This window comes from Electrophorus electricus, chromosome 5 (genome assembly GCF_013358815.1).
Source record: "Electrophorus electricus isolate fEleEle1 chromosome 5, fEleEle1.pri, whole genome shotgun sequence".
Classification (NCBI taxonomy): domain Eukaryota; kingdom Metazoa; phylum Chordata; class Actinopteri; order Gymnotiformes; family Gymnotidae; genus Electrophorus; species Electrophorus electricus.
In genome coordinates, this window is record NC_049539.1 from 28635823 (window position 1) to 28780001 (window position 144179).

Consider the following 144179-nt stretch of genomic DNA (forward strand, 5'->3'; position numbering starts at 1 on the left):
TACAGATTACACATTTATCCAAAGTGACTTACAAATATCACTGAATACAAGCTGAGCAACTGAGGACCAAGGGCCTAGCTCAGGGGCCCAAATGTTTAGTGTTGGGGCTTAAACTGGCATTGTTCTGATTACAAGTTGAGTACCTTAACCACAGAGCTACCACTCAGTTTTACCTGGTTTACGTTTTTCATGTGTGCAAACAAAACTCTATATTGTTTATATAGTCCTTCCATTCATATAACCAGTGTACCATCTACAATTTTTTGTAATTAACAATCACTTAGCATCATTACACTACATTTGTCCAAATAGTGTTTAATGACTATTCCATTCACAAACAGATGTTCCTGTGCAACGTTGTCGCTGGCTCGAGTGCCGGTGGGCGTGGAGCAGGACGCACAGACTCCCTCGATGGCGTGCAACATTTATCAACACAAAACATGAAGAACGGTGGCACTCACACACAACATTAACGACAGACATGACTCATACATATAACTAAACACAGGCTACAGTAACATCTAACAATGACCACATACGCGTTTTACATACATCAGCAGACAAACAATGAGGCACGCACTGACGGGGGTTTAAATAGACAGACACACATTAACGCGTAACCCCGTACAGGTGCGTGCCTTCACGGGAGTGTGGTTACAAACATCGGTGAACCCCCCTGCACGCGGCGGGCCGTACCACCTGACTCGGGGGAGCGTCCCGTGACATCCTGCACATATCTTGAGATACAGAGGTCCCATGAAAAATAGTATGGGTACATTTATTTTTTAAATCATTACAAATTAAGAAATTTTGATATTTGTCTTTGTATTTCATAAAATGTTTTGTTTAAAACCCAAAATGTTATATGGCATTTAAATGCCCTAATTTGGGTTAGTTTTGACATATATTATCGTATGCAATGTAAACAAAAACAATGTTGAGTTTTCTAAAGAAGAAATCAAATTGTGAATTTTAAGAGGCTTGTCTTATATTCTGATTTGTGTATTGACTATTGTTCTTTAATAAAGCAAATGTAATTTGCATCAGATTATTCAACTGATACAGTAATCAAAAGTTGAAGTAATCGGCAGAATCCTTGATTAATAAAATAATCTATAGCTTCAGATTAATTGAAATCTTTTACATATACGGTTTATCAGCCACAAGAAAACAGTTTCAGGTTTTATAACATGTTTGTCAGATAAAATTAAGGCTGGTAGCAGTGCAGCCAATGACTGACAGTTTCTGGGTTTCCCTGTCCCAGTACACCTGATCCAAGTCATCAGCTCATCATCAAGTCTTCCATCAGCTGGATCAGGTGTGAAACTGTGCATGGTATATTGGACTCTCACCTACTGTACTGGCTAGGATGTATTCTATGAGTAAATGACAAAGCACTTTTGTAAGTCGCTCTGGATAAGAGCGTCTGCTAAATACCGTAAATGTAAATGTAAGTTGTCCGAATGTGTTTAAAAACCATTTTATCACAGGCACACTGAGCCAGAATACATCAAAACCGGGGGGAAATGTGAATCCTGGTGGTGGATGAACATTGTCGCTTGTCCTTGTTAGTATAGTGGATATTATCTCCACCTGTCACACGAAAGACTGGGGTTTGATTCCCTGACGGGAGACTCCTTACATTAAGCACTCGGTTGACAAACTGCTGACTTGGTGTCCGCCTCAGGAAGGGTAATCTTGAATCTTATGCCCACATTCACGCTATATTTTTCTACATAGATGAATCAAGAGACGAGCAAGTTGTAGATTGATCGTTTCATAAAGCACCTGGGTGTCCAATGGCAAAGTGATGTCTTAGAAGATGTGACAAAACATACATGCCAACAAGACCAATACTGAAGAGGTAGTCATGAAAAGTCAAGTGGATGCAATGCAAGTCCTGGGTAGAGTGGAATTTTTAGAAGGTTAGCTGTGCCTTTTGCCAGCTTCAGTATGCCTGTCTATAATCAAGGTTGTAACAACACCAGTAGAAACATTGGCAACACAGTCGAGACTTGCAAAGTCACCGACATGGAGACACAGGACGGCTGAACACTTTTTTCATTAAAAAAACTAAAACTAGCTGTTTAAAAACAATTTTGTCGCAGGCACACTGATCCAGAAAACACACTAATCCATAACACATCAAAACCAGTGGGACGAGTGCATCTCTGGCATTATCTTGGGCATTATCTCGGGCATTGACCTAAGATGAATGTTGACAAGACACTCAGTACATCTCAGTACATTAAATTACAATACAATAACAAAATGTATTGCAAATTGAGTCAAAACCAAACTTGATAAGAAAGGTTCATTTGACATAACTTGTAGTGTAGATCAATCACATGTTCAGCACACAGGGTTAAGCAAAATGCTCTGAATTTTTTTTCCCATTTTGCAAAGTATTCAATAAGAAATATGAATCATAAGCCATCACACTAATGCTCTTAAAATAGGAAGATGAAGAGTGGGTCAACATTGTCAGAAAGTGTTTAAAAACCATTTTCATTTCATTCAATGGAGTGCATCTCTGGCCTTATCAGTGGACGCGTGTGCACTTTGGCATATAACAAAACAAATGCCAACAAGGCCGATACAGGAGAGGTCATGAAAAGTTAAGTGGACGCAACGCAAGTCCTGGGTAGAGTGATTTTAGAAGACTACCTGCGCCTGCACTTTACCCAGGACTTGTGCTGTGTCCACTTCACTTTTCATGACCAGCTCTTCAATCTTCAATCTCTTCAACCTTGTTGGCATGTATGCTTTGTCAGGTCAAAATGTGATTCAAAATAAATAATCTAATTGTAGGTATTTAGCTAGAAACTAGAGTTGTATTATACAGTATGTCATTAGATTGAATGGGCTTGTAAAATAGTAGCTAGTGTGACCTTTGTGTTCCGTCCCACTCAATGATGCACACCAGGTTGTGGATGAAAGGGGTTTCCTTTTATTTTCCACACTATAACAAGTTCAGCAACCACATTTAATTTAATATAGTATTAAACAGTACTCGTTCACTTTGTGAAGTAGAATACAGTATTAAACAGAGCTCATTTACACACAGAAGGACAGGTGGCCCATGAAAAGGCCCTACAGCTGGTGACTGTCCGTGGTGACACCTGCCGCGAACTCTCTCATGAAGTTCCACACGTCCAGCCTGCGACCAGCTGGTCCACTCGTGGAACAGGCCGCTGCCTTGCTCTTGCGCACACTGGACCAGCGGTCACGGTCCACGTACAGGAGCTGGGGAGGGGCCTCTCTGGCTCGCTGGTACCACACCATCAGCTAGTCACACTGTCCCCACCATAGTTCTCACCCCACTTTAAATGGACAAATTAAACACACAAATAAAAATAACAAGTGCAAACATACTGAAGGCAACATTACTGATTATTCATTCTGAATTCTCTCTTGAAGGCAAACAAATGCACCAAAATCCATTTCAGTAATAACTGAAGACATCTCAAAGCACACAGGGTTGTAATCAGAGCTGATGAGTTCATCACATGAAGTAATGAAATAATGCTAAAATTGTGCAGATTGCTACTCAGACCCCAGAACTGTCTATGGAATCATCTAAAGAATCATCTATAGAATTGTCTTGAGTGCTTAGACCTTAGTGTGCAGGGTGGAGTTTGCCCAAAACAGGCAAGTCTAAGTTATCCATTATTCAGCCTTTGAAGTCAAGTGTTTGTGCTTGATATCCACTCACTGGGTGAACTCTACTGAATTTGGATTAAAATGCAACTGTCTCTTTTAAAGGAGGTAGACTAGGAAACTGACAGCAAATGTCCATGACTAAATACCAATGTTAGGATCATTTATTTTAACTGTTTCAAAGATAAAAACCTTTGTAATTGTTTACCTTTTACATCAGAAATCACTGACATCTCTAGCAGAAAGAAAAGATGATGATTATTACCATAACAAGAACAATAGCATGTTCAGTAACTCACAGGAATTAATTTTACTTGCATGTGTGGTTTTTATGTAGGCAGGAAGAGACTTCACTGGGAAACAACTACAAGGAATTACAAAAGAATCCATAAAAGGACCCATCTCAAGATGTATCCTAAATACCAGGAATTTAATTGTTGAAAAAATGAGAAGAGATACATTTGGAGAGCAAGACCCAAGCAAACCTCATAAAACCATATTACTGGTTGGAGAACCAGGATCAGGGAAGTCCACTCTCATCAATGCCATAGTGAACTACATGCTGAATGCTCACTGTAGTCAAAGAATTTGGTGTGAAATCATAGAGACAAAAGGAAACCAAACCAAATCTCAGACAAATGCAGTCACTGTGTATGATGTGTTTATCGATTAGAGTCTGTTCTCTCTCACCGTCATTGATACTCCTGGATACAGAAACACAGAAAGCACTGACAATGATTTAAGAATAGCTGCAGCTCTGTACGTTGACTCAAGAACAGACAGCAGTATGTTTTTGATACTGTGCTCTCCTTGTTTGGTAAGGACGTGGAGAGGAACATCATCTTGGTCATCACCCATACCTGCAACAAGCCTATAAACTCCATTAAAGCAATAATGGAATCCAAAGCCAGATATGCTGAGACTGAGAAGGGAGAGCCTGTGTGTTTTATCTGACAACTCTCACTGTGAATGTTTAAATGATTAATATCAAGAGGACAATGAAGAAACATCTAAAGAATATAAAGATGTTTGGGATCTGCTCACTTCAAGCAAGAAGGTCTTCTTTGCTTTTCTGAATAAGAGTAAAGCCGTGAGCTTAAAGATGACTGAAATTGTCCTGAAAAACTGCAAACAACTGACAGCTTGCATCACCAGGTTAAAGGATCTAATCAGTGCTGGAGCTTAGAAGAAATGAGATTAAACAGACCAGAGCAGTTTTGGAGGAACACCATAAAGATCAAGAGGACAAGAAAAACTTTGAATATGAGGTTGATGAGCTCTATAAAGAGAACGTTCCCATATAATCTGAGTGGAGGCATCTGAGCAAAGCGATGACTTGCTGCAGAGTGTGTGAGGAGAACTGTCTATAACCCTAACCCTAACTTTAACACTAACCTTAACCCTAACCCTAACACTAACCCAAACTCTAACCCTAAACCCTAACCTTAACTCTAACCTTAACCCTAAACCCTAACCCTAACCTTAACCCTAACCCTAACTCTAACCTTAACCCTAAACCTAACCTTAACTCTAATCTTAACCCTAACCCTAACCCTAAACCCTAACCCTAACCCTAACCCTAAACCCTAACCCTATCACTAACCCTAAACCCTAACCCCTAACCTTAACCCTAACCTTAACCCTAACCCTATCACTAACCCTAAACCCTAACCCTATCACTAACCCTAAACCCTAACGCTAAACCCTAACCCCTAACCTTAACCCTAACCTTAACCCTAACTCTAATCTTAACCCTAACACTAACCCTAAACCCTAACACTAACCCTAAACCCTAACCTTAACTCTGACCTTAACCCTAACCTTAACCCTAACTCTAACCCTAACCCTAAACTTAATTCTAACCTTAACCCTAACCCTAACTCTTACGCTAACCCTAACTCTAACCTTAACCCTAAAACTAATCCTAACCCTAACTCTAACCTTAACCCTAACCCTAAACCTAACACTAACCCTAACCCTAGCCCTAACAGACAGGCATGTGCAAAACACACACACATCCAAGACAGACACACACACAATACAACAGACAGACACAAACAAAACACACACACAATACAACAGACAAGGATGCGCAAAACACACACACAATACAACAGACAGGCACACAAAACACACACACATCCAACAGACAGGCACACAAAACACACACACAACAGACAGGCACACGCAAAACACACACACACAACAGGCAGGCACGTGCAAAGCACACACATCCAACAGACAGACACATGCCAAACACACACATACAGACAGACACACAAAACAAACACGCAATACAACAGACAGACAGATTCAAAACACACACATCCAATAGACAGGCACGTGCAAAACACACACAGAATACAACAGACAAAGACGTGCAAAACAAACATCCAACAGACAGACACACACATCCAACACAAAGTCACGTGCAAAACACACACAAATCCAACAGACAGGCACACACACACATCCAACAGACAGGCACGTGCAAAGCACACACACATCCAACAAACACACACAAAAAGCAGGCATGTGCAAAACACACACAACATGCAGGCACATGCAAAACGCGCACACACACGCACACACACACACACACACACACACACATGCGCGCCAAACACACACCCACACACAACAGACAGGCATGTGCAAAACACAAACATCCAAAAGACACACACAAAACATGCACATTCAACAGACAGCCATACACAAAACACACACACAATACAACAGACAGGCACGCGCAAAACACACACACATCCAACAGACAGAGACGTGCAAAACACACACATCCAACAGACAGAGACGTGCAAAACACACACATCCAAGAGATACACGCAAAACGCAAAACAAACACATCCAACACACAATCACGTGCAAAACACACACACATCAAACTGACAGGCATGCGCAAACACAAATACCAGACAGGCATGTGCAAAACACACACGCACACACACACACACACCAGAGACATGTGCAAAACATACACACATCCAACAGACACATGCAAAACACGCACATACAGACAGATATGTGCAAAACACACACACAATACAACAGACACACAAAACAAACACATCCAACAGACAGGCATGCGCAAAACATACACACACACAAATCCAACAGACACGTGCAGAACACACAGAGAATACAACAGACAAGCATGTGCAAAACACACAACAGACAGGCACGCGCAAAACACACGCACACACATATCTAACAGACAGACACGTGCAAAACACACACACACACACACACACACACACAATACAAAAGACAGGCACACAAAACACACACATTCAACAGACAGACACGTGCCAAACACACACATACAGACAGACACGTGCCAAACACACACACAATACAACAGACACACTCAAAACACACACATTCAACAGACACGTGCAAAAACACACACACACATACACAACAGACAGGCACGTGCAAAACACACACATATCGAACAGACAGACACACATTCAACAGACCAGTTGTCACACCTGTCAATAGACCAGTTATCAGACCTGTTATCAGACCCATTTTTAGACCTGTCATTAGACCAGTTATTAGACCCGTTATCAGACACGTTATCAGACCGGTCATCAGACCTGTTATTAGACTAGTTATCAGACCTGGCATTAGACCAGTTAGTAGACCCGTTATCAAACCTGTTATTAGACCCATTATCAGACCTGTCATTAGACCCGTTATCAGACCTGTTATTAGACCTGTTATCAGACCTGTTATCAGACGTCCTCCATGTGGTGAAATCCATCACTCTCCTACAGAAAAACACTCATCCCTACGTGATGGAACTGGTCACAGCCCAGTCCCAACCTCAAATACATCTTCCTTCAAGTCTCATGGAAGACGAGCATCAAGACTCTTCTGACCATTTCCCAGATGGAAGTACGAACTAACTGTCTCTTGCTGTCTTCAAACGCAGACTGAAGACTCATTTACTTGTGGAGTATTTTAAGAGTATTTATGTATGGAGTATTTATTTGTGGAGTATTTTAAGAGTATTTGTGGAGTATTTTGACCACTAATCCTGCACTTATGGAAATATTGTAATGGTCCAGTGGTACAGGCACATGGCTACACTCCAAGTGGATACAAAAGAAAAGGTGTTTATTGGCTTCCAGTGCAAAAGAAAAAAACACAAATATTCAAAAAAGTAGAATTTAGCATTTACAAGTTCAAGGAGAAAAAATCCAGCAATCATAAATTCTCCAACTTCAGTCAATTTCAAAACACCACCCTACTGAATTTTCCCTTATAAACATATACAGGGAAAATCAGGAAATTATGTGACATCACTTCCTGTCTTTGGGCAGCACAACTCCCCATAAAAGTCCCCTTCAACACAGGATATGGTTTCTTTTCCCTCCAAAACAACATGGAAGACTCTCCACAAAGATAATCACAGGTAAGTTCATTTTTCTCTTAATCTACTTTTGTTTTACCCACTTAGTTACAATATACAAACTCTCCTGGCCAGATAAACACTAAACCTAAGCTCTAGTAACATATTATAAGAACAATATTTAATCTCACATACGTACAGTAAATGTCTCGTCCCCTGCAGGTCCTCAGTAAATAAAGCTATTTCCATGTTCACCATCATTAAATCACATCAGTAAAGGCTGATCAAACAATTCCTGTGTTAATTTGTGAGTAAGTGATGTGCGTTTCCCTGTAGACTCAGGTGTTCTCCAGGACACAGGAGGCTATTCTAGCTCACACACATACATTGAGCAGTCAGAATACCAAACACCAAACCCTGCATAGAGGGGCTCAGTGAATGTGGAGTGGAATGTGTGTAAGTGTGTAAGTGTGTGTGTGTGTGTGTGTGTGTGAGAGGAAACTCTGTAGAAGGACAGAGTGCCTGCAGCCCAGTCCAGATACACTCCTACTCTCTTGGAGCTGGAGGGGGCATAGATGTTAGTGTAGTTATTATTGTGACTGATATAGTAACTGTTCCGAGAGCACTCCAGACTCCAGGACTTTATATTACATCCAAACACACAGCCACCAATGTGTCTTTTCCTGCTGATGCCTTTATATGTCACTGATATAACAGCCTCCCCACTCCACTCAGCCTCCCAGTAACAGCATCCAGTCAGACTCTCTCTACACACAACCTGCTCATAGTAATCAAATCTCTCTGGATGATCAGGATACGGCTGATGCTCCTCCACACCCGTCACCTTTCTGTTCCCCTCAGACAGAGACAGACGTGTGTGTGCTGTGTTTGGGTCCAGTGTGAGATCACACGCATCTGCACACAAGAAGAGACATTAGAGGACACACATACTGTGTGTGTGTGTGTGTGTGTGTGTGTACACATTTGCTTCTTACATTTTCTTAGTCCTGGTATGATTCTGATCTCCCCTGCATACTCCAACCTAAAGAAACACACACACAGAGAGCGAGAGAGAGCGAGAGAGAGAGAGAGCGAGAGAGAGAGCACTCTCACACAGTGAACCAAACCACCGTCACCAGTCTCCTGTTATATACAGAACACAGTGAACAAAACCACCATCACCAGTCTCTCTCTCTGTTCTCTCAGAACACAGGACAGACCAGTACAACACAGGACAGAGCGGCTGCAGAGCATGGTACCCCAGCTAAGAGAAAGTCTTTCTCTCCAGGAAGCTGAAACATCTGTCCAACCCACCATCCAACAAACCCTCCCAGCATCTCAAAGATCAGCTGGACCAGTTAGGAAACTCACTGTTGGAACTAAGAGAAGTGCAGGAGCTCCAGAAGGACAGAGAGGCTCTCAGGAGGAGCTCAGTGCAGTCAGAGAGGAACTGCAGCTCAGGGACAGTACCATGACCACCCTGAAGGAGGAGCTACAGAGACTAAAAGCCAAGCAGCAGACATCTGATTCTGCAGAGAAAGGCTCCATCACCCCTAAACCACAGACCACCCACACTGAGCCCCATCCGGTCCATCCAGAGCACTGCCCTGCCCAATCTGAGCCCTGCCACACCCAGCACAGAGCCCACCAGACTCAGCCAGAACCACACCACACCTCCACTAAGCCACGTCCCACCAATCCTGAGCCCAGCCCAGCCTAAACCTGAGACCTGCCTAGCCCAGCAAAAGCCCAGCCTGAACTACACCCTGCACACTCCGAGCCAGATAAAACACCTCATACAAATATTCCTACAAATGCAGACATAGTAATGTTATTTGATTCTAATAGAAAATTCTTAAATGTGGATCAGCTTTTCCCAGGATCCAAAGTTGCCAATGTTGTGTCCCTGAACCAGCGATGCCCTCCAGCTTCTCACATATGCCAATCTAGGTAATCCATTCGTATACATGAATGTCTGTACATATATCAACATAATCCTTCACTTTTACAGGTTTCTCTCACTTTGAATATATTTGTATCTGTATTTTTCCTTTCATACTTCATTTAAATAATGAAACTCTTCTGTCTCTCTCTCTTACATTCAAGGCATAAAGTCGTCCCTGTTTGGGTACAAAAGTATAAACACTGAATTCACAAATGACACAGAAGATAAGGACATTATAATTCTCCAGGAAACCTGGTGTAAATCTGATTGGGTGACTCACTGTCCTGTAAACTACCAGGAAATCATCCTCCTCGCTGTTAAGCCCCCTGCCATTGAAAGAGGGAGAGATTTGGGTGGAATCATTATCTGGTAGAAATCACAACTGTCAAAATTCATAATTCCTCTGAAATAGAAAAATCACACATTTGTCTTAAAATCAACAAAGAGATTATAAACACTCCAAAAGAAATATTCCTTTGTACAATCTCCAGTCCTCCCAGTGATGCCCTTATTATAATGAAGACATCTGTCCCAGTCTCCATGATCAGAGCAGTGGTTTCCAGGCCCAGGGAAGTGTGCTGATCTGTGGAGATCTGAACACACGTACTGGATCTCTGCCTGACTCCAACACAGAACAAGGTAACACTCACATATTTAGATGCCATTACCCAAGAAATATAACTAATCTCTCCTGATATAATTCTGACACACAGGTGAACAGAAATGGAAGAGACTTCCTGCAGATCTGTCATAGTCTGGGTCAGTACATTGTCAATGGTGGGCTACAAGGGGACTCTGGGGAGATGCACCTTTTGCTCACCTCTTGGTAATAGCACAGTGGATTGTATGATAACAGATTTAGACCCTTTCTCTCGCAGTGTATTCACTGTAAAGCACGGGGGCTTGGTGGTCAGCATGTCTGACTCTCTGCACTAGGGTCTTGGGTTTAAGTCCCTATCTGGGTGGAGTTTCCATGCTCTGTCTGTGTGGGTTTCCTCCTGGGTCTCTGGTTTCCTCTCACAGTCCATAAACATGGAGGTTAGGTTGACTGGATATTCTAAAATGCTCCTGTATGAATGTGACCTGTGTAAGTATATGTAGATATGTATTACTGGAAAGTGGTGTAGGGGGTAAAGCATATGACATTAAATCCATGCACACAAACAACAGGTGTGGTAGAAAGACTGACATCAAAAGGACCGTGATCTTTTCTCAGGACCGTGGAGTGAGACAAGGCTGCAGCTTAAGCCCAACATTATTCAACATTTACATCAATGAATAAGCCATCATTTTAGAACGCTCTGCAGCACCTGGTCTCACTCTACATGACTCAGAAAGAACGTTTCTGCTCTACACAGATGACCTGGTTCTACTGTTATCCACAGAGCAGGAGATACAACAGAACCTGGACCTGCTGGAGCAGTGCTGACAGACCTGGACCCTGGACCTACTGGATCAGTACTGACAGACCTGGACCCTGGACCTACTGGATCAGTACTGACAGACCTGGACCTTGGACCTGCACACACACTAGAAACCTGTAGATATTATGATTGAAAATTAGTTCAACAATTAGATCTTCCAGCAGTCAGTGAACTGAGAGTGAAAACACGCAGGGCATCTGTGCAATCAAACGTCAAATTCACATTCAAATACCAATTCAAATTTGGCTCAAAATATTCCAGTCCATCACAGAACCAATTCTGCTGTGTGGTTGTGAAGTGTGGGGGCCACTCACAATGGAGCAAACACCCAGCTGTAGATCTAAATTTGGCCAATTTCCACTATTACTCAAAATTCAGAAAAGGATGATTAAATACTGGCTACACTTAAAAACAGAGACCTCCACTCACACCACTACAAAGCCCTGCAGTGCCAAGAGCTGAGCAGAGAAAAGAGTCCCCTCACGCAGTTGGTCCCCTCACACAGCCACTCCCCTCACACAGCAGAGAAAAGAGTGCCCTCACACAGCTGCTCCCGTCACACAGCTGGTTGTGACACTGAGTTCATTAACACACACTAACAGTGTAACACATCAGCACCAGTCTGAACCACAATAACACTAATGTTCCTGCTCCACTGTGTGTGAGAGCAGGTTGTATTTGAGAACACACAGTTGAGTATCAGATCAGATCAAGGACAGGGGATTTCTACATACCTGAGTGTCTCCAGTCTGCAGTGGGGATCCTCCAGTCTAGCAGAGAGCAGCTTCACTCCTGACTCTCCTGGGTGGTTGTAGGTCAGATCCAGTTCTTTCAGTTGGGAGGGGTTTGACCTCAGAGCTGAAGCCAGAGAAGAACAGCTTTCCTCTGTGACCAAACAACCAGACAGTCTGCAGGGAGGGAGAAAGAGGAAAATGTGTTTGCACGTAGCAGACTTTACTGTAAAGAAAAGTTTGGAATTACAAACCATGAAACTAATTTTTTTATCTGGAAGTTAACATTTTTTTAATATTCTTAATTTTTTCATGATAAAATATGTCTATTATCTTCTTGATGTAAATATTCCCAATGTTGTTGAAATTTGTAATAATTGTTGGTAGTCTTTGTTTCCATAGCAACAGAAGTGTGCAGATCTGCCAAGAATGTTTTGAACTTTATGGTTCATTTTCAACATTGCTATTTGTTATATTTATATTATTTTAATTTATAATTAGAAAGGAGAACTGCAGTCAACTCTACCCTTAAACAATTAAGAAAATATTTTTTGATGCGATAAAATTTTTTCTAGTTTGCTCTTTGGTCCTCACTGCCCTGATTCTCCAGTCTTGTTTCTTATGAGTTAGTCACTGTTTTTAACTGAGTTTTCAGTCACTGGCTAACGTGGAATAACCCAGTAGGTTTCTGTAAATGGTGAACCTCCTAAGATTGTTCCTGCTATTCAGAGGTTACTTACATGTTGAAAAAAGTCTAGTACTGTAATCTTCAATTTCATCGTGTATCTCACATACCACTTTGTAAAATGACAGCTCACTACACTGTCCCCAAACCTTAAGATCCATTAGTATTTGTACAGCTCACTACACTGTCCCCAAACCCTTAAGAACCATTAGTATTTGTACAGCTCACTACACTGTCCCCAAACCCTTAAGAACCATTAGTATTTGTGCAGCTCACTACACTGTCCCAAAACCCTTAAGATCCATTTGTCTTTGTTCAGCTCACTACACTGTCCCCAAACCCTTAAGATCCATTAGTATTTGTACAGCTCACTACACTGTCCCCAAACCCTTAAGATCCATTAGTATTTGTACAGCTCACTACACTGTCCCCAAACCCATAAGATCCATTAGTCTTTGTACAGCTGTCTTTAGATGTTTATAAACACTGTGTTGATCTGGGAATATATTTGTTGTTAACAATATAAAGAGGCTCTTACAGCACAAACTTAAAAACTGTGGACTTTATCCCATTTGTACAGTGTAATGAAAGATTGGTCTACCCTCCTTCTCCAATGTAGAATGATGTAAACATTGATGACTTGTGGCAGTTAGATAAAATCTATTCTTCTGAGGTATTATCACAAACTCTACCTGTAGCATGTGTCAGATATGAATAAAATAAATGAATAATACCTCTGCCCTAAATAATTTCTGTTTAACTAAACTAGATTTTCTTGAACTAAGCCCTTTTCCTGAAATCTTATATAAAAGACTGGTAAATCGATATTCAGACTTTTAAAACTATGAATCACAGATCACAGCATAAACTTTGCATTTCAACAATGAATTCACAGAAAGTTCACCTGAGAATCTCCAGTTTACAGTGTGAACTCTTCAGTCCAGCAGAGAGCAGTCTGCAATGGCAAAGATTTTACATTCAGTGAGGAATATTTTAATGCATTAAGACCAAAATGTATTTAGATCATGGTGCCTGAAAACTAAAGTTATGTGGGTTTTTAAAGAAGATGAAATGAATGTAGTTTGCTGTGCAATTATTGGATTCCTGCTGTACATTGTGTTGATCTTAAAGACATTTTCATAATACTGGTTAGAGTCAATAATCTTTTTTACCAACACAATCAAAGGAGTACGGGTTAGTCGTTAGGGGTTAGTAACAATTAGAGGGGTAGGAGTTAGTAACTTAATGAGAGTCACTTCATAAAGATGTATTCACAGTAAAAGAGTTATATCTTTATGAAGTGACGTATTCACAGTAAAAGAGTTATATCTTTATAAAGTGATGTGTTCACAGTAAAAGAGTTATATCACTTCAGGATATAAGGCTTCACGCAGGACGCACAGACTTCCTCGACAAGGACGAAAATTTAATTGAAACATACACAATGGCACTCACACGTATTACAAATAAGGAACATGAAATGGTTAACAATAAACAGACACGATAAATGGGAAAACGTATAATAATGATAACACTTATATTTAACATTAATAAGCTACATTAACAATGACCAATGATACTGCACACACTAACAAGGGTTTAAATACACAGACAAAACAAGGTGCAGGTGTGTGCAGGCGTGGCCACAAACATCCTCCCAAGTCACATGGCGGGCCAAACCCCATGAATCGTGGGAGGAGAACGTTCCATGACAAAATATATGTGCTCTCCTGAGCATCTCCAGTTTACAGTGTCTCACCTGAGCGTCTCCAGTTTACAGTGTCTCACCTGAGTGTCTCCAGTCTACAGTGTCTCACCTGAGTGTCTCCAGTCTACAGTGTCTCACCTGAGTGTCTCCAGTCTAGAGTGTCTCACCTGAGTATCTCCAGTCTACAGTGTCTCACCTGAGTGTCTCCAGTCTAGAGTGTCTCACCTGAGTGTCTCCAGTCTAGAGTGTCTCACCTGAGTATATCCAGTTTACAGTGTGCTCACCTGAGTGTCTCCAGTTTACAGTGTGAACTCTTCAGCCCATTAGAAAGCAGCTTCATTCCTTCATCTTTCAGGGTGCTGATATTGATACTCAGTTCTCTCAGGGAGGAATTTGATGATGCCAAAGTGGAACATAGAGTTTTACACAAATCTGTGTCCAGACTACAGTTACCTAGTCTGCAAATACAGAGGAAACAAAGCACATTTAAAACAGAGTGAGACATCAAACTGCACAGAAATGGTTTGAACAGCTTGAGAAAGAAAACAAGAAAACAAGCAAGTCAGTCTAACCAAACTAGTGGCAGAGTTACTGAATAAAAAGACTTGCAGTTAATGAACATTTACAACATTAATATCTAATACCTGTTATTACCTGCTATTCACTTTATGTTATATAAATACAATCAGTATAAGACAGCTACATAGAACTAGAACTAGACAGAACTAATCAATGTCTGAAAGAGTCTGGAGCAGGTGTGTTAGAGACTCAGGAATTACAATAATTAGAGCTGTAATATTAATTAATGAATCAACAAACCTTGGTTAAGTCATTAAAGTATTACTACACAACACAAGATTAGAACAGTGATGTAACTGCTTACAAGGAATTAAAAATGAAGTAACAGCTAAAATTATGAGATAACTAAGATATAGGTACAGAATTTAGTGATCAGATCACATTCGGATTTCACTCTACCAAATGAAATACAAGTCATAAACAACCAAGACACACTGTAATCTGATCATTGAAACCACAGTCAGAAGTGGTCAGAGACGGATGTTGATCGCATTTGATACAAGTGAAAGTCTCTGTATCTGCATCCAACTACTCAAGTGGAAACCCGTCTGCTGGCTGACTGCAGAAATTACTGCTGCTGCCAGTCAAAGCTTCTCCTGCACTGAGGCATACGGGACTGAATCACTTAACTGACAGTTCACCAAGTAGTAAATTATCTAACCTAGCTAATGGTGAACATTAATCACAACATCCTGTTTCAGTTAGTGGTAACATCAGCAGCTAGTTAGGTAATTCTCATAAGTCCATTTATGTGGTTTAGTAGTATTAACACAAAAGTCAGCTGCTTAACTGTTTTTTTAGATAGACATGCTTTTTCATGAACTTTTCTTGCTTGGTAAACACTTCTGCCCGTCACAGGGCTGATTCTCTCAGGGGTCTGATCTGTCTGTAGGGCTACAGCTGGACACCTCGTTGCCAGTTGTAGATGGTTTCTGCCCATATCTGAGAGTGTATAATACAATCGTAATAGTCTGCAAGGAATCTTGTTTACCGTGTAGGTTGCAGGAAGCAAAACAGAAATGATGTGTGGACTGGTGTGCTTTTAAAATGTTAAAATAAGATCGAAGCACATCTGGTCACTCTGAGGACACATTTTAGTGAAAAGTGTAAACAGAATCCAGCCAAAGTGAATTCCGGTACAATCTGGAAATGAAACACCTTAATTTAAGGTGTAAACAGGCTATTTGCTTGCACAGCTGATGAAGGACCTCTGACCTAAATCTGGTTTCTCTGGAAACCTTGTGAACTCTCTTTCCATGTCTACGACCTCTATATCTTTAACTACAATACACTGTGCCATCCACGTATGTACACAGGGTAAGGCAGGTATTGTAGAAAGAGCAGAGAGAGAACTTCCTGTGTTTAACTTTTGTAGTGATAGATTACAGTGGGTGTAATTAGCTTCATTAAAAGACTTCACTTAATATTAATAGTAAAGTGGCTAAAGTTTGGTGTGATAAACTGAAGTCAGTAGCAGTCAATAATCCTAGCAAAGTGATCTAAAACTGAATCATAACCCTGACTGTACATTCACTAGTTTTAATTCAAAGTCACATACCTCTCATTAACACTCATTACAACTAGCTTTAATTCACAGTCACACACCTCCTATAAACACTCATTAAGACTAGTTTTAATTCACAGTCACATACCTCCCTTTAACATTCATTATGACTAGGAGCGGACAAAAAGATGTTAAGGTCAATGTTTTCTGTAAATTTTGTTTTGAAACAAAAATTAAGTGGTACTTTCATATTGAAACATATGAAATGTTTTTGCTGTTTCTATTCTGCTGCCTTGTGGAGTGTTGTGGTGTGTGTGAGTTGAGGGAATATAATAAATGATCCAGTGTATCAATTCTAAAGCTGTGTGGCATCTTCCTTGTGAGGGTGAATGAAACATTTAGCCATCAGTACTCAATTACTAATATAAATTATTGAATAAATAATAGTTAAACACTCACAGAGCCTTTCTGCAGTTTGCAGCAGCTGGGATCAGCCTCCTGTAACCCTCCTGTGATGTGTTGTATTTCTCCAAGTCCAACTCATCCAGCACCTCCTCTGAGGTCAGAAGCATGCAGGCTAGTGCTGAACACTGTCCAGGAGAGAGCTCCTGTCCTGGGTGCTTCTCTGATTGTAGATACTCCTGAATCTCTCTGGCGAGAGACTGGTCCTTCATTTCAGACAGACAGAGGAACAGGCTGATGGATCTCTCAGTGGGGAGGTCCTCTGTTTGTATTTGGTCTTTGGTCTGAACTGTGTATGTGATGCTCTCTGGGCTGCTGTGTGTGTGTGTCAGGAGGCCTTGTAGGAGACACTGATTGGACTCCAGTGAGATGCCCAGCAAGAAACGGAGGAAAAGGTCCAGGTGTCCATTCTGACTCTCTAAGGCTTTACACACTGCTTTCTTCAGCAGGTCACGGAGAGAAACTTTCTTAGACCTGGAACTGGACTGTAACTTAAAACCCTGCAGTGCCCTCCTTTTATTGCTGATAAAACAGTGAAACACATAAAGAGCAGCCAGGAACTCCTGAAAACTCAGATGTACAAAGCAGTAGATCTTCCTCTGGTAAAGCACAGATTCCTCCCTAAAGATCTCAGTGCAGATCCCAGAGTACACGGAGGCCTCAGTGACATCAATGCCACACTCTCTCAGGTCTTCTTCATAGAACATCACATTTCCCTTCATCAGCTGTTTGAAAGCCAGTTCAGCCAGTTTCAGAATCATCGACCTGTTGGATTTCAGATAGTTCCTTTGATCTCTTTTCTTTTTCCCCTCATACTTCTCATTCTTCATATTGATCTGAGTGTGCAGGAACTGTATGTACATCTCAGTCAGAGTTTTAGGGATTTCTGTAGCAGTTTGTTTTAGTATTTCCTGAAGCACAGTGGCTGAGATCCAACAGAAGGCTGGTATGTGACACATGATGTGGAGGCTCTTTGCTGTCTTTATGTGTGAGATGATTTTCTCAGCTTGGTCTTGGTCACTGACTCTCTTCCTGAAGTACTCCTCCTTCTGTGGGTCCGTGAATCCGTGAATTTCTGTCACACGGTTAATGTACTGAGGAGGGATTTGATTGGCTGCTGCTGGTCGGGAGGTTATCCAGATGAGAGCAGAGGGAAGCAGCTCTCCTTTGATGAGGTTTGACATCAGCACACCCACTGATGATGTCATGCTTATGTCAGACACTTTATTACACTGGGAAACGTTCAGTTGAATTCTGCTTTCATCCAGGCCATCAAAGATGAACACAACTTTGTACATATCATATATTTTTGGGTCCAGGTCTTTTATCTCAGGATGGAAGTCACACAGGAGTCTATGCAGACTGTACTGGTTATCTTTAACCAGGTTCAGCTCCCGGAATGGAAGCACAAACATGAAATCTACATCCTGATTGGCTTTTCCCTCTGCCCAGTCCAGAATGAACTTCTGCACTGAGACAGATTTCCCAATGCCTGCAATGCCTTTGGTCAGAACAGTTCTGAGCTTTGGCACTTCTGGGTCTTTATCTTCTTTTGGTTCTGTGACACCTTCAGCCATCACAGCTCTGATCTTCTCTTCCTTCATGTCTCCTTCAGGACCTTGTACAGGTTTAAAGATGTCTGAGCAGTAGATTGGAATGTCTTGTACCAGCTGTTTCCTGGGTGTTTTCTCCATCTGTAAAACCTCATGTTCTTCATTCACTCCTTCACTCTCTCCCTCTAGGATGTAGAGTTGTGTGTAAACCCTGTTCAGGAGGGTTTTATTCTCTTGTGATTTGTTTCCCTCAAATAAACTCTCATACTTGTTCTTCATGCTGGTTTTGTGTGTGTGTAAGACTCTGTGTAGGACATCATCCAGTGGTATGTGAGAGTCCTGCTGTATGGACTCTTCCATGTCTTTGTGTGGATGTAGAACAGGATGAGTTCTTCTGTAGAAACATACGGCCAAAATGTCAGTAATGAAACTAATGTATAATGAAGTACTAATGAAAACATTAACAGACTTGTGTGCTGAAATAAATGAACTTGGATAGTTATGGAGAACTGGGCATTAATGAGGAACAGACTGATACACAGTAGAGTGGGAGATACACCGTGAGATTTACACTGTACAGTAACACTCAGGAGTCAGAGGTGGGCGGGGCTAGAGGTGGGCAGGGCTAGAGGTTAGTAGGATGTAACTGACATTATAAGGACGATTCCTAATAACAGGAAAAACAGATCATAATACACACGGGGTCATATGGCAAAAACAAACACTTAGAACAAGCAGAACAAGAAGAAACAGTCAGAAATGATGGAACAATGTTAACAATCACTAGAGAACATTAGCAAGAGTCTGACATGTACAGATAGATAGATAGATAGATAGATAGATAGATAGATAGATAGATAGATAGATAGATAGATAGATAGATAGATAGATAGATAGATAGATAGATAGATAGATAGATAGATAGATAGGAGAGTAACAATACTATACATATATAGACATGCAAATGAATGATATACACAGTAATGAAATCTCTATATATACAGACATGTAATGAGACCACACACACACAAACACACACAAACACCTGCACACATCAGAGATGAGTCACTATACAGATACCTACATGAGGTCAATGAGGAGACTATATACACACATACAGATATGAGGTCAGTTTACTAATTACCTCAAAAACTCTTGAGGGACATCTTTAAGGGCAAAACTAAAAGTGAGCATGTCACTAGAAACCCCAAAACTACTACTAAAAAGCATTAACCAAAAATCAAAAATGATTATAGACAGAATCTAGTAGCACTACATCTACAGCACTGTCTCACCTGGGGTCAGTCAGAGTCTAGTAGCACTACATCTACAGCACTGTCTCACCTGGGGTCAGAGTCTAGCAGCACTACATCTACTGCACTGTCTCACCTGAGGTCAGTCAGAGTCTAGTAGTACTACATCTACAGCACTCTTGATAGCTTAACAGATGCACTGCTGGTTTCTGAGAGTAGTTCAGGATAACAGTGCATGTTATGTTCCCTGCATGTGAGTTTAACTCATTTTACACACATACAAGGAACACTAAAACACATCCAGGCACCCTGGTTGGTTGTATACAGTGTTAGACTTTTCACACTGCTTCAAACCCTTCCAGGAAAAATTAGAATATATAATTTTATATTTATGGACTGATCAAGTAATGTGTATGTATCACGGGACGCTCCCCCCCACGAGTCACGTGGTACGGCCTGCTGCGTGCAGGGGGGTTCACCGTCAATTGTAACCAAGCAATTCTTGACTGCACGCACCTGCACGGGTTACCGTCATGTGTCTATTTAAACCTCTGCTAGTGTTTGCATTGTGTTGGTCATTGTTTGCTGAAGTCTGTTTAAACGTGTGTATATCCATTGTTCAATGTTGTGTAACCTGTGTCTAGTTAAATGTACCGTTATGTCTGTCACTAATGTTGTGTGAGTGCCACCGTTGTTCGTGGTTTATGTTAATAAATGTTTCACTCTGTTGAAGGAGTCTGTGCGTCCTGCTCCACGCCCATCAGCACTCGGGGCAGCAGCAACGTTACAGTATGATTTAGTATTAAAATTTGATCAGAAAATGCATCCATTTTTATCCTCTCTTAGGAAAGTAGTCCAGGGACAGCCAGCCCAGAGAAGCCAGTCTGCGTTATGCTATTGTAACAATCTGAATGTCGCAGGACGCACAGACTCCGTTGACGTAGACAGACATTTATTGATAAAGACAGAAGACAACGGCACTCACATTTAACGTACTCGATGGACATTAACGCGGTGAACAAGTATTTAAACAACATGACCATGAACAATGACCGATAATCCCGCACACACCAGCCTGGGTTTAAATACACAGACATAACGAGACTAAACCAGGTGCAGGTGTGTGCAGGCGTGGTTACAAACACGATAAACAAACAAGACCCTCCCACTGCACACGGCGGGCCAAACCACGTGACCTGTGGGAGGAGAGCGTTCCCTGACAGCTATCAAGTCACAAGCACATTTCAAAAGAAACACATTCTCTTCTCAGCCAGACAAAATACAGACACCAGAGACACATAAATCTGCAGAAACCTCTCCACTGGCTCCCACTGAGATAGATGAAGATTCCTCAAGGTGAGGAGACATGTAACTCTGCATAGGTATAAGATGACATTTAGTGGTGATATAGCAGTATTAACAGTAATAACATGTAACTCTGGGTAGGTATAAGATGACATTTAGTGGTGATATAGAGGTATTAACAGTATTAGACATGTAACTCTGGGTAGGTATAAGATGACATTTAGTGGTGATATAGAGGTATTAACAGTATTAGACATGTAACTCTGGGCAGGTATAAGATGACATTTAGTGGTGATATAGAGGTATTGACAGTATTAGACATGTAACTCTGGGTAGGTATAAGATGACATTTAGTGGTGATATAGAGGTATTAACAGTATTAGACATGTAACTCTGGGTGGGTATAAGATGACATTTAGTGGTGATATAGAGGTATTAACAGTATTAGACATGTAACTCTGGGTGGGTATAAGATGACATTTAGTGGTGATATAGAGGTATTAACAGTATTAGACATGTAACTCTGGGTAGGTATAAGATGACATTTAGTGGTGATATAGAGGTATTAACAGTAGGAGACATGTAACTCTGGGTAGGTATAAGATGACATTTAGTGGTGATATAGAGGTATTAACAGTAGGAGACATGTAACTCTGGGTAGGTATAAGATGACATTTAGTGGTTATATAGCAGTATTATCAGTAGGTGTTTACAAGACTAAAGCAAAGTTATTCCTTCAGTTGCCTTACAGCCAGTGTCTGTCTCTCTTAATGAGATGGTGTTTACTGTCGTGATCATCACCTGCTTGGTTCTCAGCTTTACTCTGCTCACCCTCAGCACATGCACAAACACACACCCACACACACCCACACACCCACAGAGTCCATCTGTGCTGATTACGACTGCCTCACTCACTCGCTCCTGAAATTTACACGTTTGTCTGCATTTTTTCTTATTATTGAACTATAATTCCACATCAATGTATTTATAACCTTATAACTATTCTTGTTCATTTTAGCAGTACACAGATGTTGTCCTTTAGCATCACACAAACACACACACACACACACACACGCGTCCAAATATACCACATACATCAAAACTGTTCTTCAGCATCACAAAGATACCACACACACATACACACAAACACACACACACCCACACCACACCTGTCCTTTAGCATCACACACACACACACACACACACACACACACACACACACACACACGTCCTTCAGCAACACACACACACACACACACGCCTGTCCTTCAGCATATCACACACACACACACACACACCCTTCAGCATCACAAACATACCACATACTCACACACACACAAACACACGTCCTTCAGCATATCACACACACACACACACACACACACACACACACACACACACACACACAAACACACCTGTCCTTTAGCATCAACCACATACCACACATTCACACACATACTCACACACACACACACACACACACACACATCTTCTAGCAACACACACACATTGTTGTTTTGTTGAATTGTTGACTGTCATCATCACTTTGTGATCATCATTAACACACCTTACAAATGATCTTAAAACAGTAAAGATGGAGTAGACCTTACATTACTGACAGAACAGTACCCTCCACCCTTCCACACCTACAATAATGAAAGAATATGAGTGTGTAATGTGACACTTTGGGTCAGACGGCACAGGTCCATTGCTGAATACAGGAGGATCACTCATGAACCCGTCACTCTTCAGAGACACACAGCTGGGTGCTGGAGACTCTGCTCTCTTTATCCTGATGAAGATGAAGAAAGTGTTGAGTAATTACATCCTTCACTACATCTCATTTATCCTCAATATTCCCTCTTCCTGTTTCCTCAGATTAAGTGCTGATGGAAAGCTCCTCACTTTGGATCAGAGGTTCCTCCTCCACTGCTGGAGTTATGAGGCTCCATCATGGAGTTGTTCCTCTTCACACACACACACACACACATACACACACACACACACACACACACACACACACACACACACACAGCTGGATACTGGAGATGCTGCTCTCTGCTCCCCGTCAACAGTTGATACACACAGAGTGAATCACACTGAATCAAGGCCTGTCAAAACTCACATCAATATATGATTAAAAAACGTAAAACACACAATCCATCTGTTACATGATTCCGAATACAAAACATAAGTACACACTGATATTAACAAGGTGGGAGGACAATAAAAATGGTTATACCACAAACACACTCACTCCCACACACACACAAGCAATGTCTGGGAGCTATACCACACACACACACACACACACACACACACACACACACACACACACACACATATATACATAAGAGCAATGTGTGGGTGCTATACTACAGATACACACACACACACACGAGCAGTGTGTGGGTGCTATCCTACACACACACACACACACACACACACACACACACACACACACACACACACACACACACACACACAAGCAGTGTGTGGGTGCTATACTACACATACACACACACACACACACACACACACACAAAGGATCAGTGTGTCTCTGTGTGTGTGTGTGTGTGTGTGTGTTTGTTTCAAATATTGTGGAAAAATAATTTACCTGTATTTGGTAAACCTGTATTAGAAAACTACGTGATGTACAGAACACAGAACGTATAGAACACACAGAACACAAAGAACACACAGAACACACAGAACACATAGAACACAGAACACATGGAACACAGAACACAGAACACATAGAACACACAGAACACATAGAACACAGAACACATAGAACACAGCCTAACAGTAAGAAGTAAAACAATAGCAATAAATGTGTATTAGCATTGCTGGTTACATAACAGTTGATCATTTACATTTTATGTTAAATAAATGCCATGCAGAGGAGAAGATACAAGACAACAGTAAGAATAAATAACAGCTGGATCACTGCAGTGCCAGATTCCACTGAGATGACTCCCTGCCTCACTACAGAGTGTAATTAATGACTACTTGGATGTCATAGATTTGCATATGACAATTATTATTATACGATATGACCTTTTAGCATACAAAACACTATATATCAATAGAAAAGTGAAGAGAAAAATGGATATAATGAGTACATTCTCAACATATTCCTCTCTTAAGCCCAGAATCCCCCACACAACAAAATCCCACATACTCATACTAACTAAACCAGAAACCCCCAAATAAAATATGTGGCAGGCCAGATTCAAATACAACGGCCCCTTCACTCTAATGAGCATAAAAAACAACAGTCCTCTCAGTACAAATGTGAATCTCTCCTCAATCTGAGATGGCGTAGTATCTGTAACATGCTATCCCTCAATGGGCTACTTATACTCACTCTGAGTGTAACTCAGTACTGTACTCTAGAAATGTATTTTACTGTATAGGAAAACTTTATCTCATCACACCCCACATATGTCTTCACATTTTTACCTCTAAAAACTGTTAAAGGGACAGTTACACACACATGTCACTACTCCTCCTTAGATTACCATATCACATTTACAAACCACTACTAAACACATATTTTCATCTGGGCTACTCCTGTTGTCGACTGGCTTAATAAAAAGTGTTTGACAACACAACTCTGTCCTGATCATCATTTGCTATCAGAGCTTGAACAGCTTCCATCAGGTCACAAGTTCAGAACACCTGCTGTAGGAATGAAACACACAGTGAGGTGTCCTTTGTCTCCACACCTGTACCTGCTATCGCCATGGCAGCTCCTGTTACTACGGCAAAAATAGAACAGAAAAAAATATGTATCTTATTTTTTTTTCTTTTTAAGATCTAAACCCCCTGGTTAGTCCTGAGACACTAGTCTAAGAGCAAAACTCCCTGGTTCATCCAGGTTCCCTAGTCCCACAGCTCTTCTGGTTAGTTGTGTGACATAACAGCAAAGTAACCATGTAGTAAAGTAGTAAAGTATTCCACTGTCACAACATCCCAGGAGAGATCAGACTAGGTCTGAAATTGGCTGGCCGAGCTTTTCTTTCCTTTAGCACCAGTTCTGAGCCAGAGAGATGCAAACTGATGCAAACCTCCAAATGGGATCAGTCAAACTATGAGTGGGAGAGAGAGAAATAGTGTATACTAACAGTCAAAATGATGTATTGCTGGATTTGATTGATTGATTTGACAGCTGTCAATCACCCCCCCCACACACACACCACCCAGACCCCACCCCCACATATTTATTATTATTATTATTATTATTATTATTATTATTATTATTATATGATATGATGTAACAATATATTATATGAAATTAAACACAATCAGGGATCCTCAAAATAGTTTTTTTTTTTTAAGAAAATAAAATTCTTTAATTGAGAAATAATCAAGTGATTAAAGTAAATAAAAGTTATGAGTCTTAAATGAATACGTACCACCCAGTCTTTAATGTCCGTTCTGCTCCGAGTCCTGATACTCAAACATGCGTATGGGTCTCATTTATGTCTCTCTCTCTCTCACTCACCCACTCACTCACCCTCCTCCCATTGGCTGATTCTCTAAGAAGTCACACCTCCTCCCAAGTCCTTCCCCCTACCATACAGGAATACACGTTCTGTCAAAAACTGATATAAGGTGTCCCATCACACCAAAAACCAAACTCCTCCCAGGGTCAGAAAGTTCAAATTTTGCCACCTTTTTTTTCTACCCAACCAACCAGACCAAAAGAGGTTTCTTTAATTGAGAAATATTAATGTGATTAAAGAAAATTAAAGTTTTCAGTCTCATACTACACCAGTTTTTCTCCACTTTGTCTGTCTGTTCAGTGTCCTCTCTGACACTCTGCAGCCAGAGATCACTGACACTCTCTCTCTCTCTCTCTCTCTCTCTCTCTCTCTCACACACACACACACACACACACACACACACACACACACACACACACACACACACACACACACACCTCCTCACATCTTATCTACCAGATGTACTCAAATGGGGCAATAAGCAAACTTTTCACAAAACATCACAAAGTTTTCATTTATTTGTTTTTTTCTCTAACCAGTGTGGTTACTCTATAAGTTTTATCACCTGTAGGACACCATTTCCATGTACGTATATTTTTAAAAGCATGTTTATTAATCACATTCATACTAGAATAATTGGATCAATGTTTTTTCTAAGATGACTTGGAAGACGGGGATCAGGAATTGAGTCTGTTCGACTGGGAGGCTGATTTAAGAGCTCCTCCCCCATGTGAGTGGTCGGAAAATGAATTCTAACCAATTACTGAAAATATTCCATATTTTTCCTGCTCAATTCCTGAAGCTGTTATCAAATGTGTTTAGTCAGCAGTGACATGTCATACCAGGATCAGACATTATCAGGATCAGACATGTCATTCATTTTGTAGATGATACTTGATTCTAAAGTAATATTCCAATGGGTTCTGCCATCATTAAAGAACTCATGATGCCAGGACAAGGTTAGTCAATCATCTAGTTTGGGTCAAAGCAAATATATGGTTTAGTACAGTTTGGTGCAGGTGCAAAACTGCTGTCCTGCTGTCTAGTCATGCAATGTACTCTCATATTTATGAGTCCTAATACATTACAGATTTAATTATTCAGGATGAGCATGTTAGATATAAGATGACTAATATATCTGATCATTTAATTGAAGTGATAAAATGAAGGGTCAGTTATGAACTACATAGTCTGATGCAGTACAGTGCAGGAAGAATCGCGGTACTTCACTGGTTGTATGAAAGCACTGAGAGTAGTACTGAGAAGACTTTCTCTCATGGATGGCAAAGGGATTTCACTTAATTAACATCAAAATGGTCCATCTTACATGCCCACTTTAAAATGTTTCTAAAAATAAAGGTTTTTGGCAGTGCACACTGATGCTGATGTGCAGTGAGGAACTGATGGTCATGTAAATGATTATGGGACATGGGTACATGTGACTTTTTGTCAGGGGATAAATGAACTGGAGAGACTTGGTGGTGTGTATTTATTCATTTATGTATTTATTTTCATATCTTATTTTCTTAGGTAAGTAATATATGTATGAAACTCTGGTAAAGAGTGTCTGCCAAACACTAGAAATGTAATCTGTTTAAGTGTGAATGTAATGTTTTGCATTGCTTCATAAAGTTGGTATTGTAAATAATTCTTGAATCACTCTCAATTAGTTACATAGCTGCTTGATGTGGAGTGTAAAGGAACCTTTGTCTTGAGAGGTCCTAAGCCAGCTGATTCTTGCTGTAGTCAATGAGTAATTTATATGTCTTATACTGTGTCAGACTCTAACACCGCCTCACCAGACCCGCACTCCTTCAGATACTGGTACAGTGCTCATGCAGCCTACTTCCAGGTACTCTGAAAAGTCCGTCCCTCATGATACTAGCATAGAATATCAGTAAACTGTGTGCGCAATGGTTGGGGGCCAATCTTCTCTGTGGCCAGTCCAGGGCCCCGGGGCCCCTCCGGAGCCGCTTCGGCCTCCCCTTGGCCTTTCTGGAGGCGCCCGAGCCCATCCGCTCCGTCCCTGGCCTTCTCGGACGCACGGTTCACCCAGAACCCAGAATCTGCCCAAATTCCTGGCCTGGTGACCTCTGTGACCTCTCTGGCAAGGAGGCGGGACTATGGCGATAGAGGGTCGGCTGTTGTTTCGCATATTAAGTAGCCATGTGCAGTTGAGCATGCATGTCAAGTAGCTGTGTTTCATGCTGTTAGACTGGCTTTTCAATATCTTATCTGTGTGTAATTATATTCACTTAAGATTAAGATTAAAAATTTGAAGATTAAGATTAAAAATCCAGACATTTCACAGAATGTCAGTTTCACTGGCTTCCGCATTTCTAATGGTTTTCCGCATTATTTATTTTTTTAAATCTCCCACTAATATAGTTAAAATTGCATGTTCATTTAAGAATAAAATTAAAGTTGACTTAATTGAATGTTATTTCCTACACAGGAAACCGAACTGTTTGAATAGTTGTTTATTGTTCATGAAATAAATATCAATCAAAATAAGTGCATAATTTGTGAGATTTTGGTAATGAGACACAAAGTTATTTATTCACTTTCTTAAAGTAGTTTAATTCGGTGCCCATTCACTTCGTGCAACAGAATGCACAATAAATCTGTGCTCATTCACTTTGTGAAGTATAAAGCACAAGAAATCAGTGCTCGTTCATTTTTTGAAGTACAAAGCAGAATAACTGAGACTTAAAATAGAGTACAAGTCAGCGCTGCTTCACTTTGTGAAGTATAACAGTATTAAACGGTGCTGCTTCACTTTGTGAAGTATAACAGTATTAAACGGTGCCGCTTCACTTTGTGAAGTATAACAGTATTAAACGGTGCCGCTTCACTTTGTGAAGTATAACAGTATTAAACGGTGCCGCTTCACTTTGTGAAGTATAACAGTATTAAACGGTGCCGCTTCACTTTGTGAAGTATAACAGTATTAAACGGTGCCGCTTCACTTTGTGAAGTATAACAGTATTAAACGGTGCCGCTTCACTTTGTGAAGTATAACAGTATTAAACGGTGCCGCTTCACTTTGTGAAGTATAACAGTATTAAACGGTGCCGCTTCACTTTGTGAAGTATAACAGAATTAAACGGTGCCGCTTCACTTTGTGAAGTATAACAGTATTAAACGGTGCTGCTTCACTTTGTGAATTACAAGTCATTATGAACAACACACAGAATAAATAATTAAAGCAGGAATACATATAAAACTATGCACAAGTATGAACAATGGGGTGAGTGGGGTGGTCAGCAGATCACTGACCCTGTCCAGCATCTCCTCTCTTCATCTCTTCCATCCACTGCAGAATAAATGAGATGTAAAATACTGTATAAAAAAGAGCTCATTCACCTTGTGAAGTATAATACAGTATTAATCAGAGCTCATTCACAACACAGAACAAATACTTAAAGGAATAAATGACATTGAAAGAGGGAGAGATTCGGGTGGAATCATTATCTGGTAGAAATCACAACTGTCGAAATTCATAATTCCTCTGAAATAGAAAAATCACACATTTGTCTTAAAATCAACAAAGAGATTATAAACACTCCAAAAGAAATATTCCTTCGTACAATCTCCAGTCCTCCCAGTGATGCCCTTATGATAATGAAGACATCTGTCCCAGTCTCCATGATCAGAGCAGTGGCTTCCAGGCCCAGGGAAGTGTGCTGATCTGTGGAGATCTGAATACACGTACTGGATCTCTGCCTGACTCCAACACACTCACATATTTGGACACCATTACCCAAGAAATATAACTAATCTCTCCTGATATAATTCTGACACAGAGGTGAACAGGAATGGAAGAGACTTCCTGCAGATCTGTCATAGTCTGGGTCAGTACATTGTCAATGGTGGGCTACGAGGGGACTCTGGGGAGATGCACCTTTTGCTCACCTCTTGGTAATAGAACAGTGGATTGTATGATAACAGATTTAGACCCTTTCTCTCGCAGTGTATTCACTATAAAGCACGGTGGCTTGGTGGTCAGCATGTCTGACTCTCTGCACTAGGGTCTTGGGTTTAAGTCCCTATCTGGGTGGAGTTTCCATTTTCTGTCTGTGTGGGTTTCCTCTCACAGTCCATAAACATGGAGGTTAGGTTGACTGGATATTCTAAAATGGTCCTGTATGAATGTGACCTGTGTAAGTATATGTAGATATGTATTACTGGAAAGTGGTGTAGGGGGTAAAGCATATGACATTAAATCCATGCACACAAACAGGTGCGCTAGAAAGACTGACATCAAAAGGACCGTTATCTTTTCTCAGGAGCGTGGAGTGAGACAAGGCTGCTGCTTAAGCCCAACATTATTCAACATTTACATCAATGAATAAGCCATCATTTTAGAACGCTCTGCAGCACCTGGTCTCACTCTACATGACTCAGAAAGAACGTTTCTGCTCTACACAGATGACCTGGTTCTACTGTTACCCACAGAGCAGGAGATACAACAGAACCTGGACCTGTTGGAGCAGTGCTGACAGACCTGGAACCTGGACCTACTGGATCAGTACTGACAGACCTGGACCCTGGACCTGCTGGATACGCACACACACTAGAAACCTGTAGATATTATGATTGAAAATTAGGTCAACAATTAGATCATCCAGCAGTCAGTGAACTGAGAGTGAAAACACGCAGGGCATCTGTGCAATCAAACGTCAAATTCACATTCAAAAAGCAAATCAAATTTGGCTCAAAATATTCCAGTCTATCATAGAACCAATTCTCCTGTGTGGTTGTGAAGTGTGGGGGCCACTCACAATGGAGCAAACACCCAGCTGTAGATCTAAATTTGGCCAATTTCCACTATTACTCAAAATTCAGAAAAGGATGATTAAATACTGGCTACACTTAAAAACAGAGACCTCCACTCACACCACTACAAAGCCCTGCAGTGCCAAGAGCTGAGCAGAGAAAAGAGTGCCCTCACACAGCTGCTCCCGTCACACAGCTGGTTGTGACACTGAGTTCATTAACACACACTAACATCAGCACCAGTCTGAACCACAATAACACTAATGTTCCTGCTCCACTGTGTGTGAGAGCAGGTTGTATTTGAGAACACACAGTTGAGTATCAGATCAGATCAAGGACAGGGGATTTCTACATACCTGAGTGTCTCCAGTCTGCAGTGGGGATCCTCCAGTCTAGCAGAGAGCAGCTTCACTCCTGACTCTCCTGGGTGGTTGTAGGTCAGATCCAGTTCTTTCAGGTGGGAGGGGTTGAAGAGCTGAAGCCAGAGAAGAACAGCTTTCCTCTGTGACCAAACAACCAGACAGTCTGCAGGGAGGGAGAAAGAGGAAAATGTGTTTGCACGTAGCAGACTTTACTGTAAAGAAAAGTTTGGAATTACAAACCATGAAACTAATTTTTTTATCTGGAAGTTAACATTTTTTTAATATTCTTAATTTTTTCATGATAAAATATGTCTATTATCTTCTTGATGTAAATATTCCCAATGTTGTTGAAATTTGTAATAATTGTTGGTAGTCTGTTTCCATAGCAACAGAAGTGTGCAGATCTGCCAAGAATGTTTTGAACTTTATGGTTCATTTTCAACATCACTATTTGTTATATTTATATTATTTTAATTTATAATTAGAAAGGAGAACTGCAGTCAACTCTACCCTTAAACAATGAAGAAAATATTTTTTGATGCGATAAAATTTTTTCCAGTTTGCTCTTTGGTCCTCACTGCCCTGATTCTCCAGTCTTGTTTCTTATGAGTTTTCAGTCACTGGCTAACGTGGAATAACCCAGCAGGTTTCTGTAAATAGTGAACCTCCTAAGCTTGTCCCAATCTGTTTTAGCTCCGTTCAGAGTTATTTACGCATTGGTACTGGTACTGTAATCTTCAGTTTCATTGTGTATCTCACATACCCATTTGTAAAATGACAACTCACTACACTGTCCTCAAACGCTTAAGATCCATTAGTCTTTGTACAGCTCACTACACTGCTCCCAAACCCTTAAGATCCATTAGTCTTTATGCAGATTTCTTTAGATGTTTATAAACGCTGTGTTGATCTGGAAATATATTTGTTGTTAACAATATAAAGAGAGGCTCTTACAGCACAAACTTAAATTGTGGACTTCATCCCATTTGTATGGTGCAATGAAAGATTGGTCTACCTTCCTTCTCCAATGTAGAATGATGTAAACATTGATGACTTGTGGCAGTTAGATAAAATTTATTCTTCTGAGGTATCATCACAAACTCTACCTCCAGTATATGTCAGAAGTGAATAAAATAAATAATACCTCTGCCCTAAATAATTTCTGTTTAACTAAACTAGATTTTCTTGAAATAAGCCCTTTTTCTGAAATCTTATACAAGACTGGCAAATCTATATTTGGACTTTTAAAAATATGCATCACAGAAGATCACAGCATAAACTTTGCATTTCAACAATGAATTCACAGAAAGTTCACCTGAGAATCTCCAGTTTACAATGTGAACTCTTCAGTCCAGCAGAGAGCCACTTCACGCCTGAATCATGCAGATCATTGTTACTCAGGTCGAGTTCTCTCAGTGGGTTATTTGTGAGTTGTAGAGCTGAGCCCAAAATTTCACATGTCTGTTCTCCAAGATTACACATTTCTGGTCTGCAATGGCAACAATTTTACATTCAGTGAGGAATCTTAATGCATTAAGATCATGAAGCCTGAAAAACTTGTTAATGTGGCTTTTAAGAAGATGAAATGAGTGTAGTTTGCTGTGCAATTACTGGATTCCTGCTGTACATTGTGTTGATCTTAAAAGCATTTTCATAATACTGGTTAGAGTCAATAATGTTTTTTACTAACATAATCAAAAGGAGTAGGGGTTAGTGGTTAAGGGTTAGTAACAATCAGAGGGATAGAGGTTTAGGGGTTGTAACAATTCCCATAGGAACAGGTGAGAGGCAGAATACATGTGCAGGGGATAGTTTATTAACACAGGAAATACAAACATGAAAGCAAAATAAGCAGAGGCACGGGGTTAACACTGAGGGTAAAATGACATACGAATGGACTAAATGGAAACACAATGGTGCCGACAGTACCAGGACCATAATACAGCTGTGACAGAAGGAACATGACTTACCAAAATAACCAACCAACTAGAGGACAAAAACACAGGGCTTAAATAACCAAGACAATCAGGCACAGAACAGACTCACGTGAACATGGGAACAGGGAGAACCAAAACATGGACTGGAATCAAGGAACAGACGAGGGGCGGAGAAAACGAAACTAAGGAACGGAACCAGGGAGTACAGGAAAACAGACGACAGGGAAACCATGACAACAGGGGCGCCAGGAGGGTGGCCATTCCTGACAAGGGTTAGTAACAATCAGAGGGGTAGGGGTTAGGGGTTAGTAACTTAATCAGAGGGCAGAACAAAGGGGCTGCAGCATCAGCCCTGTTCTCGTGTCTCATTTCAATTCTAGTCTCTTTATTTATGGGAACTGCTATATCACCTCCTTCCTGTAAAACCAGGCACAACTATTGAACCCTTTTCCTGATGGGTCTGTTTTTCCAGTATAATGTTATACAGTGTAATGTGAACTTACTTTACTATTTGATGTAAATTAGCTCATTCACTATGGCATTTTGAGCCTCCTTTATTGAGATTGAGATAATACAGACATTCATCCAGGGCACAGCCAACTTCATTATCTCATCATGCTTCACTATGCCATCATACATCACTATCCCATCATGCTTCACTATCCAATCTTTTCTTAATTTTCAATTCAGTAATGACTTAACAGAAAGTCCACCTGAGAATCTCCAGTTTACAGTGTGAACTCTTCAGTGCAGCAGACAGCTGCTCCACTCCTGAATCCTGAAAGTCACAATTTCTGAGGTGCAGTTCTCTCAGGAAGGACTTTGCTGATGTCAGAACAGAGGAGAGACGTTTACTGCTGATTACAGCCTGTAAGACTGCAAAGACACAGAAAATAAAGCCCGGTGTTAAAATAGCATGAAATCAAGGCACACAGAAATAACAAACAACATTCTGTTAACAATAATTATTCACTTAATTGGTATTTTTACATGAATTAACATATCTGGAGACTAAACAATAAAGTGAAAAATACTGAGTCAAAAACAGGAAGATGTTTTGAAAAAGATTATGAAAAAAAATGAAAAAGCTGTCAGAATCTGGTGAAAGTGAAATGTGTCAGAGCAGCTATAGCACATTAATTCATGAAGGAGGGGAGGTGCTTCTCACTTGAACACAAGAAAATGATCCAAAAGCCCCGATCACCTAAATACATCACTTCATAAGGATATAACTGTTTTACTGTGAATACATCATTTCATATTCAGTTGTCTAATAAAAGTTGCTCCTTTTCAATATTCATGTAAATTAACCTGATTCAGAGATATTTTGGACGTATTTACTGACACAGAAGCATTTATTCTGGACAACGGCTCTTCTGCAGGAGACAGACACATATCAGACAGTATCAATGCATTAGACAATGTAATTGTATCGGAGCGTATCATTGTATCAGTGTAATTGTACAAGACAGTGTCATTGTATCAGTGTAATTGTATCAGACAGTGTCATTGTATCAGTATAATTGCATCAGGCAGTATCATTGTATCAGTGTAATTGTATCAGACAGCACCATTCAAACAGCTGCACTGCACTCAGTGTACAGTTTATTAATAACAGCCAGACTGTTTTACATTTGTATAACTGCACCTATAAAGATAACTGCCATGTAACTGATAATTGTAACTTTGTTACAACACTTTAATTTGTATTATTTAACATAATGAAGTATTTCTCTAGATCAGTGCCTTAGATATCCCAGTCTACTCATGAGAGAACAGTGTGTTGTGTTAATGTATTGTTAACTATGACAAACTACATGCAATAATACCCATGTACAAGAAAACTAATATAAGCCTTTAGCCATAGTGTATTTTTCTCCCAATGAGTCTCCTAAGCTATACTAATGAATGTGGTTTTGTCTTCTCTGATGATTATTATTTGGCAAACTACACTCTGAACTGGGAGGTGTTGATAAAGCTCATGGAGTCCACACATTTGACTCTGAACTGGTAGGACATTGATAAAGCTCATGGAGTCCACACATTTGACTCTGAACTGGTAGGTGTTGATGAAGCTCATGGAGTCCACACATTTGACTCTGAACTGGTAGGACGTTGATAAAGCTCATGGAGTCCACACATTTGACTCTGAACTGGTAGGACGTTGATAAAGCTCATGGAGTCCACACATTTGACTCTGAACTGGTAGGACGTTGATAAAGCTCATGGAGTCCACACATTTGACTCTGAACTGGTAGGTGTTGATAGAGCTCATGGAGTCCACACATTTGACTCTGAACTGGTAGGTGTTGACACATTATCATGCCCTTGTCACCTTGGGAAAATCTCCTTTACCATATTAAGATCCATTACGTTATGAGATCAAATGAAGTTAAACAAATGTCCTGAGTATCTCCAGTTTACAGTGTCTCACCTGAGCATCTCCAGTTTACAGTATGAACTCTTCAGTGTAGCAGAGAGCTGCTCCACTCCTGAATCCTGAAAGTCACATGTTGTGAGGTGCAGTTCTCTCAGGAAGGACTTGGCTGATGTCAGAACAGAGGACAGACGTTTGCTGCTGTCTGTTGTGAGGTTACAGTCTGTAAAACTGCAAAGACACAGAAAATAAAGCCCAGTGTTAAAACAGCATGAAATCAAGGCACACAGAAATAACAAACAACATTCTGCTAACAATAATTATTCATTAATTGCTATTTTTAAACATGAATTTACATATCTGTAGACTAAACAATCAAGTCATAAAAATAGAGTCAAAGAGGAAGATTTTTAGAAAAAAATTATTTCCAGTGTGCTCACCTGAGCGTCTCCAGTTTACAGTGTCCTCACCTGAGCGTCTCCAGTTTACAGTGTCTCACCTGAGCGTCCCCAGGCTACAGTGTCTCACCTGAGCGTCCCCAGGCTACAGTGTCTCACCTGAGCGTCCCCAGGCTACAGTGTCTCACCTGAGCGTCCCCAGGCTACAGAGTCTCACCTGAGCGTCCCCAGGCTACAGAGTCTCACCTGAGCGTCCCCAGGCTACAGAGTCTCACCTGAGCGTCCCCAGGCTACAGTGTCTCACCTGAGCGTCTCCAGCCTACAGTGTGCTCACCTGAGTGTCTCCAGTTTACAGTGTGCTCACCTGAGCATCTCCAGTTTACAGTGTGCTCACCTGAGCATCTCCAGTTTACAGTGTGCTCACCTGAGCATCTCCAGTTTACAGTGTGCTCACCTGAGCATCTCCAGTTTACAGTGTCTCACCTGAGTATCCCCAGTCTACAGTGTCTCACCTGAGTATCCCCAGTCTACAGTGTCTCACCTGAGTATCCCCAGTTTACAATGTGAACTCTTCAGCCGATCAAAAAGCAGCTTCATTCCTTCATCTTCCAGGGTGCTGATACTGATACACAGTTCTCTCAGGGGGGAATTTGATGATGCCAAAGTGGAACATACAGTTTTACACGAATCTGTCTCCAGCCTACAGTTACCTAGTCTGCAAATACAGAGGAAACAAAGCACATTTAAAACAGAGTGAGACATCAAACTGCACAGAACTGGTTTTTTTACAGCTTGAGAAAGAAAACAAGAAAACAAGCAAGCCAGTCTAACCAAACTAGTGGCAGATACTGAATAAAAAGACTTGCAGTTAATGAACATTTTCAACATTAATATCTAATACCTGTTATTACCTGCTATTCACTTTATGGTATATAAATACAATCAGTATAAGACAGCTACATAGAACTAGAACTAGACAGAACTAATCAATGTCTGAAAGAGTCTGGAGCAGGTGTGTTAAAGAGACTCAGGATTTACATTAATTAGAGCTGTAATATTAATTAATGAATCAACAAACCTTGGGTAAGTCATTAAATTATTACTACACAACACAAGATTAGAACAGTGATGTAACTGCTTACAAGGAATTAAAAATGAAGTAACAGCTAAAATTATGAGATAACTAAGATATAGGGACAGAATTTAGTGATCAGATAACATTCAGATTTCACTCTACCACATGAAATGCAAGCCATAAACAACCAAGACACACTGATCACTGAAACCACAGTCAGAAGTGGTCAGAGATGGATGTTGATCGCATTTGATACAAGTGAAAGTCTCTGTATCTGCGTACAACTACTCAAGTGGAAACCCATCTGCTGGCTGACTGCAGAAATTACATCTGCTGCCAGTCAAAGCTTCTCCTGCACTGAGGCAGACGGGACTGAATCACTTAACTGACAATTCACCAAGGTGTAAATTATCTAGCCTAGCTTATGGTGAACATTAATCACAACATCCTGTTTCAGTTAGTGGTAACATCAGCAGCTAGTTAGGTAATTTTCATAAGTCCATTTATGTGGTTTAGTAGTATTAACACAAAAGTCAGCTGCTTAACTGTTTTTTTTAGATATACATGCTTTTTCATGAACTTTTCTTGCTTAGTAAACACTTCTGCCCATCACAGGGCTGATCCTCTCAGGGGTCTGATCTGTCTGTAGGGCTACAGTTGGACGCCTCGTTGCCAGTTGTAGACGGTTTCTGCCCATATCTGAGAGTGTATAATACACTGGTAATAGTCTGCAAGGAATCTTGTTTACCATGTAGGTTTCAGGAAGCAAAACAGAAAGGATGTGTGGATTGGTGTGTTTTTAAAATATTAAAATAAGATCGAAGCACATCTGGTCACTCTGAGGACACATTTTAGTGAAAAGTGTAAACAGAATCCAGCCAAAGCGAATTCTGGTACAATCTGGAAATGAAACACCTTAATTTAAGTTGTAAACTGGCTATTTGCTTGCACAGCTGATGAAGGACCTCTGACCTAAATCTGGTTTCTCTGGAAACCTTGTGATCTCCCTTTCCATGTCTACGACTTCTATATCTTTAACTACAATACACTGTGTCATCCACGTACGTACACAGGGTAAGGCAGGTATTGTAGAAAGAGCAGAGAGAGAACGGCCTATGTTTAACTTTTGTAGTTGTAGATTAATGAAGCTAATTACACCCACTGTAAAGACTCCACTTAATAGTATAGTAAAGTGGATAAAGTTTGGTGTGATAAACTGAAGTCAGTAGCAGTCAGTAATCCTAGCAAAGTGAACCTAACTGAATCATAACCCTGACTGTACATTCATAATCACATACCTCCCACTAACACTCATTAAGACTAGTTTTAATTCACAGTCACATACCCCCATTAACACTCATTAAGACTAGTTTTATTCACAGTCACATACCTCCCATTAACATTCATTAGGTCTAGGCATGGACAAAAAGATGTTAAGGTCAATGTTTTATGTAAATTCTGTTTTGACACAAAAATTAAGTGGTATTTTCATATTGAAATATATTAAATGTTTTTGCTGGTTGTACACCACCTAGTGGTGTGTTGTGGTGTGTGTGAGTTGAGGGAATACTGGACAATATGGAGGGACCCCAAATAAATGATCCAGTGTATCAACTCTAAAGCTGTGTGGCATCTTCCTTGTGAGGGTGAATGAAACATTTAGCCATCAGTACTCAATTACTAATATAAATTATTGAATAAATAATAGTTAAACACTCACAGAGCCTTCCTGCAGTTTGCAGCAGCTGGGATCAGCCTCCTGTAACCCTCCTGTGATGTGTTGTATTTCTCCAAGTCCAACTCCTCCAGCACCTCCTCTGAGGTCAGAAGCATGTAAGCCAGTACTGAACACTGTCCAGGAGAGAGCTTCTGTCCTGAGTGTTTCTCTGACTGTAGATACTCCTGAATCTCTCTGAGGAGAGACTGTTCCTTCATTTCAGACAGACAGAGGAAGAGGCTGATGGATCTCTCAGTGGGGAGGTCCTCTGTTTGTATTTTGCCTTTGATGTGCTGGACTGTGCCCAAGATGCTCTCTGGGCTGCTGTGTGTGTGTGTGTGTGTGTGTGTGTGTGTGTGTGTCAGTAGGCCTTGTAGGAGACTCTGATTGGACTCCAGTGAGATGCCCAGCAAGAAACGGAGGAAAAGGTCCAGGTGTCCATTCTGACTCCCTAAGGCTTTACACACTGCTGCCTTCAGCAGGTCACTGAGAGGAACATTCTTAGACCAAAACCAGGGCTGTAAATTAAAAGCCTGCAGCGCCCTCCTTTTATTGTTGATAAAACAGTGAAACACAGAGAGCAGCCAGGAACTCCTGAAAGCTCAGATGTACCAAGCAGTAGATCTTCCTCTGGTACAGCACAGATTCCTCCCTAAAGATCTCAGTGCAGATCCCAGAGTACATGGAGGCCTCAGTGACACCAATGCCACACTCTCTCAGGTCTTCTTCATAGAACATCATGTTTCCCTTCATCAGCTGTTTGAAAGCCAGTTCAGCCAGTTTCAGAATCATGGACCTGTTGGATTCCAGATGTTTCTTTTGATCTCTTTCCTTTTTGCCCTCATACTTCTCATTCTTCATGTTGATCTGAGTGTGCAGGAACTGAGTGTACATCTCAGTCAGAGTTTTAGGGATTTCTGTATCAGTTTGTTTTAGTATTTTCTGAAGCACAGTGGCTGAGATCCAACAGAAGACTGGTATGTGACACATGATGTAGAGGCTCTTTGCTGTCTTTATGTGTGAGATGATTTTCTCAGCTTGGTCTTGGTCACTGACTCTCTTCCTGAAGTACTCCTCCTTCTGTGGGTCCGTGAATCCCTGAATTTCTGTCACACGGTTGATGTACTGAGGAGGGATTTGATTGGCTGCTGCTGGTCGGGAGGTTATCCAGATGAGAGCAGAGGGAAGCAGCTCTCCTTTGATGAGGTTTGACATCAGCGCACCTACTGATGATGTCATGCTTATGTCAGAGACTTTATTACACTGGGAAACGTTCAGTCCAATTCTGCTTTCATCCAGGCCATCAAAGATGAACACAACTTTGTACATATCATATATCTTTGGGTCCAGGTCTTTGATCTCAGGGTGGAAGTCACACAGGAGTCTATGCAGACTGTACTGGTTATCTTTAACCAGGTTCAACTCCCGGAATGGAAGCACAAACATGAAATCTACATCCTGATTGGCTTTTCCCTCTGCCCAGTCCACATTGAACTTCTGCACTGAGACAGTTTTCTCAATGCCTGCAATGCCTTTAGTCAGAACAGTTCTGAGCTTTGGCACTTCTGGGTCTTTATCTTCTTTTGGTTTTGTGTGTCTGACACCTTCAGCCATCACAGCTCTGATCTTCTCTTCCTTCATGTCTCCTTCAGGACCTTGTACAGGTTTAAAGATGTCTGAGCAGTAGATTGGCGTGTCTTGTACCAGCTGTTTCCTGGGTGTTTTCTCCATCTGTGAAACCTCATGTTCTTCATTTACTCCTTCACTCTCTCCCTCTAAGATGTAGAGTTGTGTGTAAACCCTGTTCAGGAGGGTTTTATTCTCTTGTGATTTGGTTCCCTCAAATAAACTCTCATACTTGTTCTTCATGCTGGTTTTGTGTGTGTGTGTAAGTCTCTGTGTAGAACATTATCCACTGGTGTGCGAGAGTCCTGCTGTATGGACTCTTCCTTGTCTTTGTGTGGATGTAGAACAGGATGAGTTCTTCTGTAGACACATACAGTCATAATGTCAGTAATGAAACTACTGTATAATAAAGTACTAATGAAAACATTAACAGACTTGTGTGTTGAAATAAATGAACTTGGATAGTGATGGAGAACTGGGCATTAATGAGGAACAGACTGATACACAGCAGAGTGGGAGATACACAGATTTACACTTCCTAATGACCTTCCTAATGACAGGAAAAACGGGTCATAAGACACACGGCGTCATATGGCAAACACTGTTAGAACAAGCAAAACAAGAAGAAAGTCAGAAATGATGGAACAATGTTAAAGACTATAGAAAACATTAGCAAGAGTCTGAAATGTAGCTAGCTAGATAGATAGATGGATAGATAGGAGAGTAACAATACTATACATATGCAAACATGCAAATTAATGATACTATACACACAATCAGTAATGAAACTCTATATATACAGACATGTAATGAGACCACACACACACACACACACATCAGAGATGAGTCACTATACACATACATACATGACGTCAATGAGGAGACTATATATACACACAAATACAGATAAGAGTAGTTTACTAATTACCTCAAAAACTCTTTAGAGGGACATATTTAAGGGCAAAAGTGAGCATGTCACTAGAAACCCCAAAACTGCTGCTAAACAGCATTCACTAAAAATCAAAAATGATTATAGACAGAACCTAGTGGCACTAGATCTACAGCACTGTCTCACCTGGGGTCAGTCAGAGTCTAGTAGCACTACATCTACTGCACTGTCTCACCTGGGGTCAGTCAGAGTCTAGTAGCACTACATCTACTGCACTGTCTCACCTGGAGTAATAAGTAATAAGTAACTGGATCTTTACTGTTATTAAATGTCAACAGCTAATGCTGATGATTAAATTTAAATGTTACATAAAATTTCAACCATTTTATGAGACTGGTTAAATAATTTAACTAGAACTTACACTGTCGTATGAGATTAATGCTATTTGGCAGGTTTGCAGGAACAATCAAACTGGTGAAATACCAAACCTCTTGATAGCTTAACAGATGCACTGCTGGTTTCTGAGAGTAGTTCAGGATAACAGTGCATGTTATGTTCCCTGCATGTGAGTTTAACTCATTTTACACACATACAAGGAACATTAAAACACATCCAGGCACCCTGGTTGGTTGTATACAGTGTTAGACTTTTCACACTGCTTCAGGCTCTTCCAGGAAAAATTAGAATATATAATTTTATATTTATGGTCTGATCAAGTAATGTGTATGTGTCACGGGACACTCCCCCCCCCCCATGAGTCACGTGGTACAGCCTGCTGCGTGCAGGGGTGTTCACCGTCAATTGTAACCAAGCAATTCTTGATTGCACACACCTGCACGGGTTACCGTCATGTGTCTATTTAAACCTCTGCTAGTGTGTGTTGGTCATTATTTGCTGAAGTCTGTTTAAACATGTGTATATCCATTGTTCAATGTTGTGTAACCTGTGTCTAATTAAATGTACTGTTATGTCTGTCACTAATGTTGTGTGAGTGCCACCATTGTTGTTCGTGTTATGTTAATAAATGTTTCACTCTGTCGAGGGAGTCTGTGCGTCCTGCTCCACGCCCATCAGCACTCGGGCCAGCAGCAACGTTACAGTATGATTTAGTATTAGAATTTGATCAGAAAATACATCCATTTTTATCCTCTCTTAGGAAAGTAGTCCAGGGACAGGCAGCCTAGAGAAGCCAGTCTGCGTTATGTTATTGTAACGATCCGAATGTCGCAGGATGCACAGACACCGTCGACCTAGACAGACATTTATTGATAAAGACGGAAGACTACGGCACTCACATTTAACGTACGATGAACACAAACATGAACACGTTTAACATTAACGCGGTGAACAAGTACTTCAACAACATGACCATGAACAATGACTGATAATCCTGCACCCACCAGTCTGGGTTTAAATACACAGACATAACGAGACTAAAGCAGGTGCAGGTGTGTGCAGGCGTGGTTACAAACACGATAAACAAACAAGACCCTCCCACTGCACACGTGACCAAACCACGTGACCTGCGGGAGGAGCGCGTTCCCTGACAGCTATCAAGTCACAAGCACATTTCAAAAGAAACACCTTCTTTTCTCAGCCAGACAAAATACAGACACCAGAGAGCTCTGGGTAGGTATAAGATGACATTTAGTGGTGATATAGAGGTATTAACAGTATTAGACATGTAACTCTGGGTGGGTATAAGATGACATTTAGTGGTGATATAGAGGTATTAACAGTATTAGACATGTAACTCTGGGTAGGTATAAGATGACATTTAGTGGTGATATAGAGGTATTAACAGTATTAGACATGTAACTCTGGGTAGGTATAAGATGACATTTAGTGGTGATATAGAGGTATTAACAGTAGGAGACATGTAACTCTGGGTAGGTATAAGATGACATTTAGTGGTGATATAGAGGTATTAACAGTATTAGACATGTAACTCTGGGAAGGTATAAGATGACATTTAGTGGTGATATAGAGGTATTAACAGTATTAGACATGTAACTCTGGGTAGGTATAAGATGACATTTAGTGGTGATATAGAGGTATTAACAGTATTAGACATGTAACTCTGGGAAGGTATAAGATGACATTTAGTGGTGATATAGAGGTATTAACAGTAGGTGTTTACAAGACTAAAGCAATGCTATTCCTTCAGTTGCCTTACAGTCAGTGTCTCTCTTATTGAGATAATGTTTATTGTCTTATAGTCAATGAGCAGACAGAGAGAGACTACCTGTACTACCCACCAGACACTAAGTGATCAGACAGAGAGAGACTACCTACACTACACACCAAACACACATCAGACACCAAGAGATCAGACAGAGAGAGACTACCTGTACGACTCACTTCACTCATCACTCTCATCTCTAGATGATGTATCTTTGTAAACCAGTTTTCCATCTGTACATTTATAGGTACTTTACTAACAGAACTGTTGTAAAGTTTATGCAGGTCTCCATGCCAATAAAATCTCATGAGGCTCCTCTGGTGTGTACAGTAGAGTGCAGGTTACACAACCCCAGCTGAGTGTTTAGTAACACCTCACCCTCCTCTGCTGTTATGAACCCCAGTAACCACACTTAGCCCTGCACTGCCATGCATACTTGCACACACCCCTGATCTGATTCACCAGAGTTCTAGCACACACCTGATCCTCATTCTCCTCATTACTGCCCCTTTATCAGCATCCCTCCCCTGTGTTCACGTCATGAACAATTCCTACTCGGTGCGTGCCGAGTGTTCTAGAATCTTGTTTGTCTTCCTGGTTTCCCGACTTCTGCCCGTTTTTCATACCTCGTCTCCCTCCTGGCACCTGGACACCCCCCAGACTCTGCCCCGTGTTATTGACCTCGGAACAACCTGACCGCGAACACCTGTCTGACCCCCATGGATCAGTTTGATTTCACTATTAAAACCACTTGCAATTGGATCCTCTTCCTTGTGTGTGTGTTCAAAAGTTACAGGTGTGTACTGTAGAGTACAGATTATACAACCCCAGCTGAGTGTTTAATAACACCTCACCCTCCTCTGGTGAGTACTGTAGAGTGCAGGTTATACAACCCCAGCTGAGTGTTTAATAACTCTTAGGAATGTTAGACACTGGAGCCTTTCTGTCTTCAGGCACCTAATGCAAGGTCTCTGCCCATCAGCCATGACATGGCAGCTTGACCGTGAGCTGGTCACCCGAGGTCATCCGCTCCCCCTTCTTGTCTCCTTTACCGCTCCCTTTCTCTCTCTCTCTCTCTCTCTCTCTCTCTCTCTCTCTCTCTCTCTCTCTCTCTCTCTCTCTCTCTCTCTCTCTCTCTCTCTCTCTCTCTCTAAGCACAGGAGTAGCTCATGGCTAGCACGGGAACAGCTCGTGGCTCGTTCATGCATAGAACATCTTTACTAACCTTGTCTCTTTCCTTTCTACGTAGGCCCTTAGATCATGCCTCGCTTTTCCCCCCGTCATCCTGCAGATTTAGATAGTAGATACAGGACACATATATACTCTGTGCTTTCCTCAATAAAGTGGAACTCTCTTGATTCACTACCTTGGTGTCAGTGTCTCGACTTCCCCGGATTGATCCGGCTACAGAGGACAGAGGGCTGGGGGGAACTTGGAGGAGATCGAACCTGAAGGACTGGTCACTTTGAACCAGGTTCTAAAAATAAAACCTCAGTGTGGTCTGTTTCCCTATTAGTTATTAAGGTATTTAAAAAGTACACATCACTTAATGAGAACTCATTCTCAGAGAGCTTAACTCTTATTTCCCCCACTATGTCATACATGTTGTCATTAAAAGGAGGAGCTGTATAACTGGAATTGTTGACTGTCATCATCACTCAGTGATCATCAGTAACACACCTTACAAATGAGCTTAGAATTGTAAACATGGAGTAGACCTTACATTACTGACAGAACAGCACCCTCCACCCTTCCAAACCTACAATAATGTCACATTACACACTCAGATTCTTTCACTCACTTTGGGTCAGACGGCACAGGTCCACTGTTGAAGCTAGGAAGACGACCCATGGACACATCACTCTTCAGAGACACACAGCTGGGTGCTGGAGACTCTGCTCTCTTTACCCTGATGAAGATGAGGAAACTTTTGAGTAATTACATACTTCACTACATCCCATTTATCCTGAATATTCCCTCTTCCTGTTTTCTCAGATTAAGTGCTGATGGAAAGCTCCTCACTTTGGATCAGAGGTTCCTCCTCTACTGCTGGAGTTATAATTCCCCATTATGGAGAATCACACATACACCACTGGACACTGGAGATGCTGCTCTCTGCTTCCTGTTCACACACACAGAGTGAATCACACTGAATAAATTCCTGACAAAATTGACAACATATTAAAAATGAAGTACACACTGATATTAACAAGGTAGGTGGACAACTGAAATAGTGATGACAGCAGAACACTGAACACACTACTGGATTCAGTTACATATTCCACTAAATACATAAATAATGTTATACTGAATATATTTAAAATTCCCTTTAAACACACAAAAAGCTGTGCACCATCACTTGTATGTTTTTCTATTTTAAAGAAATTAAATAGCAAATCCCCATAATAAGTAATCAACTTTCCCAGAATGCTTCCCACAGGAGATGTAATGTTTCCACACAGTGGGAACTGAAGTCTGGATGCTTTCAAATGTATTAATGAATTAATATTATACAGTTCCCATTTGGTGAGCGATTTTGTAAAGGTTTTCAATGCTGGTTCAAAATTCCCATAGCCCTGTGGAGACCTTCACTGTGTCTATGATATTTGTTCTCACGGACTGCTCCGCCCCCGTAAGTCACGTGGTGCAGGGGCCACGCCCCCGTGATGACGCGCACCTCCCCGGGTTCAGCGTTGAGTTTGTCCGTCTCTTTAACCCGCCAGTGCGCATCTCAGTGTTGGTCGTTGTTAGCGGCATGTTCGTATCCATGTTTGTGCAGCCAGTGTTGTGGTTAAGAGTATTTTTGTTCCCTGTTAATGTAACGTGTGAGTGCCGCCCTTGTCTTAAATGTTTAATGTCAGTAAATGTTTCACAAAGTGGAGGGAGTCTGTGCGTCTCACTCGTCACAAAAGTTACACACAGTACTACATGTAGTGAAATATTGTAGGACTGTCTGTTGCCATTTGAAACAGACTACATAAAATAGATAAAAAGTGGAAGAATAAGAACATATAAAAATATAGACACATAAAAAAGTTGTATGAAACATACATGTGGATGAGAACATAAAGCTCTCATATATGCGTCAAAGTTCCCTCAGGCCCTGGAGTGATACTCTGAGCACTCAGATACCGTAACAGACCGTATATATGGTCACATTATGTTGGAGTTTTATTCTGACGCGTAATGGCCCCAAATATGTGCACACTGGCCGTCAACTGCCAAAGCACCAAATAACACCAAATAGCAACCAGCACAACCAGTATGTAACACACCCAATGACAAAGAAATTCAAGTGTAATTTCATCATATTTACACTGAGTTCTCAACTTAAATTTACTTGATTCAAAGCTTTTCACTGCATACGGCAAATTAATCTATAGAGAACACATGTATTTATACTAGTGATACATATGGTGTGTTAATCTGTGCATGACGGGAAGAGGAGCAACCGCATAATTTCTGACACACACACTCTCACACCAGAGACAACGAGTCAAATATAAAACCAGGCTCAGTGGTTAAGGAACTTGACTTATAATTGGAAAGTTGCTGGTTCCAGCCCCACCGTTGCCACTGTTGGGTCCTGAGCAAGACAGAACACTACACAGGGTACACGTTAGCGAGATGACGGACAGAATCCATCAACGCTAGTCTGTGAAATATATCACTATGACATTTCATCATGGAAATTATCTGGAACATAAAGTGGTGCAGTTGCATTGAAGTAAGACACTATAGTGATGATTTATAGTTTCAGTTGTGTTATGCTGTGACTTTATTAATACACAGCTCTATAGCTATGTCCATGTTACCATTTTGTCAATCAAAAACTACAGAGTAATGCTTATTTCTTCAGCACAAGATTTGTTTATTCTGTTTCTTGTTGCATTAACATTCTGTCACTGTTACATTTGGGTACAGCTGAAATAGTGATACTGAACCTGACAACATGTACATTGATTAAGGGCAGATAACAGACATCAGTTGTTCACTACATTTACAGTACTCTATAGGTGGAGGTATCCTTGTCCTTAATCAGTGTACATCAGTAGTTCACTACATTTACAGTACACTATAGGTGGTGGTGGGAAAAGCGAGGCTTTGCGAAACACTGAGATGTTTGAAGCAGTTGTGTTGAAAATAGTTTCAACGTCTCAAAAGTGTAGTAAAGACTACTGTAGGGGACTGGGATGACTGGCACTGGTTGGCTTTATAACTGTGTTCAACCTGGTGTGTTGGCCAGAACACTTAAAGCCATACTGAGTTCAAAGGTGTAATATCTGTACATTCTGTAGATTGTGTACATATATACCCAACCATATACATTGTACATTGTGTATATAATCATAATATACATATATTGTACATACATTGTTAATATATTTTTGTACATAGAATATATATATTTATCTGCATATATATATTTTTCTCTATGCACCCCTGTGCATAGGGGTGTTTCTCTTCCTCAGTTTGGACAGAGCACTCTCCACCATTTCACTGCGTGTTATACTGTGTATGACTATGTATGTGACGAATAAACCGAACTTGAACTTGAACAGGTATGGGTTTTGATGTTACAGAACTGAAGTAGGGAATAGGATAATAATGCTAAGAGATCAAGCACAAATACAGATATTACTTTAAATGTCAATGTTGCTTGTAAATGACAACCTGCACAATACACAGAAAAGCCTTTTACAGTCGATTGTAATGTCTATAGTGAGATCAATATACAGTAACTGGTGCTTGGGTGCCATCTAGCGGCAAATCTCTAGAACTGACTCAGTGACTTGATAAACCAAGAAATGCACTGACACAACTAACATTTAAACTACTGATTAAACATCCCAAACTCAAGGACTGATACACAAAGGAAGTACATCTCCCAGCTGATATGAAACACAGTATTACCAGAGGAGAAATGTGGTAAGTGCTAAAACATGAAACTAAACCTACACAGAGAGCACATGGAGTAGTTTGTCTACTCGTTAGTAACTGTAAACATCAACTAAAATTGTTTTTTCATCACAAAAAAACAATATGAACTCACAGTAACACAAGCAGAGTTTTGCTGTGTGGGTAACACTAAACACCATCTGCTTCCTGCAAGAAATGATGCCTGAATGCATGCAATAATATAACTGATATCTTTAGCCAATGACACAGATAATTGAATTATAAAGGAAAAACATTTAATATTCATTTAATATGAATTCACATTATAAATCTTCCATCATTTCTGGGCCTTTTCAACAGAAACAATCTGACACTCATCTCCATGGTGACAGCTACCGGCCACTTTAATCAAATCTTGATAGTGCTATTCTGTGAAACAACAGTCCCAACTAACTAGCCTAGATATTATTCTGGTGGGATATGCCAGGTTACCAATACATATGATCAATTAATATTTCAGAGAAATCACCAAACAACAGTTTTCAAATAGTTTTTCAGTAAATGTTTGTTTTCTGTTATGTTCTGTAAGGCATTTCAAATTATTGGTATTTCAGTTTCATGTTTAATATGTGAAAGATAATCTATTAACAAAAGGCCAGTATGTTTACTGGGATAAATAACCTCATGGGCTTTGTGTGTTTACATGTACTCTGTAGGGTTGTGTGTGGGTTCACATGTACTCTGTAGGGTTGTGTGTGGGTTCACATGTACTCTGTAGAGTTGTTTGTGGGTTCACATGTACTCTGTAGGGTTGTGTGTGGGTTCACATGTACTCTGTAGGGTTGTGTGTTTGTTTGTTTCAGACACTGTCAGTCAAAGCCAGGAGCAGCAGGTACTGTATAACACCTGTAGAAACACAAGCTTAGTTCATCTGTGGTCACGTGACATGGCCGTTTTGAGCCACACTTCGGATCAGCGTTTCAAAACGCTGCGCTTCAGAAACTCGAAACAAGCGTAGAAACGTCCGTGTCGACCGTCCCATCCTAACTACAGGTAACACTACAGCTAATGAACTATACAGGGAATCTGAACTGTCCACTGAGAATGTGGACAACACTACAAAATGACTGAAACTGAACAGTAAACTACCTGTAAAAAACACATCACAGCAGCAACGTTACGGCTTTACTTTAGTCCAGAGGAGTTTTAACTGGGACCATTTGGAAAGATCACTGACTAACTACGACTTGAAATCCTGATTTACAATAACTGAGCACGTATATCTGACCCCGTTAAGTTATTATTTTAAATATAACTGTGTGATCATGCTGAGTGTCCGCCATTTTAGTTGCGTAAGTTCACCATGACTTTAATCTTTACATTTCATTCGACCTTTGGTATGAACCTACGATTTAAACACACAACGATGTACTTACAAAACACGTTGCTTAAACTGCACCGACATCGCATTTTAACAAACAGAATGAACTTACCGTGAAATATTTTAAACGCGCGTATCTCCAATCCGCCCAACTTTCAATAATGACAACAGGTGAGACTACAGGAACACCAGCGGGTAAGTAGAGGGTGGAGCACTTGTCAATCATTTTCAACTAAAACCAATTACACAACCGATTTCTGATCAGTCATGTTATTTAGCAGCCAACATTTTTGCTTTCCATCAATTTTAGTACAGCCACGTAAGAGAGTAAATCTCCACTATGTCGGTACGTTGAAACACTTCGGAACTTCACATACCGCTTTGTTTGTAGATCTAACTTAAAGATGATTGTAATTTAGACAGATAATCAGCCTCACAATAAGCATGTAAGTGTGTGGACGTCCATGGCATGTTGTGCATATGACAAATATTAAATCTTCTTAATGGCTGAATGTTGGGAATGTGGGCGTGTGTGTGTGTGTGTGTGTGTGTGTGTGTGTGTGTGTGTGTGTGTGTGTGTGTGTGTGTGTGTGTGTGTGTGTGAGTATTTATTTAAGTATTGTGAAAAAGAATTTATTTGGTTACATGTATTTTATTTTGTACATCAGAAAAGTACATGATGTACTTTAATAATAATAATAACAACACTGCATTATTAACAAAAATATACTATGAATATACTTTAAATTCATGCAACATCACAACTAATAATTTGTTTTTTTACTGTTGGTGTGTAATTTTTCAGAGAAGCAAACTGCTTATTTAAATTACTTTAGATACAATCACATTAGATATAATCACATTAGATAACTCCATATAACATTAATACATAATACTCTACATTAAGACAAATATATGAGTTCTAAATAAACAGATTATTTGTATATTAAACACAGAACACAGAATTCATAGAACAGAACACACAGAACACATAGAACATAGAACACACAGAACACATAGAACACAGAATACATAGAACACAGTCTAGTAGTAGAATAGCAGTAAATGTGTATTAGCATTGCTTTAAATGCCCTGCAGAGGAGATAAAGATACAAGACAACAGTAAGAATAAATAACAGCTGGATCACTGCAGAGCTCTTCCATTAGAAGAAGGAACCAAACAAGTTCCTCATTACATGAAAACTGTATTAAAATATTAAGTGAGCAATCTCCGAGTGAGCTATCTAGGGGTCCTTTATAGCAGACCACAACCAGATTCCATTGAGATGACTCCCAGCCTCACTAAAGGGTGTAATTAATGACTACTCAGATGTCATAAATCTGCATATAACATAATTATTAATTATTCAACATGACATACCAATAGAATAGAGAAGAGGAAAAAAACTTATATAATAAACCAACTCTTATCTTATTTCTTTCTTAAAGCTAAAATTTACCACACAAAAAAAATCCCACATAATCATACTGTCACGGCTGGTTGGCCAGCAAGCAGGAGCGACATGCCCACTCCTGCTAGGGATCAAGCCTCTTACCTGCCTCGCTCACAGTCTCTGGAAAACTGATTAAGTTCACCTCATTGTGCTGTTGAATTTGTGCTGTTTAATGTGTTGAATGTGTGCTGTGTAACAGAGAGTTCTTCATCCGTCTTCCCCTCTTCTCCAGTTCTTCATTCTGCATCTTCTCTCAGCTCACTAAAGGTGAATCATCATGTCGATCTACTCTCCCCTGTGCTGTTGAATGTGTTGAGTGTGTACTGTTGAATGTGTTGGGTGTGTTGAATGTGTACTGTTGAATGTGTGCTGTTGAGTGTGTTGAGTGTGTGCTGTTGAGTGTGTTGAATGTGTGCTGTTGAGTGTGTTGAATGTATGCTGTTGAATGTGTTGAGTGTGTTGAGTGTGTGCTGTGTAACACAGAATTCTCCATCCTCCGTCTTCTCCTCTTCTCCAGTTCTTCATTCTGCATCATCTCTCAGCTCACTAAAGGTGAATCGTCATAACGATGCTACTCTCCCCTGCACTCAGATGTGTTCTGGTCTGGTCACATGGACTGAGTTCCATAAACAACTTGACATTCTGGCTCAGTGTAACCAGACATCCTGCCAGTCAAAGGAGGGATTTCACATGTCACATGATCAGCACCTGAAGGGAGATCCTCACCATCACTGATGCTGATTACACTAAGAGGACCTGGTACATCTGCACCTGCAATAGTAGAGGCATCTGCGATGTGCATCTATGGACTGAGTGTATACAACTGATTACCAAGTTATTGTTACCAAGCCATTAAAAATATATGCAGATAGAACTTTATTGATCCTGAGGGGGCATGTTGCATCGTTACAGCAGTAGAATGTAGAATTGTAAACATCACAACCATTAATTATTATTAATGTTTGGTATCAGATTTGCAGCTCTGTAGTTACATGATCAAAGGAACTGTATATTATAATGAAGTTCCTGACTGGATTTCTCCTCAGCTTTGAATTCTTCAGTTCAGATTAAGCATGGTGAACCTCTGATGTTGGATTTGCTCATATCAGAGACAGTGGAGGTGATTTATAACAACACAGGTGCAGCTGCTCACTCTAGTGGACTGATCTGCACAGTGGATGGCCACTCACTGGAGTGTCGTTCATCTCTGCTATTGAGCTGAGAAGAACAGAATCATCTGATAGTGGAGTTTACACGATCTGGGACACCAGTAATGAAGCGGTCATTCATACATACACAGTTAAAAGGTGAAAGGTGTGTGTTTGTGTTGTTTCTGTAGGTTCCGTGTCATCTGTAACTATTGTGTCATGATGGTTTAGTATTTGGTGGATTTTGTTATTAAGGAGCATCAGAGTGATGCTACAGTTGTGAATGGTGGTGGTTATTGAAGTGGTTACTATGGAAACTATTGAAATTTTCTCCATCCTGTTTTGTTAGCATGGTGTTGGTGTTGTTGGGTCACTGTAGGCAGTGGTACTGCAGTGGATGCTCAGTGGTTAAGGTATTTGACTTGTAATCAGAAAGTTACCAGTTCAAGCTGCCCCTGAGAAAGATCCTCAATTGCTCAAAATTGTACTCAGCTACAAGTCCAAGTCACTTTGGATAAAAGTGTCAGCTAAATGCTGTAAATAAATGGTGGTGTCTAGTTTTTTCGAGGGAAGCGTTCCCTACTCTATCAATTGTTTGTCTGGCTACCCTATGCACCTTCTCTGTAGTGTGGTGGTTCAGATGGATGTCCTTGTGAGGGCAGTGGTTTGATTCCCATACTGGGCTGGTCAAGTGTGTCTTTCTCCAATCACCAAGCACTCTCTACCCTTGTGAGTTTCTTTAGTCTTTCCAGTATTGTAGCAGGTACGCAGTGCTCTGTAGTGCTCCCACTCTCTCAGTTCACTCCCCTTCCCTGTAGTCATCACATCTTTTGGTTGGCTTCTTCTTCTTCTCCACTTCCCTTTCCTCCTCCGCACTTGGGTCCATCTAGAATGTCCCTCCTTCCTACAGTATCCACCAGGGACACAGTCTGAAGGGGTACATCACCCCCGATCAATCTGACCGTCCTGCTGTCCTGATACAGAGGTCTGTGGTATCTCATAATTAAAATGATTTGTTGAGTTTTTCTCAAAGCAGTTAGTAATAAGTAAGAGATGCCATTGCTTGTTTGCTGACGGGCTACAGGAGAAGCCTGATATTTCAGGCATGAACAACAACGGTTTCCAAATCATCTGATTTGGTTGGCTTTGTACATATATATATAATTCTACCTCAGTACTGATTAAATAGTGGTTCATGTTTTGGTAGTTTAAAGTCTCCACTCTGGTACATAATTATACTTCAATACTGTTTAAATAGTGGATCATATTTTGGTAGCCTACAGTGTCAGACTGGCTTATCTTATTAACTTGGTATATATATTGTATGATCACTTGTGTGTGTACCAGAAGTCCAGTCATGTGGAGATCAGAGCTCCACAGTGGCTTTGCTGTTGGTTCTGGTGGGGGCGAGGCTTGTGGCAGCAGGGCCACAGAGGAACAAAATTCAGCAGCTGCCGAAAGGAAGTGCTGTAACCGGTAACCATGACAACAGAGGAATAAATATGAATGGACTATATAACCTTCCAGATGAAAAGCAGAGTTTTTCTTCAAATAACCTTGAGAAATCAATTTGAAATTATTGAATATAACCAGTATGAAGTTCAAATGAAAGGTGGGTAACCACAGAACAGAAGAAGAGATTGTTACCCACTAAAACTTATTTCATTCCTTCATTCATTCATTCACCCACTACTAATAACCAATATGTCTCAGAGAAAAATTCCACAGTGAACAAGTAAAAAGAGATTTTTTGATTGGTGCTTTTAGTCATGTGGGAGCTGATCCATTTATGGCTTTGTAGGTGAGTGTCAGTGTTTTAAATCTGATGTGAACTACTACAGGAGCCAGTGGAGAGAACACATCAGGAGGGTGACATGGAGAACTTCAGGAGGTTGAAGACAAGCTGTGCAGCAGCATTCTTGATGAGCTGCAAGGGGCTGATGACACAGAGGGAAAGACCTGCCAGGAGAGAGGGGCAGTAGCCCAGTCTGGAAATGACAAGAGACTGACAAAGGACAGGTGCATTACACCTGTACCAGAACACCAGGGCTTCTGTGAGAGTGGTGTTTACACCTGTACCAGAACACCAGGGCTTCTGTGAGAGTGGTGTTTACACCTGTACCAGAACACCAGGGATTCTGTGTGACAGTGGTGTTTGCACCTGTACCAGAACACCAAATATTTCAGAGGTTATTTACTTATTTATGTTTACATCAAGAATCCCATCATGACAAAGAGAATCAGAATTAATCTCTGAATTTGTGTGTTGACAGTTTACCTAATCTGGAAAGTGTTAATTAATTCACTGAGTCATATTTTCTCATAACTATAAATGTGAACTTATCTGATGTTTGCCTGCATACGGACTCGAGGAATAATTTCAGCCATCAGAAACGAGTGACGTTCAAAGGCACTCGGTGACTCAGGCAGACACATGCCTATCCACACAAGCAGTAACACCTGGAAGACACACAATACAGCAACACAGTCCATCTCGAGTTGTGAAGCACCACTCCAGGCGCGCTGGGTGAATTTAATCAGTCATTTAAATCATTTTAATCATGTCATGTAGCCAGATAGTCAGACACTGTATTTCACACAGAAATGACCGACAGACAGGTTAACGAGCGGCTAGTTAACTCGGGCGGTTCGCCCATTAAATCTCACTTTTACAGTAAAGTCTTGACGTATCGAGACCGGGAATTAAAGCCAGAAAAAAAGGACTCGAAGGGAAAATGTACCGCATGTACCGGCTTCACTTACCGCACGCTGTAAAGCAGAAGTGAGACAAGGCAACAGCACAGCAACGGGATGGCAACGGGAGAGCCAATGAAAATTCGAGAAGCAAATTGGAACAGACCAATGAGAGGACGCAAGTGTTCTGGAACATACTGGAACATAATCAGGGTCAGTAGAATGGGGGTCGACATGTAGAGACGGACAGAGCCAGAAAACGAAAGCAAAACACAATAACAAAGAACAAATACACTGACAGAAACACAACTGGGAACAGGTTACATGGCAAAAATGTGGAATAAAGAACACATGCTACACGAACAGCGAACACGACAGGGGCTTAATATAAATAGAGGCTTAGTGCAGTGAACACAGGATGAGTGAACAATAACCAGCGACAAAACTAGAGACACAAGGAATATATTCACACTAGTTAACAATAATATATACACGAGTTAACAATAATATATACACGAGTTAACAATAATATACACACTAGTTAACAATAATATATATACTAGTTAACAATAATATATACACGAGATAACAAGGAATATACACACTAGTTAACAATAATATAAATACTAGTTAACAATAATATATACACGAGATAACAAGTAATATACACACTAGTTAACAATAATAGATACCACTAGTTAACAATAATAGATACACTAGTTAACAAGTAATATATACACTAGTTAACAATAAAATATACACTAGTTAACAATAATATATACACGAGATAACAAGTAATATACACACTAGTTAACAATAATAGATACCACTAGTTAACAATAATAGATACACTAGTTAACAAGTAATATATACACTAGTTAACAATAATATATACACTAGTTAACAATAATATATACACTAGTTAACAAGTAATATATACACTAGTTAACAATAATATATACACTAGTTAACAATAATATACACACTAGTTAACAATAATATATACAGGAGCTCAAGGGCTGTTTAGCTGTGGGGATAATTAGGGTTGAGTGGTAACTGGCTGAGTGGTAGTTGTGGGTGAGGGTTTGATTAGTTCTCCCTATAGTTCTGGCTGCGGGAGTTAGGGAGAGAAGAGGGTCTGTGCTGTTTAAATGAAAATTAAATCATGTTTGATTATGTTAAAAAACTTTAAGAAAATGACATTTGTGCATCCAAGTACGAGAAAGCTCAACCGATTTCTATCGACTTGTGGCGAAACGGCTGCTCCTTTCCCATAAGTATCATTCAACGTTCATACAACATATAACACAAAGAGAAACGTTGTAATTTGACAAAACAATAATGTTTTGAGGAATGAAGAAATAAAAATTAGGAAATGCATTATTAGATATAAATAGCGAAATGCTCCGTATATTATAAAAAGTATCTTAGCTAGCCTAGCCAGCTAAGTTAGCCAGCTAGCTAAATTACCCGGCCAGCTGTATGTTGTAACTTGCATAACGAACAAATTTTAGCACAAATAGCAAATATTGTAGCTAGCTGGTTGTCACAAAATAGTGTTGTTCTTTGTAATTATAATTTGGATCTATGATGGTGTAATTCTGTCATGTTTACTAGCTAGCTAGCTAGTTATTTAACGTTGTGAACATGACAGAAAACTCCTAGCTAACTGTATTAGCTATGTTAGCTAGTTAGCCTGATAAATGTGTGTATGTTTGGTCCGGGGCTTGCTTTATTCAGCTACAGTCTTATTTGGTTAAATTAGCTAGCTGGCTAACTAACAATGCCTAATGAAATCTAAAACTGTGGGTGTCAAGGGGGGTGCAGGTGTCTGCTTGCGTATCTTTTGCCAAGAGCTTGGTAGGCGAGCTAATTAGTCAGCTGACAACTGGCCGTTTAGCAGCTTAATGTAGGCCTGTGAGTGGCAGCAAACGTCTGAGGCATTTTAGTGAGTTGTTTCGTCCTAAAAGTATTGATGATTCATTTTGTTTTGCAACGAGAGACACTGCATTTAAATTCGAGAGGAATTTTGTTCCTTAAACTAGCTAGTGACCTGTTAGATTTTATTATTGCAAATATGTAGGTACATGACAGTACGCATACAACATATTAATTAGTTAGAGCTTATTTGTATCTGGGTAAACATAGCAATGCCACAGCTCTATGCTGATATTATGCTTATAGTTATATATTATTATTATGCTCATATTAAGATAATTGTGTTTCTCTTTCCATAGGTTAGTTTCTAAAAGTAAGATTAATCTTTCATATTAAGATGGACAGTGACTGCATATTAAGATGGACAGTGATTTGACTTTTTGTCAAATTTCTTTTGGAAGCAGTAGACAGCTCACTTGTTTTTTTAATAAATGTTCAAAATACACTCTTAATATAAAGCAGGGTCATATGAGTTGAAAGATATCACAAAAATATTTACAAGCCAGTATTGTTTAGTTGAGACTTTGTTTGCAAGATAAAATAATATTTTTTTGAGAAATTTGATAAGTTTAAATATTTTGCTTTTGTGTCTGTATGTCCATAGGTCTATGTCAGATCCATTAAAAGTGAGTAGAAAGTTATTAAAACTGTCATTTCTGCATAACTGCGGTGGTTCTGAAGTTACTGAGATTATGTGGAAATACCAGTATACTTGAAAGCATTTGTAAATTAGCAAAATTAACAATACATATATGAAGCTGAAGTGCTTTTATTATATAGCTAAGCATTGTTGTGCAGAATACAAAGAGTTAGCTGTCCACATATAAAACAGAAACAGACCAATGGATACTTTCACTCTATGCAAGACATGTTAGTCAGTCAGCTAACTTCAGTATGTATTTACATCTGGTCATATGTCATTGGATTAAACACATGTAATGTAGGTATTTGCTGCTATTAAAAGTGTCAACACACTAAGAACATATTAATTAATAACAGCTTATTCATTACATAATTATGACATTTTAGCCCACATCCAAGTTGCACTCTAAGCAGGACTTTAGCCTGAGTATTACTGGCACTGACCTCTCTATTTTCACATGAAGATCTGTATTTGATAGAGACTATAATGCACTTCTGTAAGTCGGCAAATGCTGTAAATGTACACTGATGTCCTCATTTATGTTTCTGAATGTTCAGATTACCTCACATCATCTCTAAGTAAGTTAAAGAATTACATTTGTGGTTTAGCCTTTGTTTCCTTTTAAATACTTCATAAAACTGGCATCGGTTTTTACCATCTAAATCATAACCTTCTGTATTCAGCGAATACAGAGAGCAACTGCAGCCAGTCTAAATGTAAAATGATTTAAATGAAGTAAATGACAAACATTCCTTTGAAGTATTTTGGCTCTTGTACAATGACACCATAATGTGCGGAAATTATTTGACTCTTATTCAGTGACATTAGAAAAAAGACAAATTACAAGTATAGAAACATTGAGGGTAACTGGTTATGAAAGGGGGAAACTTGGTGACAGTATATTTAAAGCTAGCTACAACATGTCTCAACAGCTAAGAATCCTCCCATCCTCAACTACTCCACAGCAAATTACATTTCATGTTTAAATACCATTTAACAGTATTTCAGGATTTCGGCATTATTGCAGGATTACATTTAACATTTAATCATTGACATCATGTGATGTAGAGTAGATTTTAAAATCAGTTTATTCTTTTTTTAATATGACAAATGCTGGATTATTAGTATAATAAATGTGGTTGCTATGGTGTTGCTAGGGTAAATATTGAGGGAGATATTTTTGTGGGGGTAATTTTTCTTGCATGTAAAATGGAATTCTGAAATACTGTTGACCTGTTAAGCCATTCCCAGGGAGTTGTTATGTGAATGGCAGGATGTTACCAAATGGTTGCTATGGTGTCCCAGATGGCTGCTAGGGAATTACCAAATGGTTGCTTTTGGGGTAGTTGGAGAAAGATGATGGGGTATTTAGATGTTGGGGTAGTTGTGGTTGAGGGCTGTTAGTCTAATGGGGTAATTCTTGTTTAGGGGTATTAAGCTGCGTGGGAAATGGTTGAGGGCAGTTTGGCTGATGGGAAAGTTCTTGAAGGACTGTTCAAGTTCAAGTTCAAGTTCAAGTTCAAGTTTGGTTTATTTGTCACATACACAGTCATACACAGTACAACTCGCAGTGAAATGGTTGAGAGTGCTCTGTCCAAACTGAGAAAAAAGAAACAGGGGTGCATAGAAAAATATATATTCTATATATGTACAAAATATATTAACAATGTATGTACAATATATGTATATTATGTTTATATACACAATGTACAATGTATATGGTTGTGTATGTATATGTACACAATGTACAGAATGTACAGATCTATTTGTAAAATTATATATTTACAGTTTTTACAGTTTTTATGTTACATGGTGGAATAGAATATCTATATATATACAGTTATGTTACATGGTGGTGGTGGTCCCCACAGTTTATCGGTTTCCCTGATTCAGGGCCTGAATGGCCTGTGGGAAGAAGCTCCTCTTCAGTCTCTCTGTCTTGGTCTTCAGGGAGCAAAAGCACCTCCCTGACCTCAACAAAGAGAAGAACCTATTGTTGAGATGGGTGGGGTCCTTCACAATCCTCCTGGCCTTGGTCTGGCACCGCTTGTAGTAGATGGTCTGCAGGTCAGGAAGTTCCGTGTGAGTGATGCACTCTGCTGAACGCACTACCCTTTGGAGTGCTTGTCTGTCCTGCTTGGTGCTATTCCCAAACCAGACTGTGGTGTTCCCCGTGAGGATGCTCTCGATAGTGCAGGTGTAGAAGTTCCGCAGTACCTGTGGTTGTAATTTGAAGTGAAGGCTAATTGGCTATGGGGTAGTGTCCAATGTCAGCCAGAGGAGGATGCCCCCCCCCCCCTCCTCTTTGAGTCTTGGTTGCTCTCAAGGTTTCTTCCTCTTGCTCTGGGGAGTTTTTCCTTGCCACTGTCACCCTTGTCTTAGTCACTGGGGGCTTGGACTTTGACATTTGTAAAGCTGCTTTCTGGGGTAGGTGTTGCGGGGCTGTCAGTGGGCTATTTGGCTGTTGGGGGTATTTAGGTTTGAGGGGTAATAGCATCAAAGGAAACAAATGGGCAGCTCTGAAAGTTCTCTGTGAAAAGAACTGGCGGAGAAAGAGCGGAAAGCTCTTAGCATGAAGAAAGTGTGACGGAAGCACATGACAGCACCACACTCCTCCTCTTCCTCTCCTTCATCACTCTTTCTCTCATACACCCCATGTTCTCTCCTTCCTCTCTGGAACCCTGCTGTGCTACAGCACTCAGCTACTAGTGTACACCTCTCTCTCTCTCTCTCTCTCTCTATCACAAACACGCACACACACACTACACTTCTCTCTCTCACACACATATACTCTACCTCTTTCACACACACACACATTACTTTTCTCTCTCTCACACACACATACTATACCTCTTTCTCACACACACTACACCTTGCTCTCTCTCTCTTTCACACACACATACATTACACCACTTTGTCTTTATTTGACATGTACAAAAAATCAAAGCACTCAACAGCAATGAGAGTCAGCATTCAGGAAGTTGAGAAAATCAGAAGATGAACTTCTCTACTACTGATACCAGCAGGGGTTACTACAAAGGAATTCCTCGAGATCAACTGAAACCTTAATTCTGGGGTCTTTTATCCTCTTAGTGAGTGTCATTCCTCCAATCATAGTCCTCTCTCTTATTTTCATATCTCTTACTGAAGTGACATTCCTCCAATCATAGTCCTCTCTCTTATTTTCATATCTCTTACTGAAGTGTCATTCCTCCAATCATGGTCCTCTCTCTTATTTTCATATCTCTTAGTGAAGTGTCATTCCTCCAATCACGGTCCTCTCTCTTATTTCCATATCTCTTAGTGAAGTGTCATTCCTCCAATCACGGTCCTCTCTCTTATCTTCATATCTCTTAGTGAAGTGTCATTCCTCCAATCACAGTCCTCTGTCTTGCCTTCTGTTATTAATCTCACTTTCTCTTATAGAGAGCTTTGGACAAACGTCCATTAATACCTGCTTGATCAGACCATCATTGTGTATTAACACCTGCTGTTTTGTCATCACTTTTCTCCAGTTGTTATTTATGACCCAGGTTATGGTGTGAGTGTGTGAAGATCTACAGCATTGTTGCCCTGATTTACTGTCTTAAATGAAGTCCCAGGTCAACAGACTTACCGTCTTAAATTAAATGAGAGCAGTAAAGAGAAAAGGGAGGTATATTTTTATCCTTTTGTTCAAAAAGTGCAAATAATTGGCCGCTTAAATTTGTGTACACTTAGTGTACACTTCTCTCTCTCTCTCTCATATATATATATAGTCACACACACTACACCTCACTCCCTCTCACACACACTACCACCTCACTCTCTCTCTTTCTATCACACACACACACACACACACACACACACACACACACACACACACACACACACACACACACACTTCACTCTCTCTCACACACATACATTACACCATTTTGTCTTTATTTGACCTGTGCAAAAAATCAAAGCACTCAACAGCAATGAGAGTCAGCATTCAGGATGTTGTCATATCTCTTAGTGAAGTGTCATTCCTCCAATCAGTCCTCTCTCTTATTTCCATATGTCTTAGTGAAGTGTCATTCCTCCAATCACGGTCCTCTCTCTTATTTTCATATCTCTTAGTGAAGTGTCATTCCTCTAATCACAGTCACAATAGTAGACACAACAGTAGTAAATGTAATTGATTTATTATTTATTAGCTAAATATATACAGCTGACGTGCTGTGATGTCTTAGGGTTAATATGATGAATGTGAACCTTGATGGCAAAGTAAGGTTAGTTCATTATGTAACATAATGTAATATTGCATATAGTCTGATAATGTGCTCTCAGTGTACTAACTAGAGTAAGTGAATTATAGGTTAGTTCATTATGTAACATAATGTAATATTGAATATAGTCTGATAATGTGCTATCAGTGTACTAACTAGAGTAAGTGAGTTCCTTTATGTTTTCTTCTTAGAGGCAGTACAGAAGTTTGGCTTTCCACTAAAGTCTGATCAACAAACAGATTTGGCTCACCCTGGTACTCATTCCTCAGTGATTGGAGCATTAGCTGTCAGTTAAAGATGTAGAATCTTATTTTTATGTTATATAAATGTTATACTGGACGTCAGCTGCTGTATTCTTCTTTTTTTGAGTAGTTTGATCGTTTCAACCATTTACAGATTCTTTAGTTAAATAATTTGTAGTCTTACTCTAAGCAGCGCTGACAGCAGGTTCTTCTGGTAGAGTGGACGCCATCACAAGCAGATGTTATGCTGCACTCAGAGCTACCATGAAGTGAGAAACCTCACACTGTAAAGTGTCTGTTGATCTGCACTTTCAGTTGATCGCAAACCCACCATGTCAAATAAAGACCAAAAGTCTGAAACTGAAAAAAAAAGATCTCAAAGTGGTTATAAAAGTGAAAACAGAATTCTTTTGAATTAATAAATCATATTCAATCATTTAATCAAAGCTGATGTATTCTTCAAAGTTCAAAATCAAAAGTCAGGAAATAACGAAGCTAGGCAACATTAATGAATGATATTCATGTTCGTGATGAACACCAACAACATTCAACATTCGTGATGAACACCAACAACAACCTGCCGATAGTGGCAGGTTGTCTCGCTGCATTCGGGAGTGATTCAGAATCAGAAAATGAATCAGCCCAATGCAAGTCCCGAGAAAGTAGACCCAGACGCAATCTCACATCTTCAGCCTTTAAAATCTGGAAGAAAGACGAGTTTATCTGTTCTTAATTCAGCACCTGAGGTCGCCGTCAAGGTATGGTACATGTCGGCTAGCATGTCTGGGTAGCTAACGCTAACTAGCTAACTCGCTAACGGTAGCTCGATTAGCTAGTTAGCTAACCTAGCTAAATAACTTGCTCAGCTAGTTAACGCTACCTAGATACATTTTATTTGACGCGAGTTTCCTCGTGTGGTTATATTTAAAACCTTTATATAGGACTCATATACGGTGACATGAAGTGTGGTGTGCCGCCTAAAAGACAACAACGCTAGCGTAACTAAGAATATCATGAAGTAACACAATGTGTAAATAGCTTGCAAAGTAGCTAGCTAGGTGGCTATCTTAATAATATCCTTCATTAATGTTGCCTAGCTTCGTTATTTCCTGACTTCTTAAATAACCAGCGTTCGTTGGCCATCTAGATTGTTAATTTACAATGTCTTCGTGTTGCTGTATTGCAGGAAGATGTTGAGACGGGCACACACATTGATCCCTCACTCAAAGAGCTCCTCTACAACCCTACTTACGAAACCATGTTTGCACCCGAGGTAAGGTCACGGTCAAGAGAGTTTATATGTGGTAAAGGAACCATTTCAGTGTTTTGTTTAACGTAAAGCCCCGTCCTCTGTGTGTTGTAGTTTGGAGCAGTTAATCCATTCAAAACGCAGCAAATGGCTGCGCCAAGGAACATGCTTTCTGGATATGCTGAGCCCGCCCATGTCAACGATTTCATGTTTGAACAACAAAGAAGGACGTTTTCCACTTTCGGTAAGGGACATGCATATTTTACATTTACTAAAGAGAATTTGTGTCTCAGAATGATTTGATCATGGTGCAATAGCCAGTGCTGTCAGTATTCTCACCACACTAGTTATATTGAGTATTATGAAATATTCATACTTAGTTTAAATCTTTATTTCTGAGCACGAGATGTTCACTATATTTTAATAGGGTATGCGTTAGACCATCTGTGGACAGCAGTCAAGTCTCATCCAGCAGCTACATAGGAGCAGTGGAGGAAGCAGAGAAAAAGAAAGGTACTAGACATGACCTGGTTTTTCTCTGCTCATTGGTTGCAATTGGTTGTGGGTCTGCCTGAAGCTACAACCACCCCATCCCACCTTCCCTGTTGCTGCTTGGACAGTTCTTTGCAGCTGTGCACATCTGTTCTCCACAGGGTTGACCGTGTTTGAGTCGGGCCTAAAGAAGGAGAAGAGGAAGCGGGTGAAAGGGGGAGACGCGTCAGAGATCGACAGCTTCTTGGGGCCCTGGGCCAAGTATCAGGATGAGAAGAACGTGGCCAAACCTTCAGAGGTCAGAGTTTGCCCACATGGGTTCCTTATACTCTATGATAATCACTTGGGCTTTTTTGTTTGTTTTTGTTTTTATCTTTGCTTGCTTTGCACCTTTTGGCAGGCTGTCTAATCCAAATTTGTTAGCCGTTACTTCACAACATAAAGGCTAGGTTTAGCCTAGGCAGCGCGTTTATATATCATTTACTTCAATTGCACTTTGAGGATCCCACTCTGTCATATTCTGTTTGATAGGAGGAGCAGAAGGAGCTGGACGAAATCACGGCAAAGAGGCAGAAAAGAGGCAAGAATGAGGAAGAGGCCTTTGCTGAGGAGAAAACCATTCTACACGGTAAGACACATGGCAGCTGTTCCAACCCATTACGCTTCACAGGGTCAGATTTACTTTTGTCCACAGCATGAATTTGTTCAGCTCCCGTTACTTTCTTAAAGCTAGCAGGACTACCATAATCCCTCTCAAGTTTCTCTGATTTTCTTTTTGTTGAAATGGCTAAAAGCCTCTTTCCTCACCCTTTGATGTGTCTTCGCTCCACAGTCAAAGACGTGTATGACTACCAGGACCGCTCGTACCTGCACGTCCCGCAGGACGTGGGCATTAACCTGTGCTCGGCGGAAATACCCGACAAATGTTACCTGCCCAAGAAGCAGCTGCACGTCTGGACCGGGCACACCAAGGTGAGGAGGCGTGTGTGTGTGTTCTTGTGCATTCACGTGTGCGCACATGTTCACATGCATGCGCATCTGCATTTATGAGTGAGAGTAGACCGACTCTGATTGATTAATTATCTAATGGTGTGCATAATGATGAAGGAATGACAAATTAGTTTTGTGCATGTATTTGGGAGTGAGAGAGCGAAAGGGAAATGCATTACAGAGGAGGATGCTTTTGTGCTTGGTGGGAAATATCCGGAGAAATTACTTGCCTACATGGTGCCGTTTTTGAATGGAAGTGTTTTTACGAAGTGGCACAATATGAACAAAATATTAATTTCAGCTATTTTGAATAGAGATTGCACTAATACTTGAGCTGGAATACATCCTGTTTTCAGTTTAGTCTCTATGAAATCATTGTTACATTTATATTGGACTTTTCTAGCCAAGGGTGCTTTATAAACTATTTTTAAAAAAGGGAAAGAAATTGTATATTCAATCAATATACTATAATGTAACTGATTTGTAGATTTATCTTAAGAGTGGTGCTATGGTCACAAGTATTAATTTAAATGAACTGTGAGTAGTGTATTACATTACAAAGTTAGAATGCATGTCTGTGATTGATCAGGAAGTTTGAGTAGCTGTGATTTGTTAGAACACAGAGTACATTCACCAGGGCTATCAGCTACAATTAGAGGGCCCTGGACGTATGCAGTGATTGGGACGTTCATATGAAAAATACTGCCGTTTGTAACTTGCAGTGTTCTGAAGCATCAGCCAGTGAGAGAAACACAAACATAATTTTGGTTTTAATTTTGCAGGTAATGAATTGGCTCAAGTCTTGATTAGGATTAGATTTACCCTGTCTCACATAATGTCTGCTTTCAACGTGATTGGTGTTTGCCGTTTAGACTTGTGAACTCCTTAGCCTGGTCTGATATTCACTCACGATGTTTTCTGGAGCACTGGAGGTCAACATACCCGTCTCTCTCCTTCTTTTCTTGCTCCTCCTTTCTTCTATGCCTTTCTTTCTTTCTTTCTTTCTTTCTTTCTTTCTTTCTTTCTTTCTTTCTTCATCTCTCCATCTGTGTGTCAGCCTCAGAGCACTTCCTTTAGTTTATCCACACAGCCACAGAATAATCAGGACGCAGCTCTCAATTAAGGCAGCACTGAACATTACATTTGTGGGCCATGACGCCAGTGTGCGAAAGAGTAGAAGCTAATCTCGAGGCCCTTGTAAATGTCTCTTGAAAGCAGGTGGTGTTTAATTGCACATGAAGTGCACACACACAGTTGGCTCATCTCCTCTCCACTCCATGTGAGCGCCATTCAGTTGTTTCCTGGGTCTGGCCACCTGCTTCTCTCCTGCTCTATGGACTGTAAGATCAAGGTAGATTTTATCCCTCACAGTCAGACTTACTGAGCATGCCTCTGGGGAAAACAAAGTGGTGTTCATTCTGATGGCTGTTTCTGAGGATGGTGGGTGGCTGGGGGGGTTCACAAATCGTTTTTCTAAGCAATTACTCTTTGTCTGTAATCGTTTTTCATAAGCATTCACTATTATAAGTATCGGCAGGGATGTGTTGCATAATGCCGAATACCTCCGCCTAACAGGCTCCCAAATGTGGGTATTCAGTGAGGAATATGATCATTAATTTATGTAGTACGTTTCTCACTGTTAAGGCCACTTTGCAATAGCAATAATAATAATGTTACAAATTAGTGGTTGACTAATTAATCAACTGATTAATGCCATTTTGTGACGGTCGGCTTTAGCTGATCGCCCCCTCTCCACCCTTCACCCCTGTGGCAAAGTTAGTTTAAGAATTGCCTTTGGAAATTGTTGCATTTTTTTTCTAATTTAGTTGCTACATTTTTTTTTAATCAGTGCACTACAGAGTGCAGATCTACAACAGAGATAATGCAGACAATAACAGTGTTAAATGTTCATTTAAATTATGCAATTTTTGGTCGCATTTGATGTTAATATTAAATTGTTGTATTTTATAAGGTACAGAAAGTTATACCAGTATTATATATTGCCCATCTGCCTCCCTACTCTCTAAATATTGCCATCAGCCATTAAAAATCTTATAGCGGTTGCCCTCTAATACGAATAAAATAAGTTACAGATAGCTGGGTTCTATCCTTAAGATGAGTGATTTTTACTTTTGCAAAATAAATTGTTGCTACATGCAATATCTGATCCCTAACCGTTCAAGAAACGTTTGGAAGCCTGTATAAGGAGAGCTGGGAAGTCTACAGTGACAGGAGGTGCTTACGGACATTTATTGGTAAGAAGGGGTGTTTCCTGAGTAGCTGTTTCATAATCCAGAAAGCTCTTGACTCCATCTTAGAATGCTGTTATAAAAGGACATTTAGGGCACAAATTTTAAAGGAAAAGAACTCAGGTTTGCAATGTACCTGCAGAAAGATCTGGTGCTCCAGATGAATATAGTGATGTTATTTTGTTTGCACCTCGAGGCAGAGAATTGATGAGACTGAGCTTGAGAACATGAAAGGCTCTCAGAACATGGTGCCCTCTGATCAATGTCTCTCCCTCTTTCCCTGCTTCCCTCTGTCTCTCCCTCCTCTGTTCTCTTTATTGAGCTTTGTCAGATACCACCAGAATGTTTTTGCTTGTGTTATGGTTTCATGAGGGAGTGTGCAGGTAACGTGTACAGAATCTTCTGATGTTTTCCCAGCCTATAGACGAAGTGGAGTAAAGTCGAAACGGGCTTTTCTACTGGTCCGGTTGTGCTTGTCGAGATCCATCCATCGTGTATTATTCAACAATGAGGCGGTTGCCGGGCGATCGAGCCCCATAGCATGAGCACCGGCTCACTGGAGGCGTCGTTAAGGGGTCCCTGCTACCCAAGCCAGTATCTGTGGGGCACCACCCCGGTTACATTCGCCAGCTGTTGCAGAAACCCCTCCAAACCAGTGCTGGGTGGTCCACAGCAAGTTTTGTCTCATAACTGTCACACATGTTGCATGTACAAATAGAAAAGAATAGAGCAGGATACTCTGTCGGTGTATCTCTCTCTTTCACATTCTCTCTCACATGTACTGTCACATTATACTTCTTGTTGTCATGTCATTTTCCGCTGGTGATCTCAGTCTACCTTATTATATGTGCTTGTCCGGGACACAACAGTGTCAGAACAGATGAAGGCAAATGCTAATGGCTTGCTTTCTCCATGGCCCTTCTCCTTGCTGCAGGTCACAGTAAGGCAGTGCGCGACATCTGCTTCAACAACGCTGGAACTCAATTCCTCAGTGCAGGTTACGATCGCTACCTCAAGCTGTGGGACTCTGAGACAGGTGAGCACCACGCACACACCTTTTGGAGACCAACCTGTTTTCTGTGCCTCCCTAGCTTCCAAGTGTTTCTCTCACATTGAGTTGGCATGCAACTTTTCTGTAGTTGGGGTCTTTAAAGAAGAGCACTCTGCCAGTCGTGTCTCTGTACGGATGGGAGTCTCCTTCACCAGCATATACTCGTCCCTTCTCTCTGCTCCTCCACTAGGAGGAGCCACTCATACAGGGCGCACAGGGTTGTTCTTGGGTCAGATTCTGAAACCGGATGTGGGGTAACTCGCACCGCTGTGCTTTGATCAGTGCCATCCGTGTCTGAGCTTAGGATTCACTCACTCAGGCGACCTGCTTCCTTCCCACCCCGTACTCCTCTGGGGAGAGGAGTGCACCTCCTGTGTGCTGAAAGAGGTTGAGGGGTGGAGGATGTTGGTGTGTGCTGGCCACTCTGACAGAATTCCTTCTGCCTTCAGGTCAGTGCATCTCCAGGTTCACTAACAGGAAAGTCCCCTACTGTATAAAGTTTAACCCAGATGAGGACAAACAAAACCTGTTTGTTGCTAGAATGTCGGACAAGAAGATTGTGCAGGTAAGCTATATATATGCATGCATTGGGGGGGGGGGGGGTGTACGTGTGCACATGCCTGAGATAGACTGCCTAAGACTGTCCTTAGCGTTCATCTTGCTGTTAGTTTTTAGGTGTTAGACTGTCCACACATGCATGCTCGCACATCCCCAAACCCACACCAAAGAGAAGCCTTGGTTACCCTCAGTAAATCTGAAGACAGGACCTTATTTCACGCTCTGTGCTTCCCTCAATAGAAGGAGAGAGTGTTTGTGTGTGTATGTGCAATGTGAGGAGGAGGGGTACTGAAGGATGGATAGATTCACATGAGGGAGAAGTTGAGGAGGAGAGCGAATGAGTGCAGTCCTTCAGCAGCAAACATGATGGGAGTAAATAATCAAAGCTGAAAAACTACTCACCTCTCCTTCCCTCAGCCTCCAGCTCCATCTCATCAGTCTCTGTCACAGGCAGAGACCAAAAGTCATCATCTGATCTGCTACCGTAGGGATACATTAGAGAGTGTGTGTGAGTGTGTGTGTGTGTGTGTGTGTGGAGAATAAAGCCCTGTTCCTGCCCCGCTGTCACCTACCTAGTGGGACATCCGCTCTGGGGAGGTGGTGCAGGAGTACGACCGCCACCTGGGAGCCGTCAACACCATCACGTTTGTGGACGAGAACCGCCGCTTCGTCAGCACCTCCGATGACAAGCTTGCGCGTGTGGGAGTGGTGAGTGGGCGGTGCCACATTCACATATGAATGAACAACCTTTCGTTTCTCATATTGATTTTAACTCGGTGTGTTGTATGTGACCACACTGAGCTTGATGGGTTGCTGGTTAATGTGTGAGTCAAATGCAGAATTGGCCAGCAGTAGTTGGATTCAGTGCATATGGGGAAAGTTTTTAGATGCATATTTAAAATTTTTCATTTTCAAATGCAAAACATTGACTTAAACTGTGTGTATAGACACGCTCCAGCTGGCCATGTCAACATCTGTGTGCAGTATAATCTGTAAAAGACATTAAGCAAATGCACTGTTTTAATATTGTAATTGCATGCAGAACCGAGGTAAATAAGTTCTTTGCCATGAGACCTCCGTGCTTGAGGAGTCTCCATTGCTCTGGGCCATAACGTGGATTTGTCTGTTGTCTTGGGTGTCTAGTATTCAGACCCCTCTGCAAAAATATAGAACACCTGGGGTTAGTCAGTTATCTGTCTCTTGGCGAGAGTCTTTAGAGTGGACTTATTTACATGTAGATGTTGATTGGCTTTCAGCTTAGGCCTTGGTGGTAGTTTGACACTGGGGCACTAATTATTGCCACGGTAACTTTTTAAATAGGCATTAAATACCATGTATCGTATAGTGTGTGGCACAGGGCAATTACTCTCAGATGTGATGAATGTAGCAGTTTTTGGGTTCGGCCATGACTAGGCATGATGCAGCTCCATTTCCTCACAGTTGATCCAGTAGCACTTAGTGCTATATCCAAACACTTGAATACTATTTTGTGTGACTTTGCCCTATCTTGTGCATCCCTACAACTTTAGCCCCAATTTCCTTTAGAATACTCTTTGGTAATTATTTTCATAGCTTTTCATCTGATTTACAGTCTGACCAATGGTACTTGAATTAATTTTCTGGATAAAAAGTAAACTTGGAGCTTCCATTGTAAGTAATTAGTCATTTTTGTCAGAAAATTTTATCTAAAACCAATATCACTTTAAGGCAGGCAGTACAGTTCTCTTGGAGAATATATTAATCTGATTTGTTAGTAGTGTGATGGATCAAGGAGAACATGAACTTTTTCACATTTTCTTTTTTGTTGTCCTAGTGTCATTAGCTATGAGACATTAATTTGCTGTTAACTTCTGTGCGACATTGCCTTTTGATGAATTTTCACATCAATACACTGTCTTAACTGTTAAAATCTCCACTTTCTGGAGATTTTCTTTTTTTTTTTTGAGTCACTCCACACTGACGTGCTCCCTAGGTGGTGAGACGGATGAGGATAAGACTGGACTGCAGTATCATTGTCTTACAAGCTACATTTTTCTCAGTAGATTTTGTAGCTTCTGCCAGTATTTGCGTTTTGTAGTCTGGGAAGGACTACAAAACCCACTGTCTCTCTTTGGTGTAGGAAAGATGACAAATTTACCTTCTTTGTCAACAGAGTGGCACTGGCTAATCAGGAGTGTTTAGTTACACAGCCAGAACAGAAAGAAAAGGAGGAAAACCACAATAAAATAAGTTTGAGGCTCAAATATTTAAAAATGTAGCTCCACATCATTTGCACTTGTTTGTGTAGGTCGAGTGGCCCGGTCTGCTTCCTCTACACCATAGTTTGGTGCTAAACATTAAATGCACTCACGTTGCATGAACTGAAGGTGTCTGGTTTTCATCAACACCTGCTCTCGTTTTTTTTAGGGACATTCCAGTGGATTTCAAGTACATTGTGGAGCCCAGTATGCATTCGATGCCTGCGGTGACGTTATCACCCAGTGGTGAGTGTGCTTTTGCTTGGGCATTGCTTCACTGGTACAATACCTCCTCTGCATGCACATGCACACACCCACTTTACTTTCCACATTCAGACTTCCATTAAATTCTTTGTCCCCAAAGTGAGTAGTTGTGCGCATGATATTTTTCGATTCCATTTCTCTTTCCCCCAGTGTCTCATGCGAAGTTCTCAGATTTGTTTTTACACATCTTGTTTCCTTCCTGGTAGTGCATAATTTATGGAAATCTTACGTACTCTCTCACTCACATAAAGACCAAACTGTAGGAAGGAAATGGAAAAGAGGCAGAAAAATGAACTCTTCCTCACCTCTCTTCCCTTATTCTTTCTTTTCTTTTTATATATATATATATATATTAGTCTATTTTCTTTTGTTTTCAATTTCTATTTTCCCTGAAAGCGTGCATTGAAGGGCTTGGGCCCGTACGCCATTAGGGGGAGCCAAGCAGGCTGGTGCAAGTTTTAACTGACTATGCAGTGGGCCTAATGTGGGGCTCATGCAGACTGAGCGGGGTGCCACCTCCCGAAGAACACACGATAGATAAAAAGCAGCTGTTTTGCGGCTGAAGTACGCACTCGAGTGCCAACTCGAGTGTTCACTCGAGCTGATCAAAGGGATCGCTACTTCAGTGGCCAACGCCACCTTTGATCTCGCTGACAGCCACGTGTATCAAGGCAGGTGGAGGTTGCTTTTTTCTGCTCCTTCACATGTGCTTGTTCTCTTTTGAGGGGGATTTTGTGTGCTGATCTGTTTACATGCCCTTGCCTTCCTCTTCACGTGGGCAGACGTCTGAGTCGAGAGCACATCAGATACTCAGCTGGCTTTAGAAACAGCGCTGCTACCATTACAAAGTTTAGTTCACCACTGCACAGTTTTGAACTGGATATCTTTATCTGTATGTCTGCTTGCTTTCTTGTAGGCAAATGGCTAGCCTGTCAGTCCATGGATAATCAGATCCTGATATTCGGAGCCCAGAATCGGTTCAGGCTCAACAAGAAGAAAGTGTTTAAGGGCCACATGGTTGCCGGGTATGCCTGCCAGGTGGACTTCTCTCCCGATATGAGGTAAGTGCTCTCCTCAGTCACATGACTCTCTTTCCAGTAATGGATCTACCGTAAGTCTATAGTGGACGCAGTATCATTGTGCTGTGCTGCCATAATGTGCTTGTCTCATCGCCCCCAACTGTAGTTATGTGGTGTCTGGTGATGCTGACGGGAAGCTGAACATCTGGGACTGGAAGACCACCAAGCTGTACCACCGAATCAAGGCACACGACAAGGTGTGCATCAGCGCCCTCTGGCACCCCCACGAGACCTCCAAGGTCATCACCTGCGGCTGGGACGGACAAATCAAACTCTGGGACTAACAAGACAAGAGGGGAAAGGAAGGGGAAGAGCCGGTGGAAGAGTGAGCCTCAACAGCAGAGGGAGGAGACAGTCAGGTTGCTCCATTCAACCCCCCACCATGGTCTTTGCTCAGCTGAGCAGCTTTAGCGTCTGCTCCTTAGTAGAGAGTGGCTCAGTTCTCCAACCCTTGCTGTTTCACTGATGTATTTTATATTCTAGGCTTTGCTCAGTGCTGTGTGTGAATACTGAAGTTTATGGACTGGCATCCAGTCCTGATTTCTAGTGTAATTCCCCGCCCCCCCCCTCCCCGCATATGGGTATTTTAAATTCTCTTCTATATTTTTATTTCATTATTAAGGAGTCCTCCACTGCTAAAGCCGTGCATATCAGCACTTCAGTTCAGCGTGAGGCATCTGTTTCTAAGTGTAATAAAACATTTTGTACATCAGTCTGTTTGGTATCACTGGTGATCAGAATCAGACATGGCTGACAGCACAAGGGGTTGTCATTTGTATATTTGATGTAAGTTGTCTCTATCCTCTGACTACGTTGTATGGGCTAACCAAATGAATCACCATGGCCAGTTCCTCTCCTCTAACCTGGTCTAACTGGATCTGATCAATATTATAGTTGTTTTACATGCAGCTGATATTTTAGGATGATTTTGGCCCTCATTTTCTAATCATCTGAAATGGGACAAATGTGTACAAAACATCTTTGTTTCCAAGCAGGCTGAAAGTGCTATAAATAATTTTTCTAGAAGACATTTGGCAGTTTCTGCCCAAACTTCACTATGGCCTTTAAACAAGGTGATAGCAAACAGCCAACACAAAGCCAAAAGCAGATTAATAACACGGAGCTGGGAGGCACTAATCCGCCTCGTGTCATGAATCTACTGACGCAGTGACAAACTGCATTGCTTCCTTTTGATGATAAACATGCCTGATTCTCAAAGGCAAGTCAAATTTCCTTTGGACGGCGAGCGTACTTTGTGCACCACAATCAGATGATGATTTATTGTTTGTTTATCTTTGAACAAGAGGAGTCAAGGTGAGACTGCTAATGCAAAGCCCCTATTTTGCACTCCTTTCTTATGCCACTTTCGTTCCCTGTGAGTGCAGTTCATTTACTCGTTTGTTTGGTTTAATTAAGTGCCCAGAGTTCTGGCTTCAGTGAGGAGCAGATGCCTCGTTGGAAGCTATATAACCAGGCATTTGACTTATAAAGGGGGAGACCACTTTGTAAGTGTGAAAGGCTGGTTTCTATAGTTTTTTGTTTTGTTTTTACACATAGGAGACCATAGTACTGAAAGCCGAAGCACATGAACGCGCTTAAGCAAGCACGGCTTATGTCTCTCTCGCACGCATGCACATGCAAGGGAAGTCAACTTCCTGGGTCTCATCCATAATTTATCACGTCACTGTATTCTGATGCAGCAAAGTCAAACCATTTCTATGTAGTCAGCTAATATTTCGGAGAAGCTTTATGTGCTGATAGTGATGATACTGAAAAAAAATTCTCCCCAAGGATGAGGGAGGGAACATTTGTCCAAGCAGTCTGCGTCGACAGCCCAGGGGCTCATTCTCCTGTGCTCTCTGACCAACCTTCTTAAATCGCAGGACCGCTCTGTAGTCAGCTGTGCGTCTCTTAGATTTTGACCATACCAGAGACAAAACTAGTCTGCTGTGTTCGGTTTGAGCTCTTTTCCTGCCTGTAGCTCTATTCCAACCTCATTACTTCTCTTTTTTTGAGCCTGTTCATTTGCCCGCCAGCCAAGACTCGCTCACCCTGTGTCTCCCAGAATGAAGGGTCATCGTTCTCGGACCAGATTCTTCCGATAAGAGGCGGAGGGTCAAACGCCTGACCAGTAGCCAGCAGTAGACGGGCTCTCTCCCGCGGAAGCTTTTCTAACTGCGTCGCTGACCCTCTGGAAATAATACGACCTTTACATAAAACACTGCTGAGCGCTTAGAAGCACTTATAGCCCCCCTTTGTCCTCATCTTTTTCCCTACAAAGGATGATGCAGCTCTGCCATATGAAAACAGCACTACAGTGAACAGGCCAAACTGTCAAATCTGAACACATCTGGTTGCAACTTTTGGCCTCAACGTTTGCCCTTCTGAACAATGTTCCCCTTAATTCAAATTCGTGCCAGGCAAGTCGATCTCCCTGCGGAGCGTAACGTGTGTTGACCCACCCCAGTATATAAGTGCTGCTTGTGTTGTGTAGGTTCCTCTGAAGAAAGAGGCGTGGTTTTGCGGAGACACTGTAGCTGTGCTAGAGACTGAAATGTGCATGCTCAAGCTCTCTCAGCAGGCTAAACCAATAGCGCACCACGTTTGGCTCGTCCCCGCCCACCTCGAACCCCGCCCAATGCAGGTGGACCTCAAGAAGCAGGAGGCCTACAGAATGCAAAACTCCTTCCAGGACCAGATTCTCTAGAATCTTCCATTCTGCACTCTCCATGTCTACTTTCAGCACATCCACCTGTGAGGAGAAAGCATGCAAACAAGCATTCACTTCATCAGTGATTCATCGTGGACTAACAATCGCACTGCATCTGATTCTTTTGTCTGACTGTTGGCAGGAAACCAGACAAAGAACAGCTAAACTTCGACTGCTGAGATCCCTTGCCTCATTATTTCTCATGCATTCAGGACTTTCATTAAAAAAGTTCAGTCTGCTGCTGCCTGAGTGAAGCACAATTGTTACATTTGGCTCATTTCCTTTCATTGGGCAGCTCTGGCTCCATGAGTACACTTTTAATAACTGAATTGAATTGACACCTAACAAGACACTGTAGGCTTTTGTTACCAGTAAGGGGTGATCTTTATAATCACAGCTATTCTTTATTTCCTAATATTGGTGTGCAGCAGCTCATTAGCATTTATCAGTTAGATAAGCTATGTAAATTTGCATCAGACCACGTATAGACGTTTTCATGCATTGTCTCAATATTTTTATCGAAATCATGGACGAGAGTGTGATAGCTCTCCATGTGGATGTCTCCAGATGTCAGTTATCAAATGGTAAGTTTTCAAATTAACTGTGAACTCCAGACGGGTGTTTCGCACACACATGAATTGAGGTGCATTCCCTCTTTCTCCATCTTGTGTCCAGCTAGAACACTGTCCAAAGTGTCGTGTTTCTCTGGAAACTGTGTACTTCACTACAATTCTGAATTGAATCTCTGCAACTTTTACTACAGTACACTACAGCTGAAGAAGATTCCAGAAAGGAACCAGAACTTTTGTACTATACATAGAAAGGTGGGGCCTCCATGGATCAAACTTGTTTTTCCAGCACATCCCACAGATGCTTGGTCGGATTGAGATCTAGGAAATTTGCAGGCCAATTCAAGTTCAAGTTCAAGTTCGGTTTATTCGTCACATACATAGTCATACACAGTATAACTCGCAGTGAAATGGTGGAGAGTGCTCTGTCCAAACTGAGGAAGAGAAACACCCCTATGCACAGGGGTGCATAGAGAAAAAAATATATATGCAGATAAATATATATATTCTATGTATGTACAAAATTCAACACCAATTCAACACCTTGAAAGCTTTTTCATATTTCTCAAACAACAAATGAGTTTTTTTCCAGTGTGGTAAGGCACATTATCCTGCTAAAAGAGGCCATTGTCATTAGGGAATACAATTCCTATGAAGGGGTATACTTGGTGTACAACAATGTTTATGCAGGCAGAAAATTGCCCTTGCCTCCTTCCCATTGTGACTGCTGGTGATATCTTCCCGAGTTACGCAAAGCACCTGCACTCAGCCATCCACATTACATAAAAGAAAACACGATCCACTGGGCCAGGCCACTTTTCTGCAGTGTCTACATGACCCTGTTGCTGGTTCACTGCTTGTCTTTGCTTGGGCCACTTTTGGTAGGTACTAACCATTTCTGGGAATACCCCACAAGACCTGCCATTTGAGGTGCTCTGACCCAAACTAGGCATCACAATGTCCTATAGTTGCCAATGTCCTATAGTTCCTATTGGTTGCTCATTTTCCTGCTTCCAGCACATCGACATCAAGAACCTTGACAGGTGCCAAAGGGCTGGGATATATCAATGTTATTCATTTTCCCTATAAGTGGTTTTAACGTGGATGATCGGTGTATATTGAAGGTAGTCTATTGATTTTAAATGTAGTTCTATGCTCCTCTTGACAACAAGGAAGCATGCTTCGGTTACAAATGATGAACACTTTATAATGAATTTAGAAATGATTGGTTTACAAAACAGCTAGATCTAGGCAACTATCTTAAAATTGTTTAGTGGTACCACCGGGCAGTGGTAGCTCAGTGGTTAAGGTACTTGATTTGTAATTGGAAGGTTGCTGATTTAAGCCCCACCACTGCCAGGTTGCCGCTGTTGGGCCCATGAGCAAGGCCCTTAACCCTCAAGTGTACTCAGTCATAATTGTAAGTTGCTTTGGATAAAAGCATCAGATAAAAGCTTAAACATCTGAAGTAAATTAAACTCCCAGCATGGTCTCCTGTGCTAAATCAGATTTCCCTCAATAAATTTTGTTTCCCCCAGAAGACCTTTCTTGAGATGGTTCACAGAGTGTGCACTTCTGAACTTGGAACCCTAATCCCAGCACCTGTTTTTCAGCATTCTTGGTGTGATAAGTGGCTCATAGTTCTGAGCAAACAATATTGGCCATTTTCCAGGACAAAACCTTAGTTCAAAGTTTAATAGTTTTGGCTTCAGGACATGAATTTTCAACCTCTGTGGTCAGAAACCACCAGTGAGTTTGAGGGTTACAAACACAAACTGCACAGAAACAGAAGGGCTAACAGCATCTAATTGCACACAGTGTTTCTTATAAATAAATGTCACTAATGAAGTGGGTGGAAAGTATATGTGGTTGCATATTTATCTTCATTTACCCTGTCTCCATGTTTAGCTAATCAGAATGGTCTATCATTATTGAACGTCTGTCTTAAAGAATATTAGCACCTTTTGACTTATCATATTTTTTAGGATTAAGACAAGCAAAAAGGCATGTGAGAAAATATCTGTTGTTTATCATCTTATATGGATAATATAGAAATTGAACCCTTCATTCAAGTTATTGAAACAATTTTTCTCCTTAAAAATGTCATTATTCTATATATTCTTATAAGAAAAGCTGACAAATATTTATATTCACATTTGACCTTTGACCTTTTTATAAGCACTCCTGCGTCTACAGGAACTCCTAAGTCATCTTGCATGAGTTCCTATTTCACTGGGTGTAATTATCTAGCAATACACAAGCCAGATACCTTTCATCACCCATCAACATTAGAGAATCTACAAATGGTATTAAATATTAATGACCTTAATCAATCAGATGAGACAAAAGCTGTAATAAATAATGCCACTCCTACTATTACTATGTCCACTATACTATATTCACTATTAGGAGAATGATTAAGAAAATTTGAAATGAGCTAAAATGGCTGGGAAGAGGAAGTGTATTTTGCCTCCACAGTAAAGAGGTGAAACTTCTTCCACGGATCACAGGTGGAAAACTGTAAAAGCAGATTAAATCCTGAGGACAATATGTGTCTAAAATATCGATGCCAATAAATGATTTGCTCTGTTCAGTAAACATCATTGAAACTCTGAAGAAACCTTTTATCCCAGAAAAGATAAGATAGGAATAGGTGATAGTTGTTATCTTTTCATGTGACTGGAATCCAGAGCATATACTTCCAAATTCATACAGAAATGTTTCAGTGACCACAGAAGCTTCAGAAGCCAAAGTGTCTACAGAAGCATCCTAAACCCCACTGAAAACCTCTGAGTTGCGCTAAAGACGAGAGTCCCCAGAGATTGTCTCTATTTTTTTCCCTTTCCTTTGAATTAAGATGATAAACAAGAAACATCTTTCACAAGAGGTTTTGCTTGTTTTTACCAAGGGTGTCAATAATTCTGGAGAGCACTGTATTACTGGAATGTTTTCCACCTGGGCCACAAAGTTTAATCGATAGAGTATAAAGCATCGACTTGCTGATGCTACGCACCAGAGCATGGTTTGTAGGCTTTTCAGTGAAGAGCCTGAATATAATTTAAACTCACAGCGCGAGAAGGTGGGAGAGTGATATATAAGAGTGACAAAAAAGCCTGGCATCTTGGGATATGGTGCATAGATACGAAGCAATGATCATTTTGATAAAGGGGTGGGGGTGGGGATATAGTTCTTTCTTTCAGAGCAAAGTTGAAAAAGACGTTGACTGATGAGATGGGTGTTGTGATATGTCAACTGTGAGATCATTGCACGCCCCGCTGACTCTAGGCATTTGACAGTGCTGTCGCTGTGATGTAGTGCAATACAAGTGTATCACTGCACCAAGTGAGGACGTGGCACCAGTACTGAAGTTCTTGGCTCGAGCTGTGACATGACATGGTGACCTTTGCTTTAAACACGGGTCAGCAATTCATTAAAACAACTGGGTGTGAAAAGTTCCCAATATTCATAGGGCACAGCACTAACACGACCTCATTTTCCACAGACATGAACCAGTGTGCTCGCGCTACAGACTCCGTACATACAGCTGTAATTTGCTTTGCAGACAGCTATCAGGCTGCGCGGTATACCTGGCAGGACTGCGAAAATTTCAGGTTTTGCTAAATGATAACGTGATGATATGCAAGGATAAACCCATTCAGTGGAGAGTGTCTCGCAGCTTTCAGGACTGAATGCAGAATGAGTCAGGATGGATGCCCTGATGACTATGAAGATGTCATCATGGGAAAAGCCCGTGTATGGGGTGCTGCTTTGGTCACAAATAACTCTCCACTTATGAATGATTATGCGGGATTTATCGGAGAACTACATTTGGTATTCCACCATCCCTGTCAGGGAAGGCTCTGTGGGCAATCACTTTTGTGCCTGAGGCAGGGATTGAGCTCCACGGCCAACTATGCCATGGAATTCCGGACCTTAGTTGCAGGAACAGGCTGGAATGAACCCGTGCAGATTGATGTGTTCATGAATGGGCTGCGGGCTGACCTACAGGTGGAGCTAGCATGTAGACAGGAGGGGAACACCCTAAATGAAGTGGTTCACCTAGCCATAACGTATGACCGACTCCTGCAGGAAAGGCGGCGGTGTGTGCAACGGGAGGCTACGCAACAAACAGGGGCTGGACCCGCCCGGCAAACCGACATGCCTGAGGAGCCCATGCAGCTGGATGCAGCCGGGCTACAGCGAAGAGGAAGAGGCGACAGTAGGATGAGTTGTTCTTCCTCTCGTTCCCTGTTTAAATTACCGGTTAAGGTATCGTGCAAAGGCTGTGTACTGTCATCTTATGCCCTAGTGGATTCGGGAGCTGCAGGGAATGTCATGGACTGGGGCTTTGCGAGGAAGCTGGGTATCAAGCCCATTGCTCTACCCTCCTCGCTAAGCATACAGGCCCTGGGTGGGGGTCCGGTCGGCCCATGATACATCACCCAAGTAACTTCCCGGGTTCTCCTTGTCAGCTGGGAGGGACATACAGAACGCATCAGTTTCTTCCTCCTGCCTGGCCTGTCTCACTCTCACTCTAGGTTTGCCTTGGCTGCGTGCGCACAATCCACAGATGCTGTGGACGAAAAACCAGATCCTGCAGTGGGCACCGTCCTGCTATCGGAGGTGCTTCCCAAACAAGGCAGTACCCCTCCAGGCTACTTCAATAGAAAGCCCTGAAGCTGATAGGTAGGTGCCTATTCCTTTAGAGTACCAGGACCTGGAGCAGGTCTTCAGCTCCAGCAAAGCCACTCGGCTTCTACCGCATCGAGACTGGGACTGCGCTGTAACACTCAAGGAAGGAGCGGTGCCCCCTCGGTGCAGGATCTACCCCCTCTCTCAGGAGGAGCAGCAGGCTATGGGACAGTATATCAAAGAGGTGCTGCAACAAGGGTATGTCTGACCCTCGACCTCTCCGGCATCAGCAGGGGTCTTCTTTGTAAAGAAGAGGGATGGGGGCCTGAGACCTTGTGTGGACTACCGAGGACTCAACAAGCTGCTGGTACCAGCAGCACTTGAACAACTGAGAGGGGCCAGGTATTTCACGAAACTGGATTTACGCAGCGTATGCAACCTAATCTGGATCAAGGACAGAGATGAATGGAAAACAGCCTTCAGCACCTCCACGGGCCACTATGAGTGTTTAGTTCTGCCATATGGTCTGGCAATGGCCCCATCGATTTTCCAGGTCTACATTAATGAGGTTCTTAGGGAGTTTTTGGGAAGATCCGTCGTCGCCTATATCGACGACATTTTGATCTATTCCCCCTACCGGAACCAACATGTGCGCGACGTGCGGGCCATGCTACAGACCTTGTTAGTGAACCAACTGTATTGCAAGGCTGAGAAATGCAAATTCCACTGCAAGGAGGTCGACTTCTTAGCATACGCTATTCAACAAGGGAGTGTGAGTATGCAACCAGGCAAGATGAAGGCGTGGCCAAGGCTGCTTACACCCAAAGCACTACAATGCTTTCTGGGCTTCGCCAACTTTTATAGGAGGTTTATTAAATCCTTCAGTTCATTGGTAAGGCCCCTCACAGACCAGCTGCAGGGACCTGTGCGAAGGATCAAGTGGACTCAGGAGGTCAACAAGGCCTTCGAGGACCTCAAGAACACCTTCACAACCGCTCCCGTCTTGCAACAACCGGACCATGAGAGACCTTTCTTGATAAAGGTAGATGCCTCCAACATGGGAGTGGGCACAGTACTTTCACAACACACGGGAGAGAGAGGCGGCCTGTGTCCCATCGCTTACTTCTCTGCTGAGCTCAGCTTCCGAGAGAGGAACTACAGGGTTGGGCACCGTGAGCTCCTGGCTATGAAGCTCGCTTTCGAGGAATGGAGGCACTGGCTTGAGGGAGCAAGACACCCATTCACAGTTTATACTGACCACAAGAACCTAGAATACCTCCAGACCACCAAGAGACTAAATGCCAGGCAGGCGAGGTGGTCAATCTTCTTCTCCCGGTTTCAGTTCAAGTCACCTACAGGCCGGGAGAGAAGAACACCCGAGCGGATGTGCTCGCCCAACAATACACAGCAGAAGCATGGCCCACAAGCTCAGAGCCGGTTTTCTCGCCCACCTGCTTTTTGGTGTCCCTGGAATGGGAATTGGACCAACAGATCAAGGCTGCTAATCCTCATCCACAATGTCCTGCCAATCGCCTGTATGTCCCCCCGGCACATCGAGGCGTACTTATCACGTGGGCACACACATCCTTGGGGACGGATCACCCAGGCGCAGCCCACACCGCGCAACTGATCGGAGCACATAATTGGTGGTCTGCTATGCCCAAAGACATAGTGAGGTATGTGGCTTCCTGTCCCGATTGCGCATGCAGCAAGATGCCTCTGGCAGGGAAACTCTTCCCCTTGCCTACACCCCACTGACCATGGTCCCACCTAGCAGTGGACTTTGTAACCGACTTACCAGTCTCTGAGGGCAACACCATGATCCTGAGTGTCGTGGATCGGTTCTCAAAGATGGTTCGATTTGTCCCTTTGGTAGCCATGCCCACCGCATTAGAGATGGCTACTTACTGTTCCGCCAGGTCTTCAGACAATTCGGTCTACCCGAGGACATCGTTTCAGACCGAGGTCCCCAATTTATATCACAGGTATGGAAGGAACTACTGGGCAAGCTTAACATCACGGTTAGCTTGACGTCTGGTTACCACCCCCAGGCCAATGGGCAGGTGGAACGAGTTCACCAGGAGCTGGGTAAGTTCTTGCGCCTCTATTGTAACCACCACCCAGAGAAACAGAGTACATATCTCCCATGGGCAGAATACGCGCAGAACTCCATGCAACACACGGGAACTGGTCTCACCCCCTTTGAGTGTGTTCTAGGCTACCAACCGCCTCTCTACCCCTGGAATGTCCCTACATCGGACCAGCTGGCGGTGGATAGATGGTGCCGGGAGAGCGAACAGACCTTGGAAGAGACATACCAGAACCTACGTAGAGCGATTGCTGCCTACAAGAAGAAGGGTGACCGGAAAAGAGTAGAGACCCCCAAGTATGAGATCGGGCAGAAGGTGTGGGTCTCTACCAGGGACGGCCGTGCAGGTGCCACAGGCAAGCTCGAGGCAAGGTATGAGGGCCCCTATTCCACTACTGGCCGGGTTAATGAGGTAACCTACAGAGTGGGCCTGACGGGGAGTAGTTGGGCTTCCTGGGCCTTCCACGTATCCTCGCTGAAGCCCGTGGAGGAGGGGGATTCCCCGGATGTCCCTCCCCCGCCTCTGGAGACGGAGGAGGGCCCAGCATGCAGGGTGCGTTGTCTGCTGGACTCCTGTAGGAGGGGGAGGGGCTTCCAGTACCTGATGGACTGTGAGGGATACGGCCCTGAGGAGCGCTGTTGGGTCCCGGCCTCCCAGATTTTGGACCCCGACCTCATTGCCCCGTTCCATAGGCGGCGCCCGCAGAGGTTTGCCCCGGGTCGGCGGGGTCGGCCGCGGGCCAAGGGCCGGACGGGGCCTTTGGGGGGGGAGGAGTTCTGTCATGGTTGGCTGGTCCCCTAAAGGGGGGGACACGCCCCTGCCAGACCAGGACCGTGTCACTCACTTTCCCCGTTCGCAATCACGTGTCTTCTGACAGGAGACACCTGGGTCTCATTTACCTGTATGTGTATTTGTACACCCACAGGTTCGGAGGGATGGCGCTGCACATTATTAGTCAAACCACACAAGCCTACTGGAGAGACGTTACTCTGCTCCTGAAAAGCCACTAGACTCGGTATCGCTGCTTTGAGAGAATGGATAATAAAGATCCTGTTACTGGAACTTCGCCTCTCGCTTCATCTCTGCCACCGACGTCACACCCACAAAGCCTCGATTTAAATACCCCAGCATTAGGAGCTTGTGTTGTCTTTTCTGCTGATCTAGCAATCAAAACACTACTGACAGAACGTGACATTACAATATGCAGACTTCAGTGTATTTAACTGGAAATGCCGAAACAGATTTTATTGTGTTATTCAACATTTATTAATAACTGGCAGTGGTGACTGAAATAGTTATACAGGAACACTGTAGCTATGTGTTTTTTCTTGGTCAAAGCAGGGTCACTTTCTTAAAACATGCTGGAAACATTGCCATCTTGTGAAAAAATGTGCTTTGATCTTAAATGCTTCTTGGGTTTACAGACAGGAAGCTGTTTTTTTATCAGGACACACTGGTCCATAAACTTCATGATCAGAAGCATTATTCATTCTATTGATCTTTCTGAATGTTAAGAGAGCTTGGATCAAGAGGTCTATAATTCCAAGCAAATTCACTTATGTACACATGCTAATGCAGTTTGATTTTATTACTTCAAGAGTCAAATATGTGGCTTATTAACTTACAGCTGTGCATATATTGAGAGAGAGAAAGAACATGCAACGTATAAAGTCATAACATCCCCCTGTTATGCCATTACTCAGTGTGGAACCGAAGCAGTTTACACACAAAAACACTCTCAGAAGGGGGTTAATGTTCACACTACACAGAACTTGCTGATTCTGCAAGTTGAGGAATACAGCGAGTCCTCAGTCAAAAAAACGGATCGAGACATGACCTTCACCACAGGAGTAATAGGACAAACTGTGTGTGTGTGTTGCTGTATGTCTGTGTGTCGGTGGGATGCATGACAATGTGAATGACCGAAGGGTGTAAATTATGAGGGGATATTTTTCCATGAAATGAATAAGACTGCAAAGACTTCCTCTTTTTCAGGCCCATTTTAGTTTGTTTTTTAAAATATTTTTACATTTTTATTTATGAAGTTTTATTTGGGTGCAATCCAAGTCTTCTGGCATATGAGTTGAATTCTATAAGATATTTATTAATTTCATCTTAAGGGGTTTGACTGGTCCCTTTACAAAATGTAATGTTTTTATGTCACTTTCTATCAAGAAGTTGAAACAAAATCTGTCTTAGATGACCTGCAAAATACATTTCCCCATCAACCAGGTTTCACATTATCTCATTAGTGGTAGGTCTCTGCTGTATTTGAACAGTAGGAAAGAGGGTTCCTTTGAGAAAAATCTTATCTATGTGCACATGTATGAATGCATGCACTGTGTGTGGGTGAGCACATGCATGCATGTGTACATTGTGTAGTCCAGCGTACAGACTGTAGTGAGCATTCATTTAAAAATTTGCCGTGTGATCACATGCAGTCTAAAGCGCTCATTCCTTACCTTTTCACCTGAAATCTTCTTAGGCTCCATATCTCGCCCATAAATTTTGGAAGCCGAAAAAGGATCCGTGCCTGACCCGAGTGAGCCCACCTGCCCTAGCTGTATTATACACACATATAAATACATACATACATCTTACTCTCTCTTGTTATCTGTGGAACGAAATCTGCAGCAATAGTTTCATTAATTTGAAAATGAACATTGCAGTTGAAAAACTAAATTGAAACTGAAACTTCAAGTTTTGATTTTGAACTTTGAAAAATACAACAATTTTATTCAAACTAAAAATAAGTGCAGGAAACGTTTCTGTTTAAACACAGCTTTGATTAAATGATTGAATATGATTTATTAATTCAAAATAATTCTGTTTTCACTTTTATAAGCACTTTGAGATCTTAATCTAGTTAGTACACTGAGAGCACATTATCAGACTATATTCAATATTACATTATGTTACATAATGAACTAACCTATAACTCACTTACTCTAGTTAGTACACTGAGAGCACATTATCAGACTATATTCAATATTCATAATGAACTAACCTATAACTCACTTACTCTAGTTAGTACACTGAGAGCACATTATCAGACTATATTCAATATTACATTATGTTACATAATGAACTAACCTATAACTCACTTACTCTAGTTAGTACACTGAGAGCACATTATCAGACTATATTCAATATTACATTATGTTACATAATGAACTAACCTATAACTCACTTAATCTAGTTAGTACACTGAGAGCACATTATCAGACTATATTCAATATTACATTGTTACATAATGAACTAACCTATAACTCACTTACTGTAGTTAGTACACTGAGAGCACATTATCAGATTATATTCAATATTACATTATATTACATAATGAACTAACCTATAACTTTGCCATCAAGGTTCACATTCATCATATTAACCCTAAGACATCACAGCACGTCAGCTGCATATATTTAGCTAATAAATAATAACAAATAATAAATCAATTACACAACACACAACACATACTAACACAACAACTCACTGCTCTTCATACAACACAGACTAACACAACACACACAGCTCTTCATATAACACAGACTAACACAACAACACACAGCTCTTCACACAACACAAATTAACATAACAACACACAGCTCTTCACACAACACAGACTAACACAACACACACAGCTCTTCACATAACAGACTAACACAACGCACACAGCTCTTCATACAATGCAGACTAACACAACACAACACAGCTCTTCACACAACACAGAGTAACACAACAACACACAGCTCTTCACACAACACAGACTAACACAACAACTCACTGCTCTTCACACAACACAGACTAACACAACACACACAGCTCTTCATATAACACAGACTAACACAACGGTGAATATTAATAGACTGTGAATATTACAGCAGGACACATCCTCAAAAACACATGTAGACTGTGACTATTACAGCAGGACATGTCCTCAAAGACAGTGCCCACAAAGAGGCTTTTATTGTAAAACACATTTAAAGAAGGCAAGAGGTGAGGAAACATCTCTGGTTATTCTAGGAAATATGACCTGCCACCTAAAGCTCCTGGAGCCCCAACTCCAAACCCTACACACAGTAACCTAACAACATTCTGAACATTTACTTTAACTAAATGCAGTTCCATTGTTCCTGCACAGGTGCAATGGCACAATTCATTATCTAATTAAGCATAACACTTAAATACCCAATTAAGCATAACATCTGACTTTCTGATCTATTCATGATCAGATAATTATGAAGTGAGAGCTTAGATACATCTTATAAATGATTACTAATATATTAATTCATGGTGAATAACACTAACTCATTAGTTCATGATTAGTTCATTAAGATCCAGCTAGACAGTAACCATGATAAATGATTACTAATATATTAATTCATGATGAATAACACTAACTCATTAGTTCATGATTAGTTCATTAAGATCCAGCTAGACAGTAACCATGCAGCACACAGCCTGTTCACCGGGCTGCCATCTAGCAGGAGGGTCCGCAGCACACACGCAGAACAAACCAGCTGATAAACAGTTTCTGTCCTCTGGCTATCAGGCTCTTAAACAGGATGTGAAACAGTTAGTCCTTCCCAGTATCAGTTCACTGTGGCACTTTATCACTACTACTATTAATATATTTTAGCACACTACTACTTGAACATTTCTACATAGTCACTATTAATATACAGTGTGTAGTTTATCTACAGATTACCCTTGGCTAATATATTCAATAGTCACATTGTTTATTTTGTCGACTCCTGAAGTCACATTGTTTATTTTGTCTACTCTGCTGTTGAATATTCTGTTTATTCTGTTTATATTTAGTATATTATTGTCATCTCATCATTAGTTACATGTATAAATGTTAATACTGCTGCAGAGGAGTCACCCGAGCCTAACCACAAACACTTCAGTGCATTAATGTCCTGTATGTTTATACAAATGACAAACTTGACTTGACTTATGGAATCATTAATTGTGCTCATGTAGAAAAAAATGCTGTTTTGAGACTGTGAAGTTATTGTCAAGCTTGTGGGTCAAATGATGAATTTTAACCTTTACAGAAGAGGATTTGGGTCAAATGATGATAAATTGAGATTTGATGGACTGAAATACATAAGAGTCACCTGAACGTTTCTCTCAGTAGGTGGTCTTGTACCAGTGAAGCCCCTTCTAATCTCTCATGTTGGACATGTAGTCATGGAGACTGTCCTCCCCTTTGCTTTCCCAAGCACTTTCACTTTCATAATGCACCTGCTTCAGCTCATGATGGGATAGCCAATTAGCACATGTCTTGAATCCATTATCATAGAGCAAGGAGACCACTAGGTGGCGGACTGACATTGGATTTGGTTGACTTCATTAAATGCATGTTTACTATATACACATTTTTGATGAGGAGAAATGCAGTGTGTCTGCACTGCAGGTTTACAGTGATGAGAGGGAATGCAGTGTGTCTGAACAGCAGGTTTACAGTGATGAGAGGGAATGCAGTGTGTCTGAACAGCAGGTTTACAGTGATGAGGAGGAAGGCAGTGTGTCTGAACAGCAGGTTTACAGTGATGAGAGGGAATGCAGTGTGTCTGAACAGCAGGTTTACAGTGATGAGGGGGAATGCAGTGTGTCTGAGCAAAAGTGGAATTTCCTGATGCAAGAACTTTTTATCTTTCCCGCTGGACATGTTATGCCAATATCAGACTGTTCAGAAAGCTCTAAATAATCAATAATGTGAGATTTGTTGATTTAATCTCTTCCGTAAATGTAAATAAACATTCTAAAGTATTAAAAGAGATCACAGCAACAGAAATACTGGCATCAGATACTGCTGACATTATAGTAATGACACACCTAATATTATCAGAGGAATTTCTGTTTAGAATAAAACTGACGTGGTCCTTATGGATCAATGACACAATTACTCCGTCTAATCTGTTTGCCAAAATCTTGGACAGTATTCTAGCATCAAGCGGTATTAAGGAGATTGGCCTATAATCACCAGAGTCTTTATCTTTGTTTAATATTAATGTAATAAGGGACTGAGACTCTCTGCTCTTCTTAATTAAAATCACACGTATAAATAGTTTGTTTACAATTTTTTTAATTTGGAAGATTCAACTTCTAAAAATTGTAACATTAGAAATTTAAAAAGATGAGTGGTTAGAACAGGGGACATTGGGTTGGTTCGTAATTTTCAGGATCTGTTTGCTTTTCTTAGATCAGTGTCACTGACAGGTTTTCTTCCGGTGGGTGACGGGGTGTCTGGGGTGTGCAGCAACATGGGCGCTGCATCGTGTGCTCACCATGGCTGGCACACCCCTGCCCTGGATGTGTCATGGTTAATGGTTGATGGTTAATGGTCATCATGGTCATGGTTAATGGTTAATGGTTAATGGTCATGGTTAATGGTTAATGGATATCATGGTCATGGTTAATGGTTAATGGTCATGGTTAATAGTTAATGGTTAATGGTTATCATGGTCATGGTTAATGGTTAATGCTTAATGCTTAATGGTTATCATGGTCATGGTTAATGGTCATCATGGTCATGGTTAATGGTTAATGGTTAATGGTTAATGGTTAATGGTTAATGGTTATCATGGTCATGGTTAATGGTTAATGGTTATCATGGTCATGGTTAATGGTTAATGGTTAATGGTTAATGGTTAATGGTAAATGGTAAATGGTTATTATGGTCATGGTTAATGGTTAATGGTTATTATGGTCATGGTTAATCGTTAATGATTAATGGTTATCATGGTCATGGTTAATGGTTAATGGTTAATGGTCATCATGGTCATGGTTAATGGTTAATGGTTATCATGGTCATGGTTAATGGTTAATGGTTAAGGGTTAAGGGTTAATGGTAAATGGTTATCATGGTCATGGTTAATGGTTATCATGGTCGTGGTTAATCGTTAATGATTAATGGTTGTCATGGTCATGGTTAATGGTTAATGGTTATCATGGCCATGGTTAATGATTCATGGTTCATGGTTAATGGTCATGGTTAATGGTTAATGTTTAATGGTTAATGGTTCATGGTTATCATGGTCATGGTTAATGATTAATGGTTAATGGTTATCATGGTCATGGTTAATGGTTAATGGTTATCATGGTCATGGTTAATGGTTAATGGTTAATGGTTAATGGATATCATGGTCATGGTTAATGGTTATCATGGTCATGGTTAAGGACAACAACCAAACTCTGGATGTTACAGCCAGGACTCGGTTTGTGGGTGGGCTGCCCCACTCTGGGACAATGCTGAGTGATGTGTAAGTGTGTAAGTTACTGAATGTGTGTGTTTAGGGCTGTTCATGTGATGTGAGTGATGTGTAACACTCTTCCTACATGTGTGTGTGTAGGGTTTGCCATGTGATGTGAGTGATGTGTAAGTTACTGAATGTGTGTGTTTAGGGTTGTTCATGTGATGTGAGTGATGTGTCACACTGTTACAGAATGTGTGGGTGTAGGGTTGGTTATGTGATGTGAGTGATGTGTAACACTGTTACTGAATGTGTGTGTGTGTGTGTGTGTGTAACCCTGTTACTGAATGTGTGTGTGTGTAAGGTTGGTCATGTGATGTGTAACATTGCTACTGAATGTGTGCGTGTAGGGTTGATCATGTGATGTGAGTGATGCGTTACACTGTTACTGAATGTTTGTGTATGTGTGTAGGGTTGGGCATGAGCTGTGAGTTATGTGTAACATTGTTACTGAATGTGTGTGTGTAGGGTTGGTCATGAGCTGTGAATAATGCGTAACACTGTTACTGAATGTGTGTGTGTGTGTGTGTGTGTGTAGGGTTGGTCATGTGATATGAGGGGGTGTGACACTGTTACTGAATGAGTGTGTGTAGGGTTGGTCATGTGATGTGAGTGATGTGTCACACTGTTACTGAATGTGTGTGTGTAGGGTTGGGCATGAGCTGTGAGTAATGTATAACCCTGTTACTGAATGTGTGTGTGTGTAGGGTTGGTCATGTGATGTGAAACACTGTTAGTGAATGTGTGTGTGTGTGTGTGTAGGGTTGGGCATGAGCTGTGAGTGATGTGTAACATTGTTACTGAGTGTGTGTGTGTAGGGTTGGTCATGTGATATGAGTGAGGTGTCACACTGTTACTGAATGTGTGTGTGTAGGGTTGATCATGTGATGTGAGTGATGTGTTACACTGTTACTGAATGTGTGTGTGTAGGGTTGTTCATGTGATGTGACTGATGTCACCCTGTTACTGAATGTGTGTGTAGGGTTGGTCATATGATGTGAGTGATGTGTAACATTGTTACTGAGTGTGTGTGTAGGGTTGGTCATGTGATGTGAGTGATGTGTAACACTGTTACTGAATGTGTGTGTAGGGTTGGTCATGTGATGTGTAACACTGTATGACTCCACACAATCGCAGGTCTCTCATGTTTTACATCTTGTTTCTTATAGACTTCATCTTGTTTTCTCAGCCATAATCATTTCTCAGTTCTTTGCATCTGAAATGGTATCATTGAGTTTTAAATCAATACTTGGAGCAAAATTACACTTTTATCTAGTTGGTCCTTTAACATAAATCCACTGATCACTTTTTTTTCTTTAAGTGTGTTGTTTTTACTTGCTAATATTTGTTAAGAAATAACATCTATTTTACATGTATCATTTCCATAGACACCCCCAAATGATCAAACACTTAAAATGCCTCAATCATCATTAATCAACGTATTCATTTTGAGTCTGTTGTTGCAATACATTGTGTTCAAACTGAGACTTTTACTTATTAGCAGTAATGCTGTTAACATTTACTTATTCAAATTATCAAAAATATCAAATCAGACTGTAATCAGCAGTTTCAAATGGGAAAATTAGAGATAAACAGACCATAGATGTATTTAAAAGATTATATTTTGGTAACAATGCATCAAGTATCAAAATACAGTAATACATTTAAACAAAAGAAGTGCCATAAAATATGATTTCTTCTTGTTTGTAAAAATAAGCATCATTACATTATATGTCTGAGATTAAAAAAATAAACAAATAAATAAAACACATGGCCGGTTTTTACCCATAAGGCACTGCAAGGAAAGAGGTTGGCGAAAAAGAATGAAAAATAAAATTTGTCATTTTTAAAGATAAACATTAAGCAACTCCTGGCAGAAAATTTTGCACTGACGACATTTTATCTCCCTGAACTTGAAGGCTACAGCCACCAGGCTTGGCAAAGAGACCCATCAGTGGACCTCAAGCTCCAAACTGCATATTATACCAACAGTACTCATCTGTGTACTCCTTCTCCTTCTCTCCTCTCCTTTCATTAATCCCTCCATCCTACCATTGGAACCATTTATTTTGATACTGGTCCTTGAAACTTTAATAAAAAATGTTGATAATTGGCAACGAAAATGTAAAGATGCTACAGGCAAAACTGCCTGTTTTTCCCATGACTTGACACAAAAGTATTTACATATGCATTAAATTACATCACAGGATCTCAGTAATATTTACATAAACATTTTTATATTGCATTTTTACATAAACATCTTTCCATCACATTTACAGTACTGGGCAGATGGTCTTATAGTGACTGATACATATTCATCAGTATGACATTACGTGTGCTCTCTGAGGATCAGACCATGATTCTGGAGATGCATCTTACTGTACCTGCTCTACCAGGTGAGTTCAGGAGTGCTAATGTGATAAAACTCTGATCACGTATGATCGAATATACACTGATCTCTGACCTGGTCTGGGCTTCAGGTGCTACAGCAATGAGATATTTGAACAGTGATACTGAGGGTGAAGTGTTTGTTGATTTATTGAGGGTCGTATGTAGAGGGATTGAGCTTCAGGCAGACAAGGCCAAACTAAAAAAACACATCAGCCACACTAGAAATAAAATATTATTATTAGTCGGCTACATTTATTTAGCACCTTTCGCAAACTCAAGGACACTTTACAGACAGAAATCAGCTTTTACACTCAAATCACACACAGACTGATGAGAAGCATCAGCGAATTTACAGTGTTCTCTCTATCAGAAACCACAGCCCCCTGGGGGAGTGCACCAGTGCAGGGGAAGGGGAGGAGGTTAAGACCAGGACAGACCACCAACCATAGCTGAACATACACACACTGTAACGATTGGCCACCCTCCTGACATCCCTGTTTCCATAGTTTCCCTGTCGTGTCTGTTATCCTTTACTTCCTTGTTCTGATGCTTGGTTTTGTTTTCTCCACCCCTCGTCTGTTCCTCAGTTCCAGTCCTTGTTTTGGTTTTCCCTGTTCTTATGTTCACCTGTGTCTGGTTAGTCCTTAATTGTTTTGTTTGTTTAAGAAATGTGTTTTGTCTCTCATGTTGTTGGTTAATGCGGTAAGTTTGGTTTGTTCCATTTGTTCACGCTATCTCTGTCGGCGCCCTTGCTCTTTCGTTTGTCTAGTTCATTTATCACTATGCCTCAGTGTTTTCCTGTGTCTGTTTATTTTGGCTCTATTGTGTTCCCTCCGTTATCATTTGATAAATAACCTCTTGCATCTACATTCTGCCTCTCGCCTCGTCCCTGCTAATACGCAGCACACACACCTATCTATATCTACATGCATACACAACTTACATTGATACAGGACAGTTTTAGAGGATCTAGTCAACCTAACCTCCATGTTTGTGGGAGGAACCCAGAGGAAACCTACGCAGTCACAGGGAGAACATGGAAACTCCACCCAGATAGAGACTCAAAGGCTGAGAGGCAAACTTGCCAAACACTAAGCCCTGCTGCACAAAAGAACCAACTGTCCCAATGGAACACAAACCAAATTAAGTACAATAACCCTCCCTAACTAACAAAAACGAATAAACACAAGTAAAGAACGGAGCAAATAAAAAAGTCGTCAAACTCCCTATTTCCCGACAACAATTTACACAGGACTACTATAATACTCCATACACAGAATGTACAACAGCAAACATGCCCAGAAAAGCAATAAGTCAGAATGATTTAACCAGCAGAGGACCAAAAACATAACAATCAGCAAACAACGCTCACTGAACAAACAAAACTAGCCACAGCAACAGCAGAGATGAATCTCTGTCTGCCGCTTTTTCCCGAGCTTCCCCTTATGCGTGGGGTAGAATGAGACAGACAGTCAAGACACAACACAGCAGTACAGCACAGGACAAAAGACTTGATCAGGTGGAGGAGCATCAAGAAGAGGAGGAGCCACAGGCTCCAACATAAACAAACACAAACAACCCTACACCTTAAAATACAGACACTTGAATTTTTCTCACTCATCACTCATAATTGTTTTGGTATCAGTAAGCAGGCATCACACAAAGTGCCGTAAAACATCAATGGCTGGATCTAAGAGTGTCCATCTGAGAATCCACCTCAAAGAGTCCAGTGAAAGTCACATGCTTTAGTGGGGATATGCTTCGATAAACAGCACCTCAATTAAGACCAAGACCTCAAACTATTACACTCAGTCCACACTGTTTGCATGATCCCGGCATTTATAGTCTAACTAATATTGAACCACAGATGTGCATGAAAAGTTATTGACACTACTCACACCCTCCTCCCCAACGTAAAGTAATTCTAGACAACATTAAAATCACAATAACTACACTTACCTTCCACAGTAACTGTTTATGTTTGAATAATCTCTTCATTCTTAGTGTCTCTGATGATGTAAACTCCACTATCAGATGGTGCGGTTCCTCTCAGCTCAACAGCAGAGATGAGCGACGCTCTGAGTGTATTCAGGTTCACACTTCAGTGAGTGTCCATCCACTGTGCAGATTTGTCCACTAGGGGGAGCAGCTGCACCTGTGCTGTTATAAATAACCTCCACTGACTCTGATATGGGCAAATCCAGCACCAGAGTTTCATTGGGCTTGATCCTAACTCAAGAACTCAATGCTGAAAAGAAAAACCATCAGGAACTTTAAAGGGGTTCAAATTTAATACATACTAATAAAACTAAATCATTAACGGTTCGTTAGCAAAGACTAAGAGAACAAACCCTTACCCTCTATCTGTAGGCTCACATCACAGATGTCTACACCATCACACTCACAGGTGTACCAGGTCCTCTTAGTGTAATCAGCATCAGTGATGGTGAGGAAGAGATCTCCCTTCAGGTACTGATCATGTGACATGTGAAATCTCTCCTTTGACTGACAGGATGTCTGGTTACATTGAGCCAGAATGTCAAGTTGTTTATGGGACACAGTCCATGTGACCAGACCAGAACACGTCTGAGTGCAGGGGAGAGTAGCATCATCAATAAGATTCACCTTTACTGAAGAGAAGGTCAATACAGGATGTGAAAGAGATTAAGAAAGTGGAATTTAAAAAGACATTCAATAAATCAGACAATCAGAACCCTTTTAGACCAGATGAGTGATGGAGGACTTTGTTGCCTTGAAGGCGGACTGCTTTCAAACCCCCCACTGCACCCACATACAGTCACTGGATCAGGGAATCCCCACACCATGGAGATTAGATACGCTGTCAGAAAGTCTACCACAGTGTTTAATACTATTTGGCAACCTTTACTAACCTTTGCTGAGAACATGGAAACTGACTGTCTGATTAGCTCTGTTCCTCTCTCTCGTACCCAAAGGCAGCCTAGCAAGGTTGGATATTTCAGATATAAGGTAAACATTCATCTCGATCACTTGTTAAATACATCCAATACCAAATAATAATGGCTGCACATTTCATGCATCAATAACAAAATAACAGTTGCCTCAATTTATATTCTGCTAATTACTAAATGTTTTTATGCTCTTTGGCACAGAAGCTCGAGTAGCCATTTAACCTTCATGATTGATGGTCTTCATTACACACCCATTAATGAGACCATATACAGACACGCACAACAAAGGTGGTGGCTTCAGAAAACAAGTGCAAGCACATCTAGGTCTTCTGGCTTTAAGATGTTGCTATAGTTACTTCTGGTGCTATAGTGTAAGGTGTTGTAGTCCTCTGGGGAATACTGCTGTTCCTATAGTTACTTCTGGTGCTGTAGTGTAAGGTGGTGTGGTCCTCTGGGGAATACTGCTGTTGCTATAGTTACTTCTGTTGCTGTAGTGTAAGGTGGTGTGGTCCTCTGGGGAATAAAGCTGTTGCTATAGTTTAAGGTGTTGTAGTCTTTTAAGTTAATGTTGATTAGGGCACTGCATAAGTTAAAATACTCTCTAAAGAGGCTTGTGGAAGGGCTGTCCCACGCTCTAGAGGACGCGTGGTCTGGATACAGCTTGGCGCTGGCGCAGGTGAGCACCGATGAAGTAACATCAAACTATCCCAAATAATAATGAATTCTAGTTAATCTAGTTAATTAAAGGTCAATCACTGTCCTTGCGCAAATATCTAAATCCAGCACGTGCTCCGGAGTGTGCTGACAGTTGCACGTGATGTCTGTCTGCAGGTGCTGAGTGTGTTTGAGGAGATTTCACTTAAAAGCACACTAGATCAGATCAAGGAGAAACACAACCTGCAGACAGCCAAGAAGGTAAGAAATGTGTAAGAAAGCTAACCATAGAAAGTTGGGATTGTCAAGATAATGCCACCTCATCCTGTTGTGTTGGTGTCTTGAGTATCAGGTCTGTGTGCCCTTCTGAAACTCTTTCTCCTGTGACAGAAACAGATCTGAAATGTTGCGTTTGGGAATTTCTTTGGAGTGCTGGCCTTGTCTCAGTCCATACGACTACACAAGGTAAACACTTTAAGAACTAATTACTCATTTTCTTTAATCATTCTTCATGTTCACTCTCACACACCACCTCTTGTTCTCTTACTCTGTTGTGTGCTCTCTTTCCCTATCTCTCTCTCTCTCGCTCTAGGAGCCACAGGTGCTGTTGGAGTGTGTTAAGCTGTTACAGAGTCTGGCTCAGTACAGGGATCACCTGAGAGACCTGCCCAGGAAGACCATGGTGGACATCCTGAGTGAGGTGACACTTCTCTGCTCAGCCCCTCTATAACCACACCTCCTCCATTCAGCCGGCACAGTTCACGTTAATCCCCTACTACCACCTTCTGTAGCTGGTCTCTCTATGTTGAAATGGCCGTCCAGACTTAGTCTTTGAGTGTTGTTCACGCACATGGAAGGTGTTCATATTCTGAGTGAATCTTTTTACATGGTATTAGACCCCACATACTATGAGATGAGATGAGCTAGATCGCATAATCAGAAGAGGCGTTGGCCACGCCCCTCTCAGAGCTCTTGCAATATAACCAAGTCAAGTTGGCACCCCGTATGTCTTATATTTTAACCAAACTGGCCGCAGTACTTTGTGCTGCTGAATTTTCTATTTGTGCCATATAAAACCTTGTTTACATTGTGTAACTGGTGTGACACCATAAAGGTGGTGACATAACTAGTGTAAACAAACCGTGATGTGTCAAATAATATCTAATGCAGGAATGTAGAGTATTGGGATGGCAAGCTTGTGTAAAATGTCTCTTTGCACATATTGAATCTTTATAAAACAAACAGATCAAATGATCAAATAATCCACTAAATTCTTGAAATACACTCTCTTATGTAGTTACTTTTAGAATGGCTAAGTTATTTTTACTGTGGGAATTTGGAGTAATGGGATGGCAATATCCTGTTAAATGTCACTATATAGCACTACTTGAAGCTCTATAAAATACACAGATCAAACTCTTATCAAATTATCAACTGTTATTCAAGAAAGGATAGAGGCATCTAAAATCTTAAATATGAGCAAGCAAACCACATGGTGAATTGAGCAACACGGATACACCCACATCAGAACAAAGGACATAAGTCAGAGATCAAGGTTGTGGAGCTGTCTGGTTTACAACAGCAGCGACGTCAGTCTTCCTAAAACTGTTACAAATTCATATCAAAGCACATCACATACTCCAAATAAAACACATTCAGGACAAAGAGAAAGGAAGAAGAAATGGACCAACTAATGTACACAGGAACCAAAATGATGACTAGCCAATCACAACACACAAATGATCACACAGACCAATGAGGTTAAGGCTGGCTTTAATTTTTCACCTTTTTTCCCCAGACTAACACTTTCATCACTGATAAAATGCAAGCATAAAACTTCTGTACATTATGGAATCAGACACGGCCTGTAGGTGTGTATGTAATAAATCTTTTTGCTAATTGCACCGTCACGGGCATGTTATGATGATAGTATGAATTCAGTTTAATTTCTTGTCAACGCTGTATTGATCCCATAGTATCAGATATAGCTGGTAGACCTGTCTGTAATAGCTGTGTAAATAGTTTAGGTTCAAGGCAGAAATAAAGTGCTTGAAAGGTCAAACAGTTAGTTGAGAGAAGCAGCACAACCTAAATCTCTACATAAACTTATGCATCTTTGAGGAACAGCCTGATTTACTTGCACACAGCCAATCAGAAACTGATGCTAGGTATTGCAGATTGGATTGTTCGTGTAGTTGAGAGTTAGAAAAGAGAGAGAATTTATAGTGCACTATGGTGGCTATTGTGGGAGTTATGCCAGAAAAACACCTAAGATTTTTTGTCATATTTCATTAATGACTGTTTATGGTGGGTTAATGTATGTGTAAATCATGTAGAGATACTTGCAATTAGAGTCTGCAGGGCAGTAGATCTCGTGGAGTGGAGCTGGAACTAAACTCTGCTTACAGAACAGCAGCTCCTAATTCTGTTCATTTGTTTATACATGAAGTCTTGTATACAGCTCATATCCTCCTGGTCCTCATGGTGCCATTGTGTCTCAGATCATCCCCAACAGATGATGCTGTTCACTGTGCTGCTTCTCAGAGTGAAGTGGTGCAGGCAAAAGTGAACCATGAAATGAACACAGGAAAACTCAGCCAGTTTAGATGGTTGTGATTCATACTGTGTGTGTGGGTGTGTGTGTGTGTGTGTCTCTCTCTGCTACACTCTATCTGGTTAAAGTGTTGAGGGGTGTGATGAAGGAAACGGATACAGCACACATTCCTGCCACACAGGTGTAGTATAACACACCCACACACTGCTCCTGTGTGTGTGTGCTGGTCCAGCTGGTGCGATGATGTTGATTTTGTTGTTGTGTATGTATGCATGCAGGAGAGGATCATGGGTAAGGTAGACGTAGCCAGAGTGACTTCCTGTTTCAGAAACGCCCTTGTGTCCTTTATGACTCCCCGAAAAAGCCCCCTCACAGGAGACATGTTCATCAGCGTCTTCAACAGATTCCCTGTGAGAGAACGAACACACACACAGCCTCACATACAAACGTGTACCACACATAATGACATACAAATTCAGCACATACTCAAAACATGCAAAAACACAGATTTGTTCATATTTGGCACCTATAGAATTGAATCTGTTCTGGTCTCAGTAGCTCAACAGTAGCCCCCCCCCCGAAACACATGGTACGGCCTGCCGCGTGCAGGGGGGGTTCACCCTATTTGTAACCACACCCTCCGTAACTGCACGGGGTTACCCTCGTATCTATTTAAACCCCTGCTAGTGTGTGTATTGTGGTAGTCATTGTTTGCTGAAGTCTGTTTAAATGTGTGTATATCCATTGTTATGTAACCTGTGTCTAGTTATATGTACCGTTATGTCTGTCGCTAATGTTGTGTGGGTGCCACTGTTGTTGTTCGTGTTTTCGTTAATAAATGTTTCAGTATTGAGGGAGTCTGTGCGTCCTGCTCCACGCCCATCGTCACTGGGGCCAGCAGCAATGTTAGTTACTGTAATATAATTATAACATTCACATTCTCCACCTGCATCTGCTGGTGATGGAGCTGATAGAGTAATGTTACACAGCAGGGCTAATGCTCTACATAACACCAGTAGTGTAGTCAGTTTGCTACCTTAGCCAGACTACTTCAGTACACTGAAAAGAAAATATAGCTTTGTTTAGACACTTCTCACAACACACTCTTTTGTGTCCAACAATGGCTTATGAGAGTTATGCAAGTATTCTCGATCTGAAAACCCAAATCATCACTTCTCTAGAAGGAAAGCTCATCATGCACCACACAATTCTTCACATTTTCCCCTCTAAAAAAACGATTAAAAGGGGCAGTTAGACAAACGTGTCACTATTCCTCCTTAAATTACCATATCACATTGACAACAAACCCCTACTGAACATTTATCTGGGCTACTCATGTTGTTGATTGGCTTAATAAAAAGTGATTGACAACTCTCTCCTGATCATCTTTTGCCATCAGAGCTTGAACAGCTTCCATCATTGTCAGAGGTCCAGAGCACCTGCTGTAGGAATGAAACACAGTGAGGTGTCCTCCACACCTTTACCTGCTATCACCATGGCAGCTCCTGTTACTATGGGGCACGACAAGGAATAGGCACTGGAACCGAAGCAGACAGAACATGACAAGAACCAACACAGAAACCGAAGGAACAGGACCTGAAACAGATGTAGCAGCAAGAGCAGAACCAACAACAGAAACTGACTGATGACGAGAACGTGCCAGGAGTGAGGATTACAAAAACGCAAAACAGACCAGGCACAAAGGAACCAGAACAAAAACAGACATGGGCACCAGACCAGACACAGACAACACAACAGGAGCAAAGACAAAACCAGGCAAGAACAACGAGGCAGCAGCAGGACACAACGGAGACACAGGAGGCCGAGGTTGGACGGGCAGGGAACATGAAGCCTGTGAGTAAGGAAACAGGTCCGCGGACACAGGCTGGCGTAACGGCAGTGGCAGCCTTTTGAGGCACAGGAGAGCTTCGAGGAGGGAAGCTAGCGTTACTAGGCACCTAAAGTTTTGTCTGTATGCCTCTGGAACCAACTCGTAGGCTCGGAGAACAGTGGCTTTAACAACCTCATAGTCTAAACTCTGTGCAAGAGTTAGCCAGGAACACACTTCTTGTGCTTTGCCCTCTAGTTTGCACTGTAGCATTAGAGACTATAGGTCCTTAGGCCATCTCAGAGACGCCGCAATGCGCTCAAATATCGGAAAATAGACGTCCACCTCATTTTCCCTGAGAACAGGCACAAGGCCAATTTGACGACTGGCATCAAAAGTGTCAGCAGCGGGAGTAGAGTTGGTTGGGAGCAAGGCCACTCGAGGAGAGCGTGGTTTAGGGACCGGAACAAAATTCCCGTGATGGGCTGGCTGGCATAGGTGAGGCAAGCTTCTGAGGAAGAGGCACCGGCCTCTCGGGACCCATACTCATCCTCATCAGCGTCACCTAGTCCGGCTCAATTTGTACAGCCCAAAACACACAATAGTTCTCACGCTCCTGTTTTTTTAAGTCATCTCCAACTCCAGCGCTAGCATAGGATCTACCCCAGGGAACACACACATACCAGGATCTATACATACACCAGCCTCAGAGTCATCAGTTGCCTCTGCCACCGGCAAACATCGTGCTGAGCCCATCGCAACACCAAATCAAGATGGCGCCAGTGAGGTCGGCTGCCGTCACGACTGCTCCGTCCACACCTGGCACTTTTTTCGATCTTTTCGCTCTTCCCGCTACCCCTGATTTCTCCGCAGCCCTTCTCTACACACCACGGCACGTATCTCGTGCAGCAGAGATGCCCTTATTTCTCTTAATCTACATAGCACTCACCTCAAGCCGTCTGTAACCCCGGACCCAAGATGGCCGACGGAGATCCTGAGGGAAAACAAAAGACGCGGCGCGAGGAAAAGGCCTCGAGGGAAGCGAGCCGGCGTCAGGAACAGGTTGAGGGCTCGGGCACACCGAGCTCCCTTACCCAGCATCCTGCTAGCCAACGTCCAGTCTCTGGATAACAAGCTCGATGACCTCCGGGCCAGGATAAAGTTCCAGAGGGACATTCGGGACTGCAATCTCCTCTGCTTCACCGAGTCGTGGCTGAACCCAGCGGTACCAAACCACGCTATCCAGCCGGCCGAGTTCTTCTCGGTTCACCGCATGGACAGGACGGCAGATTCGGGGAAGTCGAGAGGCGGCGGAGTGTGTGTGATGGTAAACAACAGCTGGTGTAACAATGCCAATGTTGTTACTCTCACCTGCTCCTGCTCACCCAACCTGGAGCTGCTCGCCCTCAAGCTTCGTCCTTTCTACCTTCCCCGGGAGTTCACTTCGGTCATTATCAACACTGTGTACATCCCACCTCAGGCTAACATGGACACTGCACTGTGTGAACTTCATGAGGCTCTCACACAGTTTCAGGCACAGCACCGGGACGCTGCACTTATTGTGGTTGGGGATTTCAACAGCGCTAACCTCAAGCGTGCGGTGCCCAACCTTTACCAGCACGTAACCTTCCCCACCAGGGGAAACAGGACACTAGACCACTGCTACACCCCATACAAGGACAGTTACAAGGCACTAGCTCATCCACCGTTTGGTAAGTCGGACCACGCCGCCATCTTCCTCCTACCAAAATATAAACAAAGGCTGAAACGGGAAGCTCCGGTTCAGAGGGAGGTCGCGCGCTGGACAGACCAATCGGTGGCCGCTCTGCAGGACGCTCTGGATGACGCGGACTGGGACATGCTCCGGCACAGCACTGATGATGTCAGCGAGTTTACGGAGGCAGTAGTAGGGTTTATTGGAAAACTGGTGGACGACACGATCCCAAGAATCACCATCAAGAATTTTTCCAACCAGAAGCCCTGGGTGGACAGAACCATCCGCGAGGCTCTGAACTCTCGCACTGCTGCCTACAATGCGGGGATCATCAGTGGGAACATGGACGAGTACAAGTCCGCAGCATATGGAGTGCACAGGACGGTGAGGGAGGCGAAGCGAAGCTACGGGAAGAAACTAGAGACACAGTTCCAGCAGAGTGGCTCTAGATCCCTGTGGCAGGGACTACGGATGATCACGGACTACAGGAGCCCACCCTCTGGACTGATGAGTGCGGATGAGTCTCTGGCGAACGAGCTGAATACATTCTTTGCTCGCTTCGAGGCTACATCTAGCAGCACTAATGCTAGCAGCACAAATGCTAACGGCGCTAGTGCTAACAGCGCCAATGCTAACGGCGCTAGTGCTAATGGCACTATCGGCGCAGTCGATGGCACATGCGCGGGGCACACCATAGAACAGCGCCCTCTCATCATCACGGAGAGTGACGTGAGGAGAGTGTTTAAAAGGGTGAATACCAGGAAGGCGATGGGACCAGACGGTATCTGCGGGAGGGTCCTCAAAGCCTGCGCAGATCAGCTAGCCCCGGTATTCACCGACATCTTCAATCTCTCCCTGACGCTCGGTATCGTCCCGTCCAGCTTCAAGCGGTCCACCATCGTCCCCGTCCCGAAGAAACCTCGACCCTCCGACCTCAATGACTACCGCCCTGTCGCCCTCACATCAGTCGTGATGAAGTGCTTTGAAAAGCTAGTCAGAAACTTCATCACATCTTCACTGCCAGCCTCCATGGACCCACTGCAATTTGCATACCGCCACAACCGCTCCACTGACGATGCAATTGCACATCTGCTCCACACTACACTGACTCACCTGGACGAAGGGAGGGGAAATTATGTTAAAATGCTATTTGTCAACTACAGTTCAGCATTTAACACTATCATCCCCTCCCTACTCACTACTAAGTTGTGAGATCTAGGACTGCATACATCCCTGTGCGACTGGATCTCCAACTTCCTAACAGACAGACCACAATCAGTACGGGTGGACAACTGCGCCTCATCCACCCTCACCCTCAGCACTGGAGCTCCTCAGGGTTGTGTCCTAAGCCCCCTGCTCTACTCACTGTACACCTACGACTGCACAGCCACTTCCAGCTCTAACATCATTGTCAAGTTTGCTGACGACACCGTTGTCGTGGGTCTGATCTCGGACAATGACGAGAGGACCTACCTGGAGGAGATTAAACACCTGGAAAACTGGTGCCAGGAAAATAATCTCCTCCTAAACGTCAGTAAGACAAAGGAGCTGATCGTGGATTGCAGAAAGAAGCAGGTGCGGCACTACCAACCTGTGAGGATCAGTGGAACCACGGTGGAGAGAGTAGATAGTTTCAGGTACCTTGGCGTTCACATCTCGCAGGACCTGTCCTGGTCCCGCCATACCAACTCCCTGGCAAAGAAGGCTCGTCAGCGTCTTTACCACCTCAGACGCCTAAGGGACTTCAGACTGCCCTCCAAAGTACTGCGGAACTTCTACACCTGCACTATCGAGAGCATCCTCACGGGGAACATCACAGTCTGGTTTTGGAATAGCACCAAGCAGGACAGACAAGCACTCCAAAGGGCAGTGCGTTCAGCAGAGCGCATCACTCACACGGAACTTCCTGACCTGCAGACCTCTACTACCAGCGGTGCCAGACCAAGGCCAGGAAAATTGTGAAGGACCCCACCCATCCCAACAATAGACTCTTCACTCTGTTGAGGTCAGGGAGGCGCTTCCGCTCCCTGAAGACCAAGACAGAGAGGCTGAAGAGGAGCTTCTTCCCACAGGCCATTCGGGCCCTGAATCAGGGAAACTGATAAACTGTGGGGACCACCACCACCATGTAACATGACTGTATATCTGTACATCTGTATATATAGATTTATACTCAATTACCCTGTTACACAACAACTGTAGATATGTTATTATATAAAATGGATCTGTACATTCTGTAGATTGTGTACATATATACCCAACCATATACATTGTACATTGTGTATATAATCATAATATACATATATTGTACATACATTGTTTATATATTGTTGTACATACATAGAATATATATATTTATCTGCATATATATATATTTTTTATATATATATATATATATATATATATACTCCACCATTTCACTGCACGTTATACTGTGTATGACTATGTATGTGACGAATAAACCGAACTTGAACTTGAACTTGAACACCCATCGGGCTACCCCTCTCAGGCAAAATCCCATCATGAACAAGACAAGACTCCAACACTAAATAAATGTCCCTCTTAGTCACAGTACGAGGAACTTCTACATCAAAGAAGTCAGCTATTAGCAAAAGGTCAACCTTGCAGCACTTACCAAACTGTTCGAGCGATGGACAGATCACAAACTCCGTCAACTCAAAAGCAGCAATTCCAACAACAGAACAGTGCAAACCACCACCCACAAGAAAAAGAAAAAATCCTGGAAATCCTGGCAGTGGACCTGGAACACACATCCATCTTTCTGTAATATCTCCTCTCTTACCATGGTTACAGTTTCCCTTCAATGTACCTCCTTTCTGGAGCTGCTGATTTTTTTCCTCAGCTGCACAATCACCAGCCCTGCTGCCACAAGCCCTGCCCCCATCAGAGCCAGGAGCACCGCCAACACCGTCACTGTGGAGCTCTCATCTGGACATGGCTGGACTTCTGAAAAACACAAAATTGTCAGTAAATATGAACCACTATTTAAACAGTACAGAGTTATAATCATGTGTGTATGGTTTTAACATGTGCCATATACTGTTTAAACTGTGGTTCATATGATGGTTCAGTGTTCACTCTGGTACATAATCACTACACCATCACTGACTACATTTACATATTAACACACAGCATAATGAGATAACATTTACATGCACACAACAGCAGTATGAGAACCAGGACACTTACAACAGCTGTTGTAAAGCCCAATCTGTTCACATTTACATATTACAGTCTGACAAACAATAAGCAGACCATTCATAATGCAAGAAAGCAGTCTGACTTTGCATCCCCTTCATGAGAAATATTATTCATGCACAAGTTTACTAATTAAAAAATAAACTATACTACTAGGGTTTCGTAAGCTGACAAGATGCCATTATTTAACAGTCTGCAGTTATAATGCAGTTATTGAGAACTGCATTAAATTATCACCACACCTTATCTAGATTCCTTACTGACACTACGTACACTCTCTCCCTAACAAAATAATTCTAGACAACATTGAGATCACAGTATTCACATTACATACATACCTTCAACAGTAACTGTGTATGTGTGAATGACCTCTTCATTACTGGTGTCCCAGATCGTGTAAACTCCACTATCAGATGGTGCTGTTTCTCTCAGCTCAACAGCAGAGATAAGAGATGCTCTCTGGGTGTATTCATCTTTACATTGTAATGAGCTTCCAGCCACTGTGCAGATTTGTCCACTAGAGGGAGCAGCTGCACCTGTGCTGTTATAAATCACCTTCACTGACTCCGATATGAACAAATCCAGCACCAGATTTTCATTGGACTTGATCCAAACTGAAGAACTCAATGCTGAAAACAAAAACCATCAGTAATTTCAAATGGGTTCAAATCTGATACACACTATTAAACCTAAATCATTAGGGGTTCATTAACAAAGACTGAGAGAACAAACCCTTACCCTCTATCCCTAGGCTCATAGCACAGATGTCTACACCACCACACTCACAGGTGTACCAGGTCCTCTTAGTGTAATCAACATCAGTGATGGTGAGGGAGAGATCTCCCTTCAGGTACTGATCATGGGACATGTAAAATCCCTCCTTTGACTGACAGGATATCCGGTCACACTGAGCCAGAATGTCATGTTGTTTATGGAACACAGTCCACATGACCAGACCAGAACATGTCTGAGTGCAGGGGAGAGTAGCATTGTCATGAAGATTCACCTTTATTGAAGAAGTAGATACAGGCACTGAAAGATTAAGAAAGTGGAGTTTTAAAAGGCACTAAATAAACATATAGAATAAAAACACAAACAACTCCATAAGAGCATAAATCAGACAATGAGACCACACCCCTTTTAGACCAGATCAGTGATGGAGGACTTTGCTGCCTTGAAGCCAGACTGCTTTCCATTATGCTTTCCTACTCCTGTAACCCCAATACTACTGCATTCATTTTGGAAATGGCCAAAGCTCTACACATTCTGGCAAGTCATCTTTGAGACCTTCTCTAGGATAGTCACCATTTAAATGGAAAGAACCCATTCCACCCACATACAGTCACTGGATCAGGGAAGTCATGTCCCATCCCCATACCATGGAGAAGATTAGATATGCTGTCAGAAAGTCTGCCAGAATACTATTCAGCAACCTTTCCTAACCTTTGTTGAGAACATGGAAACTGACAGCATGATAATATTGTTGGGTGAGCTCGAACCCACATCAGCTAGGTGATGACACCGACAACCTACTGGGTGAGCAACCCAGTTATGGTGAGCCCGTGAGCAGAACAGTTAGATCTTGTAACAGGTAAAACAAGAGGAAAAACTGAACCACAACACCAAGCATGGAAAAAGGGAGAACAAAGGACAACACAGGAAGAATGGCATACACTGGGGAAAACCAAACTAAAACTTCCCAAACAAAAGCAGAAACCTGGAGGAACTTTAATGGCTAAGGGAAGCCTCAGGAGAGACAGACTCAAAAGGGAAAACTAAAGAAAGAAGGGCACATGTAAAAACCCAGACACCTTCGCAGAGCAGAAGCGAGGTACAGCACACGAGCTCACAGACCTCAATACCCAGAGGTACCAGCTAGAACATTGGCTTAAAACTTTAGCAAAGACCCAGCACTAAGTGACTGGGTCACTGGGCTTTTACAGATCTAGCCCAGCTGTCAGGCATCAAGCCTGATTAGTAGTGTGGTTGACTCAAGTTCTCCTTCTGGTGGCCGGGGGGCCTCGGCCTGGTGCCAGCCCTTACAAATATAACCTATTCTGTCTTTTGATTTTACGTGTATTGTCTGTTTGTCTTTTATAGAAGTCTGACAATGCATTATGTTTGTATGCTAATGTCTGGTATGAGAGAAGAATTAAGTTTTTTACACTTATGATATAATGTGAAAATTAACAGACATGCCCCACCCCTCCAAAAAAAACAAAACAAAACAAAAACCACACCCACAGAACTCAAGAGCTTAATAGAGAGATACCAGAGAAATTGCAATAGATGAGCCCCAGGGTTTGGTCTCATAAAGGGGAGAATGACAAGACTGAACACCAGCCTGTGTGGGAGCATATTACTGAAGAGAGGCTCTGTTCCTCTCTCTAGTACCCAAGGTTGGCTATATTAGATATCAGGTCAATATTCGTCTCTATCGCTTGTTAAATATATCCATTACCAAATAAAATGGCTGCAACTTTCATGTATCAATAACAAAATAACATTTACCTCAGTTTATATTCTGCCAATTACTAAATGTTTTCTATGCTCAGGTACGTTCTGTTTTCTATGCTAAGCACAAATAACATACAGTTATAAAACTGGATTATAATACAACAGAATGGGACCAAGCTGAAACATTTAGAAAACAAAGAAGCCATTCTGTCAACTTACTGGTTATGACTGTCAGCACAGATAACAGAAGGACCCAGGGACACATGCTATAGGATGTCATGGCTGAGGAGAATCTAGTCAGTACTGTAGGGATCACTGGAAGAATCTGGAAAATTATAATAAGCCAGTTATTCAGTGCCCTAATCAACATTACCTTAAAAGAACAAGACTATCATAGTTTTTTAAAAGTAATTAGTGCTTAATAATTATCATTGAGCAAATTTTGTCTTGAAATGTTGTTGTCCTGTTTTATATGAATCTCCTAAGAAAACTTTAAACCAGTTTCTAAAGTCATGTAAAAATATATTACCCTCAACTGGATAATTCTCCCATTGTTCAATTGTCCCATCAAGTAATGATGCTATAACACACCAAAATTGTACCCCAGTGAATTATTTTCAACAGTACATTGATTACTCTGTGTTTGAAGAAATGGCTGTGCGCACAAACCAACGTGAAGTCCTTGTGTCTGGAACAGCACTAAACACCACTCCTGAAGAGTTGAAAACATTCATTGGCAGTTCTGTCTACGTGGCCTGTCTAGGATAATTAAATATACAAATGTATTGGGCCTCAAACACCAGAGTTCAAGTAGTGGCAGAATCCATGACCAAAAATCTATTCTATAAACTAAGAAATTCCATTAAGATTGTCAATGACCTTGATATTTCAGATGAGGACAAAAGCAGAGACCTCTTGTGGAAAGTCAGGCCCCTTCTGAACAAAGTGAGGCAAGGATGTCTAAATCAGCTTAGAACAGGAAAATTGTCCATTGATGAGCAAATGATTCCGTTTACTGGTCGCTGCCCAATTCACCAGTATGTACCAGGCAAACCATACCCGACTGGATTGAAGCTGTTTGTCTTGGCCACACCAAGTGGTATGGTCTTAGATTTTGTGGTTTACCAAGGTAAGACCACCTTCAGAGTGACAGAGGGATTGGGCATTGGAGAACAAGCTGTCCTTCATTTGGCAGAGACTGTTTCCAGCGGAACCCACCTGTTTTTTGACAGGTTCTTTACAAATGTCCTGGACACCATGATGGAGAAATGCTTGGGAGGTACAGGAACTCTCATGAATAACAGAATTCCAAAGGAGTGCAACATTATAGGGGATCAGGCCATCAAAAGGAAACGAAGAGGAGCATCTGAGGTGGTGGTCCAGTCAGATCCTGAACTTGCTGTCATCAAGTGGTTTGACAACAAACCAGTTAACCAGTTGCTAAGTTTCTATAGGATGGCCACTCGCACTCGGGAAATGGACAGTGCATACAATTTTCCACTTTTTTGATTTGGCAATCACCAATGTATGGCTTCAGTATAAGACTGACTGACTGCTAAGTTCTGGGAAAGAAACCACTGAAGTTCCTTGAATTCAAATTGCTCCTTGGTGAGCAGATTATTACTCAGGTCCAAGTAGGAATCTCCAGTGAGAGTGAAGACGACACTCCCCCACATCAAAAGTGGAAACCTCACACAAATACAGCTTTGAGACACTATGAGGCCATCCATCTCCCAAAGATGGTGGATGAAACACATGCATCAATGTCTCGCCTGTCTGTTTGCAACAGCAAAACGTATGTGATGTGTACAAAGTGCAAGATCTTCCTCTGTGTTACAAAGACAGGGAATTGCTTTTTGAAATATCGTACTTCATAAACATAACTCCATAATATCAAAATACAAACACTAGACATACACTAGAAAAGAGTTACATATAGATTAGCTCAGCTGTTGGTAGTTTTCATCATAAATATTATGACAACTTGCTATTTTATTTGGGATTGATTTACTGATTATGATTCAGTTTCATAGGTAGTGTGTTCAGATGTCCACTGTAGTGCACACATTATATTTTTAAAATGAAAACATTTTTAAAAATGAAAATGTTTTCAAAATGTTAAAAATAAAAAATGTTTTCAGTATGCTCATTACCGTCCAAACAATTGCGGAAGTAAAAAAAAATGAAATAGGAGACTTTTTTTTCCCCCTGGTAGTCAGGAGGATATGTAGAAGACAATTTTTTTGGAATTTTTTTGGAAATTCAAACCTTCCTTTTTTTCTATTAAATCCACTACATTTATAAAGATCACTTTCTTAGCTACTCATAAGATTTCCTAATGTGGGAAGGTGGATAAAATATAGAGCAATATTGTGCAAATAGCTAATCAGTTCACTATAGTATATTTTGAAATTACATGAAAAACAAAAAAATCTAATTATCAGTTCACTCTGTGATATACTTGGAAAACATTTTGCAACATATTAAGATTATGACATTGTAGTGTTTTTACTGTAGGAATTTGGAGTAATGGGATGGCAATATGCTGTTAAATGTCTATTCAGTTGACTATATATCGCTACTTGAAGCTCTATAATAGTCTGAACTAGTTGCATTAAACAGTGACTGCATGTGGGACAGGTGTCGGTGTTCGTAACGGACCTGCTAAAGACAAACTAGAGCAAGAAAACGGGCTGACAGGCCTCACCAGACAACAGCTAACGAGCTAGCAAGCGTTAGCGTGGCAGCTAAATATGAGAGAGAGAGACGGTGTGTAGCGTTTGGTCATAAAGATAATACTTCGCATTTGACGGCTCGACTTTATCGACAGATAATCTGTATAATATACAGTCAGGCGTCTTTATCGAGTGATGACGGAGCGTTTCGACAGGGCGCCCGGCGCTGGCAGGACCCGGGCAGCGTCGAGCGGTCCTGGCCCGGGGGACACTGGCCCACAGCCCGAGCTAGGACGCGGGGACGCCTGTGTGTCCATGTTCAGCCAGCGGGAACCCCTCAGACAGCCTCGGACCTCACTGCCCCTGGCCGAGGACAGTGGAGGTAGAGCTGCCGGACAACCGCTGTAACTGTGGTTAGATATCTAGACATGATACGTAACTTTAACTAATCAGCCCGTCGTAAATATCTTAGCCATGTTAGCGCCTGGCCTGTATAAGAAAAGCTAGCTAGCCTAGCTAAGCTATCCTAGCCAGGAAACAAAGTAACGTTTACTCGGAACTCTGCTGAATATTGGTAGCTTATCTAGGTTAGTTAGACTTAAGATAACCGTGTAGCTGTCCTAATATTCATGAATATTAGCCTATGCGAGCTATCTACACAGTTAACATTGGTTTACTATATTACTAGCTAGCGCTAGCTGAACAATTAGAAGATAACGTTCGCAGCCACATATCTGAATTAACCTTGTTCAGCTGACATTGTTGTGTTAAACAGGTCACACACGATGTCAGGTTTATGGTTAGTTAGCTATATTTATTACATTACTGTTAGAAGCACCAAACCCAAATTATTTGAGCTGGGTAGCTAACTGTTTATTATTATGTTAACTGGGTGTTTTCACACGTATATTTATCATTGCATTGCAACAAAAGGTCTTCAAAGACAAGGAAATTGCTGCTTTTAAGACAGCACCTAAATCAACCATTTATTGAATCAAGTACTTCAAGGAGAGAGGTTCAATTGCAGTGAAGAAGGCTTCAGAGCACTCAAAGTCAAGCAAGTGCCAGGACCATCTCCTAAGGAGGATGTAGCTACAAGATCAGGTCACCACCAGTGCAGAGCTTGCTCAGGAATGGCAGAATGCAGGTGTGAGTGCATCTGCACACACAGTGAGGTGAAGGCTTTTGGAGAATGGCTTGGTGTCAAGAAGGGCCACAAAGATGCCACTTCTCTCCCAGAAAAAACATCAAGGACAGACTGATATTCTGCAGGAAGTATAGGGATTGGACGGCAGATGACTGGGGTAAAGTTATTTTCTCTGATGAAGCCCCCTTCAGACTGTTTGGGACATCTAGACAAATGATTGTCTGGAGAAGAAAAGCTGAGCGCTACCATGAGTCCTGTGTCATGCCAACAGTGAGGCATCCTGACACCATTCATGTATGGGGTTGCTTCTCATCCAAGGGAGTGGGTTTGCTCAAGATTTTGCCTGTGGTCAATCCTCAAAAAGAAGGTGGACAAATGCAGAAATTGTGATCAACTCCAAGCACTGATTAGGCAAGAATGGGTTGCCATCAGTCAAGACTTTGCCCAGAAGCTAATATCCAGCATGCCAAGGTGAAACATTAGTCTGAAATGCTTAATTGTACTTAGCTGTACCATATAAACATCTAATAAACTGAGGCAGTAAACTTTGTGAAAAGCAAAATTGGTCAGTCTCGACTTTTGTGTACAACTGCACTGCTAATATTTGATGATAACTTCCGAGATCTCTCTCTACATGGATCTGGTTTAGAGTATCTGAACAGTCATCATAATGCGTGAAGGATGAGACACTGATCAAGCACAAGCATTAGTGCAGAAGGCCTCACACTTCTTAGATTAAAGTCTATAAGAGCACAAACACTCCTCTTCGTGACTATTGATGTTGTGTTATGGAAGGAGAGCTGATGTAGGCCCGATAGCTGTTGCTAACTTAGCAGAAATAGCGCTACAAGGTGAATATGGATTAAAGCATTTATCTTTCATATGTAACAAGCCACATGGATCTAAACATCATTTCTGGGGAATTGAGGATCCCATGTAGAAATAACCATCATACTCCGATAGGCTACATTTCCAGTTAACCTAGCTAGCGTTGTAGCTACAGACGTTAGCGAAGCTAGGAGAGCTAGCTAACAAGCATGGACCCAGAATGAGAAAATTTCTAAGAGTTAGCGGGCATTCAGCAAACTAACGGATGTGTTTACACAAAATAAAGATAAATCGTAACTGTTGGAATTCCATTTCATTACTTAGACAGTAAGCTAGCTTCTACATAACATACAGGCCCGACCTTAGGTCAGCGGACCGAATCCCAAGCCAACGTTTTATATGTAAACATATCAGCTGCTCACCGTCTGGTGGATCAAAGCAGATCAACCCACACAAGCTGAGGTGTGATCCAGCTGTGAATCTTTAGTTAAATACCTGTGTGGTTAACACCTGTACACAGGAAATCCTCACTTGTGGTAAACACTCTTGCGCGGTAAACCCCGTTTTGTGGTCGTAACATCTGATGCACGTCCCACATCCGCACTGAAGGCTTCCGCGCGAGACTACATCTTGTGTCGTCATCATCCCTAGGGAGAAGCTTTCTTGCTCCTTTATCGCACACAATGAAAATCTAAAATAAATGTGTTCTTTAGATTATTTAATTAAACATATCTTGCGATCACTTTCTTAGCTACTCATAACATTTCCTATTGTGGGAAGGTGAATAAAATAGTTTCAAAGTTTGTCACGTACATAATCATACATGGTCTAACTTGCAGTGAAATGCCTTTGTGACTGTTCTGTTCGAGCTGAGGAGAGATGCAAGGATTACAATATTTGTATAACATGTATATATACACAGTGTAATATATATATATGTATATATATATATATGTGTGTGTCTGTGTGTGTGTGTGTGTGTGTGTGTGTGTATATTTGTATATAGACACTGTAGAATTTCCAGTTTTTCTTACAATTTACAGTTTACAGTTATTGCAGTCTTTTTACACAGTACACAGAGTGGTACACAGAGTGGTCCCCACAGTTCATCAGTTGCCCTGATTCAGGGCCCAAATGGCCTGCGGGAAGAAACTCCTCTTCAGTCTCTCTGTGTTGGTCTTCAGGGAGCGAAAGCACTTCCCTGACGTCAACAGAGAGAAGAGACTATTGTTGGGATGGGTGGGGTCCTTGGTCTGGCACCGCTTGTAGTAGATGGTCTGCAGGTCAGGAAGTTCCGTATGAGTGATGCGCTCTGCTGAATGCGCCACCCTCTGGAGTGCTTGTCTGTCCTGCTTGGTGCTGTTCCCAAACCAGACTGTGATTTTCCCCGTGAGGATGCTCTCGATAGTGCAGGTGTAGAAGCACCTTGGAGGGCAGTCTGAAGTCTCTTAGGTGTCTGAGTTGGTAAAGATGCTGACGAGCCTTCTTTGCCAGGGAGTTGGTGTGGTGGGACCAGGACAGGTCCTGCGAGATGTGAACTCCGAGGTACCTGAAACTGTCAACTCTCTCCACTGTGGTTCCGTTGATCCTCAGAGGTTGATAGTGCCACTCCTGCTTCTTGCTGCAGTCCACAATCAGCACCTTTGTCTTGCTGATGTGTAGGAGGAGATTATTTTCTCCTCCAGGTAGGCCCTCTCGTTGTTTTCCGAGATCAGGCCCATGACAACGGTATCGTCAGCGAACTTGACAATGATGGTAGAGCTGGAAGTGGCCACGCAGTCGTGGGTGTACAGTGAGTAGAGCAGGGGGCTTAGGACACAACCCTGAGGAGCTCCAGTGCTGAGGGGGAGGGTGCATGAGACGCATTTGCCCACCTGTACTAATTGTGGTCTGTCTGTTAGGAAGTTGGAGATCCAGTCACACAGGGATGGATGCAGTCCTAGATCCTCCAACTTAGTAGTTAGTAGGGAGAGGATGATAGTGTTAAATGCTGAATTGTAGTCAACAAACAGCATTTTAACATAATTACCCCTCCCTTTGTCCAGGTGGGTCAGTATGGTCTGAAGCAGATGTGTAATTGCATCATCAGTGAAGCGGTTGTGGCTGTATCCAAACTGCAGTGGGTCCATGGAGGCTGGCAGTGAAGAGGTGATGAAGTCTCTGACCAGCTTTTCAAAGCACTTCATCACGACCAATGTGAGGGCAACAGGGCGGTAGTTGTTGAGGCCGGAAGGTCGAGATTTCTTTGGGACAGCGACGATGGTGGATCGCTTGAAGCTGGATGGGACAATACCAAGCATCAGGGAGAAGTTGAAGATGTCGGTAAATACCGGGGCTAGCTGGTATGCACATGCTTTGAGGACTCTACAGCAGATGCTATCTAGTCCCTGGTCATCAGTCTGGAGGGTGGGCTCTTGTAATCCCTGATTATCCGTAGCCCCTGCCACAGGAATCTAGAGCCACTCTGCTGGAACTGTGATTCTAGTTTCCTCCCGTAGCACCACTTCGCCTCTCTCACCACCTGCGCACTCCGTATGCCCCAGACTTGTACTCATCCATGTTCCCGCTGATGATCCCCATGTTGTAGGCAGCAGTGCGAGAGTTCAGATCCTCGCAGATGGTTTTGTCCACCCAGGGTGTCTGGTTGGGAAACATCTTGATGGTGGCTTTTGAGATCGTATCATCCACCAGTTTCCCAATAAACCCTACTACTGCTTCCGTATACTTGCTGACATCATCAGTGCTGCGCCGGAACATGTTCCAGTCCGCGTCATCCAGAGCATCCTGCAGAGCGGCCACCGATTGGTCTGTCCAGTGCGCGACCTCCCTCTGAACCGGAGTTTGCCGTTTCAGCCTTTGTTTATATTTTGGTATGAGGAAGATGGCGGTGTGGTCCGACTCACCAAATGGTGGATGAGCTCGTGCATTGTAGCTGTCCTTGTATGGGGTGTAGCAGTGGTCTGGTGTCCTATTTCCCCTGGTGGGGAAGGTTACGTGCTGCTAAAGGTTGGACACTGCACGCTTGAGGTTAGCACTGTTGAAATCCCCGACCAGGATAAGTGCAGCATCCCGGTGTTGTACCTGAAACTGTGTGAGAGCCTCATGAAGTTCACACAGTGCAGTGTCTGGGTTGGCCTGAGGTGGAATGTACACAGTGTCGACGATGACCGAGGTGAACTCATGAGGAATGTAGAAGGGACGAAACTTGAGGGCGAGCAGCTCCAGGTTGGATGAGCAGGAGCGGGCAAGAGTAACAACACTGACATCGTTGCACCAGCTGTTGTTTACCATCACACACACTCCACCGCCTCTCGACTTCCCCGAATCTGCCGTCCTGTCCATGCGGTAGCTTGGCTTGGTACCGCTGGGTTCAGCCATGATTCGGTGAAGCAGAGTAGGTTGCAGTCCTGAATGTCCCTCTGGAACTGGAGGGACCTGGAGGTTGTCGAGCTTGTTGTCCAGAGGCTGGACATTGGCTAGCAGGATGCTAGGTAAGGGAGCTCGGTGTGCCCAAGTCCTCAGCCTGTTCCTGATGCCAGCTCGCTTTCTTCGAGGCCGTTTACTCGCATCACATCCTTTGTTCTCCCTCAGGATCTCCGTCGGCCATCTTGGGTCCGGGGTTAGAGACGGCTTGAGGTGAGTGTTATGTAGATCAAGAGAAATAAGAGCATCTCTGCTGTATGAGATGCACGTTATGATGCAGAGAGGAGGGTTTTAGAGATGACAGAGATAGTGAAAAGAGTGAAAAAAATAGTGAAAAAAGTGCCAGGTGTGGACGGAGCAGTCGTGACGGCAGCCGACCTCACCAGCGCCATCTTGTAATAACATCCTGGTGTTGGCCTGTTTTTTGATGAGGCAATAAATGAACAACATATGCATGTATTAGTTTTAGCTCTCAGTATTTCTTATGTTTAAAGGGTCTTAGGCTAGTGATATATACATTCATTTTTTCTCTTATGTTATTCTTCTATCCTTGTATGCTACTCTGTTGTCTTTCACTAACAGTTCCCAAAATTCTGCCTTTGCTTTAGTTGTGCTTTATTAATATATTTGCTTGTGAGAGAATTAGACCAGGGACAAGCATGGTATCTCAAACATTTCCTGAGATGTTAATGTTACTCTTCATAAACCTTCAACACACTGAGGAACTCTGGCCACATTTCATTTGAGCATACCCATGCACTGTTGGCTGTACAGTCTTCAATATGCAATAGTAGACTAATTAAATAAGTTGTACATTTTTCAGAGTTATTAGCATGGAACATATACTTTCAAAGCATCAGCACAGTGGAGGCACTGAGATAGTGAGTGTTGCAAGTGTGCCGTGCCCAGCAGGGTGGCTGGAGATTTCCAGCATGTCAATGTCACTGCATAGTGGTCAGCCACCCAAAATATCTTGGTAGCTGCAGTCATTTGGTCAGAAGCAAACCACTGATAAAGAGCTGGAAAATGTCTAAAAATGTGGATGGTGGCAGAATGGACTCTAACTGTGCAACCATGAGGTGCCTCTTGTAGCGTTTGGAGTTAATCCTATTTACATTATACTCCAACCCAGATTAGCAGAGAGCTTTGGAACTGGTAGAGAGAAGCCTGTAAAGCACGTGGAGGAGACGCAAGTCAGACTCAACTCAGTTTTGGAGTAATCTTGTCAGTTTATTCAATATGTGACATAGGCTTGCTCTTGTAATCCTGTTGACAGTGCATACATGAACTGTAGAAATGTCCAAAACTCATAAACACGTCAATAGAGGAATTAAATTAAGAACAAAAGAAGTGTTGGGTCCAGTATGGTCCGTCATGTACAGTACAACAAAAAGTCCTCTTCTGCGTGGCATACATGCACACGCATTTTACGTAAAACGCAACTTAAAGGGACAGTACACAAATTACCGTTACACTCTACACAGCAGTAGATATTTAGAATATAGTGTTCGGAGGGTATATACACAGCAGTAAACTCTATTTCTATTTCTATCTGTATCAGAGGGTTTCTTCTAAAACCACTATGAATATTCAAAACACCTCTGCGTCATACAGAGAACTGGCACAGCCAATAGGAAGGAGGCTTTCTCACTGAGGTCAGAGAGAGCTGTGGAAAGTTCCTGAATATTCATAAGGCTGTTAAGGCAATAGGAGCGGGTACTGGCGCAGTCAATCGCACGCTGCTGTGTAAGTGATTTGTGGCTAGCTAGTGTTTGTCCACACTCCACCTGTACTCGGTGGTTAAAATATTTTAAACTAGAAGGTTTAAAAAGTACGCTACAATCTAGCTAACTGGTTAGCTAATATTAGCTGCTGTACTGTGCTAGCTTCACCATTCCCATGGTACACATTTGCTTAGGTGCTGCTTATTGTAATTGGCTGAGGTCTGTTCCCCCCAAAATAAAAGGCTTATCGATCTTTAGAATTCACATCAAAAGACGAGAGGTGCCAGTAGATATGGAAAAGCAGAAAGGTGGCTGCACAAAGCTGCCACCAATAAGACCAAACCACAGTGCTCAGAAAGCAAACAATGTTCAGATATTTGTATCCATAATTTATTTAAAAGCTGAAATGTAGGCGCATGTGTTTTTGAGTCTTTACATTCTATGGGATACCTTAAAAATATTTGTACTGCTGCCTCAAGAATGGAAAAAATAGAATACATTTTAAGTACGTTTTAATAAAAAGTTGTTTGGCCTTATGGAAGATTGTGTATGGTTATGTGTGTTTGTGTGTCAGTATGTAGATTCTAGTGTGGAAAAAAACCTTGTATACTTTGTTTAGGCTCTTGATGTGGGTGTGCACAGTCCAGAAACTAAAGACAGCACACATTTTGCTCCACTTGTTCTACCTCCAATCAATGGTGGCCATCCACTACCATTTCAGAGAAAAAAAAAGGTAAAGAACTATAAAGTCTATACATTCCAGAGAAAATTACATGCCAATTCATTCCTGTTGGTTTTTAACATATGGTTTCATTTTAATGGCTGTAATATATTTTTAAACAGAGCCTTCTCAGCTGAACATAGCTCAGTTTCAAGAGGACAAAATCAGCAGTTGCCATCTGTTAACTAATAGAACTGGATGATTCTTTAGTATAACTCTGCCCCGTAATTTTAGGTTCAGATGAACAGCTACAGAAGCCTGGTCTGGATGGATTTCATGACAGCTGGAGATGGAGAGTTGTAACCTTGAAGCTGAGTATAAGGAACACCAAGCGCTTCTGCAGAGCCTCCTGTCAGAAAGGGATGAACTCTGCCAGTTGAGCAGCGAGCAGCAGATGATAATAGCTGACTGTTTGGAAAGGGAAAATGTGGTAATGCCCGTGTGTACAAGGCGGAGTCGCCATGGCTACAAGGACCAGCTGAAAATTCTAGAGGACCTAAAGTTGCAGTCGCAGTGCAAATCCAGCAGCAAGCTGAAGAACTCCGGCCCCAGTGCCAGGAGAAGAAGAAGCAGTGGGACTGTGAATATCAAGCCTTCATCATGATGATGCAATAAGTAGTCGTTGCGGCTCTCGCCCGGCAGCTGGGGAAGCGGGCAGCTCTTGTTGAGGTGAAACGGCTCTTTGCAGCTGAGCAGAAGACTGAGAAAAAGCTCACTGCTGCAAAAATACGGAACCTTGCACTGCAGATGAGGGTACAAAGCCGGGAAGAAACTATTAGAGAACTGGAGGAGAGGACAAAGGGGTCTGTAGGTGAAAAACTGAAGTTTGAAAATGAGAATTATAAGACTCTGATCATGGAGTATAAAGAGGAGATTATTCAAATAAAGAAAGGAATTACCAGCACTAGAGAGGTATGATGTCCTATTAAACTCAGTAGATTAAGACTAATGTGGGGGCAACTTTTGTTGACTTTTTGGATAGCCAGTAGAAGTGAAAACATAACAACACCCATCCCATAAATCCCACCACAAACCTTGGAAATTTCGAGCCCCCATTTACAACTGAAAATGCAGTAAATGTATTACCACAGAGTAGGATGGGAAGATGTATTACACAGTAGAGTCTTGAAGGCATAGAAAATAATCTCAGTGTTGTGTACCTCCACTCTCAGTTTCAGTCACTTCTCAAGGAAACAATCAACTTTGTGGAGCTGGAGATCCAGGCCAAACTAGCCGATCTGGCCAAGATAAAGGTAATGATCGGCAACAAGCTGAAAGCTCTGGCAGGGGTAATGATAGCTAAGGACAAGCTGCGTGCAGACAACCTGCGCTGCTCCAAGATTTTGAGAAGGTGAAGGATGCATGCAAGGACCTGCAGAGCCAACTAGACATTCTGAAGAGGCAGCATGAAAAGCTCTCTGTGAAGTGTAGCGCAGTAAAGAGCAAGCTGAAGTAGAGCAGGCCACTGTGGCATTGTGTATAACACAGTTGAACACACATTTGTACACGTATTTACACATACATGCTGTATGCTCTTTGTGCAGAGCTAAAATAAAAACACTACACTGTTATATTTGAAAATAGTGCTGTGCCTTTTATATTTGAACATTGACAAAATCTCTGATATATGTGTCTGTGTGTGTGTGTGTGTGTCTGTCTGTGTGTATATGTTACTTTCCAGGGAAAATTGTCTGTACATGTTTAAAAAATGTCAGTATAAGAAGTCAATATAACTTTGGGAAGGAAGACTATGTTCCAAACACAAGTCATTCGTTGTCTTCTAGTGAATCAAATAAACACATCAGTATAATGGAATTTGACATGATTTCCCAGAATTGTACATTTAGTATTCATGTTTGAAGAGTTACATAACTTTTGCTCTCTTAGCCTTCATCTTCATTCAAGGCTTTATGACTATGGGATATGCATCAAACCTTTCCAATGTACTGCCAGTCAGATTCTCTCTACCTAGTTCCACAGTTGAATTGTGCCAGACATCGTGCGATTCAACACAGGCATGAACACTATTATAGCTGTAATTAACGGAGCCTTTCTAAAGGCCACAAATGACTGAAGAACAGATATGTGACATTTAAGGAGGGAGATTCTTCATCTAAAACTTCAGTAGACAGGCGAATCCAAAAGTTTACAAACATCTATGTTCCGCTAATTTATGCTGATACTAATTCAAAACCAACCCCACTCTTACCAATTTCTTGGGTTTGCCAGTAAACACTAGTTGACCATAGCATAAAAATAATGTTTTGTTCTGTCCTATTTGTTGATTTTTAAAACTGAGTGGTAAGAAAAGACAATACATGTTGACCAATAAGCAATAAAAAGTTAATGAAAAGCTTTACACACTCTGTTAAATGGGCTGACCCAGATATTTATCACCAGAGACCTAGAGCCCTAAACACTTGCCCAAGTCCTTGTTTTGACTTATCTGGGTCCGAATCAGATGAGTCATACTATATCTAAGCAATTTGACCCAGGAGTACATTTCACTGCACATCATTTTAAAACCATGGCAAAAACAATACAGTTTTCCATCTAGCCCAGCATAGAACCAGTCTCATCAATGGATCTTTCATAACTTAGAAAGGACCAGCTCAATAACCCCTTGGTGCTAGATGCTATACACACATGGTGCTCTGTCTGAACTGGACCCAGAGTAGGAAATTAAAAGTAATTCACTAGTAATAGTAAAAGCATGGACCGAGAGGTTTATTGAGTACATTCTTTCTCTGTCTCTCTCTTTCTGAGGCATTTTCATTATTTATCGCCTCTATAATAAATCTGTTCCATTTTAACTTTGGCCTGCAGAGACACTGAGTTCAGCTTGATAAAGAAAATGTTTTTAACCCAACAAAAACCAAATCTGTTTACTGAGATGCTGAAGCTCATTTTCTTGAAGAGCAGGGTCCAGCGTTGATCTGTAGGTTGCAGGCCACATCTGTACCAGCTCCATTCCTGAGTCACCTGCTATCAAAAAGCTAAGTCCTGCTATCACTGCAGTGAGTAGAGTGCTCCAAGGTAGATGTCTATAGAGGCAGCATTGTGCTTTTTGAGGAGTACTGGCTCATGCAGCAGTGACATGAGAGCCCCTCTCTCTCTCGCTCTCTCTCTCTCTCTCTCTCTCTCTCTCTCTCTCTCTCTCTCTCTCTCTCTCTCTCTCTCTCTCTCTCTCTGTTCAGTTTGTTGGAGGTCCACTATGGCAGTGTCACTGTCCGTGGTACTCAGTGATGTCAGTGGAAACATTGACTGAATGCGCTACTGTCATGTTTGCGGACCAGAGGTTCTCCTGTTTCCCTGGCTTCATAATCTCTTCCGTGTGTTCCAGTCCTTAGTTTCGTTTTCTCCACCTCCTGGTTTGTTTTCAACGCCCGTCATTGTTTTCACCTGCTCCTTGTTTATAGTCTTGTTAGCTTTGTATATTTAAACCGTGTCACTGCATCTTCGGCTGGTTGGTCATTTCTAATTCCATTTCTGTGTCTATGTGTTTTTGATGTTCTGACTCTGCCTCGCTTATGGTTACACTGTACTCGTTCTTTGTGTTTCAAATTAAGTTACTCTCTCCATTTACTATTTTCATTCTCCTGTTAGTGTTCTCTCTTGTTCTTGTTATCTTCTTTGTCGGTTTAGCCTTCCCAGTTCATGTTCGTTAAGTTGATTCTGCTCTCCTGCCCGCTATACCTTATTTCTGTGTACTCTCCTAAGTTTCTTTCCTGATCTATCATCCCACATCGTAGTCTACTCTCTGTCCTCGTCGCTTTGCTCCCTTTAGGTTTCTTTCCCTTTAGTTAACTCATACAAGTGTTTGGTTGTCCTCGTATATTTGTTACCTGTAATTTAGTCTTGGTCATTGTTTACCTAGTTGAGTAACCCAGTTCTTTGTACTCCCCTTCTTTGCTTTTTACCCTGTTTTTCTGAGTTTTATGCTTCATTGTTTTCCCGTAGGTTCCCTTTAATATTTAGCCCCTTATTTATCCAGTGCTCACCCTCACCCTGAATTGACCTCTTATCCTTTGGGATTGTTCCTGGTGTTTCTGTTATTAAACTAGTCATTTATTTACATTGTCCTGTTTATCATTTTCAATTTGTCTTCCCCTGTTTTGGATTCTACTCGTTCTCAAGTCCAAGTCACTGGTACTTTGCATGTGTGTTCACCCCCCACCTCACTCACCTTACAGCTACAAGTTTGTATTATTCATCTGAACATGGTGATGACAATTTATTAAATGCCACATCACTTTCACTTTCTTTTTGCAACCTATCTACCCTCTCAGCCCTCTCGTGATTGTCTGTTTCTTCATATCACCTGAATGAAATGTTGATGTACTAAGAAAACAGGTCAGTCGAAACCAGCACTATGGAAAATCACTTCCTAGAAAGATGAAAACCAAACAATTTCCATATTAAAAAATTATGGTGAATTACAGTATAGCATGTATCATCCACAAGTTACACATTGTTTTAAATCCTGACTGCATTAACAGTAACAAACAGAGCAAATCATGTGCAAATTGTTATCATATTCACATAAATGGCCCAGCATGCCTTCTACACACACACTGCTTCCCCCCACATATGCCAAAGGTCTGTAAAAACCTAATAAGAATGATGTATACCATATTGTCACGGAATGCTCACCTCCCGAAAGTCACGTGGTTTGGCCCACCACGTGAAGTGGGAGGGTCTTGTTCGTAACCACACCTGCACACACCTGTATTGTTAGTCTTTGTGTATTTAAACTCTTGTCGTTGTGTGCTGTTGGTTATTATTGGTGTAGCGTGATGGTTATGGTTTGTCTCGTCATTGTTATATGTATTCATGTTCATGTTCATCATTCATGTTATATGTGAGTGCCGTAACATTGTGTGTAATAAAGTCAAGAGAGTCTGTGCGTCCTGCTCCATGCCCTTTGGCACTCGGGCCACCACGTTACACATATACAATATTATAGGTAATGCTTGAAAAAATATGTGGCATAGAAGTAGCACATACATTTTGTACTAAATTATAATACTTTCTAACAGCCAATGTAAGAAATGTTCATTTAAAAACACTGAATAAATAATCCTCATAGTCATCACAAATATAGATGCTCTGAAGGAAAAAAGTCTCTGTACCTGTCCTGGGCTCTAGGATCAGCAGTTAAAAACTTCATCTTGGTCGGGGTTTGTAGTAACCAATTCAGAAACTTCTCTTCCTGCTTGTAAATTATTTTGTATGTCAAAAATACAAAACAAAACCAACAGTCTAAAGTCATGCTGACCATGTCATGTCAATCCCACAAAGAAGTATTTGGGGCGCTAGTTCACATCATATACGACTCATTCTTAAACAGGGCTTAGTATTAATTCACTATGGCATCTGAAATTGATGCTGTGGGCCTCTGAAGAGGGAAGCATATTTCACACCATACAGCCCTTCCTTCAGAGGCAGCCATTTTGGTCTTCAGCTTGGCGGCATACTGGTGCGCTGTCGCGCTGCCCTCCTGCGTTGGCTTGATTGTAACACCTTCTTTATTTTTTAGAGCAGAGTGAAGGAAAATAGAAAGTCATCCTGTTTTCTCCCTCAGGAATGCTTTGCTAGCAGAAGACAAAAAGCCCTCCTGTGAGCAATGCTAATGGTTGTCACACTGCTCAGCTGACATCTGTTCTAGGTTGTCTTGCAGGTAGGGTCCACTAAGTTCCTCGGGATGATGCAGCTTCCCTGGTAGAATAAAACATCAGACACTTTTTCTGATGTTATCCTCCAGTTGTTTGCTTCTCTGGTTTGGGATTGTATGGACCACTGAAATCTTTCGGTGTGTAAATCGGTGTATTTAAACCCCTGTCACTGTGTGCACCGTTGTTGGTCATTGTCGCTACCTTAGTCTCTTGAGTCTCTTGTGTAAAAAAACCTGTAGCAAGTAACGTCTGTATTTGTTTTCACCGTTCTCGTATTATGTGTAGATCGTTAGTGTTACATGTTTAATAATGTTCACTGTTACAGTTGTATGTGAGTGCCACTTGTGTTGTCCATGTTTAATGTTAATAAATGTTTCACAAAGTCAAGGGAGTCTGTGCGTCCTGCCCTGCACCCTGCGGGACTCGGGCCAGCAGCAACGTTACAGAATGACCAACCACCAAAGGTTACTCCCTCGGCAAATGACGGACTTCCTAGCAGGATGGGCGTGAGTTATTGTCTAAATGTAACCTTCATAACCATGTTTGTCTAGCTTGTGTTAATGTTAAAAATCGTTAGTGTTAAGTGTCTCTATGTTCACTGTTTGTGTTACACGGGAGCGCCACTGTAGTCTTTATGTTTTATGTAAATAAATGTTTGTCCACATCGAGAGAGTCTGTGCGTCCTGCTCCACGCCCTTCGGCACTTGGGCCGACGCGTTACAGGATGACCAACCACCACAGGACGCCATCTCCTTCGGCTAAAGACGGACTTCCTAACGGGAGGTGCGTAGGCACTCCCGCTCTGCTGCCTGGATCCAAGGAGATTGGGGAGAGGGCTGTGACTGGTGTCAGTGTCCACTCCGGAAGTGGAGGGGAAAATCCCCAGGAATTTCTTGGGTGGGCCTAGGGCTATTGAGCCTGGGCCGAGGAGGACCGAACAACCAGAAAGAGGGCGGTTGGGTGAACCCATGAGGATCTCCAGTGGGCAGAGCTGAAGCCAGAGTGTCTTCCCTTCAGTGGACTCGCCAGCGAGACTAGAGGGGTCTGCCCAAAGCCCCGGAGGCAACCCACCTCTGGGACGATCCTAGAGCGGCAGGCGAGAGCAGGACCGTTGGGGGAGGTAGCACGTCTGGAACGGGGCGGACATGCACCCCCGTGTGTCCATTGAGGCTACAGACACGTTCAGGGCGCCTGCGCAGGCGGCAAGCACCACGTCGCAGTGCCTTATATGTCTGTATGTGGGCGCTATTGTTTGTTTGTGTTTGCGCCTTTGGTACGTCTACAGGCGCAACCAGGGAAGCTGCGTTTGTCCCTCTCGCCACAACGTCTCCCTTGTTGGCGACACCTGGCCCGCCTGGTACTGGGTGGGCACCGGGCACTGCTGTGCTGTGTGTTTCTGTGTACGTGTACACGGCGTCCTGAGGCTCGCGTTCACTGGAAGGACACATCGGTAGCCACGCCCATTGGGAGGAGGTTCTGTAACGGAACGCTCGCCTATTGCGAGTCACGTGGTTTGGCCCTCCTCATGCAATGGGAGGATCTTTGTTTGTAACCACACCTACACACATAAGCACCTTGTCTTTGTGTATTTAAACCCGCGTCAGTGTGTGCAGTGTTGTTGGTCATTGTTGATGTAGCGTGTTGTTTGTGAGTTATTGTCTAAATGTAACATTCGTAACCATGTTTGTCTAGCTTGTGTTAATGTTAAAAATCATTAGTGTTAAGTGTCTCTGTGTTCACTGTTTGTGTTATATGGTAGTGCCACTGTAGTCTTTATGTTTTATGTAAATAAATGTTTGTCCACGTCAAGAGAGTCTGTGCGTCCTGTTCCATGACCTTCGGCATGACCCTTATGTTTTCTGTTATTAATATATCTAATTCAATGTTAAACCTCTTTTCCCTGTAAACACTCTTTTATTAATTTTAGTTTGCATCTGTGGTATCTGAGTTACTGGCATTTTCTAAAAAAGGTCAGAAGTGTCTGTCACTGACAAACCAGGTAAAATATATTGGTGCCAAAATAAGACCAATAATAAGACACATCTGCAATCACTCTGACATCTACATATCCATTAGTGCCAACACCAAGTGATAACAGTGCACATACGCCATAACTGTATTTAAACAGGTTGTCAACAGCTGCAAAAGTGAGAGAGAGAGAGGGGGGGAGAGAGAGAGAGGGGGGAGAGAGAGAGAGAGAGAGAGAGAGAGAGACAGAGAGGGGGGAGAGAGACTTTAAGGTAACTGATGTAAAAGATGAGGATCTGGAGCTGGATGAAATTTCTAGAGTGTTCTCTGCAGTGTATAAAGAACTATAAGAGCCACTTAAACAAGGGCTTTAACATGTCAGAGATTCTGAAGCAAACTTATGAAAGATATTCTACAAGACAAAGACCAGTTCCACTGTACAACCACCAGGGGGAGTGCTTTGTCATAAAAGATTACTCTTGTATCAGTAGAATTTATGACCACTTGTAGCAGTTGGATAATCTCCACCTGCTCCCAACCAGCTCTGTGCCTTATAGTCCCTATGACCTTGTATACACCTTAAACCCATAAATACCTTCCCTCTGCTGCTAATACACCAGAGCTTATCTGACTACAGCTAATAAATAAATAATATCACTCAAAATAACAAGTGCACCTTTTGATGAGTGTGTCTAATTACCAACAAGTTATTTATTTACTTTATTAAAGCACTTTAAATCGGTGCCCATTCACTTTGTGCAAAAGAATGCAGAATAAATCAGTTCTCGTTCACTTTGCGAAGTACAAAGCAGAATAACTTTGTGAGAAGTAAAATACAGTAAAACAGTGAAATCAGTGCTCATTCACTTTGTGAAGTATAATATAGTATTAAACAGCTCATTCACTATGTGAAGTATAATATAGTATTAAACAGCTCATTCACTATGTGAAGTATAATATAATATATAATACAGTGCACATTCACTTTGTGAAGTATAATATAGTATTAAACAGTACTCATTCTCATTGTGAAGTAGAATACAGTATTAATCAGAGCTCAATCACTTTGTGAAGTATAATATAGTATTAAACAGCTCATTCACTATGTGAAGTATAATATAATATATAATACAGTGCACATTCACTTTGTGAAGTATAATATAGTATTAAACAGAGCTCATTCACATTGTGAAGTAGAATACAGTATTAATCAGAGCTCAATCACTTTGTGAAGTATAATATAGTATTAAACAGTACTCATTCTCATTGTGAAGTAGAATACAGTATTAATCAGAGCTCAATCACTTTGTGAAGTATAATATAGTATTAAACAGCTCATTCACTTTGTGAAGTAGAATGCAGTATTAATCAGAGCTCATTCACTTTGTGAAGTAGAATGCAGTATTAATCAGCGCTCATTCACTATGTGAAGTAGAATGCAGTATTAAACAGAGCTCATTCACTTTATAGTATTAAACAACTATTTACAATGGGGTGAGTGGGGTGGTCAGCAGATCACTGACCCTGTCCAGCATCTCCTCTCTTCATCTCCTCCATCCGCTGCGCCACAGTTTCCCCCGCTGCTGCCGTGCAGAAGTGCACCTCACGAAACCTGCTGTGCTCAAAGTTGAATTCGGGTCCAGGCCATGAGACTGTGGCTGCCCGGGACTACGTCCCTGATGACACCGCAGTCCCTCATGACGGCAGCCCACCTGTTCACGCTGATGCCAGCGATGGTCTGACCAGCCATGTGAAGCCGACAAAGCTCCAGGGAGACGGCCTTGACAAGGCGGCTGACGCTGGGCCACTGAGCAGTCTCAGTCCATTCAGCAAGACAACTCACCTTCAGTGTCCAGTTCCAAGGACACAGCCAGCAGCTCGGCTGCACGCACACACCTGCAAGATGGAGCGCTGGTGCCGGAGCAGGCACAGATGGGGAGGCGGTCGCTGCTCTGTTTGTCATGCGTGAATTCACTACCTGCCTCTTCTTCTCCCCGTCCTTACCCTCGTACAGGTCGCAGTATCTGACATGGGGGGTGTGGTATCAACTGATAAAGTGCAGATCAACAGACACTTTACAGTGTGAGGTTTCTCACTTCATGGTAGCTCTGAGTGCAGCATAACATCTGCTTGTGATGGCATCCGCTCCACCAGAACAACCTGCTGTCATCAGCGCTGCTTAGAGAAGGACTACAAATTATTTAACTAAAGAATCTGTAAATGGTTGAAATGATCAGACTACTCAAAAAAAGAAGAATACAGCAGCTGACGTCCAGTATAACATTTATATAACATAAAAATAAGATTCTACATCTTTAACTGACAGCTAATGCTCCAATCACTGAGGAATGAGTACCAGGGTGAGCCACATCTATTTGTTGATCAGACTTTAGTGGAAAGCCAAACTTCTGTACTGCCTCCAAGAAGAAAACATAAAGGAGCTCAATTAATCTAGTTAGTACACTGAGAGCACATTATCAGGCTATATATTCAATATTACATTATGTTACATAATGAACTAACCTATAACTCACTTACTCTAGTTAGTACACTGAGAGCACATTATCAGATTATATTCAGTATTACATTATGTTACATAATGAACTAGCCTATAACTCACTTACTCTAGTTAGTACACTGAGAGCACATTATCAGACTATATACAATATTACATTATGTTACATAATGAACTAACCTATAACTCACTTACTCTAGTTAGTACACTGAGAGCACATTATCAGACTATATTCAATGGTACATTATGTTACATAATGAACTAACCTATAACTCACTTACTCTAGTTAGTACACTGAGAGCACATTATCAGACTATATTCAATATTACATTATGTTATATAATGAACTAACCTATAACTCACTTACTCTAGTTAGTACACTGAGAGCACATTATCAGACTATATTCAATATTACATTATGTTATATAATGAACTAACCTATAACTTTGCCATCAAAGTTCACTTATCATATTAATCTTAAGACAACACAGTAAGTCACCTGCATATATTTAGCTAATAAATAATAACAAATAATAAATCAATTACATTTACTACTGTTGTGTCTACACTTACTAAAAGATGCACACAGCTCTTCACACAACACAGACTAACACAACAACTCACTGCTTTTCACACAACACAGACTAACAACTCACAGCTCTTCACACTGCTCCTCTCTCTCTCTCTCTCTCTCTCTCTCTCTCTCTCTCTCTCTCTCTCTCTCTCTCTCTCTCTCTCTCTCTCTCTCTCTCTCTGGAAACATTTAAGATATGGATTAAGCATGAGGAAATATGATATAAATGTTGCGACTGCAATACATGATATGGCCAATAGATCTTTCTCTCTGTCTCAGGAAATCAGGACATACAGACTATTGGGAGTTGTGTATTAAGTGTTTGAGACTTATGTATTAAGTGTGAGGAAATGCGGAATAAAAAGAGTTTAACGTAATACACATTATGGCCACTAGATGGAGAGAGTATTCCTCTCTCTCATCAACACTGAGCTTGTTGGCATCAGTGAAAGTGACTTTAGATGAAGTAGCTTATATGTTCTAAATTCTAAATTACAACCATTAACAACAACTTACAACCTTTGCGATATATTAAAACATATTTTTATTTATTGATGCATTGTTTAAACACAGAAATGATCGTGTTCTGAATCATCAAGCCACGCAAATAAGGTATTGGCACAAGCGTGCTAACAAGTAACAACATTTATATGTCCAGTCAATCTATAAAAGTGTTCTCATGGATCTCTGAGCAGTAGAGTAGGAAACATTGGGTGGCCACCAGGTCAACTCAGTGTCCTGCCAGCTAAAGTGAGTAGCTTGAGATGTGTGTACATGCTCACACACACACACACACCTCAGTGATCTGCCCTCATCCAAGTTTCAAGTTTCAAGTTTCAAGTTTGGTTTATTTGTCACATACATAGTCATACACAGTACAACACGCAGTGAAATGGTGGAGAGTGCTCTGTCCAAACTGAGGACGAGAACCAGGGGTGCATAGAGAAAAAAAAATATATACAGATAAATATATATATTCTATGTATGTACAAAAATATATTAACAATGTATGTACAATATATGTATATTATGATTATATACACAATGTACAATGTATATGGTTGAGTATATATGTACACAATCTACAGAATGTACAGATCCATTGTATAGTACCATATCTACAGTTGTTGTAACAGGTTAATTGAGTATAAATCTAAAATCTATATGTACAGATGTACAGATATACAGTCATTTTACGTGGTGGTGGTCCCCACAGTTTATCAGTTTCCCTGATTCAGGGCCCGAATGGCCTGTGGGAAGAAGCTCCTCTTCAGCCTCTCTGTCTTGGCCTTCAGGGAGCGGAAGCGCCTCCCTGACCTCAACAGAGAGAAGAGTCTATTGTTGGGATGGGTGGGGTCCTTCACAATTTTCCTGGCCTTGGTTTGGCACCGCTTGTAGTAGGTGGTCTGCAGGTCAGGAAGTTCCGAGTGAGTAATGCGCTCTGCTGAACGCACTACCCTTTGGAGTGCTTGTCTGTCCTGCTTGGTGCTATTTCCAAACCAGACTGTGATGTTCCTCGTGAGGATGCTCTCGATAGTGCAGGTGTAGAAGTTCCGCAGTACCTTGGAGGGCAGTCTGAAGTCCCTTAGGCGTCTGAGGTGGTAAAGACGCTGACGAGCCTTCTTTGCCAGGGAGCTGGTATGGCGGGACCAGGACAGGTCCTGCGAGATGTGAACACCAAGGTACCTGAAACTATCTACTCTCTCCACCATGGTTCCACTGATCCTCACAGGTTGGTAGTGCCGCTCCTGCTTCTTGCTGCAATCCACGATCAGCTCCTTTGTCTTACTGACGTTTAGGAGGAGATTATTTTCCTGGCACCAGTTTTCCAGGTGTTTAATCTCCTCCAGGTAGGCCCTCTCATCGTCGTCCGAGATCAGACCCACGACAACGGTGTCATCAGCAAACTTGACAATGGTGTTAGAGCTGGAAGTGGCTGTGCAGTCGTAGGTGTACAGTGAGTAGAGCAGGGGGCTTAGGACATAACCCTGAGGAGCTCCAGTGCTGAGGGTGAGGGTGGATGAGGCGCAGTTGCCCACCCGTACTGATTGTGGTCTGTCTGTTAGGAAGTTGGAGATCCAGTCGCACAGGGATGTATGCAGTCCTAGATCTCCCAACTTAGTAGTGAGTAGGGAGGGAATGATAGTGTTAAATGCTGAACTGTAGTCGACAAATAGCATTTTAACATAATTTCCCCTCCCTTCGTCCAGGTGAGTCAGTGTAGTGTGGAGCAGATGTGCAATCGCATCGTCAGTGGAGCGGTTGTGGCGGTATGCAAACTGCAGTGGGTCCATGGAGGCTGGCAGTGAAGATGTGATGAAGTCTCTAACTAGCTTTTCAAAGCACTTCATCACGACTGATGTGAGGGCGACAGGGCGGTAGTCATTGAGGTCGGAGGGTCGAGGTTTCTTCGGGATGGGGACGATGGTGGACCGCTTGAAGCTGGACGGGACAATACCGAGCGTCAGGGAGAGATTGAAGATGTCGGTGAATACCGGAGCTAGCTGATCTGCGCAGGCTTTGAGGACCCTCCCGCAGATACCGTCTGGTCCCATCGCCTTCCTGGTATTCACCCTTTCAAACACTCTCCTCACGTCACTCTCCGTGATGATGAGAGGGCGCTGTTCTATGGTGGGCCCCGCGCATGTGCCATTGGCTGCACCGATAGTGCCATTTGCACTAGCGCCGTTAGCATTGGCGCTGTTAGCACTAGCGCCGTTAGCATTGGCGCTGTTAGCACTAGCGCCGTTAGCATTTGTGCTGCTAGCATTAGCGCTGCTAGATGTAGCCTCGAAGCGAGCAAAGAATGTATTCAGCTCGTTCGCCAGAGACTCATCCGCACTCATCAGTCCGGAGGGTGGGCTCCTGTAGTCCATGATCGTCCGTAGTCCCTGCCACAGGGATCTAGAGCCACTCTGCTGGAACTGTGTCTCTAGTTTCTTCCCGTAGCGCCACTTCGCCTCCCTCACCGCCCTGCGCACTCCGTATGCTGCGGACTTGTACTCGTCCATGTTCCCGCTGATGATCCCCGCATTGTAGGCAGCAGTTCGAGAGTTCAGAGCCTCGCGGATGGTTCTGTCCACCCAGGGCTTCTGGTTGGAAAACTTCTTGATGGTGATTCTTCGGATCGTGTCGTCCACCAGTTTCCCAATAAATCCTACTACTGCCTCCGTGAACTCGCTGACATCATCAGTGCTGCGCCGGAACATGTCCCAGTCCGCGTCATCCAGAGCGTCCTGCAGAGCGGCCACCGATTGGTCTGTCCAGCGCGCGACCTCCCTCTGAACCGGAGCTTCCCGTTTCAGCCGTTGTTTATATTTTGGTAGGAGGAAGATGGCGGCGTGGTCCGACTTACCAAACGGTGGATGAGCTAGTGCCTTATAGCTGTCCTTGTATGGGGTGTAGCAGTGGTCTAGTGTCCTATTTCCCCTGGTGGGGAAGGTTACGTGCTGATAAAGGTTGGGCACCGCACGCTTGAGGTTAGCGCTGTTGAAATCCCCAACCACGATAAGTGCAGCATCCCGGTGTTGTGCCTGAAACTGTGTGAGAGCCTCATGAAGTTCACACAGTGCAGTGTCCATGTTAGCCTGAGGTGGGATGTACACGGTGTTGATGATGACCGAAGTGAACTCACGGGGAAGGTAGAAGGGATGAAGCTTGAGGGCGAGCAGCTCCAGGTTGGGTGAGCAGGACCAGGCGAGAGTAACAACGTTGGCATTGTTGCACCAGCTGTTGTTTACCATCACATACACTCCGCCGCCTCTCGACTTCCCCGAATCTGCCGTCCTGTCTATGCGGTGAACCGAGAAGAACTCGGCCGGCTGTATAGCGTGGTTTGGTACCGCTGGGTTCAGCCACGACTCGGTGAAGCAGAGGAGATTGCAGTCCCGAATGTCCAGTCTACCATCAGGCTGAATCACAGCACAGATCTTGTCCTTTTGTGCCCCTCGAGCCCCCAACTCTGTGCCCTTCTGCTTTTAACCTTCACTGGCTTATTATTACTTACTTATCATTATTATTAATTATGTCATTTTAATTATTATTATTATTATTATTAATGATCTTATTATTATTATTATTATTGTTGTTGTTGTTGTTGTTGTTGTTGTGTCCTCTCTTTCCAGAGATCCTAGTTTATCCACTCATTCCTATTAAATACATGGAGAACAGGAGCAGGCCTGTTTAAGAGTCTAAATCCACACTGAGGGTGTAGGGGATTTAGACTCACTCAGTCTCTTGGTCACAGACTCCATCTGGGGCCTGGTCCACCTCTTCACCATCCCTCCTTCTGCTGCTGTCAGCTCCTCCAGACGGAGCGCAGAGCTCTGGGTAAGTGCAGTAGGAACACGGTGCGTTGTCTAAACATGTGGGCCTACCAGTCAGTCTCCCCCTCACAAGCCTGATTAGAGCGCTCTTGTGTTGGAGAGTCAACTGGGAGGCTCTGTATCCATTTTGTGTGTGTGGGTGTTGTTATGTCCTGTGTTCATTGTGTGTGTCTGTGTGTGTGTGTGTGATCACTGCTCATCAGTGTGTGTGTATGACATCGCCTGTGCATCTGACAGTTCACCACTGAAGCTCCAAAGAGTTTTCCAGCAAGTCACACAAATTTGGTCAAAATCAGGGCGTGCCCCCTCACCACACCAGACCCTGAGGGATATACCATCAGGACAGCACCCATCCGCCGAACTCACAGGGTACTTCTGTGTCCTGAGTCCAGATAGAGACAGTGTGGGCCTGTTTAACAGGGTACCACCTTTCTCTTTCAAAGCTGGACGTTATGGACAGCACTTGACATAATGATTAAAGAAAGAAGGTAACTCTGTAGTTCTCTGTGGGTTTAAATCCAGCAGTCAGCAACCTCCTCCTTAGGAAATATAATTTTCAGTTTTTAATTTGATTCATTTAGATTAAAATTTGTTAATTTTCTGGAAAACAAATGGGCTTGTTGGGATGGCTCTTTATTTAGGTTGGTGTGTGTGTGTGCGTGCATGCGTGTGTGTGCGTGTGTGTGTGTGGATATGTCTGAAGGGTGAGGTGTAAAGGACTGTGTCACTGAGGTACCAGTGAGTTAGTTCAGTCTTAAAATGAGCCCATCACGGGTGAGGGCTGGATTGGGGGTCAAACTCAAACACACCGTTTCACGCAGTAATGGACCTCGTACGTTCTGCACATGGACACACTCGTCCTTAGCTCACCTTGTCTGAGCTAATGGCCAATGGCTCTATTTTTAGGACAGGGCACTGTAAGGTCACCATCACCTGTGTTTCAGTGCTTACAGTTTCCAGCTTACCTACGTATGGTGTAAGCTGGACTCATATGAACATGTAGGGAATTCCACAACAGACGTCCACAGACCGGAGAGTTCCCCGTTTCCCGGGCAACCTAGGTTTTCGTCATTCTCTATGGTTCCCTGTCTCCTGCCCTTAGTCTCCAGCTGTTCTACGTTTATCCCTAATTATAGTACTATAAAAAAAACCTTCCCTACGCATCTTGTTTGTCGATCAATGTCTTTGTCATAGAGTGTCTTTCATGGTTTCTAGTTAGTTCTCGTCTGTTCACACTCATGGTATTTCTGGTTAACTCACATTTGTTCTTGTGCACTTGTTTTTGGTTTGTTCTCTGTTTCTAGTTAAGATCTCACTTGTTCTCCATGTGTAGTTAGATCTCGCTCTCTGTTTCCCAGTTCCCTTACTCACCTTGTTAGCCTGTTATTCTGTCTGTCCTTTGTTCTGTTTTTGGTTGCAAGTTTCTGTTATTAAATCTATTATTAATCTTAGTAATGTTCATTATGGCATCACTCAGAGAGAGGGAGAGAGAGAGACAGAGAGAGGTGTTGTGTGTGTGTGAGAAAGAGACAGATGTGTAGAGTGTGTGTGTGTGTGTGTGAGAGAGAGAGAGAGAGGTGTTGTGTGTGTGTGTGTGTGTCTGTGAGAGAGAGAAGTGTAGTGTGTGTGTGTGTGTGAGGCGGTGTGTGTGTGTGTGTGTGTGTGAGAAAGAGACAGATGTGTAGTGTGTGTGTGTGAGAGAGAGAGATAGAGAGGTGGTGTGTGTGTCTGTGAGAGAGAGAGAGAGAGAGAGAGAGAGAGAGAGAGAGAGAGAGAGGTGTAGTGTGTGTGTGTGTGTGTGAGAGAGAGAAAGAGACAGATGTGTAGAGTGTGTGAGAGAGATAGAGAGGTGTAGTGTGTGTGTGTGTGAGAGAGAGAGAGAAAGAGACAGATGTGTAGAGTGTGTGAGAGAGAGGTGTAGAGTGTGTGTGTGTGTGTGTGTGTGTGTGTGTGTGTGTGTGTGTGTGTGTGTGTGTGTGTGTGTGTGAAAGAAAGAGAAAGATGTGTAATGTGTGTGTGAAAGAGAGAGAGATGTTTATTGAAAGGTGTTTATTGGCTCCCAGTGCTCCAGTGCAAAAGAAAAACCACATCAAATCAAAAACAAAGACAAATATTCAAAAAAGTAGAATTTAGCATTTACAAGGTCAAGCAGAAAAAATTCAGCAATCATAAATTCTCCAACATCAATCAATTTCAAAACACCACTCTACTGAATTTTCCCTTAGAAACTTATACAGGGAAAATCAGGAAATTATGTGACATCACTTCCTGTGTTTGGGCAGTACAATTCCCCATAAAAGTCCCCTTCAACCCAGGATATGGTTTCTTTTCCCTCCAAATCAACATAGAAGACTCTCCACAAAAATAATCACAGGTAAGTTCATTTTTCTCTTAATCTACTTTTGTTTTACCCACTTAGTTACAATATACAAACTCTCCTGGCCAGATAAACACTAAACTTAAACTCTAGTAACATATTATAAGAACAATATTTAATCTCACATACTTACAGTAAATGTCTCTTCCCCTGCAGGTTCTCACTAAATAAAATTATTTCCATGTTCACCATCATTAAATCACATCAGTAAAGGCTGATCAAACAATCCCTGAGTGTCTGTGTGTGTCTGTGTGTGTCTGTGTGTGTCTGTGTGTGTCTGTGTGTGTCTGTGTGTGTCTGTGTGTGTCTGTGTCTGTGTGTGTTTCCCTGCAGACTCAGGTGTTCTCCAGGACACAGGAGGCTATTCTAGCTCACACACACACACACTGACGAGCGAGAACCCCAAACCCCAAACCCAGCATAGAGGGGCTCAGTGAATGTGGAGTGGAGTGTGTGTAAGTGTGTGAGTGTGTGTGTGTGAGAGACGCTGTAGAAGGACAGAGTGCCTGCAGCCCAGTCCAGATACACTCCTACTCTGTTAGAGCTGCAGGGGGCAGAGATGACAGTGTAGTTATTATTGTGACTGACAGAGTGTCTGTTATTATAGCAGCACAGACTCCAGGACTTCATATTACATCCAAACCTACAGTCACTACTGTCTCCTTTCCTGCTGATTCCTTTATATGTCACTGATATAACTGCCCCTCCCCCCCACCCACTCCTCTCAACCTCCCAGTAACAGCGTCCAGTCAGACTCTCTCTACACAGAGCCTGATACAAGACATCAAATCGCTCTGGATGATCAGGATACGACTGCTGCTCCTCCACAAACTTCACCTTTCTGTTCCCCTCAGACAGAGACAGACGTGTGTGTGCTGTGTTTGGGTCCAGTGTAAGATCACATGCATCTGCACACAAGAAGAGACATTAGAGGGCACACATACTGTGTGTGTGTGTGTGTGTGTGTGTGTGTGTGTGTGTGTGTGTGTGTGTGTGTGTGTGTGTGTGTGTGTGTGTGTGTGTGTGTGTGTGTGTGTGTGTACATAACATTTGCTTCTTACATTTTCTTAGACCTGGTTTGGTTCTGATCTTCCCTGCATGCTCCACCCTAAAGAAACACACACACACGCTTAATAGTTTTGTCTGTCTCTGTCGCACACACATCGATAATATTTCTCTCTCTCTTTCTCTCTCTCTTTCTCTCTCTCTCACACCCACACACAGAGATAGTAGTTCTGTCTCTCTCTCACACAACCAAACACAGATAATATTTCTGTCTCTCTCTCTCTCACACACACACACAGATAATATTTCTGTCTCTCTCTCTCTCTCACACACACACACACACACACAGATAATAGTTCTGTCTCTTTCTTTCTCGCTCTCACACACAAAAAACACAGATAATAGTCCTCTTTCTCTCACACACATGCAGACAAGTTCTGTCTCACACACACAAACTCACATACCTAAACACACACACACACACGGATAATAGTGTTTTCTCTCTCTCATACACACACACACATACATACACACAATCCGATTATGTGATAACGTAAATAAAATGTAAAAAAAGAAAAAAGGAAAATTCAATTTCAGCATATGGGTGGAAAAACATGTTTATTTAGACCTAATCCACATGAGACAATGTTAAGAAATTGAACACATTTGTGTCAGTGTAAAAAAACTTCAGCCCCATTGAACACATACTCTATTCATGCCATCCTATAAAACACATGTTGCGCAGAGCTTTTCTCTGTGTTGCATATGTATTTCCTGCACTTGATGCATGTGTATTGTTCCATGCATATGATGACACAGCACCACAGGCAGCCCAGATCTTGATTCCGTATTTTGCGGGTTTAGATGGTATGTATTGCCTGAAGGGGCAGTGGCCCCTAAATGGCACCAGCTGCTCATCAACAGTGACATTAGGGCCAGGGTTGTAAAACAGGGGCAGGCAGTGCACCCACTTGTCCCATACTGTTCTGATGGCAGCTAGCTTGTCTCTCTGCCACCGAGCTAGGTCTGTCATCTCAGTTATCAAAGCAGATAATCCTGGAAATTATTTAAAAGTTTTCTAGAGACATTGTGGCACAGAACAGGTCTCTGCCAGTTTCTGCATCCCACAGGGATTCTGTGGATTCCCCTTTGGATCAGAAAACTCCAGCAAGGATAAGAAGCCCAAGGTATGCACGTAAATGGGTTTGGTCCATGTCCTTCCAACCCTCTCGAAAAGCACGCCTTCCCTGTAAATTGGTGCAATCCAGAATAATTTTCTTGATGTCATCCGGGATGAAAAGTTCAAAAGAAGACTCTATGTCCTGGATGTGAGTAACTGCCATCCATGTTGGCCCTGGTCGCATCTTTATCACATTGGCAGACCTGCGGGGTAGCTCTTTCTTTGGCCAGGAGACCATTCAATTTTACCATTTTTTGACATCCATATTTCTCCACATGCTAGCTGATAATGTCCTAACTGCTGTTGGGCTGGTCCTGCAGGGGGCTGCTGATGGGCTGGTCCTGTGGCTGGCTGGTGAGGGGTTTCTGAGGCTGGTTGTTGACTTCTTCATTTTGATGGAGGTTCAAGTTCAGTTTTATCCTCTTCAGACTCATTGTCAGACTCTGGATTGACAGAAATGTTATCTTCAAAATTCAGAAAATTCTTTCTCTTCATTATTTTCCCAATGTTCTCACTGTTCAAAAATAATTTCTAAGGCCTTCTGAGCAGAGAAGCTTTTTGCCATCTTGATCAACTGCTGTGCATAGCCATATATGCAGATATTTATTGGTTGTAGTCTGCCCCCAATTTTGAGGAGTGTGAAAATAAAGAATGATTCCCACAAGATGGAGGGTAAAATGTGCATAAATGTAGGATCAGACAGCTTGAAATATAACAATGTTGCAATCTTGACTGTGAATAGTAGGACCTTGTGCATGAACACATATGCACACACACACACACCCCACAAACACAAACAGTAGGTCATGTAGGAGGTCACTTTTATTACCTGTGGGTCCAGTGGACCTGAAAACCACCTGTGTAATATAACTGTGTAGGGGGGTGTACAGGGTGAAGTCATTAAAAATGTGTTATGATACATGTTCTTCACAGGAAATGACCCAAAGCCATGAAATCTGAGGTTGAAATAATAATCAACTGCAACATTTTTTCTTTTGGTAAACATTGAAAACACAGATCCAAACACCACACAAGGGTTAAATCATTGCTTCTTTTTTTTCTGTTTTCTCATTCTCTCCCTTTCTCCACCACTCACACACACTTGCTCTCTCACTCACTCACTCACACACAGAAGCACAGGTGAAATGAAAAGTCACTCCATCAAATGGGTGAGCTCACACAACACAAAGGCCTCACCATGCGGTCCAGCAGGTTTCTCTCTCTGTTTTAAAGAGTCCAGACTCCTCCCCATAATCACACCTGTCAATCATGATGGGGAGCAGGAGCCAACCAATCAGACAGGAGGACGGTAGCTCCGCCCTCTGGCCTACACAGCTCCACCCGCTAACACTGACACACTTACCATAACACACTACAGTACAGTTCAAAATAACACACTCGCCATAATGCTCTACAGTACAGTTCAAAATAACACACTCACCATAACGCTCTACAGTACAGTTCAAAATAACACACTCGCCATAACGCTCTACAGTACAGTTCAATATAATATACTCACCATAATACACTACAGTACAGTTCAATATAACACATTCACCATAAGACACCACTGTAGAAGAATTTACTATAACACACTCACAATAACAGCACACAGCAGTACAATTTACTAAAACACTCTCACAACAACACACAGTAATACAGTTTACTACAACACTGATTCTCCAACTCACTCTAAACCCAAACAGTAGACAACAAAGACAATGCAAATATATTACTGCACAGCAGAGTCTACAAACAGGATTAATTATTAATAATGAGACCAATCAAAAATACATAAGGAACAGATGATTATGGCCTTCACCAGTTCAGTTGTTCACACACACACACACACACACACACACACACACACACACACACACACACACACACACACGTGCACATAGAGACACACATAACGCATGCACACACGATAAAGTTCCATACCTGAGTGTCTCCAGTCTGCAGTGGGGATCCTCCAGTCTAACAGAGAGCAGCTTCACTCCTGACTCTCCTGGGTGGTTGTAGGTCATATCCAGTTCCTTCAGGTAGGAGGGGTTTGAACTAAGAGCTGAAGCCAGAGAAGAACAACCTTCCTCTGTGACCAAACAACCAGACAGTCTGCAGAAAGGAGAGAGACAGAGGGAGAGAGACAGCGAGTGAGATGTAGTTCCAGATCAGCCTACATGGGGCAGCTAGAGAGTCTGGTAACTGTAGCGGAGGCTTCACCCTGTGCTTTATAATAAACTACTGACATGGTGAGGTCTCGTATGGAGGTCTAGTATACATTTAGAATAAACTACTGGCATGGTGAGGTCTTGCATGGAGGTCTAGTATACATTTAGAATAAACTACTGGCATGGTGAGGTCTCATATGGAGGTCTAGTGTACATTTAAAATAAACTTCTGACATGGTGAGGTCTCGTATGGAGGTCTAGTGTACATTTAGAATAAACTACTGACATGGTGAGGGCTTGTGTGGAGGTCTAGTATACATTTATAATAAACTACTGGCATGGTGAGGTCTCGTATGGAGGTCTAGTGTATATCTATAATAAACTACTGACATGGTGAGGTCTCGTATGGAGGTCTAGTATACATTTATGGAGGTCTAGTAGACATTTATGATAAACTACTGACATGGTGAGGTCTCATTCATTCCTCACCCAGGACTCTACACTAGTAAACAGTGTGAGGTCTGGTTTATTGTGTATAAACAGTAGTTATATTGTCCTGAACTAAACAGTATGAGGTCTGGTTTACTGTGTATAAACAGTAGTTATATTGTCCTGAACTAAATAGTGTGAGGTCTGGTTTACTGTGTATAAACAGTAGTTATATTGGTCCTGAACCAAACAGTGTGAGCTCTGGCTGGCAAAGAATTTTAGCAAAAAAATGTCCAGTTGAGGCCTGCAGAACATACTTAGTGGTGGGACAAATGGGACCAGTGAACATTTGAATCCTGAATGATGATTGTGCTATGTGTACATTTTCAGATACCTAGTGTTAAAGGGAACAGGTACAAATCGTTCAAAAATGATCTTAGAACTGCTGGTGCATAATACTGTACTATAATGTAGTTATTTTTTTAAAGGACACTGACCTTTTAAAATGGCTCTTTATTTACATTCAAAAATAGTCACAGAAACTCACCTGCTCTCTAATTACACACCTGCTTATGAGGACCTTATGCCCCACCCCCTCTCTAACTACACACCTGCTTATAAGAGGACATTATGCCCCACCCCCTCTCTACACATGTGTTTAGCAGTGTCGGGTACTGAACTGCTTCTAATAGTGTCGGGTACTGAACTGTCTTCATGCATATTCATCTTCCTCTAAAAGAACAGTGACCTTTTAAATATTCCTCTACAATATCTCCACACCTTACTACCTTTTTACATTCAAAAATAGTCATAGAAACTCACCTGAGAATCTCCAGTTTACAGTGTGAACTCTTCAGTCCAGCACAGAGCTGCTCCATGCCTGAATCCTGCAGGTCATTAGTATTCATCTCCAGCTCTCTCAGTGAGGAGTTTTCTGTTTGTAGAACTGATGTGAGAGATTTGCAAGACTCTTCAGTGAGACCACAATCAGATAGTCTGCAAAGGAGTAAATGCAGGTCAGTCAGAGGATGATGAAATACAAGATGATGAAATATCAACAGAAAATGACAAAAGGCTGATTAACAAAACGTCGACTGCACAGAAGTAGGCAGGACTCAGGAATTAACCAGTAAGGAACATTGGCAGCAACTATGATATGCAAAACCAAACAAACAGCCTGGAAAACATAACACAGGGCTTAAATAACCGAGACTGATGAAGGCTAACCAGACACAGATGAACATAATTACAGGCAGGATTACAGACAAGGGGAATGAAACCAAAACAAGCATGGGAAGGCATCAATGTGGGAGCTGTGACACCAGGAGGAGGAAACTGTGACAGTAGGTTATCATGGAACATGTCCCATGCTGTGTGAACAGTCCTGTATAGTATCCATTTGTTCCAACCAGCAGTAGATTGTCTTACTAACTGGGACTTTCTGTTTTATTCTCTGCCCATAGGTGGTGAGGAGAAGAATGGAGCACTGCTCTGTCTCATGATACAGATTATGTGCTGGAAGTTTTCCTGAACTGTCTTCAGGTTTGCTTTATTAAAGACCCCAAGCACAGTGAACACAGACTCAACACACCTGGTTTACTGTTTGATAATGAGGTCATACAAGTGCTGCAGCTCCAGGTCAGTGTCTGCTTGTAGAGGAATAAACACCACAGAGGTGATTATGGAGGAATAAACACTGCAGTATTGATTACGGCGGAAGGAACAGTCAGGTGTCTGTGAAGCAGACCCCATCAGTCAGTCAGGTGTGTGTGAGGCAGACCCCATCAGTCAGTTAGGTGTGAAATGAAATGTATCCCTGGAGTTCACGAAGTTTGTTCTCCATGAACTGTATGTGTGGCAGTGAAATACTGGGGATAAGAGGACGGTTCACATATTGTTTCAGTCGGATCAGAACTTTGACTCACTTCTCCTGCACTGCTTGCGTGAGGACTCAAGGACATCTGACTTTTTGCACAAAAGAACTGACATGGTCAGTTTCACAACTGTCCTTACATGCATTTGTGTAGAGCCAAATACTGATACATTCTCAAATTCATGAAAAGACTTTCAACTGTTCACTCAAATTATGCTGATTATATGATTTGTAAAGAAAAACACTGTATGAAATGCAAAACAATCATTTTCACTAGTGGTCTCAGATGTTGGTCCCAGAATATATGAACAACAGCAGTAACCTGCTACAGTTTTAGGTGAGTGACAGTAGTAACAGCATTAGCTTCTGGGGGACTCATTGCATGTTACACTGATCACACAGAGCTGTGAACGTCACTGCATGTTACACTGATCACACAGAGCTGAATTGGATTTAGGTTTAACATAACAACGTAACAATGACAACTATTTACTAATAGATTATGACAAAATGCCTTGGTAAAATATGTAAACAATGAAAATGTTTCAAATTAAGTCATATTAACACCTACACCTTTATAAAGCGTTTCAGTTGAAGTCATATTAATACCTACACCTCTATAACCCCTATTCACACCAACGGCCCCTAGCAGGCAGACCCAAACAGGCATACTCAAATAAATTACTTGATAACATCGAATATTCTTAAAGTACAGTACATTTATCAACATACCATTTCTTAGGACTAATTCAAGCACCTGCTTACCGATTTTCAGCCATCTACATGCATCTGTTCGCCAGAAATTGCACACTGAAGACATCGTGTTTTTCAGGTAAAATTTCCACAAAAACATGCCTGCTCTTTTAAGTTGCCTTTTAAATCATTCTTCCAGTATAAGATAAGTTCAGATTTTGTCATAGAAAATTCAATTACCATCAAAACAACTGCGTGACATGTTTAAATGGTATACAGAGTGTTAGTAAAGTTCTTTAATTCCGTGCTCACTTCTTTGCGTAAAAACAAAGTTTTTCTTTTGGTTCGGTTCCTTTGTAACAAACCCAAACTACGCAAGCCTTTGGTTAACTGAAAAAGCATGCTACTGATGTTAAGTCCCCCTTTTCTATTTTATATTGATTTTTATTGGCCGTTGCAGCACCATTGTCTTGGAGTGACATCAATTCACACCTATGTGTGAAAGGGGAAGCTGGAAGGAGGGTGACTAGCATTTACTTCCAGGCATTTCCAAGAGTTTCCAGGGCAAGCTGCTTGATTGGCAGCTATTTCATCAAATAGAGGAGGGTTCGACAAAAACGTAGACCCCTCACTTGCCTTATTTAGTCATCCCTTTAATGCTTAAAGGTCTGCGCACTGTGTACTGTCAGTGCTTCAGTGTTGTTAGCAGATAGCATAGCGCATCGGTTTGGCGCTGTTTGGCGAAACCATAAGAATGATTTGATGATTTTGGCAATATGTTTGGACATCATGGAAAGGAAGAGGCTTATTTTAGCTGAAGTTTATGTGGAATTGTTTGAGTGCTGCTAGCATGGACTAGCTTGACTGCTAGCATAGATTAGTTTAGCTGCTAGCATGGAATCACTGCGATGTTTGCATAGCAAATCACTGGATATTTCCATTCACTGCTGGAAATCGTACAAATCGTAAGTATAAATGAGAAATTATACTTTTCTTTACAGTATTACAGAATTTACATTATTTTCTCCAGCATTTACAGTATTAGCTAATATAGTAGTAGTAGCTAGTAAAGTATTTGCCCCTAATGATACCACCAATGATGCTATGAAGCCAATATTGTTGTGGAAGTTAATAAATTAACTTATTGTGATGTTTTAGCAAAAAAGAAACATCCAAACTTGATGTATAATGATAAATGACTGTGTGTGTATTTGGAGAGGTTTTTGGACACTCCGGAGAAGTCTAGGACACCTAGTGGAAAACATTGTGTAGCTACTTAGTCATTTCATATATATGCTCAAACCTGTTCAATTTATTACACAAGACCCTGGTGAATCAGAAAATGCACAGTATGAGTGAAAATCAATCTCCAGCATCAATAGACACATTATACACCAAATAAAAATCAAAGGTGTTTTATGTTTTTTTTGACATTTTCTTCTGTATTATATGATCTCAAATGGAACCTAAATGATGGACAAATAAGCCTAGATGTGAACGGATGTTTTGTCCCAAGTGTCTACTTCAATTTGAATCCTGAATGATCATTGTGCTATGTGTACATTCTCAGATACCTAGTGTTAAAGTGAACAAGTACAAACCATTCAAAAATGATCTTAAAACTGCTGGTTCATAATACTGTACTATAAGGTAGTTAATATTTTTAAAGGACACTGACGTTTTAAAATGGCTCTTTATTTACATTCAAAAATAGTCACAGAAACTCACCTGCTCTCTAATTACACACCTGCTTATGAGGACCTTATGCCCTGCCCCCTCTCTAACTACACACTTGCTTATAAGAGGACCTTATGCCCCACCCCCTCTCTACACACGTGTTTAGGAGTGTCGGGTACTGAACTGTTTCTAATAGTGTCGGGTACTGAACTGTCTTCATGTATCTTTATCTTCCTCTAAAAGGACACTGACCTTTTAAATATTCCTCTACAATGTCACCACACCTTACTACTTTTTTACATTCAAAAATAGTCACAAAAAGTAACCT

General features: G+C 41.9%; 2 protein-coding genes, 2 long non-coding RNA genes and 2 pseudogenes across 5 annotated transcripts; 3 read left to right on the forward strand and 3 right to left on the reverse strand.

The window, feature by feature from the left end:
- Positions 1-14798: 14798 nt before the first annotated feature.
- LOC118241329 (NLR family CARD domain-containing protein 3-like) lies at positions 14799-49471 on the reverse strand. The gene is made up of 5 exons (XM_035526011.1): positions 49446-49471; positions 45060-45159; positions 44839-44946; positions 17071-19020; positions 14799-14986 (listed from the first exon to the last, which is right to left on the reverse strand). Exons 2-5 carry the CDS (start codon positions 45104-45106, stop codon positions 14809-14811), a joined length of 2283 nt encoding a protein of 760 aa, XP_035381904.1. The 5' UTR covers positions 45107-45159; positions 49446-49471; the 3' UTR covers positions 14799-14808.
- On the reverse strand, positions 30712-40227 carry LOC113568584 (annotated as a pseudogene).
- Positions 48874-51411, forward strand: LOC118241352. The gene is made up of 3 exons (XR_004776007.1): positions 48874-48989; positions 50971-51038; positions 51289-51411. It is a non-coding gene; the product is annotated as an uncharacterized LOC118241352 (long non-coding RNA).
- A 10837-nt stretch (positions 51412-62248) lies between these two features.
- LOC113568935 lies at positions 62249-72404 on the forward strand (annotated as a pseudogene).
- Positions 72405-94690: 22286 nt separating this feature from the next.
- LOC118241345 lies at positions 94691-95834 on the forward strand. Its single transcript, XR_004775999.1, has 4 exons — positions 94691-95118; positions 95274-95357; positions 95487-95561; positions 95689-95834. It is a non-coding gene; the product is annotated as an uncharacterized LOC118241345 (long non-coding RNA).
- Positions 95835-96852: 1018 nt separating this feature from the next.
- LOC118241332 lies at positions 96853-105375 on the reverse strand. 2 transcript variants are annotated; one of them, XM_035526018.1, is made up of 4 exons: positions 105150-105375; positions 104750-105040; positions 104023-104156; positions 96853-98058 (listed from the first exon to the last, which is right to left on the reverse strand). In XM_035526018.1, the coding sequence occupies exons 1-4, from the start codon at positions 105358-105360 to the stop codon at positions 98047-98049; spliced, it is 648 nt and encodes a 215-aa protein (XP_035381911.1). In that variant the 5' UTR covers positions 105361-105375; the 3' UTR covers positions 96853-98046. The 2 variants fall into 2 exon arrangements, with proteins under 2 accessions (XP_035381911.1, XP_035381910.1); XM_035526017.1 differs by having other exon boundaries at positions 104023-104159.
- Positions 105376-144179: the final 38804 nt, after the last annotated feature.

Coding starts and splice junctions, on each gene's coding strand:
- LOC118241332 (XM_035526017.1), bottom strand. CDS start 105,360: ATGTGGACTGTGTTCCATAAACAACATGACATTCTGGCTCAGTGTGAC. Junction 105,041..105,149: donor TATGAGCCTAGGGATAGAGG/GTAAGGGTTTGT, acceptor TTTTGTTTTCAG/CATTGAGTTCTTCAGTTTGG. Junction 104,160..104,749: donor ATACACAGTTACTGTTGAAG/GTATGTATGTAA, acceptor TGTGTTTTTCAG/AAGTCCAGCCATGTCCAGAT.
- LOC118241329 (XM_035526011.1), bottom strand. CDS start 45,106: ATGGGGAATTATAACTCCAGCAGTAGAGGAGGAACCTCTGATCCAAA. Junction 19,021..44,838: donor CCTGTGCCGTCTGACCCAAA/GTGAGTGAAAGA, acceptor ATGTTTCTACAG/AAGAACTCATCCTGTTCTAC. Junction 14,987..17,070: donor GCAAACTGCAGAAAGGCTCT/GTGAGTGTTTAA, acceptor CTGTATTTGCAG/ACTAGGTAACTGTAGTCTGG.